The sequence below is a fragment of the Abrus precatorius genome, unplaced genomic scaffold, assembly GCF_003935025.1.
Source record: "Abrus precatorius isolate BTA unplaced genomic scaffold, Abrus_2018 Scaffold8, whole genome shotgun sequence".
In the NCBI taxonomy this organism is placed as follows: domain Eukaryota; kingdom Viridiplantae; phylum Streptophyta; class Magnoliopsida; order Fabales; family Fabaceae; genus Abrus; species Abrus precatorius.
Window position 1 is genome coordinate 384074 of NW_020874428.1, and position 144179 is coordinate 528252.

At 30.2% G+C, this 144179-nt stretch overlaps 11 protein-coding genes across 19 annotated transcripts; 5 read left to right on the forward strand and 6 right to left on the reverse strand.

The window, feature by feature from the left end:
• Nucleotides 1-11314: 11314 nt before the first annotated feature.
• On the reverse strand, nucleotides 11315-15633 carry LOC113846620 (amino acid permease 1-like). Its single transcript, XM_027475095.1, has 6 exons — nucleotides 15445-15633; nucleotides 14434-14667; nucleotides 13933-14026; nucleotides 13430-13647; nucleotides 12464-12603; nucleotides 11315-12023 (listed from the first exon to the last, which is right to left on the reverse strand). The coding sequence occupies exons 1-6, from the start codon at nucleotides 15506-15508 to the stop codon at nucleotides 11379-11381; spliced, it is 1395 nt and encodes a 464-aa protein (XP_027330896.1). The 5' UTR covers nucleotides 15509-15633; the 3' UTR covers nucleotides 11315-11378.
• A 5734-nt stretch (nucleotides 15634-21367) lies between these two features.
• Nucleotides 21368-27628, reverse strand: LOC113846050 (casein kinase 1-like protein HD16). 6 transcript variants are annotated; one of them, XR_003501613.1, is made up of 21 exons: nucleotides 26967-27572; nucleotides 26663-26773; nucleotides 26515-26588; nucleotides 26360-26429; nucleotides 26195-26250; nucleotides 26019-26090; nucleotides 25597-25691; nucleotides 25424-25490; nucleotides 25205-25334; nucleotides 24902-25120; nucleotides 24666-24808; nucleotides 24404-24578; nucleotides 24163-24253; nucleotides 23858-24015; nucleotides 23578-23766; nucleotides 23109-23496; nucleotides 22906-22980; nucleotides 22376-22499; nucleotides 22117-22227; nucleotides 21960-22039; nucleotides 21368-21841 (listed from the first exon to the last, which is right to left on the reverse strand). XR_003501613.1 is itself a non-coding variant. In XM_027473874.1 (16 exons), the coding sequence occupies exons 1-16, from the start codon at nucleotides 27303-27305 to the stop codon at nucleotides 23437-23439; spliced, it is 2049 nt and encodes a 682-aa protein (XP_027329675.1). In that variant the 5' UTR covers nucleotides 27306-27620; the 3' UTR covers nucleotides 22847-23436. The 6 variants fall into 6 exon arrangements, 1 of the variants encoding a protein (XP_027329675.1); XR_003501614.1 differs by lacking the exon at nucleotides 22906-22980 and having other exon boundaries at nucleotides 21370-21841; nucleotides 23303-23496; nucleotides 26967-27628; XR_003501616.1 differs by lacking the exon at nucleotides 22906-22980 and having other exon boundaries at nucleotides 21487-21841; nucleotides 21940-22039; nucleotides 22376-22469; nucleotides 23303-23496.
• A 5818-nt stretch (nucleotides 27629-33446) lies between these two features.
• LOC113847372 (receptor-like protein 50) lies at nucleotides 33447-36511 on the forward strand. Its single transcript, XM_027476443.1, is given in 4 exon segments — nucleotides 33447-34347; nucleotides 34566-35497; nucleotides 35499-36048; nucleotides 36051-36511. Coding segments are annotated over 4 exon segments (2844 nt in total).
• Nucleotides 36512-50056: 13545 nt separating this feature from the next.
• LOC113847408 (lachrymatory-factor synthase-like) lies at nucleotides 50057-50608 on the forward strand. The gene has a single exon (XM_027476502.1). It carries the CDS (start codon nucleotides 50060-50062, stop codon nucleotides 50606-50608), a length of 549 nt encoding a protein of 182 aa, XP_027332303.1. The 5' UTR covers nucleotides 50057-50059.
• A 217-nt stretch (nucleotides 50609-50825) lies between these two features.
• On the reverse strand, nucleotides 50826-56018 carry LOC113845879 (thioredoxin-related transmembrane protein 2). 3 transcript variants are annotated; one of them, XM_027473544.1, is made up of 11 exons: nucleotides 55709-56018; nucleotides 55591-55635; nucleotides 54816-54872; nucleotides 54362-54431; nucleotides 53979-54020; nucleotides 53752-53825; nucleotides 53206-53276; nucleotides 52450-52535; nucleotides 52193-52302; nucleotides 51816-51878; nucleotides 50826-51209 (listed from the first exon to the last, which is right to left on the reverse strand). In XM_027473544.1, exons 1-10 carry the CDS (start codon nucleotides 55877-55879, stop codon nucleotides 51816-51818), a joined length of 789 nt encoding a protein of 262 aa, XP_027329345.1. In that variant the 5' UTR covers nucleotides 55880-56018; the 3' UTR covers nucleotides 50826-51209. The 3 variants fall into 3 exon arrangements, with proteins under 3 accessions (XP_027329345.1, XP_027329346.1, XP_027329347.1); XM_027473545.1 differs by having other exon boundaries at nucleotides 51032-51209; nucleotides 52191-52302; nucleotides 53206-53283; nucleotides 53759-53825; nucleotides 55709-55966; XM_027473546.1 differs by having other exon boundaries at nucleotides 51032-51209; nucleotides 52193-52257; nucleotides 55709-55966.
• A 5747-nt stretch (nucleotides 56019-61765) lies between these two features.
• LOC113847414 (GATA transcription factor 12-like) lies at nucleotides 61766-63536 on the reverse strand. The gene is made up of 2 exons (XM_027476513.1): nucleotides 63237-63536; nucleotides 61766-62497 (listed from the first exon to the last, which is right to left on the reverse strand). The coding sequence occupies exons 1-2, from the start codon at nucleotides 63534-63536 to the stop codon at nucleotides 61766-61768; spliced, it is 1032 nt and encodes a 343-aa protein (XP_027332314.1).
• A 7423-nt stretch (nucleotides 63537-70959) lies between these two features.
• On the forward strand, nucleotides 70960-73430 carry LOC113847420 (ultraviolet-B receptor UVR8-like). Its single transcript, XM_027476520.1, has 5 exons — nucleotides 70960-71050; nucleotides 71134-71298; nucleotides 71736-71771; nucleotides 71894-72051; nucleotides 72147-73430. The coding sequence occupies exons 1-5, from the start codon at nucleotides 70960-70962 to the stop codon at nucleotides 73428-73430; spliced, it is 1734 nt and encodes a 577-aa protein (XP_027332321.1).
• Nucleotides 73431-74969: 1539 nt separating this feature from the next.
• On the forward strand, nucleotides 74970-86079 carry LOC113845878 (nuclear pore complex protein NUP85). The gene is made up of 18 exons (XM_027473542.1): nucleotides 74970-75330; nucleotides 75975-76077; nucleotides 76167-76277; nucleotides 76385-76468; nucleotides 79376-79447; nucleotides 79542-79598; nucleotides 80900-81019; nucleotides 81108-81308; nucleotides 81458-81568; nucleotides 81700-81737; nucleotides 83061-83217; nucleotides 83522-83623; nucleotides 83736-83792; nucleotides 83894-84040; nucleotides 84378-84448; nucleotides 84520-84607; nucleotides 85085-85141; nucleotides 85643-86079. The coding sequence occupies exons 1-18, from the start codon at nucleotides 75005-75007 to the stop codon at nucleotides 85835-85837; spliced, it is 2097 nt and encodes a 698-aa protein (XP_027329343.1). The 5' UTR covers nucleotides 74970-75004; the 3' UTR covers nucleotides 85838-86079.
• Nucleotides 86080-88431: 2352 nt separating this feature from the next.
• Nucleotides 88432-91416, forward strand: LOC113845877 (receptor-like protein Cf-9 homolog). Of its 2 annotated transcripts, XM_027473541.1 has the most exons (2): nucleotides 88507-88876; nucleotides 89042-91415. In XM_027473541.1, exon 2 carries the CDS (start codon nucleotides 89898-89900, stop codon nucleotides 91206-91208), a length of 1311 nt encoding a protein of 436 aa, XP_027329342.1. In that variant the 5' UTR covers nucleotides 88507-88876; nucleotides 89042-89897; the 3' UTR covers nucleotides 91209-91415. The 2 variants fall into 2 exon arrangements, with proteins under 2 accessions (XP_027329341.1, XP_027329342.1); XM_027473540.1 differs by having other exon boundaries at nucleotides 88432-91416.
• A 25510-nt stretch (nucleotides 91417-116926) lies between these two features.
• On the reverse strand, nucleotides 116927-117645 carry LOC113847703 (dehydration-responsive element-binding protein 3-like). The gene has a single exon (XM_027476947.1). It carries the CDS (start codon nucleotides 117596-117598, stop codon nucleotides 116927-116929), a length of 672 nt encoding a protein of 223 aa, XP_027332748.1. The 5' UTR covers nucleotides 117599-117645.
• Nucleotides 117646-132131: 14486 nt separating this feature from the next.
• Nucleotides 132132-136578, reverse strand: LOC113846548 (probable glycosyltransferase At5g03795). Its single transcript, XM_027474957.1, has 5 exons — nucleotides 136478-136578; nucleotides 134654-135562; nucleotides 134421-134551; nucleotides 133380-133728; nucleotides 132132-132824 (listed from the first exon to the last, which is right to left on the reverse strand). The coding sequence occupies exons 2-5, from the start codon at nucleotides 135518-135520 to the stop codon at nucleotides 132159-132161; spliced, it is 2013 nt and encodes a 670-aa protein (XP_027330758.1). The 5' UTR covers nucleotides 135521-135562; nucleotides 136478-136578; the 3' UTR covers nucleotides 132132-132158.
• Nucleotides 136579-144179: the final 7601 nt, after the last annotated feature.

The window sequence follows — 144179 nt, forward strand, 5'->3', positions numbered from 1 at the left end:
ACCTACGTATATTGACTTTGTATATGGCTATTATAGATGTGGCTATGGTATATATGTGCTTTAAAGTGATTTTTTAACACATTTGGTGTGATTTTTTTAACAAATCAAATTTTTATAAATGTCAAACTATTTTTGTTAGTAAATTGATTCTTTTTTAAAAATTACTTGAACCTTATTTTAGAATAATAAAAAAAAGACAAGAGCCTTAAGGTGGCACCTAAAAGCACTAATTCAAAGAGTCTAGGTCCAGTTTGAATATAGTTTTCATTAAATAATAATTAGAGTGAAAGATTAAATAGTAAAATAAACATTAGAAATTTTTTTATTTAATATTTTTAAAATTTAAAAAAGAAATTATTTTAATTTATAAAAAAGTTTATTGTTTTTTAAACTAATTTTTTTAGGTCTAATTTAAAAGTTTATCCAAATTGTAGGTAAGTTAAATTCCTATCATCACCTCCAACTACTGATGGATCGAGAATTCTCACGGAAAGATACAATGCATTCATATTTTATTGCATGTATATGTAAATCCGAAGCATAAACTAACAAGAAACGAAAGAAATACATAACGATATATTTAAGGGATTTAAAGAATAATTTTCCAATTGTGTAATATTGCTTTCTAATCTGGTATCAGATGGACACATATGATATATTTAGACTTTATAACGAGGTAAAATTAGATAAAATAATTTAATTATTATTATATCTTGCAAGAGGATTTAAAGATTTTAATTTAATCTTCAAATTATGACATCAAATAATAAACAATTGCATAATTTACTATCTACATAAATTTAATATAATAATTAAACAATTAGGGATGTTAAAAAATTGTCTCATATTAAATAAGTCAGCTCAAAATCAGGCTTGTATTAAGGGTATTAATAAATGTGTCTCATATTTCCAAAAGAAATTTAGGCCCAAAATTCAATTAAAATAGTTAAATAAGTCAATTTTTTAAAATTTTATAAAATAAAATAAAATCAACAAGTACTTCATCACACTCTATAAAAAGTTATTAAATAGTATAAGATTTAACTTTAGATCAATAATCTTAATTCTAAATAATATTATCTTTATTTACAAGAAATAAATATCTAATTCATCAAAATAAATAAAAATTAGTTAAATATTATAAGTTTATATTTTATTTAAAAAATATTTATCATATTAATTATTTTTTTGTGTATTAAATAAATAAATGTGTCCACTTATACAGATCAAAGGAAAGTGTCTTGTTAATATAAATTTTATAATAAATAAAGATATTAAAAGAATTTAATAATTAATGTATTTAAAAAAATTGTCCAAAAATTAAAAAAATATAATAAATAATATTATCTTTTGTCTTATTAAAAAAAATAATCCATCAAGATAAATAAAAAATTAATTATATATTATAAAATTATATTTTATTACAAAAATATTCATAATATTAAATAAATAAATGTCTTCACTTTTATAGATAAGGATACCTTATTAATTTAAAATATAATAAATAAGGGTATTAAAATAATATAATAACTAATATATTTTTTAAATTAAATTTTTTATTTTCATTACAATTAATATTAGTAATTATTTTTTATGAAGAGAAACATTTTATTCAATAACGGGCCCAAAATAAGCTCTCACGCGCTCATTAAATTTTTTATTTCATTAACTGTGCTAAGAGAAATAGCAAATGATAATAAAAAAAATCAAAAACGGGGTTTTGTAAGTAACCCGATTCAATCTCTCAAAACACAATTAAATTAGATAGAATTTTATTATGATGCAAGCTGTACTGCTTCTATAGGAAATAACAATTTTGAAAACAATTGAAAGGCGTGTGAGAAAATCTGAAATAGAAAAATTGTTGAATAAATGTTTTCATGATGAACCCAGTAAATCGTTGAAGAAAAAGTTTATTTCTTGCAACTGGATCAACGAAATCATGTCATTTTTCAGATGTTCTTGTTAAAATGCACAGAAGAACAATTTGGTGAACCATGCATAAAATAATAGTGTTCCAGGATTTACAAATTAAAACATGTTTTATAATCAATTTAAAGAGACTCAATTAAAAAAATGTGCACGCTCCATAAGGAATTGCTCTATCTTGATTCCAGAGAGAATGAGAAGTGAATTGTTCCATTTCTACAAACTAATAGAATGTGTGTGCAAACTCAAATAAGTTACTAATTTGTATTGGTACTTCTTATGGGACTTGAATAAATTATCTCACTTCTTATTGGTCATATAATATAATTAAAGAAAGACTAAATTAATATTTTGATTCATTAACTTTTTCTTTTAACTTGGTCTCTTTAATTCTTGTCCAACAAGCCCCTTAACTATTGAAATATTTATATCTTTGGACAAATTGTCACTCTGTCATAGCACTATTGGATTTTGCAAATGTGGCTGTTTAACTATCTTAACTGGCCCTAATTGAGATTATTTTGATCTATTGGGGAATCTTTTCACCTCCCAATAGTTAGATTGCTATGGCTTTTCTCCCAGCTTTATTTGAGAGTTAAGTTTTCTACGAGCACATCTTTCATAGGTAGACTATTCTCCTTATTCACTTATAGTTAATGAACGTAGTTCTCATTGTATATAATATTATCTAGGAAATTTAGACTATAAGAAATCTACTGGTGTTTGAAAGAAAAATAAAAGTATAAGTGTTGCCCTAGTCCTTCACAAAGATTGTATATTGGCAATCAACAAGGAGCAAATGAATATTATGCAACATGCATATAGTCCATTTCTTTCTAGACTCAACCTTTTTCGTTGCAGAGAAAATATGCATGTCATTTATATGGATCATTATTTATTAAAATCTAATTTTAATGCATCTTTTTTCAAACTCTTCATCATTTGTTCTTCCTTTGGACCTAAGTTTTAAGATATGTAATCTACAGGACCCAAATTATCAATAAGCTCCCCAAGTACGTTGAAAATTCGTCCTAGAGTTGCTTCGCCGACTGGAACACTTAGAGGAGCTCCCGTGTCAATCACTTCCATTCCTCTCATTAGACCATCTATAGCACTCATAGCTACAGCTCTAACTCGATTATTTCCTAATAATTGTTGTACTTTACAAGTCACGTTAATTTGTTGACCAATAGTATCTCGACCCTTAACTACCATAGCGTGGTAAATATTAGGGTGTTTATTCTTTGGGCTTTAATCCTATCTCAATAGACATTTTCATTATTTTCTTTATCTATTTATAATTTTTTTGAAAGGACCAACAATATAAGTATTTATACAAGATACATGGATGGTACCATTATTCAAATAGGATTTCACCGAACTATTCTTTCTCTTTATTTCTCATAATTGCTCTATGACTTAATCAAAAATAAGTCTTCAATATGCTAATTATTCATAAACATTGATTATAAAAAAACAAGTTCTCATATGTTTAAGGTTTAGATAGAATATCCACTCAAATATTCAATAGCCTACCAATAAAATAGAAGGAAAAGGTCAAGCCTAAGAAAAATATTTATTCGAGAATAATAAAGTTAATCAAAAATATAAGTCCAAAAATATTATTAAGAATATAAGTTTCATAATAAGACATGACCTTAGTATATAAAAGTCAAATGATAAGTCAAAATATTGGCAAAGAAAAATAAAAGTCTAAGTGTTGCACTAGTCCTTCACAAAGATTGTATATTGGCAATTGACAAGGAGCAAATGAATATTATGCACCATGCATATAGTCCATTTCTTTCTAGACTCAACCTTTTTCGTTGCCGAGAAAATATACATGTCATTTATATAGATCATTATTTATTAAAGTTTGATTTTAATGCATCTTTTTTCAAACTCTCCATTATTTGTTCTTCTCTTTGGACCTAAGTTTTAAGATATGTAATCGCTAGGTTGGGTATCAGATGGGTAGTGTTTATTCTTTAGACTTTAATCCTATCTCAATAGACATTTTCATTGTTTTCTTACTCTATTTAGAATTTTTTTGAAAGGACTAACAATATTATTGTTTGTATTTATACAAGATACATGGATGGTACCATTATTCAAATAGGATTTCACCGAACTATTCTTTCTCTTTATTTCTCATAATTGCTCTATGACTTAATCAAAAATAAGTCTCCAATATGCTAATTATTCATAAACATTGATTATAACAAAACAAGTTCTCATATGTTTAAAGTTTAGATAGAATATCCACTCAAATATTCAATAGCCTACCAATAAAATAGAAGGAAAAGGTCAAGCCTAAGAAGAATATTTATTCGAGAATAATAAAGTTAATAAGAAATATAAGTCCAAAAATATTATTAAGAATATAAGTTTTATAATAAGACATGACCTTAGTATATAAAAGTCAAATGACACCATAATTGACAATTGTTTATCTTAAGTTAAAGTTGAACAAATGAACCAAATAAATAGGTACAAATATAAGAGTATCTTTCTACTCATTAACTTTCCTGCACTCCACAATGAAATCAAATGACTTCTGCAAAAAGTTATCGTACAAGTTGTTCCATTGATTTTAGACTAGCTCCAAAGTAATTCTCAGAATTATGCCATTGTCAACCTAAATTAGAAAAACTATGGTAAAAAATAAGAGAAACAATGAAGATTGTGTCAAACTCAATTAAGTAGCATAACATCTTATATTACCTCTATGTTATATCTATCTCTTCCTATTTTCTTCATCCAACTTGCAACCTAAACTCCACCATCATTGCTAAATGTAAGAAATAACAAATACATTAATGACAATTATTTAAAAGGAAAAATATACAAATTTGTTTTATTTATAACATACGAGCATCTTTTTGCATAATTAATCCATGTAGTATTATAACTCTAAACTTTGATATAATTGGTCTTGGTGCCGTGTCAAAGTCATAAAATGACTTGTGTCTAAATAGTTATTGCATATAGACAGATTGGTTGATAGATTTTTACCAAAATCTCTACACTCTTCATCTTTAAATATATCCTTGAAGGATCAAGACAATAGTCCAGGTAAATAATCTCTTTAGACAACAAGTCTACCACAAGCAAGACCAATGCTTGTTCTTGTCATTAACTGGTACATATATATAATTTTCAACATATTTTAAAAAAATATAGAGAAAATGATTAGATAACAAATTTGAAGGTTAAATTTTGTCCCCATTATTAAAACTTATTTTTTCTTTGAAAGTGTTTCAATTTTCCCATGTATAACTCTAGGTAATGACTTCTAATTTGATCTAGGGGGTGCAAACCATGCAAGTACGTATTGCTACAATGAAATATTTGAAATTGGATAAAACAATATATTTATAAAGCCATTAGACTTGCTATATTTGAAATGGGATGACATAATATAGATATAAAATATTTGAACATACAACAAACAAGGTTGGTAAGAACCAGTAAATTGAGTTTTGAATAATGGTGACAGATCTTTCTTTATTTGTCAACATTGAAGCAATCAAATCAAGAACTTAAATGAAAAATTTATATTAGCAATAATTTTAAAAAATAAAAGAAATACATTTATGAACTAAAGTCTATGTAGGGTACATCTTGAAGAAGCATCTCCTTCGGCTTCAAAGTTTGGAGTGTCTTCCTGATACCCTCATAACATCTTATATATGAGTTTACAAATGACTCATTTATGTATTTCAATAATGGAGAAATAAATTAATAACTAGAAGACTATAAATTTAAAGAAGTAATATACTAAAGATAAAGGATATGTCTAACCCATCATGTTAATTTGTTTGTACACATCTCCCTAAAAATATATGATGTGACAGTTATCTTAGTAAAACCTTTTGTATTTGTTGAACTAAACATTGATAACAACCACTACACAAAGCATGTTAGGCAAGTAAGAAAATTGTAACAATTAAAAATATGAATTTAGTACTATTTTCTACTCACATCAGAAACAAATGGTCCATCCAAGTTGGATGCTTTTATTATTATTGAGGAGAATAATTTTCTTCACAATGGTTTACAGAATCCAAAAGATTTTCATTACTATTACGTGGATACTCTTCTTTGCAAGTATGGTTGTCACCTTGACAAAACTTTTTAAGAATTTTCTCATTAGCACAATTCCTTTAAGTGAGCTCAAAATCCTTTGGTTGAGTCAAAATTGATGTTGAGAATGGGTTGAACTAACTTAGGGTTTCAAATGTAAGCTTTTGATGTGTGTCATTGAGTAGCAATTGAATTAGGAAGCTAACATCTTTCTCAATTCAATTGCAATCTTCACTTGCTAATTTGCAAGGTTTCAAAACAAAGTAAAATGGTACATAAGTATGTCAATCAATAAATACTCTAAAAAGCTCAACTCATTAAGATATAAATTATCTTGCTTGAACTCATAACTTTCTCATCATTTTTACATTTTCTTGTATCATTAATTACAACTAATGTCAATTTTCTTACAAACTACTTCACAATAATTGAAGAAACACAAAAGTTTAATGCAAAGTTTAAGATTTTGTAGTGCTAATCTTATCAAAATAGTACATAAAGTATCCTTCTTTGGCAACAAAACTTCCAAAATAGCTAATCATGTTTTAAGAACTTGTTTAACGAATCTAAATATTGAAAGTTTATAGAAAGTATAGAAAAGTAAAGTAAAATAAAATAAAACAGAGAAAATGAGATAAGATGCATTAGAGTGAAGGCAACTAGCTCTTATACTTTTGTGCAAATATTCACACAATAGTCTCAGGAACAAAAAGGAAAGACCTTGTACTCTTTGCCAAAAATCAAAATAAAATTTAAATAAGTCACATCAACTCAATTAAATTAACTATTAATTACTAAACTAAATAAATAATGCATTGTAATACAGTAACCCTTCAACACTTTCACATCCTATATATAAAATAAAATGGCACCTAAACAATATCATCATTATTCTTAATTTCTTACATTTTCTTATGAGGATGTACATGAAGCCCTCACAAACTTCATGTTTTGTGCATGCATAAGTGCACACATATTCACACAGAAATTAAATAATCAAACAAGATATTAACTTATATTTTTTTTCTGTAAGAACTCAAAGAGTTGCATAATCTGTAGCTTCTTTACCTATAACTAAATGTGATTATATTCATATATTTTTTTTATCTTTGAAATATCATGTGCTTAATTTAAGCATTTTAGTTGCCTTTTCTTTATCAATGTCACTTTCATTGATTATTATCAACAAAATAAGATAAGATAATCTAAATTATGCAAGCAATGAAAGATTGGAAGGACAATATTCAATTGGAGCAAAGTCTTACAAGCTGGATGGTTTATTAAACAAAAATTATAAATTACATGCCAAAAGAAAATTTAAATACAGAAGTATTCAAATACTCCATTTGAATTATTACCTCTTGAATTCTGCTCATGTATATTAGAAGTACGTAGAAATCTTTCTAAAGTTTATTTTTGGTTATCCATTACAATAACCACATGTGTTGTAACTCAAGAACATTCAACCTTTATTCCTCAAACCTAGATTTCAATCAAAAATATATAAAATAATCATAAATATTATCAAACTAGAGAGCAATAGCAAGTGAAAACCCTAGTCGAGCAACCATCATATACAACTTGAAATTTCAACCATTAATGAAATAAAAAGTAGATCAAGAAAGTAAACCCTACCTCAAGCATGAGCGTGAACGCAGATGAAAAATATTTTGAGCAACCTCAAGCACCTGCAAACAAAAGAAAGGAAGAAGCAATGAACCACAATCAAAAGAGAAGACAAAACTAATAAATAAGTTGAGAGTGAGAGTAAAGTGATGCAACAAACCCGAAGCAATAATGAGGCTAAGGCAAGAAGATGAACATGAGTTGAGGCCAACCTCAGTGACAAAGAGACATAAGGCGAAGGGGGTTGAAACACAATAGTAGTGAAGCAAAAAGATGAAGTACACATGAAAACATAAACTCAAATTTTATTTTTCAATTAATAATAATTATTGAGAGACTAATTGATAAATAAAACAAAATAAGGAATAATAATTTATTATTAAATAAATTTATCACTTAAACATGTATCTAAATATTATTGATTGAAATCTTTCTTGTATGGTATCCTCAAAATTTTTAAGAGTTCCACAAAATTTACCTTAAAATTAATGTAGATTAAGCAACTCATCGAAGTGAAGAACTTGCACAAGCCAAACTTAAATTGAAAAAGCTTATGCTCTTTGATAGGCATTAATAAAAATCAAATGACCTTTATTTTACTCATATAAGTTGAGAACAATTGCTTGATTTTTCAATGGACATAAGATAGAAGGCAACTAATTTTCAATGAACAATTGCCTCCTTACCCTCAATTTCTTCCTTTGAAATCCCTCCACAAGTTAGGTTATAGCTCAAATGTAGCTTGGAGTATGGACGGTTGGAAATGGGATTAACTTGGTTGTACATGGTAGGTAAGGATGAAAATAGGCTAGGCTTTACATAAATAGGCTTGGCCTATTTAATAATTTTGAAGCCTGAACCTAACCTCTCTTTTTTTATTAAGCCCAGCCTGACCTTTTTAAAAGCTTAATTTGGCCTATGAGCCTTTTTAACGGTCTACTTAGTATTAAAACATTTAATAGGTTATTAAACTTCCTTATAAATAGGCTATTAAACTATCTAAATAGGTATCTTTTTTAATAGTCATAAGGTTTATATCTAAATAAACTATTAAAAAAAATAATTTAACACATTGAATATATATAATAAAATTACATATTCCTATTTATCACTTTCAAACCACATAAACGTAATTGAAATGGCTTAATGTAAATCAATGTTATGTGTATAGGATATGCAAAAGACTCAAGCAAGTAGAGTTCCCTCTTAGAAGGTAAATAGAGACCTTCTTCAACTCTAACAAAAAGGATTAGACTTTTTAAGTTAAGATTTTATTATTTTAAAATTTAATTAATTTAATATATTATTATATTATAATTTTTATATAAAATTATTTAATATATTATTATAAATTTTAAATAGACTATTTTAATAGGCTTAATAGACTTTTTCTTAAGCTCAAGTCTGACCTATTTAATTAATTAGACTTTTTTAAAAAGCTTAAATTTAACCTATTAATTAAATAATTTAGGTCGAGTTAGACTTTAAAAAAGTTACAATATAGGCCTCTGTAGGACGGTCTGATCTATTTCCATTCCTAATGGTAGGATGAATCACCAAACTGAATACCTAACATAGTACACTAGCACTTAAAATTTAAAAGAAAAAGAAGGGATTGTCTAACAGTAATATATGGGTTAAAATGGTAAATTAATGTCGCTTAGGATAATTAAAAACATTGAAAAATAATAATTAAAAGTCGCATAAATGCAAATTTAATGACATTATGATGTGTAACTTGAATGAATAATTCACTTTAATCTAACGACTACCATTCAAATATTAAGTGTAGTCAAACAAGATTTGTGTAATTTTTGTTGGATAAGAAAATCTTAATAGATAAAAGTTAGATAAGATTCTTTAGGTTCTGTTAGTGTTATTTATCAATAAAAATTAGAATTTTATTTTAGTGATATACAATAACATTAAATGCAAATTATTTATTATAATAAACCCAAATCTTGATTAATAAAATGCGTAAGTATTGTCCAACCTCAATGCCATTTCAAAACTCAAATTCAACGTATCCATATTCATTGAAACTTGTATATTTTGATATTTAAGCTCAACTTTAGGAAATCATCAAATGGTTTTTGTTATGATTTTTTATCTCCGGTTGCTTCTCTAAAATTGTTTTGGGTGTATGTGTTGTAATCTAAGTTTTTATTTTTTTAGCTTTTCTTTAATTTAAATCTCTAGTTAAGTGGCAATTGGAAAAGAAAATAAAATTCTTAAAATTTGAGAAGAATAGAAATAGGCTAGGCTTTCATTAAATAGGTCTAACCTACTTATAAATTTTGAAGTATAAGCTTGACCTATTATCTGTTATAGGTTTTTTATCTAGCCTAAATTTGACCTTTAAAAGTCTGTTTTGCTTTATTAACATTTTTAATAGCTTATTTCATATTGAGACGTTCAAATAAATAAATTATTTTTAAATAAAGAAGATATTTTGTTAATCTAAAAATAAAATAAAAAGAAAAAAAAATAATTATATATAATATAAATAAGTATATACGAAGACAATGATAAAACGAATCAATGATAAATGTAATTGAGATAACAAATCAACTTTATACATATAATGTAAGATCAAGCAACAATATTACAAAAGACTCCACTAAATAAGACTCTCTCTTATAGGGTATATAGTAGGCACACTCTTTGATTCTAACATAAAATATCAGAGTTTCTAATTTAAAATTCAATTTATTTTAAAATTTATTTTATTTAATATAATATTATATTTTTATATAAAATTATTTAATATATTATTATGAATTTTAAATAGGTCATTCTAACAAGTCTAATAGATTTTTTTTAATTTTAAATCTGACCTATTTTATTAATTAAATTTATAAAAAAATATATAAATTAATCTTATTACTTAAATAAGTTAATTCAGACTAAATTTTAAAAAGACTAGACTGTAGGTTCTTTTTGAACATTCTAACCTATTTCTATTCCTACAATTTTATAGTGAAAATAATATTTGATGTGATGCTCACCAGTCTTTACACACTCTATCAGAAAGAAAACATGAGCATGTAACCAAAATTAGTTGAATTTCTTAGATGATGCTATTCTCTTATGTTGTAGATCCCGTACTTTAAATTTGTCATTTATTTGTGTTCCATGGTACAATATAATTTTAATTCCTACCATTTATTTTTAAGCATTACTATGATATGTTGTCATTTAAATTTCTGCTACATACTTGCCTGTTAGGCATTGACTAAAACTTGTCCACCAAAATTGTTTTTAAAAATATATATATAACCAGGTGTTTATAATTGCCAAACTAAATCTAAGTAGAAGAAATTAATTGAACATATCATATCATTCTTAACGAGTCATAACATGACCATTCTTGAAAAGTATCTTAAATCAACATCATATCAAACTTGTAAGTAAAAGCTGTGGGAAGTAGTTAATTAAGTCACTCAGTAAGTTATTAGTTAAGCGAGTAGTTTGTCTTAGAGAAAATTGTCACTCTAATTTTAAATTTCCTATACTATTTATTTTTACAAATCTTTTTACCAAATAAAGAAAGAATTAAATACATTTCATATTTTTCAAATCGCAAATGCATTTACTATTTTCATTTGATATCAATATTAAAAGACTAATAAAATTACATATTAAAAGGATAAGCATTATTGACTGACCCAAAAAAGAATGATAAAAATAAAGGTAAATTTAGTTGCATTTATTTCATATTTTGGTTTCTAAAGGGACTATTGTTTATACATGAAAAGGCTGTATTTATGGAAATCCTTGATAATTCCATGAACTGAACCAACTATGGCAGCCAATGAAACAATGAAGCTCAAGCAGCTTAAAAGTTGGAGCCCACACCATCTCAGTGATAGTTTTCTTATGCGCTTCTGTGCAATGTGCATTTGTATAGGAAAGAAGACAACAAGAGGTCCGAACCCAATTGCTCCAAGGAGGGAAAGAATCTCACTGAAAAATGGCATCGCCATGGCAAGAATTGTGGCTAATATCACAAAAATGGTCCTCCATATTAGCCTAAACAGGTTGAAATTGACCGTTACACTGGCCATCTTGAATGGATATTCCTTGTTTATGAAATCTGAATCTGGCCACACCATGTTAGCACCCATTTCAACTATACGAAAAAATGGTTGACCCATTACCTGATATGCTCCAATCATGTGGATTACGATGCATGCGTTGCCCAAGGCGACCAACCAGAAGGGCTCTGTAAATCCGGTTAAGATGTTCCCAGGTGTGTTATCACCAAAAGCAGCATAGCCAAGGCCACTACATAGCAAGAACACTATTGTCATTGCTGTGACGCCTAGCACGTTAGCCTTTTTCATTTGTTTATTTTCTGGTGGATGTGACTTTAATGTGTCCTAAACAAAGCATGGAATAATCCCATTCAGTGTACAACTATTAAATCCAATTTGATACAGCAATTGCATCTCTTTATTTCCTTTTATTAACTTTTCATGTAGTGAACATAAGTAAATATACTCAGTTCTTGTAAATGTGATTAATTTGGCTTTAACGATTTTTAAAATAGTTGTTAATTTTGACTTTTAAAAACATTAAAAGTTTTCGAAACAATGCTTATTACTATATTTAATCATGTCAGCAATTATTTTAAAGTGATAAATGACGTAATATATTTAGATGCATGTCATGTTTTTAATAAATAGTGAAAGACTATTTTTTAAAAATTTTAGAATTAATGAAGAACAAAACTAATAATTCTTTTGAAAGATTTTAAAATTAAATTTAACCAGATGTATAGGGGGGCATATTTTATTTATAAGTAAATAATGTGTCTTACCATTATATCATAAACAACTGTGGCGTAAGTGCAAGCAAGTGCTATGTTTCCCATTGCAGTGAAAACCCTCAAAACTTTATCTTCTGCAGATAGCTCTGGCCCTACACTGGTTCCTGTTATGCTTGTTGCCGCTCCTTTTCCTGTGCAAAGCCAATATGTCTTTGTAAATTTATATACTATTTTTTGAAAACAAAGAACTACTTCATGATTCAGTGACTCAATGTAAACCCTCTATTTCATATGTTAAAAAACTTAATCATGTCAAATGAATAAATATATTTGCTTATATAGATAATAGAATTTTATTTTATTTTATTTTTACAATTTATACATTTGAAAAAAACAATCTTTAATGTGTCTCATGGTAAGATCTACGAAAGTAAATTTTTATTAAAAGTAACAAGATATTGTAGAAATCAATGCAAAAAGAAATATTGACAATTACAATTTTTAATAAAAATATTTACTATTTTTTATTTCTTATCGCAAGTCCCTAGGCATAAATTAGAAAAGCCATTAAAAGAATACTTATTTCAATCTTTTTAAAAGAATAATTATCATCGTTTTTTTTATCTTAATTGTAAGAAACAAATATTCAAATTTATATGCATTAATTATTTTAAAAAAATTCTACCCTCATGAGATGTAATTAACAAGAAACTTACTCATTAGTTATGTAAGTAATAGTTATTAATTTGACCATTTAATACTACATTGAATTTTTAAATATAGAGTAATTTTATAACATATAACTACTTTTTACTAATCTTAATAAATTAGTTATATATTTCTTATAAAAAAACTCAAAGGAAATTGCTTTCTTAATGTTTTTATTAATACCATTGGTCCTAATTATAAAAAATATATACTCATTTTTGTATGCATTAAATTTAAATCCTCAAATTACTAATCCGAACATATCTTTAATATCAAATTCATTTGATAAAATAACGGGTGATTTTGTACCTGAGACGACGAGGGAGAGACAAAGGCCACTTCCAATGAATACATAACCAAAAGAGGTGATAGCAGCAGCGGTTGAAAGCCATGTAAGCTCGTGGAAGTTTGGGATTTGAGATAAAAATATTTGCAAAATACCAAAACCGATCATGAAGGGATTGTTTGAAAACTTGCATGAACCAGTATGTCCTCCCTGGTGGATGCAAATTGCTTTTCTTATTGCCCTGCCGTATTACAATCATCAACACATAAACCATAAAAGTAAGGGAAAACAAAGGGTTAAATTAATCTGTATATAAGAATTTTTACTTTTTACTCTTTAAAAGCTTGTCTATTCTAACTGATTAAAAACGATGCTCCTTTGATAAGGATCTAAGAAATTATTGAAATTCTAAATATCAAATTTCAAAATTTTACACTATCCAACCCAGCTAATTTAAACTCCATCATCTCATTGCTTATTGTAATGAATACATGAAATAAGCTATAGAAGAAATTATTTTACGTACACCAAGCTTGTGGATGAAGTGATTGTGTAGCCCACTGTGATCCCAGCGAGCTTTGTATATTGAACCAATCCACAAAGCACATGCATTGTTCCACCTATTATCAAATAGCAATATGGAAATAATCAATTGAAATAGGCCAGGAACGAATGCAAATGTATAGCTTGGCGATTCCACTTATCTGAATTGAAAAATTAAAAGTAGTAGATTTTTTTTACGATTTTTAATAAAAACTTACTATACATAGACTCTTGCAAACACATCTGAAAAACCTGATTTTCTAAAACGCAACCCACATTTGGAGAAGACAAATTCATATCTTACCATTGTTGCAACGTGTCCAGTGTCGTTTTGCTTTTTCTTGGGTATATTCATTAATTGTCAACTATATTTATGATCTTTAATCTCACATTAAATACCTATCAGATAACTAATTAGCAGCAATACTTAGACAAGAAAAACTTAGGCACTGCAATAATTGAATTATGTATTAGTATAGAATACCTAAGTACGCCTTCACAGCCTGCATATAAGTGTAATTTCTTTTGCCAGTGACTGGGTCTGGGTATCTGTAACAATCAGCTACAAGACTGTAAGTGAAAATGGAAATAGATGAAAAGGCTAAGATACTGCCTATGCCAGCTATCCATCCAAGTTGGGCCATGGCCCATGCCAGAGCCAACACCCCTGCGCCTACCACCACTGTTATAATGTGTGTGCTTGCTGTCAACACATTCCCTGCAAACAAACACAAGTAATTAACCCAAATAGCTTGATTTTGTATTGGAACTTCTAATTGTTTGTGCCAAGAATGTGTGGCCACTGGCCACGGTATATACTGCAAAACAAGATACAACAACAATAGCCAAACCAAACCAAACCTTATTCCACTGGTACACATCAAAACAAGATACTCATAAGTTTTTACTTTTTCCCTTTTGGTCTTTGCAAGTGTTATAAATTGTGGTCTGTAACCACAACTGCTGCCGCAATATCAAAGATTTTATAGTTTCTGCGAGCACATTGTGAATGTAATTTTTTGCCATATCAAGAATTGTCACATAGCTGGAATGGTAATTTAAAAGGCTGGTCAATGAAAATTTGTGTCACGAATAGTTAACTAGCTAACAAGTTTATCCTCACTAACTTATCATCTTGTAATCAATTTAATACTTCAAAAGACCAAGCTGTATAAATAAAACCCAAATATTATAACTTATTTTTCGACTATACAGTTTTAGCAGCTTTAATTTTCATAATTTGGGAGCCAACAAGATTCCATATTGATGGAGGAGGCAAATTAATGAGAAATTCAGGCCATTGCTGAACTCAAAGTAACTACATCGGAGCACATAGGTATATCTTTTCATAATCACTTTTTCAAGTTTTAATCACATGAAAGAAAAAAATATTTAGAACACGCAATAGTCAATCATAAAAAATTAAAGAAAAGAATCTGAAATTAGAACAAGACGCAAAAGAAAGTAAAGAAAGAGATAGGGAGAGAAAAGGAACCGGTTCTTCTGATTCTGCCATCATCATCGAGTTCAAGTTCCATAAGGGGCTTAGTATTGTCCATTGAGATCCCCTTTGAGTCAAGTATGAACTCTCCCAGAACGATGCACCATAGGACTTCACCGTTTGATTGTTGGAAATGATTACTGTGTCTAAATCAGATAACAATAAGATAGACGCCAAGTACCCAACGCTTTTGAACACGTGAAAATATTTGAGATCTAGACAGAAGCGTTTCCTGAAATTATAGTATTGTTATCCTTTTATGTCTTGTCTATTAATAATATTACGACTTTGTGTTCATTTATATATTCTTTAGTTCAACTTGTTATAGAAAATGATAAATAGTAAATAACGGTGTTAATTAAAGAATGCTCCAATAAGATTCAACAATTTCTTACTGAAAAGATTGAGCGAAGAAAAAGTGACAATGCAGATAGTCATTAAATAATTGTTCTAAGGATATTTAGGAAGACATGTGAGGAGAGGAACAAAAGATATTTATAAAGCACGACACTCACGTGGGAAAGGCCAAGACAGGCTTTTAAAGGTACAATAGTTAATACGAAAAGTTGCATTACAGCTGCACAACAGAGACAATGCTTCACATTTTTATGGGTTTTGGTATTTGGGCCCCGCTGTAGTATTTGGGCTACGGCCTTTAGGCCTTCTTTTATATATTTCTTGATGGAAGTTGCTTTGTGCACTTTTCTTTTTCATACTTCTATCAAAAAATTTTAACTTTTTTTCTCTAAAATATTGTTCGTGTAAAATTTTAATTTTAAAAATTTATTTTCGAAAATGGTTAATAGTTTTGAAAATTATTTTTTCAAAGTGTAAAATCTTAAATTTAAAAAAAAAAATTTCGAAGTATAAGATTCTAATTGTGGAAATTATTTTTCAAAATAGTTAATAATTTTGGAAATTAATTTTTGAAATTGTAAAAATTAAATTTAAAAAATTATTTAAAAAATTGTAGAATCCTAATTTTGAAAATTGGTTAATAAGTCTAAAAGTCAATTTCCGGAAGCATAGAATCCTAACTTTAAACACTATTTTTTAAATTTTAAATTTTAATTTTAATCAAGTAAAATTTTATTTACTAAAATAGAGATTAGAAAAAATTAAGTGTCTTAAGCTTCCTTATTAAACATATTGAACATTCCAAATTTAGATCTCTATTTCACTCAATATCATTCTATAAATCAAGAATATTCTTCTACAAGAAACACTAATATGTTTGGATAAAATAGAAAATGAGTAGAAAAATTCAGTAAAAAATAAGTATACGAAGAATAATATAAAAAATATGTGTTGTTTGCATAGATAAAAAAAAAAGAGAGAAATTATTAAGCAAATTTTACTTTTTATGTTTCAATAAATGAAAAATAAAGTAAAAAATTAATTTATATGAAAAATATTTTATAATAATAAAAAAATTTAATAAAAAATAAAAAAATTAATATAATATTTTTAATCATTTTAAAATAAAAATTATAAAAATCTCACATTTTGCTCACAAAATCTAACGTTTTGTATAAAAAGTTTGTGGTAGTCCCTACAAAAATATAATTTTTCACTCAAAATAAAATATCCAAATATATGAAAACTTTCATTTTTTGCACTTTTCTAAACAGTATTATACCTCTATTTTTAGCTCAAGTCTTATAAAAAGTATTATTATTTTTTATTCGATGTATGATATTTTAATACCTTTTACTCATACTCAAAACAAGACATCAGGTGTGTGAAGCTTGAGATTAGGTTCTTACATTTGAGGTTTGATATTTCATTGTTCTTGTATATTTTTTGTTGAATGAGAAAGTACTAGTGCCTCTTCAAACTCAAATTGAATATATTCATATCCATTAAAACTTCTATATTTTAATAGTCATTTTCATCTCTAGTAAAATCATCAACTATAGCGGTCAACAAATTAATGAAGCTCAAGCAACTTAAAAGTTAGAGTCCAAACCAATTCATTGATACTTTTCTTATTTATTTATGTGTAATATGCATTTGTATAAAAAAAAATAACTATAGACTTGAACCCAATTACTCCAAGGATAGAAATGATCTCACCAAAAAATGGCATTGTCATGGCAAGAATTGTGGCTAATATCACAAAAATGGTGCTCCGTGTTAGTTTGAACAGGTTTCAATTGACTTTCACACTACATATCTTGAATGGATATTCCTTGTTCATGAAATTTGAATCTAATCACCCTATGTTAGCACCTATTTCAACCATACAAAATAATTGTTGTTCCATTACTTGTGAAAAATTGTAGATTTAGCTTTTTCACACATTATATCAAAATAAATAATTGTAAAAATTATGTCAAATTAAGGTATATTATACATATACTTAATTTGTTGGATATTGAGCTCTCATTCTATATAGAGAAAAGATCCAAAATGAGTAAATCCATTTTGTCTCACTTATAAAAGTGGAGATGAGTCTTTAGGATTGACGAAAAGAGAGAGGTCATTAAAGTAAGAGAGCAATTAGAAGAAAAGAGAAAGACATTCTCATACAAACTCAAAACAGTTTCTGTAAATCTATTTATGAAATCTTTTACCATTGGATCAAGCCTAAAATTTGACAACATTTTCATAACGTGTAGTTATTTGTTTTGAATAGTTGAATCATCACAATGAGATATGTGGTACAATTAATAGTGTTCACATAATAACTCTATTTTCTAGATATTTTCATCTTCTTAATTTTCAATTTGTAAGTTTTGTTGCTAAAGTTGATTGACTGATTATAAATATAGTTTGTGCACTTATTTATGATTCTCTTGCATCCTTATTTAATCATAGTGAAGCTTCTTCTTTCTTCTTTTTTGTCTAGACAACTTATGATTTTTACCTCTTATATTGAGAAAGTTTTTCACGTTAAACAATTTTATGTCTGCTTTTTATTTTGTTGTTATTCTTCGTAGATTCTTCCAAGTTAAGGGATTTAATTTTGCTGCTTTATTCATTATTGTATTTATGTTGGTGTCTCGCATTAGAGTGGTATCATAGTTCTTTAGTTTAAGGGCATTGTACTTGCTTGAATGATGGAGGTAAAAACAAATCAAATGGTTATTTAAATAACACTAATAATCACTTATGGAAGAGAAAAATTAAAGATTTGTTATTTGTGAAGAAAATATATACTCTTGTCTTTGTTACTCAGAAGTCAAATTCTATATTTGATGAAGAATGAGACTTTGAACATCAATAAATGTGTGGTTTCATTCGACATTTTGTGGATGATAATGTTTATAATTATATTATGAGTGAGACACATTTCAAGACTTTATGAGAGAAGATTGAATCTTTATATGTCTCTAAGTTTGGAAACAATAAGTTGTATTTGCTAATTTCTATTTTGAGTTTAAAGTACAAGAAAGAGACTTCTATTTCAAATCACTTGAATAAATTTCAAGGACTCTTGGATCAGATGTCAGCATCAAGTTTGATGATGAGATTTTGAGACTATTATTATTGAATTCTTCACCTCAATCTTGAGAAACATTTAATGTCTCTATTACAAACTCAGCCCTTAATGGTGTTGTATGTTTTGAAATGGTAGTGTTTTTAATATGGAGATGAGAACAAAGACATGTGATTCTTCATCTTAATATGAGGTGTTTGTCGCTAAAAATAGCGACATAAGTTAAAAAAGAAAATAAAAATGTGGTAAAGATAAGAGCATAAGTAAGTCCAAAAATAAAAATGTGAAGTTGTCATTACTATCACAAAATTAAGCACATACAGAAGAATTGTTTGCAATGAAAAAAGAAAAATAAAGGCAAGAGAGGTAAGTAAAAGGAGAAGGAGTATGATACTGATGATCATGTCACTATTACTACCAGTATAATTGATGATCTCATTATTCTTCGTGACTTTGAATCAATGAATCTTGCATTAAATGAGAGCATGTAGATAATTGATAGTAATGTTACACTAAAGAAAGAGTTATTTACATTTTACACTTTAAGAGTTTGGAATATTGAAGATAGATAATGAAGATATATCAAAGATGATTGGTATTAGTGATATTTACTTGCAAGCTAAAATGGAGTGCAATTATTATTTAGATAAGTTAAACATACTTCACATATTTGCTCTAAACTGGTGGTTACACTACCTATTTTGAATAGATATTCCTTATTTATATAATTTGAACATGTATTAACACCCATTTTAACCGTACCAAATAATAGTTGGCCCATTACTTGTTAAAAGTAGTAGATTTAGATTTTTCATATGTTAGATCAAAATAATAATTATAAAAACTTGTTTTAAATTAAACTATATTGTACTTAATTTAATATATAAAGTTAAAAGGTGAAATTAGAGTTTTTTATTTAAATATTATAATTTTTAAAATTATTTTCAAAAATAGGGTTAATAAAAAACTTTTTTTTTTGGTCTGGTATTTTTTTGTCATATCAAAGAGTATATCAAACTATTATAGACGATTAGTATTTTTTAATTATTTTTTAAATTAATATTAAAAGTTTCAGTTTGATACTCACTTTATTGATAACACGAGCAAGTATCTTTATTCTTTAGGTAATATTGTTTTAGATTGTGACATGAATTTAATAATATTTAAAATTATAAATATAAAAAATGTTTTAAATTTTATTAAGATTAATTTTTAATTAATTTTATTTATTTAAGATTATAAATATTTTTGCTTTTGTTGCTCTCTCTCAGCATGATTCTGCACCGCCAGATCATGATCGGCCTCCGGCACCGTCAAGGAATCAACGTCCATTCTTCAACTCTAAGATTCAAGCAATTCAGATAAGATTGGAGCTAGAATTCCTGCGAAATCGCATTCCGAACTAACATTTCAATTCAGTTCATGAAATTCCAAACGCCACGCGAATTTAAACCCTAACTCAGGTCCTCCACTCTTAATAAAGTTTGAGACATGTTCAAAATATTTTTTAAATTTATAATCTTAAATATTTTTTAAATTAATAATTTTAAATATTTTAAATTTATGACACGTGTTAAGATTTAAAGCTGTATTGCTCAAAGCTCAAAAAATAAAGATACTCAATTTTACACATGGTGTCATTACTAAAGTGAGTATAGAATTAAACCCTCTGATATAAATTTTAAAAAAAAAATTATCATCCATAAAAGTTCAATACACTGTCTGACATGACAAAAAAAGCACCTGACAAAAAAAAGTTATTTATTCTATTTTCAGATATAGTTTTAAAAACTGTATTATTTAGATAAAAAAAAAGGCCGTGAAATTAAGTAATAATGAAACTTTATTGGGGTCCAGGATTTATGTGAAACATGATTGTAAGAGTCTAATCATCAAATGTATATCATGAATAGCCTACCGATCACCCCAACTTCGCAACCAGGACGTGGATAGCTTGTTCAATCATGCCATCGTTTCAAGAAGTTCCTGAAGTGAACTATTATATAATAAGAGTTTTAGAGCATGTTTGTTTTGATTTTTAAAGAGTTTTTTTCTTTTTAAAAACAAAAAATATACATCTTTAATTTTTAAAAAGAGAAAACTCTAAAAAATCAAAACAAACATACTCTGAGAGTTTTTTTTCCCTAATTTTAAAAACAATTTTTTTCTTTTTAAAAGTAAATAAAATAAAATTTGTTTGTTTAAATAAATTTTATTTTCATTTTCTTCTTAAAAACAGTGTTTTTAAAATTGTTTTAAAGTATAATTTTTAAAAAATAAAAAATAAAATGGAAACAAACAAGCCCTTATGGGTGAGATACATACAAGATAAGGCAGAGACGTCAGACATACAAGGCCTTACTTCGACACTTGTTTAGGGCCAAGAGTAGTGATATATGTTCCAAGAGTAAGGAGTAATTACCAATTAGCAGAGGCTGTTTCTGTAACTTAAACCCATGACCACGATCACAAGGGTGTCTTGCTGCCAAGTTGCCTTCCAGAAATAACATTTAGTCTTGTAGTGCCTTTGAAATGCTAAGTTTTTCAGAGAACCAGAAATATATATTTTATCTACGTTATGAAAAGCACAAATGAAATATTGAAACACTGGAACCACATCCAACATTCAAGGATTACACGTACTGACATAACACCTAATAGAGGCAAATGTATTGGACCTCAATCGCAATTAAAAGTTAAAACTAGCTGATATAGATTAGATATTCAAAATACGGTAAGTTGGTGATATATTAAAATATCACTAATTGATGTTTGCTTCAGATTTAATTACAACCCCTCCCCACTCTCCCACCAAGTTCATATATTTGGCAAAGGAAAGAATCGCATACACTAGATAGTTTCAAAAGTTCCAGTTCCTTGCACAGCTTCACCACTGACACATGGATGGCTCCAGAATCATAATCATAGTATGAACCAACAAGTATAAATCTGCGAGTTACCACAGCCACAGGAAATTAAGTACCCAAACAACCTAGTTTTTATTGAGGGAAAGGAATGCGAATAAAATAACAGGTAACAAGACATACAACTGCAAGATAATAATTACCACCAAATGTCAGGAACTGAAGCTTTGTGCCATCAGGCCAAATGAACATCATCAAACATACCATCGATATATAGGCATATCTAGATCAAAATAAGGAAACATTTCAGCTGCACAATATATTGGAGATTTGAATAAAAATAGCTGCAGAATCAAATACCTGCTTCAGATGCTCAAGAAGATTTTCAGGTGATATACAACTCAATGATGGTCAAGCACAACAGAAGTGTTAATTATCACAACAGCCAAGCTTCCCTTCCACGATAGCCAACTGCTCAACAAAATCAACAGTATTCCGCCATGCATGATGGTAGAAACAATTAAACAAAATTAGTCATATAGAATGACTGGCCAGGAGCCAATGCAGATTTCGGTTGCTGGAACAAAATGTGGTTAGAACAATAAAGTGATGTAATTACCAAATTCAGATAAGCAAGAAATAGAAGGCTATCCTTTGCAACTTCTAGAAAGTGAGCAAAAGCTCACATGGCTCCTCTTTAAAACAATCATATGCTGTAAAAATTGACCCATACACAAGATGATCTTCCAAAAGAAAAAAAATCAGTTTAACTTAAATAATTAAAATTCATCCAAAAATGAATTATATAAATTCAGAGTCTGAGTGCAAAACAAGATTGTCAAATGCGCAATAGACAAATTAAAGAGATAAGAATAATACTAAAAAAAATTGAAATAAAATAATTGCTATCCTCTGTTTCAATAAATTCAACCGCATTTACATTAAATGAAATGAACCCATAAATAAAATAAACGAAAATAAAGTTAAAACTGCAGCAAACAACAAACACCTTTTCTCACTAGCGGGGGAGGCTACTAGACAAAATGACAGCATTGTTCTTTGTGAAAATCCATAGTTAAAACATAATTAACACAAAAAGAAACAAAATAAATATATACATTAATTATATAAGTTCAAAGAGATACATACTGCATCCAGAGTTTACAACTGTTTTCCTTCTTTAAAGTAAAGGTCAAATTCAGACATCCAAGAGGCAAGAAGTAGCTATAAGTCAAAAACAGAAAGAAGAAAAGAGGTCTAAGCACAAGGCTACACAGTTCAAAATGTCCAGTTCCCACTGGAAAATCAAAGTTGCATATTTGCAAAATGCCATCGATAAACTAAAACCCAACCTGTCACATGCTTTCAATTTTCAACGCAGTATTATTCTTCAATCTCTACAATCTTTCTACCAAAAGGCTTATTATCCCAATGGACCAAAAAGATCAAAAGTTGCTCATAAGCATTTTGATACAGTTGAAATACAGTGCACAGGTATTGTATCATATGATAAGTGATGGTGTCCATAAAAAAAGGTTTAGCATACATCAATGCTGAATGGCTTTGTTCAGAGAATTTGTCAGAGGATTTCCAGTTTCCAAAGGAGTAGATGTAAGAGCAGGCATTTTGATGCAAGAAGTCAAAATGATGTGCAGCCAAAATCTCAAAAAGCTTCAGAGTTCATGAAACTGTTCGCCCATAGCATATAGATGCAATATAGAGGTTCTTTGCCCATTTTTCCTGCATAAATAATATATAAAATATAAGCATTTATGACCAGAAATGACAACAGATACAGCAAAATCAGGTGCAGCATTTTACCTTGACATGAGTACCAGGAAAGGCAGAAGTGCGGAGTGTCTCTTGAGTTTCATCAGCTGGTTTTCTTCTCGGAACACTAAGAACAAAAGCAGCTTGGTCCCATGTAGCAGCAGTTGAAGTGATGCGGTAACCATTGTCCCACCTTCGATGAATGCCTTCACTAGGATACAGGAAATCAAGTTCCACAACCTGGAAGAAATTTTGGAAAAAAAATACACCACAAATAGTTTAGGTACAGCTTAAAATTTTAATTGGAAAATATTTCAAAAAATAGTAAAACCTGGTCTGAAAATCCAGCACCACGGGACATAACAATTGCCCATCTACTTCCGGCAGTGGCCATAGCAGTGACGTAAAATCCTTCTCTCCATTTTTTATTGATCCACTTGAATGGAAATGACTCACTGACTTTATAGGATTGTTGCAAGTATTGGGTCCCTGAAACCAACAAACCACCAACAAATGTCAGAAAACAATTTAAACATAATACTGTGGACCAAAATATGAAAACAGCTCCTCAAAACAATCAATCAACTATTGCCACCAAAATACTCAATGCCTGAAGAATAGAGCTTCAAGAATTACCTTTAGACATCACAACCAATGAGCTCCCATTATTAGCTCCTGCTATGGCACTAATGTAATAATTCTTTTCCCACTGTTCCATAATCCATTCCTATAAAAGCAATTATATTTGGTCAAGAAGCATTAAGTTCTAATGCCGGACAGAATAGAGTATGACCAATATAAACATGATATTACTAACATCAAACACATAATGCCACCAATTGCTAACAGTCTAGAAGTAAAGCATAGCTCACTCAACCTTGTGAAGAAAGTGAGGTGAGAGCTCATAAACTTGTGCAGCAAAACCAGTGCCAGCATCCATAATAAGTGCCCAAAGGTTAGAACAGCAAGCTACACTGCTGATAAATAACCCATCCTCATATCCCTTCTCAATGTGTTGGGACAGCCGCATGTCAGCAACATTGTAATGGTACCTACACCAAAACATAAAAACAATAAACTCAACATTTTTACATTGGCTGCAATGACTTATTTATTTAAATTTAAATTCAGAAGAAAACCTTTGCTTCATTGGTCGGTGAGCATTATATACACTAATCCATTGTGTTGCTGGCATTCCCATTCTGACCTTCTTCTTCGGTTGTTCATCATCATCTTCTTCCACAGTCAAACGTCCTCTCTTATGTCCAACCATATATATAAGCTTTACAGAAAAAATCAAGAAAATATCAACAAGACTCATCCCTGATATGTAAAGAATTAACAGTAAACATTAAAGCAATCGAGTATTTATCACCTTCTGTGCACCATCAGTGTTTAGGGGTCTGATGTCTGGATTTGGACCAACAATTCCATCAAACAGTGATATGTACTTTGCGTAATTTGGTTCTTCATCAAACTTCAAATTTACCACATATTCAACAAACTGCCGAAAAGGTGGAGGACAAAAGCAACACAAAGCTTCTGGTGAAGTGCCCATCTTTTTCTTGCAGACAAGAAATCCTTTATTTTCTCCCTGCAACTAACAATCTTATTAGAATGACACATTTTTTATTATTATAACTAATCAAAAAGTGACTATATATGAAGTAAAAATAACCTGGTATCCTTGCCAAGGTAGTCGACCACGAAGAAGGAAGATTAGAGTGTAAGCAAGAGACTCCAAATCATCTCTCCTACTACCTGTTCTACCAAGATGAGCATGCACACTAGCATAACGAACTGTTCCCCTGTGGCAAGAATATGACATGCTACATCAAACAAGATCCTGGATATTGCTAGGAAAGTCTGTAATAAATTAAATGTGCAAATAATTTACCTAAATACATCTGGACGTTGATCATACTCAACATGAAGGCCAGTTGAACTATCCCGCCATCGGGTTGCTGCGAGGTAAAAGAGGGCAGATTGCATAGTCATGTTATGATAAAATATGCAAATCTTCGTGAAAGTATAAGCACTAAAGCTTCAATGATAAGGGGGAATATTTACCTAATCCAAGATCAACCAGAAAAAGCTTTTTCTCATCAGAAGTTCCTGGGGGGCCAAGCAAAAAGTTCTCAGGTTTGACATCACCGTGTACATATCTGAAAAATAGCATCGACATGATCACATTCTTTGCAACAATGAGATATATATTGATAGAATATTAGGATAGAGTTAAAAGTATTATTAATCTGAAGAACTACTTGGCCTAATTATTAGTTTAAATATATGCTAGTGGTTTGTGTCTAACACAAATCGATTACATCACATATCAATCTAATCTCATATTATTCATAGGCTCTTTCTTATTTCACTCCTTTTCCACCAAAATCCTATATTTTTTTAAAAATGTAATACTACCCATTGTGCAGTATAAGTTATTCAAAACTTATATGTACAGATGATACAATTTTTACTTAAAAGGTTACCCTCTAGAGTGCATCTTCTCTAAAATGGAGATAGCCTCAATTGCTATACATGCCACCATTTCTGCAGACATCCTAAAGTCACAAAAGATAAAACAAAGTTACACATGCAAGCAAAATTCACTATAACATAACAAAATAACATATTTCACTAACATTTCAGTCTCAAAGAAACTTACGTGTTTGTGTTGTTATTCCAAACATCCCATAGACTAGGGCCAAGTATATCCATAACCTGTAAAATGCAACACAATGCAATGTTCAGTTACAAAAATATTCATCCATAAACACAACACCCCCATCCCTCTGATAAAAGAAATTTCGTTTTACACATCAACACATACCATAACATAGTAATCACCTTGCCGTCCCTTGTAATGAACTCGTGGAACACCATGACTACCACCTAATGAACTGATAACAACAAAAGAAATTCATGAATTATAAAGTTACAGAAAATCGGAAATGCTTGAACAAGAAAAGCTAGAAGGTCACTCACTTGTAAACCTGCCACTCATAAGGAGGCCCATAATTACACCCCTTACTGCTTCTATGTTCAAACTTCAAAGCTACCTACAATCATTTCATAAACAAAGTGAACAAAGATATCCAAGCCAAACATCGTCTTAAACACCCTAATGCCATACCTCTACCGCTCCGGCACCGGCTCCGACTCGCCGACCAACATAGACTTGTCCAAACCCTCCCTTGCCAAGTTTTCTCTCTATTCTGTATAACGGTGAACCACCTACCTGCACCTGTTACCCAAAATAATAATAATAAAATTAAATTTATATTTCTTAAATAATTACAATCACAAGAACAATACCCTGCCTTATCTTATCCAGTTGGTAAAGTCAGTTCAACACACGATACAATTCAACTCCGTCAAAAGCTAAATTCTCAGAAAATGTAATAAAAATAATTGAATAAAAAAAAGAGAAAAATTACCCTCTCGGGAAGGGGAGTGGTGCTTCCTTCGTCTTCGGCAGCCGGAGCTTTGTCAGCGCTCCGGCCACCGCTGTCGTGTTCGTTATCCATCGCTTTATTTTCCTCTTTGAGGACCCTAAGCGGAAGTGCGTCCTGTTCTTGTCGTTGCTGATGTATTTGGCGGTTGTTATTGATTTGATCACCTGCGATCGCGTTACGATTATTTCTTACGGTGGTTCTTCGGGTTCTCCTCTGGCGGATTGTTCTTACGGGTTGGGTTATCGGAGTCGGGTTTGGGTTTGGGTTTGGGCTTGGGCTTGGGTTTGGGTTTGGGCGCTTTCTGCTTCGGAGTTCAGGCATCTTGAGGGTTGTGCTTTTGTTGTTGTCTTCGCCCCGTGAAGAGGGAGAGCACAGTTGAGGTGCGAAGATTCATGAAGCTTCTGGAATCGTCGCCGGAGAATGCACGATCTGTTCAGGGGAAAGTGGAAAGGTTGGTAGCAATTAACAGAGGAGGATTGAGGAAGGAAATGACAAAGCGATAGATCAAGAGACTATCGACCAAAGAAAATGAATAAATTAAATGAGCAATTTTGGGCAACGCAACAGGAACATGACAAGAAATTAAGATTTGGCAAATATTTCGTTGGTTTAAATAATTATAAGAGGAAAAACAAGGACGTCTTAAAGCTAATATTTTACTTATATATATATATATATATATATATTCAAATAAAAGTTCAATATTTAAGGACCTTGGATGTGAAAGTATCCCATCCACTTAAAATATTACTTGTTTTTGTTTGATAAAAAAATTCAAAGATTTTATTTGACTATTTAATATGAGTATTTTGTTTTAAAATAAATATGCATATAAATTAATTACTAAAATAATATATTAATAAAATTAATTATATATGTATAGTAAGTTTAAATATTTTATTTTATATTATATATATACAAACATATTAAATGAAAAAGTTTTTTTTTATCATATGTGTGTATGTAAAAAAAGATTATGTCAAAATTTTAAAATATATAATATAAAAACTCTGAAGTTAATAAAATAATAAAAATATGCCCATTTAATAATAATAATAATAATAATAAAAGTAATTAAATTCTCAAATAGACTAAAAATAACAGTCATGAATTAAAATCGTTAAAATTTAATATTTTTTCAATTTTTACACATTTCACTTTTTTAATAGTAGATTTTTGTGTTTAGGACAATAAAAAAATAACATTGTTAAAATTAAGAAAAATAGTTTAAAAGTAAATAATTAAAATAAAGATATATTATTTATATTGATGTAATGTATGAGAATTTAAAATAAGTAATTAAAATAATAGCTAAATTAAAATTAATTTATATATAAAAATATTTTTATTTTAATATTGTTAATAGCTTTCTAATTAAACAACACAATTACCTTGTTAATCACAAAAAAAATTAAGAAAATCTTATAATATTTCTTTAACCTAATTTCTCTAATTTTGCAAAGATATATTCAAAATTAGAATAATTTATTAAATATAAAGTTATTTTAACTTATATTAAAATATTTTAGTATATTAGAATTTAAGGACAAAGAAATAAAATGTACTAGCTAAAATATAAGATAAAAATAAACTTATAAAAAAATATTTTATGGCTATAAATTAATTGATAACAAAAATAGTAATAAGTAAAGGTAAAAAAAATTTTAAAAAATTAAACTATGTTTTTACTAATTTCAAAATGAAAGTTAAAAAGTTCTTTTGATAAATAAATATAATTTATTGGATGATAAAAATTAAGTTGATATTCAAACTACAGAGATATAAAGAAATAACACTATAACTTATACTAATTTACCTCAAATACTAGAGTTACATTTAATCTATAATGTTTTGTTAAAATTTTCATTGAGTAATAATTCTTTCATATGCAATATTTTACTCCTCAAGTATTTTTGCATTAGCATTTCTAAACTCAATATTTTAAATGTTTTTAACAATTGTCTATGATATCATGCATTCAAGTAATTTTCTAACTTTTCCCAACTTCTAACTTAATCAAAAAAATAAATTAAAAAAAAATAAAATTAGTATTTATATAAAACGTATCAATTTTATTCTTATTTTTCTATTTCTCATTTTCTTCGCAGATATATATCATTTTATATAAACTATGATACATTAATTTACATAAGAGAGGTAAGCATATCTGTCAAACAATATATATATATATATATATATATATATATATATATATATATATTTGAAAATTTCTTTTTATAAGTTATAAAATTCTAATTTCAACAAAAATTATTAGGTACCAGATTTATGTAAATAATATTTGTAACTAAAATAGAGTTAATAAAATTTGAAATCGAAATTTTTATTGAAAATAAGAATAGTACAACTTCTCTTTATTTACAAAAAAAGAATAATACACTCAAAATGGGATAATTATGTCATAGAAGAATCTTATAGAAGAAATTCTATTTTTTTCTCTTTAGATATTACACTTAAAATGGGATAATTATGTCAAAAGAAAGTACTTGAATTTATAGGTGAAGTTTACAAACTTTGACCTCTAATTCCATCGTAGAAATAAGAAATTTATTTTCCTCTTCTCACCATTTTACAATAACAATAAAATAAGAATTGTATTCTTATCTTTTTCTTTTTTTATTTGACTTTTTTAAGGCATAAGAGTCACATTACTATATTTACAATCTTACACTTAATGTCACTTTTGTTATATTTTCAAAATCTTTCTAGTTCAGCCACTTATGTTTTTGATATCTCATTTATTTTTAATGGCTTTTTTACCTTATGTAAATGTAGCAAGTTCTTATATCTCATTTCTATTTAAGGTCTTTATTTTTTCATGCATTGTTGTTATCCACATAGAAGTATTTAAACTATTTACAACTTCTTAAAAGGTGGACAATTTGTCTTCTTCTACGAGAAGACAATATACATCATGGCTTAACATAATATTATCTAAGAATCGTGATGATATTTGTATCTATCATGTACTATGTTGAATATTTACACCATCAAACTCATATAATTCTTGTTCCATATGCTCAACTTATGCTTCAAAAGAAATATCTCCTCTAGATTTTTTATCTACATGTATAATAATAGTCTCCTTAGCAATATTATAACTTCATTGTTCATTTTACAGTTTATTATCTACAAATATCACATCTCTTCTGATAACTTAGAGACAGTAAAATTTCATAGGCGATACCCCTTAATACTATCAACATATCCTAATAATACATATTTCCTAAATTTTGGATCCAATTTTGTTCTTTCTTGAGAATTGTACATCACATATACAGGACATATAAACACATGTAAATGAGAGTAATATGTTAGTTTTCTTTTCTACATCTTCATCAGTATCTTGAAACCAATCACTATTGATGATGACCAATTTATCATATATTAGAAAGTTTTCAATGCTTCTACCTACAAAGATTGGTATAATATGTTATTTTTAACATAACTTTTGTCCTTTTCTAAGAGAGTTATATTCACCCGCTTTACTACATTATTTTGTTGAGATGTATAAGAAACTGTGAATTGCCTCTTGATACCCTATTTTTTGCAAAATATCATAAACTTATCATCTATATATTCACTTTCATTGTCTGTCTTTAAACACTTAATTTTCTTTTTAGTTTTAAGCTTTATTTGTGTTTTGAACTCCTTTAATACTAGAAATACATATGATTTCTTTTTGATCGGGTACACCCACAGTGTCCTAGAATAATCATTAATAAAAAACACATAATATTTTGTTCCTCCTAAGAATATTTTTTTATTTAATAATTCAATGTCACCATTCTTCTTTTTTATTGTGATAATCAAAGTGCACTAGATATTGTTGTCAATCTTGTATTTCATGATTGATTGACGTGTTGTATGTGAGGTGTCTTCTTCCTATTTCTACAAGTCAAATAGTTGATATATTCATATAATCTAGAACCTTTTTTGTTTTTTCATTTCCTTTCCAAGTTGGGCTTGCTTAACATTTATCATGCTCCAAATTGTGTGTGTAAGGGAAGTAATAGAATAGAATTCGTAATCTGTTAATTTTCATTTTATTTGTATTTTGTTAATTAGTTATAGAGATAGGAATATGATGTAATAATGTGTATATAAATTTCATGTGTAGGCATGAATAAATGTAATGTTGTATATATATATATATTTTTTGCTATTAAATGGGACTGACAGTCCAAGAAAAAATAAAATTACCTAAAGAATTCAGCCTCACAAGAGACTACAAAGAAGTGAGAGCCCTATCAAAAAGGAAAGAAAACACTTCAAGATTAGGACCTAACTTAGCCAACCAATCAGCATTTTAGTTAGTTTCTCTAACCTAAAAATATGTATACACATATTCTGCATTAATTCTTTGAAATAGTACTTTATAATTTTTTTATCAAATTAAAAAAAGACAATAATGAAGTAGAGGCATCATCACGTGGAAGATGTAAAATCTATATAAACCGTATTAACTTGCTAAGGATTGATTAGTTTGTTTTTTTTTTCCTTCTGTATTGCCTTGGCAAGGATATCCAAAGAGATAATAATGGTACAACCCCATACAACTCCTTCCACGGCGATATCAACTTTTCTAGCATCTTTTCAGAATTTTAAAATAAGATAAAGATACCAGTATCATTCGTTTAATAGTTTTACGTATATTTTAAATTTGTATATTGTATAAACACGAGACTGGTTACTTCTAGTAAATATATTTCTTTTTTAACCATTTTATGTTATGTGTATGTTAAAATATGGTATAAAATTATGATATTTAACTTTTTTTTTATAAATTTTAATGAATTAGTTATAAATTTTTGTAAAAAAATAAAAAATATATTGTTTATAGAGCTTTACTCTTACTTATCTTCTTAATAATTTGTTATTATTTTATAAATTATATATATTTAATAATAATTTTTATTATATCCTTTTATGAATCTTTCTAATAACTATTGTTCTATCTCATGAAATTTGTATTAAATCATAAAATATAAGTATTTATTATCTTCAAATATATATAATTATGTTATTTCATAATAACTAAAACAATAATTATTCTAGAGGCGTTCACGGTTTAATTCAATTTTTACTCAAAAAGTTATTAAAAATTATTTAAAAATCAAACTAAACCAAATCATACAATATAAGTTTAATTTGGATTAATTTGTTAATTTTATTTATTATTAAATTATTTTATTTTCAAAATTTAATGTACGATTATGAATTTTAGTTTATTTTTAAATTTAGAATAAAAATAATTTAAAAATTGAAATGAGTTTATTGAAAAAATAAAAAATGTGATTAAAAGGATAAAATTATAAAATAAATAATAAATTATTGATAGAGAAAAAAAAAGATATTCAATTAAAAAAATCAGAATCTAAAATAAATAAAATGATTCATTTATATTTATATGTTAATATTAAATTAAATAAAATTTTAATTTTTATATAAAAGATAATATAAATAATATAAATTTATTATAAATACAGTTAGATTGAATTCAATTTTAATAATTAAAAATTGAATCAAACTACAATATAAAACATAATTCTTTTAGTTTTTTATTTTTTTACATTAATTTAATAGTGTAAAAATGGTTTGGATTGGACAAGTTACCCACTATCATATATGCTGCTTTTTTTCATTTCTTGTCTAGCTTGAATTGTTGTTCATGAGTACTTCTGATTCGTATTACACAATCAGTAGCCATATTTTACTCCATTGCAACTAAGTAGAATACACATTTTCTTTCCTACTTTGCTTTTGTTTTTGTCGAGGCATGTTGGGTTTGCTATGATACCCCTTTCATAATCTAAACACATAGCAAGGCATGTTAGCTACCAAATTATGTTTTTCCAATGCGGAAAACAAAATTATGTGACTACAAAAATTACCTCAGAAAACATCTGCATTCCAAGTGAAATATATTACATCAGTGTAACTCTTATCTTTTCAAATATCTATACACAGAACAAATAAGAATTATCTGTGAGGTAAGCTATCTCACAACGCCATTATGCTGGGCCAAAAGAACTCAACATTCGGCAGCAAAGACCAATAGCATGTTCATACTTCTGCTAACTGTGATGCACATGCTACTCGTTCAGCCGCTCGTCCGTCTTTGCAGACACCGACCTCCAAGTCAACGTTATAGATGGGGTGGAAAACATGAACTATATGAGGTTGACACTGCTAACTACAAATTTTATATAATTCTTTTCTTTTTTTTATGAACTTGTTATAGATGAACTTGTTATAGGAAACTTTTCTGCACCCTTCACCTTCACCTTCACCTTCACCTTCACCTTTATATCTCTCTCCATTCTCTATAGACATTAGTTTTGTCATATACCACTAAATAACCACACAACTTTTCCATTATGTGTATTTTCAATTGGCTATAAATACTGTGTGTTTGCATTTGTTCCTTAACCAAAACCATCCATGGGGCGATTCCTTGCACTTTTACACATGTGTTTGCACTTGTTGCTCTTCCTTTTTGCATCCTTCCATTCCCATTCCTTAGGTCATTCCCATGATAGCTTTACTTTGCTTCAATTCAAGAACTCCTTCACTGCTGATATCACTCATTATTATGATCCTTATTTATCATCTGACTGCCCATGTCCATATCCGAGGACAAAAACATGGAAAAATGGGACAGACTGCTGCTCATGGCTTGGGGTCACGTGTAATCCCTCATCGGGTCACGTGATCGGACTCGATCTCAGCTGCAGTGGGCTTTCTGGTAAAATCGAAGCAAACAGTAGCCTTTTCCGTCTTTCTCATCTCCAATCCCTCAATCTTGCTTTCAATAATCTCTCTCAATCTCCATTGTCATCTCTCTTTGGAGGGCTTACGAGTATGAGTATGAGGCACCTCAACTTGTCTAATTCCAATATTGAAGGTGAAATTCCTATCCAAATCTCACACCTTTCAAAATTATCCTCACTTGATCTCTCTTTCAATGATTTAAAATGGAAAGAAAGGAGTTGGAAGAGGCTGCTCCAGAACGCAACACTCTTAAGGGACCTTGTTTTGGATGGTACAGATATGTCTTTAACTTCAATCAAACCAATCAATCTCGCTTCATCTCTCAGTATCTTGCATCTTTCAGGATGTCAGTTCCGAGGATCAATTCCTCCCTCTTTCTCTAACCTCACCCATCTCACATCCTTGGATCTCTCAGTAAACAACCTTGTTTCAATCCCATCCTCTTTCTCTGACCTCACCCATCTTACTTCCTTGGATCTCTCATGGAACAACCTCAGTGGTTCAATCCCATCCTCTTTCTCTAACCTCACACATCTTACTTCTTTGGATCTCTCATACAACAACCTCAACGGTTCAATCCCTTCCTTTCTCTTTAATCTCACCCCTCTTACTTTCTTGGATCTCTCATGGAACGAACTCAGTGGTTCAATCCCTCCCTCTCTCTCTCTAATCTCACACATCTTACTTCCTTGGATCTCTCATTCAACTACCTCGATGGTTCAATCCCATCCTCTCTCTTTGCCCTTTCACTACTAACTTTTTTGCATCTCAATGATAATAAGCTCAGAGGTCAAATTCCATCTTCATTGTTTGACTTAACTCATCTTTCTCTTTTGGATTGTTCTTCTAATCAATTAGAGGGCCCTCTCCCTACCAAAATAACTGGCCTTTCTAACCTAACTCAATTAGACTTACATAACAACTTACTTAACGAAACAATTCCCTCTTGGTGCTTGTCTTTGCCATCTTTGGTGTCTTTAGATCTATCAACTAATCACTTCACAGGACATATAAGTGCAGTATCATCGTATTTCTTGGAGTATCTAGATTTGTCCAGCAACAAGCTGCATGGAAATATTCCAGAGTCAATTTTCAGTCTTGCAAACCTTACTAACTTAGATTTGTCATTTAACAACTTGAGTGGTCTTGTCTACTTTCCACTCTTCTCCAAGCTTCAAAATCTGAAATCTCTTTCCCTTTCTCAAAATGCTCAACTGTCATTAAACTTTGAATCCAATGTAAATTACAGTTTCCCTGTCCTAAATGAAATCAAGTTATCTTCTTTAGGTTTAACTGAATTTCCTAAACTTACAAGAAAATTGTCAACTTTGAGGCTTCTCGATTTATCCAACAATAAACTTAATGGAAGAGTGCCCAACTATTTATGTGAAATGGATTCATTACAAGATTTGAACATGTCTTGCAACTTTTTGACATCCACGTGCCAATTCTTAGAGAATCAACGGCTCGAATACCTTGATCTTAGTTTCAACTTGCTGGCTGATGACATTTCTTTGTCAGAATGCAATGCAAGGGAACTTGGTATTCTCAACTTGTCCCACAACAAGTTGACTGGCATCATTCCACAATGCCTCACAAACTTATCATCACTTGAAGTTTTGGATCTACAGAGGAACAAACTTTTTGGCACTTTGCCAAGTGCCTTCTCAAAGTCCATTACTCTCCTGAATCTCAATGGCAACAATTTAGAAGGTTTTTTTACCTAAATCTTTGTCCAATTGCACAAGATTGAAGATTTTAGATCTTGGCAACAACCAAATGATGGATACATTTCCCCATTGGCTTGAAGCTCTGCCATATTTGGAAGTACTAGTCTTGCGAGCAAACAAGTTGCACGGTCTCATTTCCAATTTAAAGGCCAAGCATCCGTTTCCAAGTTTAAAAGTTTTTGATATCTCACACAACAACTTCGTAGGTCCAATTCCAAAATCCTACATACAAAAATTTAAAGCTATGAAGAAAGTAGTTCAAAATGAAGCGGATAGCAATCGGCGATACATGGAAATAAGACTACCCTCCTTTTACACTAATCGAGGTGTAACTGGTAACTTCAGCAGTATTTTATTCTATTATTCTGTGACTATAACAATAAAAGGTGTCAGCATTGCACTCGCAAAAGTTCCCAAAATCTTTGTAAGTATTGATTTGTCAAGAAATAAATTCGAAGGGGAAATTCCAAGAGTTATTGGAGAGCTCCATGCACTGAAAGGGCTCAACCTTTCTCATAACAGACTCATTGGCCCTATTCCTCAATGGGAAATTTGACAAACTTGGAATCATTGGATCTCTCCTCAAATATGTTGACTGGTGAAATTCCTACAGAACTAACCAATCTGAACTTTCTTGAAGTCTTGAATCTTTCTCAAAATCGTCTTGGGGGAGAAATACCTAAAGGAAAACAGTTCAATACATTTTCAAATGATTCATATGTAGGAAATTTGGGGTTATGTGGATTTCCAATGTCAATAGACTGCAACAACGACCCAAAACATGGTCCTTCACCTTCACCAACCTTCTGGAATGAACAGAAATTTGGAATTGGTTGGAAACCAGTGGCCATAGGATATGGATGTGGAATGGTATTTGGGATCGCCTTCGGATGTTGTCAATTGTCAATAGGAAAACCTCAATGGCTCGTGAGAATGGTTGGAGATTTGCCTAATAAAAGAGCAAAAAGGAGGACAAGGATGAGGACTCATGAAAGAATGCATTAATCTGGATGTCATGATTAAGCATGTCTTATAATATTGTATTTTCTTTCATTTTAGCTCTACTTTTCTTAAAAAAGAAATCCAAGAGTGAATATCTCCTTCTAACTCTTCTGTATCTAATTCAACTTTACATGATGCATCGCATGTTTTCTAGTTTTATTTGGAAGTGGTGGTTCCTAGTTGTTTCACAAATTATTATCATTACATAATCGAGTGCTTGCTTGACACGTGGATGTTTTTGTGTCTTTTGGATACCCTAGAGACACTAAAGGATCTTTATATTGTGTTTAGAAGTAATAACAAAATTTAGTGTATTGCGTCTTGTATTAAATTTCAATATAAAAATCATGAACGTAATATATATAATTTTTAAAAATTATGTAATATTTAAAAATTATGAGAGTTATTTTTATTTTTAAAAATTTATCCTCCGTGTCTCTAGAGTTAGGATACTAATGTCTCTTTCTTGAAATATACTAGTATCCTTTAAATTTATGTTTAGCCTGTTTTTGTTTTTGTTTTTCTGACAAGAGACTTGTCAAACAGGATACGCGTATTTCAATGTCTCTGAATCAAACGCTGTGAAGAACAAAATATCAAAACTTCATTTACATATACCGTAATTGTCATCCAAAAACCATCCCGAAACATTGCAAGTATGCTAACATTAAGCAAGCATATCTTGAAAGAAATTAGGGAGTAGGGGGTTTCAATTGGAGAGCGATTTTATCCAAGAACATTAACACATGCTATGCCGCAAATGAAATTGTGTTTGGGTACGCATAAAAGTTTTTGTAATGCCGCATAACAACACATGTATGTTTGTGTATATACACACCCTAGAAAATATAGTAAATTGGAGATATAGAACGAAAACAATCAATCAGAGGTAATCAAAGAGATGATGTATAATGTATAATCTGCACACTGTCACTGTCCTGTTGTAAAAGAAAAATAAAACAAAGGAATATTTGTTATTATTATCTTGTTGGCATCCTTATACAATTCCTTATTTTAGCCCTTCAAATCACTTTCCCCTCTTTCAAAATCCTCTATGCCATGTTTAGATGAAATAAAAAATAGTACATTGTATATATATATATTACACAAAACTAACAAATTTTAAATTAGAGTTAAATAAATATTTTTACTTTTCACATCTTGTTTTAAAAGAGTCAAATCTCTTTTGCAAATATTATTTCTTAGAATTAGGGCTCATTTGCTTAAGCTTTTAAAATGTTATCTAGGAAGTATTAAAAGAATAATTTATTTAAGAAAAACTATTTTTTGTTGCAATATAAAAAGTGTTCCTCCCGAGCAACAACTGTCTTCAAACCTCTGATCAGGCGTCCTTCTGATGATTGGCGGATAGGGAGAATACCTGCAAAAGGCACTCCGATGATAAAGTCAGGATTCGGTTCTGAGTAATAAATGTTATTTAATGATGGGAAGTCAACCCCTTACCTGTATTTCTTACCTTCTTTTTATAGACATTCTATTGGGCTAATGGGCCTGAGTTAGCTTTTATACTGTGGCCCATAGTATTTTGACTATTATCTTTAATTAGATTATTTACCTTTTAATCCCGACGAGGGGTACCCGGTCTAGTATGCCGAGTAGGTATTCGGTTTCTTTTTCCTGAGGGTGGAACCGAGTTGATTCCTTTCCCAGTACACTAGCCCCACAAGCCCGGCGAGTTGCGAAGCAAGGGCTTTTAAATAGAAATGGTAATATTAGAATAGGTATTCGGTTGGAGTGTTTCTTACTGTACCGAGAGGGTCATTTGGTTAGGGTGAATTACAATGCATCGTGGGGGGTGTCCGGTCTCGAGTGATGGTAACATTTGATGTATTAAGTTTTACACTGAGGAGTAATCGGTTTAGTAACAACACGATATAGGCCGAGATTATAATATAAATAATAAATTTGCGAAGGAATATTCTAGAATGTTGGTTTTGAGGATTTGTCAGAGAGTATGTGAAACGAAAGGGTGCTCCATCTCCTCCGTTGATCTGGAAGGGATCTGATGGTTCGAAACGAAAGGGCGTCTTTTCATTTGCCCAACATCAGTCCCTTATAAATATGTGGTGGTCCCTGCATCCCTTTCTTACTCTTTTGCTCTGTGCCGAACCCTGCATACCTTTGCTCCAAATCGACGAGTGTTCAGAGATCTTAGGCTTTTCTTCCCTACCGACTGCTCGTAAGGTGCGTTTCATTTTTTCTTTACTTCTTTTCTATCATGGCTGATTGTATTGAGTGGGAGGATTCCCTGTCGAATGCCTCGGGGCCGAGTACCATTGAGGTCGATATTATGAATGAAACCGAGGGGAGTGGCGAAGTTTCGTCTATTTCAAATCGGAGGGTTGAAGAGGCACAAGTCGACGAATGTAGTAGCGAAACCGAGACGTCATCGTCAAGTGATACTGACGCTCCTGGACCCCTTCCTAGTACTAGTCCTCCTCGGGAAAGGCAGGTGTTTCCTCCTTGTACGGTGCCTGGTTATGAGTGGGTACATGGTGAGGTGGCCGCATACTTTTCTCGTTTCAAAAGAAATAAAAGTCTTCAATTCTTTGTAGATAATTGTGATATTTCTTTATGAGAGGCTTGTGACCCGTATCCTATACACCTTGACCCCTGTAAAGGGGACGAGGGCGAGAACCCAGATTTTGTTTTCCTGGGAGGTGTCGGAATGGCCGACACCTTCTTTATGTATGAGTACATGTTTAGGGAATTAGGTATCAGGCTACCCTTTGACGATTTCCAAATGGGGGTTTTGAGGGTATTGAATGTAGCACCAACACAACTACACCCGAACGGGTGGGCGGCAATTCAAGCCTTTAGGATACTTTGCAAGTTCCATTATATAGAGCCTAGTGTAGGTCTTTTTCTTCATTTTTTTTGTACACGTCCATCTGACCTGGCGAGGTGGGTATCTCTAATAAGGCAACCCGAGTTGCCCTTATTTAAGCCATATGCTTCGTCTTTTAAGAGTTTCAAGACCGGTTTCTTCAAGGTAACCGTGGACCCTGTAGGTAAAAATTATTTTTTTGATAACGAGGACAATCCTCTATTTCCTTTTCACTGGACTCGGGTGCCGCACCGATACGACACATTCCCTGAGGATATGTTATCGGCTAGGGAGCTGTCGGATTTGCAATTCTTGAAGTCCCTTCCCCAGGACATTCCTGCCCAACATGTAGTCCTCGTCCTCAAGTCTCCGCGTCCTCGGTGGGATATAGAGGGTATGTGTTATTTCGTTTCTGACTTGTATTTGGAATTGAGCTATATTGATTTAACTTGCTATTGTTAATGCAGGTTTAATGGCTCAGCGAGGTGTGGATGTGCCGACCTTCCGGCGCACTCTGAAGCAGAGAATGCCAGAGGGAACGCCCGTTGAGGAGCATCGCCATCCTCAAATTGACCAACTTCCCGAGGTGCCAGAACCTCACCCTCCTCCCCAAGATGTTGTTCCAGCCGAAGGCCCTTCGAAGAAACGTAAGGACAAGGGCAAAGGCAAGGAGCTCGAAAGGGAAAGGAAGAGAAGGCATGCCCATTCGGGTGAGCCTGGCGGCGTTCAAGGGGCTCAGAATCAAACCCGAGTGGTAGCTGCTGGGGAGGGAAGCAGTTCTTCCCCTGTAGTTCCCTTGGACATGCTGGCCGAGGGCTTCCTGGTGAACGGGACACATGCTGGTCGGCTCGCTGCTCCAAACCTGTTATTTGATGCAGGGAAAGAACTGGTCGGTGGTCTGGACTACGAATCACTATGGCGCTACTACGCAGAACTTCATGTACGATCCACCGCAATGCTCCGAAGGCTAGTTGTGGATCCTATTATTGAAGTTAAGAAGTTAAAGACTGCCTATTCGACTTCTGAAGAGGCTTTGGCCGAGAGTAGAGAGATTCAAGCCAGTCTGGACGAGACCGTTCAATCCCTGCAGGGTCAGGTTAACCAATACAAAGAGCACTTTCAAATAATGGAAGACCGAGTACACGTAGCCGAGGAGGTGGGGAGGGTCAGGGGGGAGGAGATGGAGGCGTTAAAGGCAAAGTCCTGTCAAATAGAGGAGGCTTTACGGGCCAAGTCTGCCGAGATGGAAGAAGCCTTGGCGTTGGAGAGGCAAAAGGCTGAAACCGAGATGAGAAACTTTGCCGAGAAGTGTTCTCAGCAAGTATCCTACGAACATGAAGCCGGTTTTAACCATGCTATTCGCCAGTGTCATGGGTTCTGCCAAGTACCGGCAGACTTTCATTTTGACATTACAAAGGACTTTTTTGGCGGGAGGTTCATTCCTTACACCGAGGTTGAGGACGATGTAGAACCCGACGCCGAAGTGCCGAGACGCCTCCCTGAGGCAGACGCTCCCGAGGCAGCGGAAAGGATAGAAAGTTAAATTATTCGCCTTGTGTATTCATGGGTCATTAGTGGTCAAATTTTGTAACTAGTTATTTTGAAATAGAATTTTATCCTTCTTTCTCATGCTTTGTATCTTGTCATCATACACAACTTGCACTAATATAGGATATGCTTAATATACTTATCCTTAGCCAAATAACTTGCACTAACATACGATACACTTAATACACTCATCCTTAGCCGAATAGGGGACAAGGGAGATGTTTTCGTCTTAAGAATTCAGCCTTAACCAAATGATAACTAAGAGGAACTCGTAATTCGTTAATTTTGACCGAGTGGGAGTATTCGGGATTGAGATATTTCGACCTTTAGCCAAGTGACGCTTGGAAGAAAAATGATTAATTCATCCTTGACCGAGTAGGGGTACTCGGAAGGGAGATAAAATTGTTTCATCCTTGACCGAGTTGGGGTACTCGGGAGGGAAATAATTCAACCTTGGCCGAGTGGAACTTGAGAGGAAAAAATATTGTTTCATCTTTGACCGAGTGGGGGTACTTGGTAGGGAAATGTTTCAACCTTGGCCAAGTGAAGCTTGGGAGGGAAATATAATTGTTTCATCCTTGACCGAGTGGGGGTACTCGGGAGGGAAATAATTCAACCTTGGCCAAGCGAAGCTTGGGAGGGAAATATAATTGTTTCATCCTTGACCGAGTGGGGGTACTCGGAAGGGAAATATAATTGTTTCATCCTTGACCGAGTGGGGGTACTCGGGAGGGAAATATAATTGATTCATCCTTGACCGAGTAGAGGTACTCGGGAAGGAAATATAATTGATTCATCCTTGACCGAGTGGGGGTACTCGGGAGGGAAATAATTCAACCTTGGCCAAGTAAAACTTGGGAGGGAATGGCGCTTGAAAGATATTTAGTGCATAAAAAAAACCGTATAGGTGAAGAAAGAAGAATTTTATTGATTAGGTGCCTCGTTAAAAACCTTCTCAGGAAAACCCCTTTTCACTTTCTTTTAAGAGGATAAAACCTGGGATAGGAAAAGAGTACACCTGTGCACGTATTACAAGGTTATAACTATAATAATGCTTCAAATGAGTGACATTCCAGGTTCTCGGTATTAACTTTCCTGCCAACATTTCCAACTTGTATGCTCCATTATTTAATCTTGCCGTTACCCGAAAGGGGCCTTCCCAGTTAGCTGCCAACTTCCCTTCTTGTCGATCCTTGTGCGCGTCCGCTGTTACTCGCCATACCAGGTCGTTTCTGTAGAATTGTCGTGGACTGATTTTGGAGTTGAATTTTCTCGCCATCATTCTTTTACTAGCCTCGATCATAATGGCAGCGTGGTCACGTATTTCATCTATCAAGTCCAGGTTGACGGCCAGAGCCTATTCATTAACCGATTCTTTGAAATTCTCCCTCCTGAATGAGGACTCTCCAATTTCTACCGGCACCATGGCATCAGTACCATAGGTAAGCCGAAAGGGGGTTTCTTTTGTTGTGGTCTGCGGCATGCACCGATAAGCCCATAATATCTAAGGCAGCTTCTCTGCCCACTCTCCCTTTGCCGAACCCAACCTCCTTTTTAATTCATGTAAGATCACTATGTTTGCAGCCTCGGCTTGGCCATTCGTCTGAGGATGTTCAGCAGATGTAACTCGGTGTTTGATATGCAGGCCTTCCAAGAACTCGTTGAATTGACGATTTGCAAACTGAAGCCCATTATCTGTAATTAGCGCATGAGGGAGACCGAACCGTGTTATGATGTTTTTCCAAGTGAATTTTTGTACGTTGTGGGTCGTGATAGATGCTAGGGGTTCGACCTCAATCCATTTGGTAAAGTAGTCCACGGCGACGAGGAGAAATTTACATTGCCCTTTTGCCAAGAGAAAAGGACCGAGGAGGTCCATTCCCCAAATAGCAAAGGGCCAATGAGAGCTAATGTGGCGAAGGGTATCGGCGTGTTGGCGCAGGTGAGGGCCGTGTTGTTGACAGGGAATGCATTTTTTTACAAACAACTGACAGTCTTGAGTTATTGTTGGCCAGTAGTATCCGGCTCTGAGAACTTTGGCTGCCATAGTTCGTCCGCCCGAATGGGTTCCACAAATACCTTCATGAATTTCTCTCATGACGTATTTAGCTTGATCGTCATCCAAGCATTTAAGCATGGGGGTGGAAATTCCTCTTCGATACAATTCTTTGCCGAGAAGAAGGTATTTGGCTGCATGTGCTTTAATTTTCTTAGCTGCTACTGCGTCCTGTGGGAGACTGCCATCAGTGAGGTATCGGACGAGAGGGGTCATCCAATTAGGAGATGAATTTTCTATATCCATGCATTCTTGTTTGGTGACACTAGGTTGGGGGATTTGTTGGTGAACCACGCTCTGCAGCTGCCCTGGTTTCCGTTGGGTAGCCAGCCTAGCTAGCCTGTCGACTCGTGTGCTCATGTTTCGTGGTGTGTACCGAATACATACCTCTTCAAACTCGGCTTTTATTTTCTTAACCTCCTGCTAATATTTAAGCATGACCGAGTCCCTGATCTGATAGGTATCGTTAACTTGTTCGGTTACAATTTTTGAATCGCTCCAAGCAGTAATGCGTTTAACCCCCATTTCCCTTGCTAGCCTGAGACCGGCGAGTAAAGCTTCATATTCGGCTTGATTGTTGGATGCCTTAAATCCGAACCAGATAGACTGTTCAATGGCGAACGCATTCGGTCTTTCAAGAATGACCCCCGCTCCACTGCTTGATAGATTTGATGACCCATCAACGTGCAGATTCCACATGTCTGAAATGGTACTATGTTGTGTAGTGAACTCGTTGATGAAGTCGGCTAGCAGCTGGGCTTTAAGGGGGCGTCGGTTCTCGAAATGGATGTCAAATTGAGATAATTCAATTGTCCATGCCACCAACCGTCTAGCTAATTCTGGTTTCCTCAAAATTTTGGCCATCGGACAATCTGTACGTACTACCATCCGATGGCTCTGAAAGTAGTGTCTTAACCGACTAGCTGTGTGGACTAAGGCAAGTATCACTTTCTCCATTAACTGGTACCGAGATTCAGGACCTTGAAGTGTCCTGCTAACAAAATATACGGGGTTCGGTTCAGGTGTTTCTTGGAGTAAAACCGAACTGATGGCGTGATCGGACACGGCCAAATAAACAATCATTTCCTGATTTGGTGTTGGTTTAATCAAGACAGGCGGTGCTGCCAGCACATGCTTGTATTGCACAAAGGCGTCCTCACATTCATTGGACCACGCAAATTTTTGCGATTTCTTCAACAATTCAATGAAAGGCCGAGACCTTTCTGCCATCACTGGCAAGAATCTAGCCAAGGCTGCAATCCGCCCGGTCAACCGCTGCACGTCCTTGACATTGCGAGGGCTGACCATGTCGATGATGGCTCTACATTTGTCGGGATTTGCCTCAATCCTCCTTTTAGACAACATGAAGCCCAAGAATTTACCGCCAGCTACACCAAATGTACATTTTTCAGGATTCAACCTCATACCATGTTTTCTGGCCTCTCCGAATACCTCCTCTAAGTGGTCAAGATGTTGTTTCAATGCAAGGGATTTAATTACCATGTCGTCTACATACATCTCCATGCATTTACCCACTTGTCTGTCAAAAATTTTGTTCATGAGTCGCTGGTATGTTGCTCCTGCATTCTTCAAACCGAACGGCATCACTCGATAACAAAAATTTGCAGAATTTGTGATGAATGCTATTTTTTCCTCATCCGGGGGTACATTTGTATTTGATTATACCCAGAATAAGCATCCAAAAAGCTCAGTATTTTGTGACTGGCTGCACCATCGATCAAGGTGTCAATGTTTGGTAGGGGGTATGCGTCCTTTGGGCATGCTTTATTGAGATCTGTGAAGTCCGTGCACATTCGCCATTTGCCACTGGCTTTTTTAACCATGACAATTTTGGCTAACCATGTTGAATACCTGACCTCTCGGATGAAGCCAGCTTGTATTAGTTTGCTGGTTTCTTCTTTTACCGCCTTTGCTCTGTCACCACCAATTTTTCTCCTCTTTTGAGCTACCGGCTTGGCTCCTTTATAGACCGATAAGTGGTGACAATGAAATGCTGGATCAATGCCAGGCATATCCGAGGCTGTCCAAGCAAACAAATCTGCGTTATCTACTAGCATCTTCTGGAGAATGGCTTTCTCTTGTTCGTTCAAACCGATCCCTAAATACGCAACTTGTTCTGGCTTTGCTCCTAGTTGGAAGGATTGTTTGTTTTCATTGGGCTCGACTCGATACTCCTCGTCCACTCTAGGATCAAGTTCAATATCCAACTCTTCTTCAATCCGAGGGGATACAATATTGACATCTCGGGTATTCCCATGAAAGGGCTTAAGGCGTAAACTTGCGAAGTAGCATTCCCTGGCTATTTTTTGATCGGCATGGACGGTAACAATTTGGCCTCTTTCAGACGAAAATTTCATAGCCAAGTGCGGAGTGGAAACAATGGCCTTTAATTTGTTCAGGGATGGTCTACCGAGTAGTATATTATAAGATGTGTTCGCGTGTACTACAAGATAAGTGACTCTTATGCGTTTGCCCTCATGCTCTGATCCAAACGAGGTATACAAGTCAATACACCCCTTGGTCTCTACTCGTTCCCCGGAAAAACTGACCAATGGCTCATGATATTCTTTGAGTTCTTGTTTTGAGATGCCTAATTGCTTGAACGTATTCCAGTATAGGATATCGGCCGAGCTCCCTTGGTCAATTAGTGTTTTTTGAACAGTACAGTTAAGAATGTCTACACTAATTACCATGGGATCATCCTGTACCGGATCGACTCCCTGAAAGTCGTCGTCAGTGAACGTAATAGGCGGGATCCGGATTCTGCTGCCCAATGAAACATTATTAACAGAACAGACATGCCGAAGATGCCTCTTTCTAGCCAAATGGGTAGGTCCTCCACCAGCGAACCCTCCGGCTATGGTGTTAATGACCCTTTTCGGATACTTATCTTGTTCAAATCTTCTAGGTGGGAGCTCTCTGGACCTGCTCCTGTGCCGCTCAAATTTTTTGTCGTCGGATCTCTTTGATGAATCAGGGTGGCGGTCTCTTCCTTTGTTGGATTGCCTTATGGGATCTGTCTGTACAAAATTTTTCAGGTGTCCACCTTTAATCAATTCTTCAATTTTGTCTCTTAGTGCCGTACACTCCTCGGTAGTGTGCCCCCTGTTCTGATGGTATCGGCAAGATTTACTTTTATCTGCCCGAGGGGGAGTGTTAGCGCGTCTAGGCATTCTCAATATTTTTGTGGCCAACGCTTGCTCAAGTATTCTGGATTGATTAGAGTTGAGCGTCGTGTAGGAAGGATACTTCGGTCCTCGAGGTGGTCGCTCAAGTTCATTTCCTCTGTCGTTCCCCCGCCTTGCTTTAAAGGTCTCCCTTCTTTCTACATTTTTTGAGTTAGATCCTTGTTCCATCCGTACCTGGCTCCGGTATTCGGACAATTCTTCCATTTGCATATATTTCGCAGCCCGACTACTTAACTCATCTAGGTCGATCGGGGGTTTTTTGCAGAGGCTATTAACGAAGGGTCCTGGCTTCAGCGCTGTTGTTAGGTGGTGCATAGCCACTGCTGGTTCCAAGTTATGAATTGAAAGAGTCACTTTGTCAAAGCGTTCCATGAACGCTCTAAGTGATTTTCCTTTCTCTTGGCGAATGTTGACTAGGGCCAAGGATGTCAGAGGATGGGGCTGGCTTGTGGCGAACTGCAAGTTGAAATGTCTTGTGAGAGTTACGAATGAGTCGATGGAGAGGGGGGGAGTCGGGTGAACCAACTAAGCGCAGGTCCTCGAAGTGAAGTAGGAAAGATTCTGCACCATAAGGCATCGCTTTCTGTGTACAGACCGACCTGTGTTGTAAAGATGTCCACATGTTCTCCGGGTCGGATATGCCATCGTATTTGTCTATTGCCAACCCTCTCCAATTATCGGGCAGCTTAGCTTATAGAATGCGGTGAATGAACGGGCTCTGGTTCACAAGTTTGTCTCGGTCGTTTCTGGTTACCGACTGATATACGTGTCTTGATTTTTCTTGCAGCGTTGATGATTCTCCTTGATCTTGGACGATGGGAGTAGTTAGGGAGGGGACATGTGTCCTTATTTCTTCCCTTAGGCCGACATTTTCCCTTCTTAGGGCTGAGAGTTCCAGTGCATCTCTTTCGCGCTCCTTCTTCATCTCCACCATTTCTGCCCTTAGCTGCCTCAGTACAGCTAGAATGCTTTCTTCCGTTCCTCCCTGTATTACCACTTCAGGTACTGGTTCCTCTGGCGTGACGCTCTCCATTTGTTGCCTAGAAGTCCCTTCCTGCTGGCTTCTCGTCATTACCATGCTTAATCCTGAGTAATGAAGTTAATCGCGCCCCACGGTGGGCGCCAAAATGTTCCTCCCGGGAAACAACTGTCTTCAAACCTCTGATCAGGTGTCCTTCTGATGATTGGCGGATAGGGAGAATACCTGCAAAAGGCACTCCGATGATAAAGTCAGGATTCGGTTCTGAGTAATAAATGTTATTTAATGATGGGAAGTCAACCCCTTACCTGTATTTCTTACCTTCTTTTTATAGACATTCTATTGGGCTAATGGGCCTGAGTCAGCTTTTATACTGTGGCCCATAGTATTTTGACTATTATCTTTAATTGGATTATTTACCTTTTAATCCTGACGAGGGGTACCCAGTCTAGTATGCCGAGTAGGTATTCGGTTTCTTTTTCCTGAGGGTGGAACCGAGTTGATTCCTTTCCCAGTACAAAAAGTATGTTTAACTTTGAAAATTAATTATAGCCAGTGAGTTTGTCGTGCATTACACGTTACTGTCAACTTAAAAAGAATTTTTTAAATAAAGTAAAGTTATATTGCATGATTATTTTTAAATTTTATATTAAAAAACATTTTTATTAATAAAAAAATATTATATTAAATAGACTAAATTAAAAAAAAAAGAAATGGAATACAAAATATTCAAATTTTAAATTAAGATTGAATTGCAAAATAAATATTGAATATAAGAAAAGTCAAATAATATAACAAAAAAAATAACAAATCCTAAAAGTACTCTTATTTAAGATAATTCTTAAAAGCATTTTTATTTGAAAATGAGAACTCACATGAAGAACTTAAAATAATTTAAGAAATAATAATTTTAGATTATTTAAAAGCTTTAAAGTATCACAATAATCATTTTTAATATATATATATATATATATATATATATATATATAAGAGGTTTTCAAAGGCTGGAATAAATAAGCTCTTATTCATCTTCATTATACTTATCTTTATTCATTTCTAGGTTTGATAATACTTTATTATTGATTTTCAAATTTTACCCAAATCCCAACTAAACTTGCAAATTTGTTATATCTTTGCATCACTTAGTGCACAGAACTGTTAATGGTACCAACCAGTTGGTGGGATATCTGTAAATATAGATTTTAGTTAGAGCAAGATGAAACTTTAGCATCAACCTTAGTGATGATGATATCTTAATCTTATCACAAAAGAAGTTGCATCCATGAGATGAGGCAATCTTACCTAAAACCCAAGAGCAAACACAACGACCGTTTCTTAATCATACAACAAAATAACAATATTTCATTATGTTACCTTAACTTCCCCGTAAATCAACAGTTACATCAATTTCAAGTATACAAAAAAAATTAGACAGGAAAATGCAATATTATTATTCTCGTAGAACACAAAGTAAATTCCCTTCACTTTCCTTTTTCTTTTTCTTCTTTTTCTTTCATGTTTTTGAAAAACCCTTCTTTAAAGAATACCAATTTTCTAGCATCTTTTCAGAATTTTAAAATAAAATAAAGATATCAGTATCATTCGTTTAATAGTTTTACGTATATTTTAAATTTGTATGTTGTATAAACACGAGACTAGTTACTTCTACTAAATATATTTCTTTTTTAATACATAAAATAGTTTTTTAACCATTTAATGTTATGTGTACGTTAAAATATGGTATAAAATTATGATATTTAACTATTTTTTATTAATTTTAATGAATTATTTATAAATTTTTGTAAAAAAAAAATATTGTTTATACAGGTTTACTCTTACTTATCTTCTTAATAATTTTTTATTATTTTATAAATTATATATATATAATAATAAATTTCATTATATCCTTTTATGAATCTTTCTAATAATTATTGTTATATCTCATGAAATTTGTATTAAATGATAAAATATAAGTATTTATTATCTTCAAATATATATAATTTTGTTATTTCATAATAACTAAAACAATAATTATTCTAGAGGCGTTCACGGTTTAATTCAATTTTTACTCAAAAATTTATTAAAAATTATTTAAAAATTCAAACTAAACCAAATCATAAAATATAAGTTTAATTTGGATTAATTTGTTATTTTTATTTATTATTAATTATTTTATTTTCAAAATTTAATGTAGTATTATGAATTTTAATTTATTTTTAAATTTAGAATAAAAATAATTTAAAAATTGAAATGAGTTAATTAAAAAATGTGATTAAAAGTATAAAATTATAAAATAAATAATAAATTATTGATAGAAAAAAAAAGATATTCAATTAAAAAATAAGAATCTAAAATAAATAAAATGATTCATCTATATTTATATGTTAATATTAAATTAAATAAAAAAGTTAATTTTTATATAAAAGATAATAAAAATAATATAAATTTATTATAAATACAGTTAGATTGAATTCAATTTTAATAATTAAAAATTGAATCAAACTACAATATAAAACATAATTCTTTTAGTTTTTTATTTTTGTTACATTAATTTAATAGTGTAAAAATGGCTTAATCTAATTTTGAGTCCCCAAATTATTCTATTTAATAACTTTTTATATAAATGCTAAATTTTATTAATTAATTATTAAAGTAAAAATCCTTCTTAACTAAATTAATTTAAAATAAAATTATATAAATAAAAAATTAGTAAATAATTTATCAAATAATTTTATTTTAATATTAAATATAAATAAATATATTATTTTATAATAAAAGTAATAAAATATAATATTTATAAAAAATATTAAACGGAGTAAATGAAGCAATTTGATGCCATCTCTTAATCTCTCTCTCTCTCTCTCTCTATATATATACATATATATATATATATAACGGAGACGGTGGTTGGATGGATGATCCTTCCAAGTTCGAACCTTTCTTGCTGTGGGGAGAAATGGAGAGTGACTTGCATCAAAGATGGGAAGGCAGGGTTTCAGCAAATCTGAGAAACGCCACAAAAGAACAAGCGTGGCCACTTGTGAAGGACTTCTTCAATCTCCACAAACGCTTCCCTACACTCGCCACGTGCTACGGGATCCACGGATCAAACGGTGAACCTGGCTGCATACGATACTGTGCCGGCTCCTCCATCGCATCCAACGGCTCTGGAAGCGTTAGCTGGTCAAAGGAGAGACTCGTAGCCGTTGATGATTTTGACTTGATACTAAAGTATGAGATCGTGGATAGCAACATTGGGTTTAAGTCGTACGAGTCAACGATCAAGGTCCTCAGCACCGATGACTCTGATGGATGCATGTTGGAATGGTCTTTTGCCGTTGACCCTGTTGAAGGGTGGGTGTTTGAGGATCTCGTGGGGAAGTACCATGTGGGCCTTCAATTTATGGCCCAGAAAATGGAGGAAGAAATTGCAAGTCCACTGGGTGAAATTATGTGTTGAAAAAAACAAGCGAGTGGAATTATGTTAAAGGAAGTTGCTTTCATTTTTTATTTTTTTTTTTAGTTTGTTGTTGTGTTATTTATGGGTTTTGAGGGAATATATAATAATAATTATTTATTAAGCATTATAATATTGTTTAGTTGTTTGGGAATTTAATTTTCATATTAAATTCTATTAATCGAGATTATAGATATGCAATCAAGCCTCTGGTTTTCCTAACCGGTTTTCCTAACCGAATTCAATTAAGAATTATTCTGAACAAGGTTCTGTTCCAATTGGATCTAGATCTATCAATTCTTAAGCATTGATAGTTAAAAATGTAAAAATCAGAATCAAGAAGCGAGGTAGAATTCAAATCGATATTCAAGCACAAGATCTAATGTGAAGAATTCTTTAGGTTGAATCCTAGCCTTCCATCTTCATTCTTGGCCTATTTTACAGAATCTTGGCCCAACTACTGTAGTAACGTTACAGCACAATTCTCAAATAGAGCATGACTGTATCAAGTTTCGAGGCCCGCATCAAAGTTGCAAAGCTCTCTGTTAACTTTCTAACAAGCCGAAGATCACTCCAATCCGATATCTATAGATCACAATATAGCCTGCAAATGACAGAAAGGTCAAGAAAAATGTGAAGTCTAAATATTAGAGTAAAATTCACGCAATTTATCAATTAAGCCCAACGTCATTAAATTAATTTATTTCAGCAATTTCAGTGTAAAAACAATGTCAACAAGACAAAAATAACACTAATTAATTGCACAAATTATTACTCTATCAATATTCTAAGGTTAAGCACATAGAAATTAAGCATCATTTCACCAAAGATTATGTTCAAAAAGAGGATATTCAATATTTTGTTCATTGATATCGACAACTAATGGGAAAACATATCCACCACAAGCCACGGTTCAAAACTGTCCATACAAAACAATTGAGGAATAGAGGGTGATGTAAACAATACGATTTAAGCAGAGTAGATTAATCGAAAGAGTGCTTTGAGTACTATTTGTAAAAAAAAGTACCACTTAAGCTTAACCTCTCTTTGGTTCTATGGACAGAAAATGAGGGAAAGAAAATTTTGAAATTTGAATTGAAGGAAAATTGAGAGGAAAGAAAATTTAGCTTTTGTTTTTCTAAAAGACAACTTTCTCTCCTCTCCATTGTCTATTCAATCAAATAAAAAGAAAGGACATCGTTATCCTTACCTATTTACCATTAATATATTCAAGCAGGTGCCGATCAAGCTCAAAATGTCGAGAGAGAAGCCCCTGCAATCCACAATCCACATGGTATGGTGAAACTCGAGGTCAGAGATGTGACTAATTGAACAATGCTCTAGTGTGCTTGAATAACGATGATCACAAGGCACTGGGAAGGAAATACAAAGTCCCTACAATGCCTGAACATTCTACCCAAAACAGAAGGACAAAAATTCAAATCAACCCACCCCATGCACAAATGATAGGAAGAGTAAGGAACTAAGGATAATGTTTTAAAATCAAAGGATACTTTGACCAGTTGGCCTGATTCAAATCAATATTCAAAATAGGAACTTAAACACAATCCTACATCCAACAGACACCTTTGTAATGGTAGGGTGAAAAAATGTTGCTTCAAAATCCAACTCAGGAAAGCGGGCAACTTCAGCTGCATTCTCAAATAAGATAAATGTTGGAAGCTGGGCCATGCTTCCTGACAATCAGAAGGCATCATATAAATTGCATATTTGCAATAAAAAACAAAACTAAAGAAACAAGAACAGTATAACATAGAAATTAAGTACTTTTAGAAGGATAAAAGCAAAACCAATTTCAAAAGGCTATCAATTAATATCCATACCACTAAGAGATATTCCAAATTTTTCAGCAGCATTGGGAAAGAGACCAAGATCCACTATTCCAAATGATAAATTTTTGTTTGAATATCTGCCAGAGACATGAATGAACCAAATTGTCAAAAGCTGCCAAATCCTACACCTGCTATGCATAAAGAGAAGTTTCCCTAATATAATTTCTCGGTATTTGGCAGGTTCTAATACAATACTAGAATTTAGAAAAGATTGGATCTAACTCAATTCTAAGTTCTAACTCAAACAAGGAGGAATGCCCAAAAGTCATTATAGTTGGTGCTTTGGCCATGTACCTAGCTTATGTGGTATTTTAACACTAGTTCACAAGGTTTTAGCTTTTCACAAGCAAAGCAATGTTAAGAAAAACAGAGAGATTGATGATAGAATCTCTAAATCTCACAAATGTTCTAGTCTGTTTAGTTTGCGTATTTCTTATTTTCATTTTTTATTACAGAGAAAACAAATTTGAAAACTTGTTGGAAAGTTTGTATTGTAATAAAAAAAACATACATTTCCACAATTTAAAGAAGAAAATTGCTTGCACTCAAAAAAAGGTTTCCTCAAACCAAAAGGACTCTTAATGTTTGGACCACTTCGAAACCTAGTTGATTAAAGGCACCAAAGCTACTCATCTAGTAAGAAAATACAACTTGAATTTGTGCAGAGAACAAAAATGTTCACTAATTTGTCCTTTATTTAAGTGAAGAAGGTGGGGGGAGTTCGAGAGAAAAGTTAGAGAAACACACGTAATTGAGAGTTGAGGAAACAATTGGCTTGAGCGAATGCAAGCAGATGAATATGAAGCACAGAATTCCACCTGCCAACTCACAGAAAGAAAGAAGTACGGATAAAAGTAAGGGAAAGAGAAGGAGAACCAAATAATGACTATTGACTACACTCCAACTCCATAGACTTCTGATATTACTTTCCACTCTTTTTCATGAATAATGGCGCGATAGTTGCATGCATTATACATTTAAACAGAAGTAAATGCATTATATAGCTATTGAACAACACCCAACAACATGTATTACTAGTGACCATTAAATTACAAAAGGGGAAAAAACAGAAGTAAATTCTTCTCACCTACAAATTTTACTCCCACCAATTCCCCCAAACAATGCCTAAAAATAGCAGAGAGAATTGACAAAAATTATTAGTAGATTATATATAGCTATTCATTACTCTGTTTCCCTGAGGTTACCACCCTTGTGATTCACTGAACTAACACAATACAGGTTTTTGAAAGTGAAAGATGCAGAAAGGAATTCCATTTAACTGATAGTACACACCAGGAACAATCGTGCAGTGTTCCCCTCAGTCAGCACACTTTCCAACTGCAATGGTGTTAACTTACTTGAGGTACCTGAGAGAAATAATTAAATAGAAACAGAAATTTATCAGATGACCTCAGATTATAAAACAATATTTTTGTAGCTCTTATGATGCTTTCATATATGAAGAAGCTTAATATAACAAGATCATACAGGCAAATCAACCAAAATCTAACTAGCTGTACCTAGTCCTTGGAATGGAGGTTGTTGTGTTAACATATGTATCACTGCAACGCAGAAAACAATAATAAATTTGCATATATTAACTGGAGGGGTAGAATGACAGTCTGCAATTAACCTTTAGCAGATATCAAATACACACCTTGGACTTATTACCCAAATGAAACCCAAGCACAATAAAATTTACATCATTAAAATAGACATTTCTTAGATGATAAAAATGATGAAAAATGTCCAAGATGTTATTTTTTAAATAAATCAAAAAAATAGTTTCCTGATTGACGGTGCATACATGATAGTTGAAACTTCTACCGCAGGAAAATGAAACATGGTGTGAGTAAAATTGCAACAGTGCTTAACAAGCACATGATAAGATGAAACTACGCACCTAAAAACATAAGAATATACCAAACGGCTAAGCGGCGATCCATTGTAAACGCTAGGGCAAAAAGACAAATCTGAAAATATTAAAATAAGGCAGAAGGTTTGAGAACTGCCACAGAAACACAGAAAGGAAAGAAGCCACAGGTAGGTGCAGCAAGAAAGGGATTTAACACACGAAACATACCCATTACTTGTTTCTCAACCGAAACTGTGCTATTGCTATTAAACGTGGAGCACGAAAATCATCATAATGCATGCTCAATAATTCAATAGACATATAATTAAAATAAATATGTCATATCATGGTGTATCTCAAATTCAAGTTCAAATTATTAAAAAAGAAAAATCAGAAGTAAGAAGGCTATCTTACTATTAATAAAGAAGGGGCAAGGGGAAAGTGATTTATGTATCAAAGAAGGAAGCTATAAAAGTTTTGCAAATGCATCAATGGCGATCACCTTGGCAAGGAAAAGTGCATCAGCTATAAAGGTTTCCCAGGTTTCTTCTTTTACTCCCTGTAACATGTAAAAATAATAGAATTGAATAGGATACATGTCCAAGGTTGAATGAAGCAGTATCTGAAACAGTTGACGGACCATATCCATAGTGACTTACATATGCAAGTAAAAGTAAACCTGAATCTCACTACCACGACATAACTAGACGTTTTTAGTTCAAAAATGTAGAAAGGTTCCTTTTTGGCTTCACTTTGCACCATTCACATTTAATGGGCAAAATCCCTTCCATTTGGCATACTGTTAACGGAAAAGTCGGCAGTCACATTAATTTCAACTATCTTTTCCACTTACATCTGGATTGTTTCACTTAACTCATTGCATTTTGGAGGTTAAGATGATGATTAATGTAACTCCGCACTAGCCACATGGCATTTCCACTTGACAGAAGCTGTTTCCCGCAAAAAATAGAAAATTCAAATCTACTAAATCAATTGCTTACTTTCCAAACCGTAAGGCACATAAATACACTAGACCATGTTTTTCTTTTCTCTTTCGCGTGTTTTTATTTAAAAGAATGAAAAATAAAAATGCAATGGTATATGCAACGCATACATAAAGCATGCGACCAATCCAGAGTTAACGAAAACCATTTCCACTATCATTAATCTAATAAAATTTTCGGCAGATTTAAATGCCGATATGGAATGAAATATCGCATTAAATCATATGCGAATATCAAAATCTACAACAAATTCGATCTGATTTCAACACCTACCTTGATGGCAACCAACACGGCGAACACTAGCAGCGTTTGTATTTCCTGCGAAAGAGGGAAAACGTAAAGTAAGCAATCTGCAAAGAGAGATGAGAGAGAGGGAGAGAGAGAGAGTTACGCGACGAAGGAGATGGTAAGCCAGTTGAGGCGCTAAGACTTGGGTTGCGGAGCTGCGAATGACGAAATAGGAGAAGAACGTCAAGAAATGGAAGAGGTAATAAGGTTCTGAAACCATTTGATTCAGCCATTGCAACACCGGAACAGGAGCACTGTTAATCTCCTTTCCCATTTGGATCGTTTCTAAACTCGTTCCCTCAGATCTGAATTTTCCTCTTCCCTGCTTTCGTTCGATACATACAACTTACACACCCATGCTATATTCTGGTACTCCTTTCCGTGCCATGGTTGGTTTGGCTGGCTTGGTTGCTAACTACCACTTCTCGTTCAAGTTCAGTCTTATAGCTTTTGGGCTACCACGACACATAAAAAGGTGGTTTTTTATGGGCCTGCGTTTCTTGTGGATTAGCCCAATGAATGTTGTCTGGGCTTCAGAGCTTCTGTTTGTATAATTTTTGCACCTCCCTCTTTTTTTTTTTCTTTTACACACCTCCTTTAAAGTTTTTGTAAAAATTATTTAAATTTCGCACCTCCTGAACTAATATCAAATCAAATGCATTTCACATTTTAGATTCCGGAAAGGTAACAATGAGATTGGATAATAAACATATCACAACTTGTTCTGAAAATTTAATTCTTCTGAAAATCTTTAATATAATTATTGGAATTTATTTTTAAAAAATATTTATCTCTGTAGTTAAAAAAATTGCATAAACCTTCAAAAAGCCTTTTATGATTTGGCATGCTACAAAGAAAAACGCATACATATTCTTAAGAATGAGACTAGGAGCTTAAATGAGAAGAGGGTCGATAATTTTCATCTAATAATTAACAAAATTGTAATGGAGGTGTATCATAATTTATTTATATTAATTAGTGAAAGAAAAAATATATAAAATATTTAATAAAAGTAATGAATAAAATGTATAAAATAAAATAAATGTTTTTATTGTTTTTATTTAACTATTTTATATAATTTTTTATTATTTTTACAAATCAGTTATATTATATATCACATTTTATTATATTTATGTTAATTACTTGATAAAAATTTAGACTTGGAGGCTTAATTCAAACATTTGAGAAAAATATGAAGACTAAATGCAAGAAATTTAAACCAAAAAACTAAAATTATACATAAATTAAAATATGGAAAAATATATTATTGAGTAATTTTTTAAAATAATTGAAAATAAAAAAACATCTTTTTTAATACGCAGTCCATAGTTAAATTAACTATAATAAATATTTAATTTTTTAATTTATAAATAATAAAACAACAAATCATGTCAATTTATAAAATAAACAAATTTATTTCTGGATATACTTACGTGTCAAAGTAAGTACTCTTTCTTAAAAACATAAAATTCTTTAAATGTCATAACAACATGACTATACATAGATAATCAATATATACTTTTACAATAAAAAAAATGTTAGAAATATATTCTCTAACACATTTGTTCTCACGCACTCTTTTTTATTATTGACTAATATCTAATTTTTAAATTAATATATCTCTTTCATACTATTGTAGTTTTAAATAAATTTTAACTAATAATAAATAGTATGTTAGTGTGTTAATAGCATTCTTCTTACAATAAAAAAAATTTATTGTAATAAAAATATATATCAAATCAAAAAGTACGCATGTAAAGATTATCTAATACATATAACTAAACTTCAAAAAAAAGTTGGTCTTTAGAAAACTAATGAAAAGAAATAAAGTCTATGGTTGGAAAAAAAATATTATGACATACAAGATAAACTATAAAAAAGAAAGTTATATGAAGAAATTTACGTAATGAATAACAATGTAAGTGATAACAATAATGATAGTAGAGAGTTATAAGAAACATAGCATGAACATAATACGAAGAAGTAAGAACGCGTTGAAGAAAGACACAATTTTGTTAAGATTTAGTTTTAGAGATTGGTTAGCTAACAATTAATATCTAAAAATAAATCTAGAGAGAAGTTATATGTGGAAATGTTCTTCTCCATTTTATAAAGCAATTTCATGCATATCACTATTTAAAGTACATACTTTAAAAATTAATTATATCTTAATTACTCTTCAAACGTAGTTTAGATGGTTTTATACTAACTACTCTTCAAATGAGTTTTAGAGATAAATTCTCTTGTTAGTTATTTTTCAAGTGACTTTATCAAATCAATTATTTATTAATCACTTTGTAAGTTAGAGTTTAAGATGTAATTTAGTGTAATGTGTATGAAGATTAATTTAAAATTATTTGAGAAGATTAAAATATTGAAATAACTATTTACTTCCAATATTTGATATTGTATAAGTAGAAACATTTTTATAAAGTTGAGAATGTGAATATCATAATTAAAATCAATAAATTACTTCCTAGTTCATTCGTCATTGAACAAGGGTATATATTAGAATTATTCTTTTTTTACAATAACATGAAATGGGTTGGACATAAATATTTTTATTTTTATTTGATTTAATTTTGGTAGAATTATTTTTTAAATTATACTTCAATCTAATTAAGACCCTATTTTAAAATATATCAATCTTAACATTTAATCATATACTTAAAAAGTATAAAATTAAAGTTAAAATATATTTTAAATAAAATAATATAAATATGAAATCATAAAATACATATTCAACTAACTTAAAATAAGATCAACTATAACTCAAATTTAATATTATAATACATAAGATCTAAATTTTAAAATTAAAATAAACATTGTATCATAACATGTCACCAAGTGGCCTTAAGAATTTAAGGGAGAGTGAATTGAATTCTAACATTTCATTTTATTTTTAACAAAAATCTCTTTTATCAAAGAAGAAAGATTTATACATATAAACAAGATAATGAATAAAACTCACAACAAAATAAAGAGTCAAGAACAGATAAATGCAAATATAAATTTATCTTGGCTTAGTTACTCTAGTAACTCATGTTTAATTATAAATAATATCAAAAAAATTTATTATTCACCAATTTTTTAAGATGTTTAAAAACTTTTTACAATTCTTTGACCACTTACGCTTTTGAGAATTCTCACTTTAAAACAAAAGAGATGTCTCACATTCTTACAAATTCTCAATATAAAAGAACAATAAAAAAAATATCACTATTTATTTAAAATAAACATTTCAACTTGAAATACTATAAAATTTTTAATAGATAAAGCTTTTTGACCACAAAATTTGATGGAATAATCAAAGGAAAAAGAAATGGTTAAGTGCAATTGATTTTTTTTATTTTAAAATTTATTATTCAATAAATATTTATAAGGTGTTTGAAATTTTATCCCACAATATATGATTTTTCAATATATATATATATATATAATTATTTTGTGTATTCAACTAGACTTAATTGATTACAAGATCCAATAATTGATTACACTGTATAAAAAACACTTTTGTAATAAAAATAAAAAAAAAAAAAAAAAAACTTTACTTCATTACGAAGTTAATTTTAGTGAGTCATGCTCATTCTTAATCGATTACATAACAAATACAATTGATTAGCAAAGTATTAGCTTCTAAGTTATGCCAAAAAATAATATTATAGTTGAAGCAGTTTTAAAACAAAACTTATTAACCATACCTGACTATTTTTTAGAGATTTAATTAATATTATTTTAAAAATAATTTTGAATCTTAATCAATGTAATAATATTTTTTAAATAAAGAAAAACCTAAATCTTAAATATCTAATCATATAATTGAATTTTTCCTCCTCAAATAGTTTTGCATTAAAGTTATTGCAATAGTTGATATTAAATTTCACATTTTCAAAACTCTGCAGCATAACATGTTGGTGAAAATGTTTGAATTTTGTACCCTCAAAATTAAGTAAGATACATGTACATGTATAAGAAAAATATTTCATTAGAGTGAAGGCACGCCTAAAGAAGTATAAAGTAACTAACAAATTTAACTAAAGTTCTACTTTAAATTTATTTTTTGATATTAGGACATTGATTAAAAAATTACAAAATAATTTTTTAATTTAATTTGTGTTTATAACATATTAAAAATTATGATAGAAGTATATTATATGATGCCATATTCATTGAATTATCTATGTAATATTGTAATTCCTAGGGGCTGAAGGCGTCATTTCAGTTGCAGAAACTTGGAACGGGTTCATGTTATTATTTACTTTTAATTTTTGATTTTATAAGTTTTATCTTGCCTTCGTTCCATATTTTATAAAATATACCTTTGAAAACATTAGATTTCACTGAAAAATAAATAAATTGTAATTAATGTCCAATTCTTAGCAATTATATATTTTTCGATACACTTATTATAAATAATTTTGAATGTTATATCATTCACAAAATATATTTTTATACCAGTTATTATCATCTTTTTATTTTTTATTACATTAATTACCTATTTTGATTACCACTTTTTTGTTCTCTCGTGAATTTAACTTTCACTGAAGTTCTTTAACATTTATCGTTACAACATTTTGAAATTGCCGAGAAAACTATTAACTTTTAAAAAAAGAAAAACATTACATCTTGTGATGATAAGTGTAATTTTTACGGTTGCAATAACTTATATTAATGCAACAATAATTGTTATTGTATTTTTAATATTATACAATTAAAATTATTGTTATCATTAAAAAAAGTTTTCATAATAATAATAATAATTACTTTTTATTAACAATGTATACCGTTGACATATTGAATATATTATACTAATTAAAGTTAATATTATAAATTATTTTTCTAAACATATTTTGTAGCCATATTTTAATTTTTCTTAACAATATAAGTGACAGTAAAAAATTATCATTTTATAACAATTTAAATAATTGGGATAAATATTTAATTTTATATAATTTTCTATTAATTTTTATTGTATATAAAATTATTTATGCATATTTAGTTTTATAAGATATTATTTATTTTTATTAATTATGTCCACAATGTAAAATAAATGAGTAATCATTTATAAAAAATATATATAATAGAAAATGAGACAACAATTTTAATAAAAATAATTATAATTTTGCAATTCTTTAGTCAAACGCTTAAAGTGACAAATTAAAATGAACAAAAGGAATATTTATCAATGAATCAAACGAATAAGTTTCTCTCCATCATTTTTTTTTTCAAATAAATTCATTGGTCAATGTGTATTGAAAAATAACTTTTTAAGCAATAATATCAAGAGTAATTTAGGAAACGAAATTTAGTGACTACTAAAAACATATCTTTTGTTATTAATTATTTTTTAATGTATATAAAGTCACATGATAAATATATATATATATATATATATTTATCATAAATTATAAAATCAAATATATTAATAATGATAAATAATTTTTTAATGTGTACTAGAGAAAATAGAATAAAAAATTAATATAAATAATTATTTTTTATTAAAAAATTATATCAACTGCTATCATATGCAAGATTATGCAGAAGGACCAATACTTAATTTTATATATAAGCCAACGAAAATTATAACGAATATTAAAAAAAATATCTTTTACTAGAAATTAATTGTATTTACATTTCACGTATTATGGGTTTGACATGATTAAGAGGCTAGTTATGCAAGTATTACACATGTTATAGATATAGTCTGTGTGATATCTTGTAAGTCATTCTTATGCAAGAAACTATGTCGGTGAAAGAAAAGAAAGGATAAAAAAACCAAGAATATATTAAATTATGTAACCAATGTGAAATTAATATAACAGAGCAGAAACAGATTAAGCAGGGAAATTTAGAGTTTTGAGTAATTAATTAAACTTTGGATTCGAGACTAGCAAAAAAAGGCCTAGAAAATAACGAGCTGAAGAAACATTAGAGTCATCATCGACCTTGACCAAAAGAAAAGAAAGTCGTAATGGGAGCAGTCTACATAAACTCAAAATTTATGAGTCAGGGAAAGGAAAATCCCTAACAAAATTAGAATTACGAAGAAACAAAAAGAAGAGAAAGAATGACGATCAAAACTCTCTAATCAACATATAACAACTCCGCTACAAATTAAATTATCCGAGCCTCCACCGTAGCTGTCCTACACTACCATCTACTAGATCAGCTGCCTGAAATCGGGCCCCACGTGTTGGTGGATCAAGTAATCCTCACCGTTGGATACGTCAAACATCATGTTCTGATGATGGTGTGGTAGGAACTGCTGTGGCTGGTGCTGCTGGGCCCGCACCATCTCCTTCTGCCTTCGCAGCTCCAGCACCTTGCGATGCGAGTTCGAGTGCTTTGTCAGCACGAACGTTGGGCTTGCTGCGGGCCTGTACTCGGGCACCAACCGCCCCGACTTGTACCTCACGCCGCAAGCGTTGCAGAGGGTCTTCGGGCCCATGGGCCCGGTCCGCCACTGTGGAGTCTTGTCCGTAGCGCAATGCAAACACTTGCGCCCGTCTCCGCCACTGCCGTCGCCGCTGTCCTTCTTCCTCGGAGTGGCCTTTGCGTGCTTTTTGGTGGTGACGGGAACGGGTGGAGCGGGGGTTGGAACGACGACGTCGGGCTCCGAAGACGATGACGTTGGGGAGAGGACGAGAAGGCGTGAGGTCCAGTTGCATGGGGGCCCGCGGGACCTCTTGCTGCGCGCCTTGGCTGGAACCGACACTTCTGGGTTGAATATTGGGCTGTTTCGGTTGGGCTCGGAATGGAACTCACGGGCCTCTGATACGTCGTCGTTTCCCGCCTTGATTCCTGATATCCGCTGCAACTTCTGCAGGTCCTCGCTTGAAAAGGATTCCTCCACAAAATTCGAAAGCCATTCCAGCTCCGCTAAATCATCATACTGCGTTCAAATTTCAACTATAATTAGTTCTCTAATATTCCACCCTAAGATATTAATGAACAACATTAATATAATTTTTCAAATGGGTAAAGGTCACAAAATGAAAAATATAATAATGAATAATATTTTTTTAAAAGTTTAATATTTGACGTTATTAATATATTAAAATTTCATTACATGTAAATTTTTATTACGTCTCTTTGAGTATACATGAAAATTAAATAAATTATATATTATACATTTATTATCGTATGCACATTTGTTTCACTGTTTCAGCTTTATTTTATCTTAAGGTAATGCATTCATGCGAAGTGGTTAACTAAAGCATTGATTCTGTTCGTTGGCTAGCCAATAAAATTTATTACCGAGAAATTTCGTAATAATTAAGGGAAATATTACAAGAAAAAGTAGTCTTTGGAACGTGAAATGTGCACAATTCTGTTGTGATAAATGTTTATGTGAATTAGCAATTTTAAGGGGGGAAAACAGGGTCAAAAGGTGTTCATGTAGAGGGAGGCTCTGCTCGTTAAGTTACTCATGGATTGTGAATATGTTTTTATTGATCATTGATACTTGTGGAGGAGTAATACCTAATGTACAAGATAAAGAGAAAAGTAATATCTATGACATACAAATAATGTAGGATGCTAAATAGGTTGAAACTGTTTAGATGAGTATAAATCATAATTTTATATAATAAAATTATCATTGCTTTTATATACTGATTAATATAATATACCGGAACGCATAGGTCACCGGAGAAATGCTCGTCGGAGAGATTCCGGCAACCGACGTCGGCAAGGGTGTTGGGGTCGGAGCCGGAGAAGGAGGAGGAATTGCAGCTTTCAACGGCGGTGAAGGTGGAAGAATCGGTGGAGTTTCCGGGGACAGAGTCGTGGAAGGTGGCGTCGCTAATGATAGCGTCGTCGTTGGAGAAATCTAGGAGGTCCTCAACGATGAATTGGTCGGCGTTATTGGTCTTGTTGTCGCAGGGGAATTGCGAGGAAAAGGTGCTTTGGAAAAACTGGGGTCCTTCCATCTCTGAGCGAATATTAAAAGAAAAAAAGAAGGACAAAGGGTTATTATTATTTTTGTACGTGTTTTTGTTTGTGTATGGAAGAAGAAGCTAAAATTTGAAGGTTGTAGGTTAGGAGGGAGAATTGTGATGACGACGTAACAGGAGCAGTGAAGAAAATTAGTGTGAGAAAGTATAGGGAGTTTGAGGCATAAAGTGAGAGAAGTTGTGGTTTTGAGTGGAGACTGGAGAGAGAGAAAAGGAGAACAGTGTTTATTTGCGTTTGAATGGGACAAGCGAATGCCTATATTGGAGGACTCTTTTTGTTCTCCTTTTCCATTTTTTTTAAAGAAGGAGAAAAAAGTCTCCTGCCGCAAAAATTATAAGTTAAATAAGACCCTTTAATATTAATAAAGACCCTTTAATTGTGTTCAAAGAAACCCCTCCAATTTACGTTTCAAGTTACTTTCATGCCCTTTTTCTTTTCCGAACCCCATTATTCATTCTTCAAATATTCTCTCCTAAAGTGGGTTTCTCCCAAGACCTGCCATTGAAATTATATTAATAATTTTTATAGGGTATTTAAATATACATAATAATTGTTAAAAATATCAATATACTGAATCATTATTTTTTATAAAAATACTTTCATTATAATTTTTAGTATATGCTTTTCTTGAAACAACATAACTTTAGAGTTCCCTATATTTTATGTTAAAATTTCAAATTTGGGTATTTCCGAACTCATAGTTGTATATAATTTATGTTCCATGAAATATTTAGTGATTATGGAGTTGAATTATTTTGGCTATATACCTAAGATACCCACGTCTAGCACTATAGCTTAAGGTAGAAGCATGTTATAACATAATGTGAGGGCACACGTGGAATGTGATGATTTAACATTACTAGGAAAATGAAATGATGAGTGATTGTACGCACGCAACGCAATCATTTTCTGGTTAATTGCTCAACACCTCAAAGTGACCAAAGCTTGGTCACGACAAAAGATACAAAGGGTTAAAAGGGTAAACTCATTTTCATCTAAAAATCAATTGGATAGTAAATGCATAAATTAAATAAGGTGAATTCACCCCTTAGGAAGCGATCAAACAGGTTCAAAGGCCGATTTCATTGCTTTAATATTACTAAATTTTGCCTTTGTTTTATATGGCTATGATCAATGTTTTATATTGTTGGGTCTTTCTATAACACTAATACAGTAATTTTAGCATATGTTAGTTGATTGTTAGAGTAATAAAGCGATGATTTGAAATGACTAATGAGTGGTTAATTAGTTAAAGGGTTTAATATTGAATATTGGGGGGAGAAAAGCAATAGGCATACAGCTAAAAGAGGAAGGGTATTCATATTGCCTTACGATTCGGTTCTCACATTTAACATTGCGTTGACAGCTAAGATTTTATGAACGGGTCAGCTGTTAAAATACTTTGACCTAGCGTTCACATTTTAAGGACTCATGTTAAACTAAAATAGCTAACACATGTAAAGACAAAACACACATTACCATAAACATCAATAAAAGTAAAACACACACTTGCAAGCACGTTTAAAAGGTTCAAAACACAATAATTTCACTCATGCATCCTATTTCTCTTCCAAACTTATTTTTTTTAAAAATTAATTTATTAATATAAAAATGTTATATATTATAAATTTGTGCTTTATTTAAAAATATTTATACTATTAATTAATATTTTATATATTAAATGAATAAATATGTCTACTTGAAAAGGAAAAAATAACTATTTTAACAACACAAAATTTAAAATAAATAAGGATATAGTTTTTTTAACAGTTATATATATTTGAAAATATTTTTTTTTATTTTTATAATTTGAAAATTATTAATAATTATTTCCTATTTATTGAAAGTAAAATCATTTTACATTCATAATGTAATAATTTTTTTTATAAAATTTTAAAAATATATGATTATTTTTAAATAAATTAACTAATTGATAAATAATTATTAATTATTAAGTATAAGCGTCAAAGTAATCCATGTGTTAGACAAATTGACCTAAAATTTAGAAGATAGATAAGGCAATTTTTAGTATTAAAAAGGCAAATACATAGAAATTCAATTCTAGTCACTTTTGTTTATTAATTTTTTTTGTATTATTTGTAATTTTGTACAATAAAATTCAAAAAATATATTTTTTTAATTTACATTTTACATAATATGTCTTATTGCTACTGTACATGCTCAAATAGAAGTTCATAAAAAAAATCAACAATTTATCATAGTTTTCGTGCAAATAATATTTAATATACTCATTAAAATAATTGATTAGATAAAAACATCTTATAATATATATATATATATATATATATATATGTAATATTTGTGTGTGTGAAATATATGAAAAATATCTTTTTTTATTATATTTATATAGTTATTCAATTTTGATAAAATTTTAAATAATTAAAGTAATAAGTAATCATAATTCAATAGTTGATGAAATTTTGTTTTTCATATTAAAATATTGTTAGTATAGGAATATATTATATAACTTATACTGGTGTAATATTTGATTTTATGTATCTACAATATATACATTTAAGAGTTTATGTTGTGAAAAGTTTGACAGGTATTAACATCTCATGAAAAGTTTATCTAAACTCTTTTTTATCTCTTAATATTTTTATAAATTTTATTATTTAAATTTTAAATTATAAAAAAATTATTATTATTATCTAACAAAGTTATTTATTATTTTTTATATTGACATATTATTTTGGCATACTGTATTAGAATTTACTCTAGAAAATTTTAGAAGAAAAGAAATTTATGAACGTTTAAATAAATAAATAAAACTTTCCACCAAATAGTCTTTTCAAAATTTAAATTTAGTTTTTTGTATTCTATAACTTTGAAATTCTTTGGCCTTCAATTATAAATTATGCATTTGAATAGAAGAAAGTTAACAATGAAAGTCAAGTATCATTTATGATTTGTTTTCTCATGTCTTCATATTTGATTCTTTCTTTTTAGGTCTATTGCTCTTTCTTTCTACGTTTACGAATCTTATAAATAAAGAAAATGTTAACCAATGATAGTAAAGTGTAATTTATATTTATTTTCTTATTTATTTATATTTGATTTACCTTTGAATAGAAGGAAAGTTTGACAAAACAAACTCAGGTATCATCTTAATTTTTTTTTTCTTATACCTTTATGTATGGTTTAAATTTCTTTTTCCTCTTTCATTTTTTATTACTTTCTTTTTCTTTTATACGATTTATAAAATATTGTAGTTTTTTTTATATGTAGATTGCTTACACACCATTGTTATGCATTTTTCTATTATTTAGCAAAAATAAACTCAATTATCATCTTCGCTTTGGTTCACCCTTCTTTTTTTTCATTATTCATTACTTTGTTTTTGTTTTATACAATACTTATGGAGTATTTTTTTTTTTTAATATTTTAATTGCTTACACACCTTTATTATGTATTTTTCTATTGTTTGACAGTAAATGTTAAACAACAAACTCAATATGATCTTTCTTATGCATTTTTATTTTTAGATTCTTATTTTTTTAATATTTTGATTGTTTACACATCTCAATATGTTTTTGTTTCTGTCTATGTTCTTCACTTTTTGTTTGTTCGTTAGTATGTTATTATAAAAGAAATTATTTTTATTATTGAGTAGTGTAAATTTAAATTCAATATTAACCATTACTTTTTTACATCTTTGTTTTTATGAGAGTATTTTACAATGAATGCTCTTTTCAACGTTTTTCACCTTCACATATTGTTAAGGATCATTCTCATGCATCTAAACTGCTAAATGAAATTATAAGATTTGTGTATTTATCGAGTTTCACAAAATGTTGCAAATATAAAATTAATTATTTGCTTTGTTATAGTATATATTTTATATATTAATATCCAAATTGATTAATATACATATGTTTAAAATTTATTTCAAAATAATATCAAAGGTTGATGTGAAGGAAATGATGAGTGAAAATTAATAGACCCTATTGGTAATATTTTAATTATAACAAATAAAAGATTTGATAAAAAAAAAATAGTACTTAACAAATAACAAAATAAATTTTAAAAATTTTACCATTTATTAGATGGTCTATATCATGCGTATTTAAATATATTGGTGATTTTAAATTTTATATTATAATTTTTAATTATTTTTGTAAACAAATATGTTATGACTAATTACATATAATATGTATCACTCATGAAGTTAAAATAAAAGCTTAAACCTTTGATTCGTAGAACTTCTTAATTATATTAACTCATTATAAAACTATTAAAAGGCAACCGATATATTTTTATCTTTGCTTTTTATATTTGTATTTTTGTTTAATTTTTTTTCATTATTGTATCATATATTAAATTTATTTTATTTATAATATTAAAAAATCATATTTCAATTAAGAAATAGTTGTTATATTTATATTATTAACACAAAATTTTTTTTACACTATGAGAAAATAAATAGTTATGTCTATCATTATAAAATAAATATAATAAATAATTATTATAAATAATTATTATTATAAAATTATACTGTCATTTAATAAAATATCATATCTTATATTTAACATTAATTAAATACTTTTTTAATTTTAGCCATATTTAATCAAGTTTTTAAATTTTAATATGATCAAAATAGTTTGTTAGTTTAAAATTTACATAACTTGAATTTTTTTATATTTTTTATAAATAATATATATTTTTTATAAAATTAAGAATACTAATACTACATAATAATTTTTTATAAACAAAATTAATCAACCAAATTATTAAATATAATCTAAAATTTGATATTTATTTATATTTAAAAAATTCATTATCTATTAAAATAAAGTAATACGATAAAGAATTCATCACTTTTGTTTTGGTATAAAATTTTATAATGTTAATTTATTTAATAAGAAATTTAAAATTAATAAAAAATTATTAAATAATGTAAATGTTAAAGTTAGTAAATTTGCTAACTGAATTACAAACCCAATGACCTAATAATCTTATTGAGTTATTTATCGATTTGAGTTTAATATCATTGAAAATAAATATCGATTTACGAAAAACAAGTGGTAGTCAAAATTAGCACAGTTAAGTACTGTCTATCTTCTCATTGCATTGGTTAAGAGCGCAGAAACACCACAGTCGAGTTACTCTTTTTTACATTTCTTTTACATTCAAATATGAACGATGGTGTTTGCAAAACTGCTAGTAGAGACGTAAAGTATTATGGTTGAAAAATCACTAAGGAATACGTTATCACTTTTCAGTCTTATCAGAATCCTATTCCTTCTTGCATAGCTTGAGATACATATGGCTAATGCAAGAACATTCCACATACCCCGCAACAATATTATTATAGCAATATCATTAACAAATTCTGATAAATTGAACATTGATCATAGTCATCATCAAGTATTTATTATAATCTAGGAATATTTATTCAATGGGGTGTTATCTGCTCTGAAATGATAACGTCTTTTTGACTATCGTTGACGTGAGGATGGAACTTGCAAAAGGCACTTCGATGCTGAAGTTAGGATTCGGTTCTGAGTAATAAATATTATTTAATAATGAAAAGTCAACTATTTACCTGTACTTTTTACCTTCCTTTTATAAGTATTGTTATGGACTAATGGGCCTGATGAGTCAGTCTTGAGTTTTGACCATTTACTTTAAGGTAGATAATGCCCTAATTATTATCTTTAATTGAATTAATTACCTTATAATCCTGACAAAAGGTATTCAATCAAACTGAACTGAATAAGTATTGGGTTTCTTTTTTCTATATGCACTTCCAAATCTAGTTTTTGATCATTAATTTACATGAAACCCTGTTAAAAGAAGCCAATTGTTTCCATCTTTCTTAATATATGATAAACACTACGACCGTATAGAGAGTCAAGTAAGAGTGGTTTTGGGAGGCTGAGCCGGGAAAATATTTAAAAGAAAAAAATAAATTACGTGTACCACTTACACATTATATCTTAAAAATAGAATACTCATGTGTAAAGTAAAACTATGTCTGTTTTGGGTCAACTGTCTGCCGAAATTGCGTGGGCATAACAATCTCTGTTTTCAGCAAAATAAAAGGTTACGTAAAAAATAAAATAATTTACCGTTGTAAATTAAAAAATGGATTATTATGATATATATATATATATATATAATTAAATTATTATTTTCAACATATTTTATTTTTTCTAAATATACCTTTCTCAACTAAATTCTTCTGATTGGCAATTTATGTCTTGTTGAATGCTTAAAAAATAGCTAATCAGCAAATAGCAATGCAGAATATCCCTATGAATGTGTTGAAGTACATATACAATGCTCATTTAATTCGTATACTTTCGTTCTTATTTCAAATCAGTTTCTTATAATTTTCGAATGCTGTAAAATTATCTATTTAATCTTCAAATATTACAAAATAATTCCTGTAATTTTCAAAGGCAAAATGGTAATAATAAAGTTTTTATAATGTGATTCTATCCATGTGTAAACAATCCAACAAATATACAGAAACTATTTATATTAAAAAAAACTGCAAAAAATTAGATTTTCAATTAATTATAAGATCAATTTTAAAATTTGAGTGAAACGACCAAATTATTAATTTAGTCAAAATAAAATAAGAGATGTCAGGTTAATGTTAATTTAATTTTTAAAATTAGTAGAGTTGTTCAATTTAGTCCTTAATATTACAAATAATAATAATTTCATCTGGTCCTCAGTATTATGAAAAAATAAATAAATTTATCTCTTAACTTCAAAAATTACCAGTTAATTTAATCTACGTGAGGCAATATTAATTTAGGAACCTAACTAATTTGAGGGTAATCAAAGTTGGTTGCTAAATTTACCTTTTTATAATATAAAAAAATTAACTTAATAATACTAATTTAAAAGACGAAATAAATAGGAAAGATATAACTGATTAGTAATGCTATAACATAAAAAATGACAAACCCAAATTTTTTAATAAAATTCACCCATTAAAAAAAATGCAATGATATAAAGGAGCATGTTCCATCACCGAATCATAGCAATGAACTTGTGAAAATTGTTTAATAAAAATTCTTAAAATAATAATTATATTTAAAACTCGGAGAATGAGAGAGAATTTTATTATTTATAATAGACGTAGCTTTGTTATTTAGATAGTGAACAACCAATATCGTATATTATACTTTTGTTTCTTCTTTTTAATTTTGTTTATTTACAGACAGCTTAAAAATATAAAATAAATAAAGAGATAAACTAAAGTTTTCTGATAATAGATTGACCCAACTCGTGCCTAATCAATGGAATAGTCAACGTAATAGCCACGTATTAGTAGTTCCAAAATTAGAGAGTATGTTCCAGCAACGTTGCTCATGCTTTTAAATAGAGGTGCTGGTTTTATATCCTCTGGCCATCTAGAGAATGGAAGACACCACCGTGAATTTTCACAACTTATCATCTGCTAAGGTTGTCGCTGTCGCTACAGGGGAAGCACACACTCTCCTTCTTACCGGTAACTAACGATCTTGTTCTTATGTTGCACTTTCTAGTGGGGGCTTGTTATTGTGAGAGAATTGAACTTATTTTGGTGTGTAGGGGATGGATGTGTGTATTCTTGGGGAAGAGGAATACTGGGGCGGCTTGGTGGAGGATCAGAACGAGATGAGCATTTTCCCGTTCTTGTCAAGTTTGGATCAGAACATGACTCTGTCAGAATAGTGGGAATTGCCGCTGGTGCTTATCATAGTCTTGCTCTAGCAGGTTCTAACGCTTCTCAGTTCTTAAAATGAGTTTCTGTAGATAATTTAGAAAGTGAAGTTGCAGGTCTGTTTGGTGGATAAGATAATCGGTTATAATATGATAACTTTTTCTATCTTATCTCATTTATCATGTTTGTTTAAGATATGATAATTATATCTTATACATTTATTTTATTCTACTTTTTAGTATAAATTTTTTTTTGCAGAAGTAGCAGGTTCTAACCTCCTTGCATTTACTTGACACAAATTTATATTGGATATACTGAATTTTTTCAGATGATCTCTTTCAATGTATTACAATTCATCAGTTATTGGGCGTAGTAACAGTGCTTATATTATCAATGCTATGAAAATAAATAGGAAGAAATAATTTGAAACTGAGTTTGGTGAAAGGTTCTTCCCCCTCTCTAATTGTTCATGCTACTCGTGTATTGACAGATGATGGATCTGTTTGGTGCTGGGGTTACAATATCTGTATCCTTAATATGCTTGAAGTCCCTTTTTAGAATTAGATTACATAAATTGCTCGTTCAGTTGCTCTTAATTATAAAAATTTGCCCATATACTGTTTGTGAATATCCTTGACTTTTTTTTGGATGGTCAACTTGGTATTAATGGAGAGGATTACCATAGCAGAAAAAACACAGATGGAGATTATTCTGTAGTGCCCTGCTTATTGAACAACTTTCTTGAGTTGCACCCTCCTGATTCTTCATCAACTGTTTCAGAATCAGAACAAAAAGCATCACTCAAGGTATGATATGAATTGCACATTTTGAATTTGTTTCAAAGCAAAAACAAGCCAAGGTTTGTGCCTCACTGGTGTGTTTTCAACTAACTGTTTCGCAGATAATTGCTGTAAAAGCAGGAGGAATGATGTCTCTATCTATTGATAATCTTGGGGCCTTGTGGATGTGGGGAAATTGTCCTCAGCAAAGCAAAGAAGGTGGCTTCTCTCTTATAAGCGATTTCACTCCCACGCCAGTGTGGGATTTTCATGGACACACAGTAGTTAAAGTAGCATGTGGAAATGAACATGTTGTAGCACTTGTTAGTGCTGGAGAATCATACAAGGGTGAAGGTGATCTAGTGTGCTACTCTTGGGGTAACAACAATCATGGTCAATTAGGCTTAGGGGATAAGGAGAATAGGCCAAGACCAGAAGTGGTGAAAACATTTGATTTGGATTCGCCTTGGGCAATTTATGAGGTAGCATGTGGTGCCTTTCACACCGCTTTGCTCACTCATAAAAAGAGGCCTAGTGACACATTAGAAAGTAGTAGATGTTGGACATTTGGCCTTGGGGATAATGGTCAACTTGGACATGGAACAACACAAAGCACATTACTTCCTGAAGCTGTGAAAGAATTGCCACAAAATGTGCATCTAATTTCTTTGGATTGTGGCTTGTTTCATACTTGTGTTGTTTCCTCAGCTGGGGATGTGTGGTCGTGGGGAATGGAGAAGGGTCTTGGCTTATGCCCTGATGATAATTATGATGGAACAGATTCTGGTGATGCTCTTTCTCCCCTTCTTGTCTCTTGCAATCCTTATCAACCGAAATTTCCAAAACCGGTTCAAATAGCGTGTGGGGCTGCTCATACTATCCTTGTTGCACATGAGGGATATAAGCTATGGTCTTGGGGTAGAGGAAGGAGTGGTGTTCTTGGAAATGGTAAGACTATGGATTGCTACACTCCCACCATAGTGTTATGGCCTCCACTCATGGAAGATTTCAAACAACAAGAGGAACTACATAGCTATGTTGAGCATGATAAGATGAATGAAAAGGTGATTGAAGAAGTCAAAGAAACAGATGAGAAATTATTAACTGAATTGAAGCTGCTTCAAACAAAGGTAACTATTATGGAAAGATATGCTAGTATGCTTCATGGTTCTATCTTTGGAGAACCTTTTGATGAGCAAGATATCCCTGTCTCGTTGCAAAATTCAGGTGCATTTGATATTGCAAAGGAATGGGAGAACATGTTAGAGGCTGCTGATCATACAAAGCTAATTAAGTTGCAAATGCTCTACCGAAACATGCTTGCTGGTGTGAAAGATAAACTTATGAAGAGAAGGATTAAGGAGATTATAAATGAATGCCTACAATCTACACAGGTGGAAAATTAGTATATGTAGAAATAAGAAGTATACCATTCTGGTCAAAGGATTGCACATTCAACTTAATTAGCTAATTGTGCCAAATTATTGTCTCAGAAATTTCTTTTATATTTGTGAGAGTATTTCTATAAGACTCTCTTGGGGGATTGAGTTCTGTACAGAGTTTAGCACCAATAGCCCTCAATTTTTATGTAAGAAAAGCTCAGTTTGCTATATCCAGTAGTTTGTATCCATCCTCTTGTTGCAGAATAACTTGCTCCTTACTCACTTACTGGGGATTCAGTAGATAATTTGTCAGTCTTGTATAACTCCGTACTCCTCCTTTGCCTTGTATATAGGATCATTGTATAATTATTTGAGTGCAAAATAATAACATTCAATTCTAGTCTATCACACTTTCTTTCTCTTAAACATCTAACTTTCTTTTATAAATATTGTTCAGAAACCTTTATAGTGTCAGAGCATGATCCTATTCATGACCCCCACAAATTTAATGGTAATTTTATCGAGTGAAAATATAAGTGCTTGGCGGTATCAAAGGATTTAGACTCCAAAATTACATCTGAGTTAGAATAAGGTGGAAAACTTGAGAAATACCTCGACGAGGATGGTGCATGGAGAGCTAGTGATGCATATAATATTTGGGAGCAAGAAGATCAATAGAATTGAATGGTGGGCAAATTTTAAAATTGATTTAATAACAAAAAAGGAAAAATTGATTAATCAGTTTCTAATTATCTTTACCGCAAAGATCAAAATTAAAATTTCAAGAAAAAAGAATCTTATTTTTACAAGATGAGTCAACAATTATGGCTAAGCTTGCAACGACCACCTCTTTCAAAGAATTCAAATAAAAATGGCATTAGGTTAAGTCATCGTGCCAAACAATTTTTAAAAAAAGGGTCAAAAGACATTATTGAAAAACCTTCTAGCATAACAAATTATCTTTAGAAAAATGAAGATAATTGCTACAAACTACTATTTGAAAGCAAATGTTTTTTGAGTAAGCAATCCTAAGAGACTCTTTATAGACTTTTTTTTTAAATGTTATTATACTTTTATTATAAGAAAGCTTTTGTCCATTTTTTTTTATCAATGTCTTGTAATTTCTTAGCTTTCTACATATTAATTTTCATTTACATTGATGTCAAAATTATTATAAATTCAATGCTTTTCATTATTAGTAAGTGAAAAAAATAATATTAGAAGTACATTTTAATCAAACATAAATTGGTAATTTAAACATTATGAAATATATGTTTATATGGACTATTTATGAAAAAAACCTAAATAAATTAAATATTAAACTTGATTTTAAATTACTAAACATATTTAAAATATAAGTTCAAATTAATCTTAACTTTAAACTTATACCAGAACTTATACCTGTATATATAATGTATATATATACATGTATATAATAACTTTAAATAAATAAACTCTAACGAAAAAATATTTCCCTTATTTTAATTATTTCCCGCGTAAAAACCTTACCAAAAAAATTTTGGGTTAGCGTAGTCGCTGATTATTATTTGCTTTGCCCCTAAAACCCCAAAACCCTAAAGCATTCTCCTCTTTCTAAAATGCCCTCCGACCCCGTCGGCAACGGCGCTCTGGTCCCCTTCTCCGGCGATTCGCCGGCGTTATACACACTCCACCACGGCCTTGCCCCTCCGGTTTCTCGCCTCGCCATCTCCTGGTCTCGCGGCAACTCCCTCTGTGTCTCCTTTTTCGCCGGAGCCGGTGCCAAGGTCGTCGAGGTTAAGCTCAGCAACGAAGATTCGGAGATTGCCGACGCTCACCGGCGGCGAATTGCCTATGGCTCCGTCGCGCCCTTCGCTCTGCTTCAAAGTCGAAGGAGCTCTCTATCCGCTCTCTCGAAGACTCCTTTGCCTTATCATTCAGATTGGTAATTCAACCCAAGTTTTAACACTTGTTTGTTTAAGATTAATTTTGGAGAAACAATAGTTTTTTCTTTTGAAGTTTTCTTGTAATGTTAAAACAAGTAGTCATTGTTTCTTTGAAATAAGCTGAAGGCACTTAAATTTGAGGCACCTAAATTTTATACTTATATTTCGAAAACATGGAGCGAAAGTCAGTTTGTTGATTCATTGGATTCACCTGCTTATTTGTTTCGGTTTTTATTAAGATTTGAAATTTGAAGGCATGCTTGTTTCTTTTTGTTCGTATAAATGAATTTTGTTATTTTTAAATTCGGGGGCATTCCGGTTTTTCCATGTTGGCCTATGCTTATCGAAACTAAATGATGATGTTGTTAACTCCAGTTTTAATTTTAATTTTTCTGTATTGGTTTCATCTCTGTGCTAAGTGTATCTCCTGCATCTGATTGCGGCGGTAAAAATGCTCCCTTTCATCTCTGTGCTAAGGGTATCTTCTGCATTTGATTGCACTGTCGAATGTGGTAGCATTGGAAGTTGCTCACTTAATTTTTATATTTATTTTTGAGTTAAGTGCTTTGTGGGTTGTTAGGGACGTGCAGTTTCTCGCAAGTGTACTTGTTGACAATAGGTTAACTAGTTATTTTACTATCAGGTGGGAGCATGTGCTTCAGTATAGCAAGGAGATAGCTTTGCTTCTTGGGGGACCAAAGTTGCCCCCTTGTCCTGTAATTGAAGACCCACACACAATTGTTAAGGTACCACTGTGTGTAGTTGAGCTGAGACCTGCTTTGTGGGACTTATATCACTGAGAAGTTAGTCACTTGCTTTTTGACACTTATTGTAGACAGGTGAGGAACCAACATGTTTGAAAGCTGCATGGGAGTTAATGGAAATATTTTATGTGGACAAGCAATGTCAAGCATGGCTACCTGAAAGGCTTGTTGATTGGTTAGCTGTAATATTCTCTTTTTATTTTCTTGGCAGGTTTTGTAAATGGTTGCATTTAGTTTTAACACTGATCGAATATACTAATTTAAGGTTCACGGTTGCATTTTGTGACAGGATTATGACAGCCTCTTTACTAGTTCACATGAAACAATTCATGGCAAGCTTGTGGATTTTCAAAAAGAGCTTGTCAACCTACAGGTCTGGCAATAACTGCATGTGATGAATGTAATAATAATAAATGCCTTTTATTTGTATATGAAGAATTCTAGATATTGGGAATATTTGATTCTTGAGTCTCGAGTCTTGGAGTGGGTAAATGGTAATTATATATCAGGTTATCCAGTGTAATTATAGGTTGGGATGCTAATACAGGCCAGGCTTCTGTGTGTAAATTTATTTCTCTAGACCCAAGATTATACTGCCTGAGATTTTGCTTTACTTGATGGTATTTAATGCTCATGTCAACTTTTGGGAGGACCATTGGGTAGGAGATTACTCTTGTTATTTGTATTCTCTATGACTTGTCCAGAGCTAGTTTGGTGCGAAGATCACAAAATCTGTTTAAGGATCTTGGTAACCAAGTCCTGCCAGCTGATCCTTTGTGGGAATGTGATACACATGTAAGCTTTTATTAATCACCTTTTCTCTAACAAAGAAAAGGTATGTGTTTTGTTCTAGAGTGCTGTGCTGGGTTGATTCAGTAATACAGTACTCAAATTATTACAAAGTATTATAGGAATAGGTGCAGGAACATGAAGTTCCATGCAACTGAATCCAAAGTATTTCTGCTGCTGTGTTAGCCATGCTGTGATGTTCTGCTTCTGTACTTGACCTAGCAACCAAGGTTTACTTCTTCAACCACCAGGAAACTAGGTTTGGACCTAGAAAGATGCATGAACCAGAGGTTGTCGCCTGTCATCTGGGTCACTGATAGACATCCTGGGAGTCAATTTTCTGCTGTACATTCTTCCTATTCTTGGTGTTGCACCACATTTGGGCAAGAACTTTAGGATCTTCAATAATAATACTCTTTCATTCATATTCTGATCCAGCTTCTATGAACTGCTATCAGAGCAAGAGGAGTTTGAGTTTTAAAGAATGGAGAAGCAAGTTCTTGAAGAGTTCATGAAAGAAATCTCAGACATACCAGAATTTGAAGGCAAAGAAGCCTATTGGTGGCTGATTAATGTGGAGCAGCACTTTGAAGCCACTGCAATAGTTGAGGAAAAGATACAAAAGCTTGGGAAGGCTATAAGAGAACTTTGTTTGGTGGTTTGTGTGGAAAGGAGACATTCCAAGTGTATCATGATGGGACTTTTAAAAGACTTTACTTAAAGAATTTCAGCCGAAATATGACATAGATCTGCCTGTTTGGGTTGAAGATCAGGATTCTTTGGTGCTAGAAAACAAATTAGAAGATGAAGGTTTGGGGAGCAAAGAATACCTTCGAGGCTAGAAACAAATACAGAAAAATGTGCAATTGTTCAAGAAAAGGAACAAGAATCATGAAGCTAGAAATCTTGAAACCAAAAACTAACAAAGAAAAAGAAATCAACAGGGAAAAAGTTCACATTCTGGGTAAATAACCAAAAATGGAAGTGTTCAATTGGTTGGGACAGAGACTCTGAGTTGTCTTGAATATAATTTTTCCAGTTCTTCTTTTCACTAGTAAACCAGTTCTATCATCTCATCTTATTAATGAATTCCTTGATCCCCTAGTGTCCCCAAAAGCAAAATTGAGGAGCCTTGGATGTAGTTATTTATGACACTAGGGTTCTGTTCTATGCAGTCAAAAGTAGTTGGAAGAGTTATAAGGTCATTTATTAAGTTCAGAAAGAATCCAATCAGTTGTAATGTTGTAGAATTATATGGACTAACTAAATAGTGGTTCTTTGTATTTTCATTATAGTTTTAGTTAAGTAAATTCAGACCTTATCTTCTGGTTTGTCTCTAGTTCAGGGTTAGAATTCAGATATTCGGGTTTCTTATCTGTTGAAGGAGGTGAACTCCTCTCACACAACCCTTGTTATTCACGCATTACCCATCCTGTTTTCTTATTTTATCTTGATTTAAAATCAAAATTATAAACTTTATTCCTGGACTGCAGTGGCATGTGCCTCTGGTTTATTATTATAATTTGGTAGTCATAGTTGTTAATAGAGCACTATAGTAGCGCTATTGTGCTGGTGCGGTGTGCCTGTCGGCCGCCATGTTGCTGGGCGTTTGTTTTGTCACTGCGATTGTGGGGGTTCGAAGCTTGTGTGTGTGACTGCGAATTTGGGAAAGCAAGAAACCCTATTCTGAATTTTCAAAAATGCAGTGTTTTAATTATTTTTAAGGGTAGAAAGGTCATTTATGCTTTATAAAACATATATATTGATTTCATCTTCCCCACACTCTGCCTCTCTGCACGTAAGTCGGGCCCTCAACATAGTGGTTTCTCCCATCTTCACCGGCTCACCTGTTCCATTTACCTAGAGAAATCAGCTTTTCTAACGTCTCTTCCGTGTTTCTGTTAACTGAGCACTCATATATATATATATATATATGCATATTATAAATTTTTAAATAGCGGTCATCCCGCTATACGCTATTATGTTATAATGTTTTAGGGGTTAGCTGCTATTTGCCACTATTCTAGATTAACAACTATGTTGGTAATGAATTGAAGATATAAATATTTCATTTAGTTGTATGACAGTGGTTAGAGATTTAAATGTAATGAAGCTTTTCTGAACTTAAAGTTGAGATGGTTTTGTTTTAAATTCTTATTACAAATATATTTGATGTTTCTTAAAGATTTTTTCCTTTTGTTTTGTTTTGGAGTATTATAAATTTTATGAAGTTATTTCTGTTGTCTTTTATTTTGGCAACTAGTTGTTACTTTTGATGTATTAGCTGTTGGTTTTAAAATAGATATATTAATATTCAATTGATATTAAGATATATATCTCTACTCTTTGTATTCCATAAACAGTGCTACTTCGACAAATATAGAATATTTATTGAATCATCCCTTTCAGTACTAATCATTGTCTATAGTCATTGTATTTGATCGATTTCTGCAAGGTTGTTGAAATAAAATTATAAGATTTGTCTGTGCAGGTGATTGAGGATGATCCGAAATATTGGGAATTGTTGTCATCTGCATTATCAGTTGGTTGGCTTGATATTGTGGTGAGTAAAGGCTACGGTATTTTTCATATTTTTCTGTTGCATCTGATGATCTGTTGTAAATAAATAACTATATTAAGTTAGCTTTCATTTGCAGGTGAAAATGCTGCGGTTGCATGGATCTTACCAATTAGATCAGCTTAGTAATCGGGAGGTTGGCATGAAAATTATGAAAATGTTATTGTATGATAGAGATGAATATGCACAATTTGGTTTTGGTAATTTTATAGTTTGAATTTCACTTTCCTGGTAAAAATCTGATTTCTATTATTGGCCATGTACATACAATATTCAACTAGATTCAAATCCCTTTAATAATTTGATTGTTTAGCACTTTAAATGTCCCTCAGTGATTCTCTTTTTAACCACTACATATTCCCCTTCTCTTCATCCATAACAAATATCACAATCACTAGAGTTGTGGGTCTTCTAGCTTATACGCAAGTGTTAGAATGGAATTTCTTATCTGATTATAGTATACCCCAACCAGAAGTGTTTTTTAAAACTTTAATAGCATCTTTGGAGTTATTTGTATACTTATATTTCACCATCGTTTATTGAAATATTTTCATTTTTCTTGTCATTATTTTTTACTTTGCTGAAGCTCCTTGCAAATCCAAGACCTGAAAAGGAAAAAAAATCTCATTAGTTCACATTCTTCTGGCCAAACTAGCTTGATGAGCTTGATAGTGTTCACTTCAAATCATGGAATCTAGTTTGGCAATACTTCAAGTGTGTTGCTATTCCTTGCTGTGTGGTTAATTTTTTGTCGTAAAGAGTCTATCGATAATCTTTATTGCTGCTATTCATCATTCTTTTTTTCTTTAAATATACACTCTTTCGTAACTTAAATGATTGGTTTCTGATCTGGAGTTTCTTTTACATTATGTTTGGGTAAAGAATTTTAAGGAGGGAATTTAATTTAAAACAAAAAATTGAAGTGCTTTATTAGAGGGATTTTAAAATGTTGCCTTGGAGAAGACCAACAGAAGATCTAGCAAGAAAAGTGGAACTTATAAAGGCAAAAATAGTCCTTACCTTATGAGATGAGCTAGCTTTTGGGATTGAGTTAAGTTTAAAGCCCAAGTTCAAGAGAAGTTAAGATAGAGAACAAAACCGTACAACTATCCTTGAGGAGAGTAGATGGAATGACTTTTACTTTAGAGAAAATGGACAAATAGAGACATAAAAGAACTTTGGAGAAAATTATTAAAAGAAATCTCATGGTAAATAATATCTAGTTTGGCTTTTTACTGAGTTTAATAGCTACCTGTAATCTATGTAGTCGACTTCATGTAGTAGGATGAGGCTTTGCTGTTGTTGTAATGTTTCCACTTTCATGCTCTTTGCCTTGTATTAATTTGCTCAATGTGCCTCATTGATTTTGAAATCTGAAGTTATTGATGCTGCTTCTACTATATTAGATATTTATACCAATACTTTGTCTGCTTTCAGTTAGAAAATGGACTTGTAGAGGCTGTTGCTGTTCTCATTTCCAATATGCCTCGCTTACGTCCTGAATCTGCTGTTGGAAAATTAGGTGAATGCTTTAAATCCAAGCCTGACTTTATCAAGGTATCCAGATTCCACTATATTTTAAGATGTATTATTACATATGCTTTTTGGCGCATTTATTTTTTCTATTGTGTATTTCTATTTATAGGCCTGGGAAAAATGGAGGTCACAACTTACAAAACTGGATTGCAGTCCATTCTGGATTCAGTGTGATAATCAAGGAACTCGTGAGGGCTTGAGAAACTTGCTACAAATTATGCTTGGTAATGCTGAGAGTCTATGCATGGCTACATGTTCTTGGATTGAGTTATATATTTCTCATTTTCTATACATCAGGCCATTTACAATCGTAAGTTCAACCTACATATGCAATAGTTAACTTTTAAATTTTTTTTTTCTTGAATTGTTGGCTTAAATAATTCCTTTCTTGGATCTTTGTTAATTAAATGGACCTTTACATGATATTGTAACCCCTTCTCCTTCCCCTTTCGTTAGCAGGGAATAGAAAGCATGTATATTTTGGCCCAGAAATGCTTACAGTTGAAACCACCATCTAGTACACATAGGTTGACAGCACTTATGATTGGAATTCTTGGAGAAAATACTGAGGTGATTATTGCACTTTTACTTTCCATTTATCTTTTTCAAACATTTTTGGCCTGCTGCTGCCTTTTTCTTCCCATTATTGTGTTATTTTACCCAATTCCACCCTTCACAATGATCTTTTTGAAATGTCTCAGGTTGTTTTAGCGGAGTGTTCCAGAGAATTTGGCCCGTGGTGAGCTGATTCTCATATATCATTCCCAGATTTTAGCTTTATTCGTTATATGCATTTTTGGACTAGCTTATTTTGCTTACTAAATAATCTTATAATCTGTTAGAATTAAGTGTGAATTGAGTCACACATGGAATGAGATATGAGCAAGTTAAGGGTTTAGAAAGAGATAGATCCAAGCACCATAGCTTTAAGGTTTTGGGATTGCATTGTGGTGTCTTACTCTTTGTAAGGCTCTTTACCTAAATAACTCTCCTAACCCAACAGTGGTATCAAAGCTAGCTTTTGAGAGTGAGTTAGGTCTAAGTTTCTTTACATGATATTAGAACTAGATCAATCTAGGTGACCACAGACGAGTGGATGAGCCGTGGCAAAAAGAGCCAACGGCATGACACCTATGGTCAATGTGAAAGTGCATTGTAGAGGAAACGTTGATATTAGATGAGTCCTAGCAGAGAGTTAGTAGCGCTCAAGTGTGGAGGGTGTGGAGCCCAAAAAGTGTATTCAGTGGATGGTAGCCCACATGGAAGAAAACAAGAGTTGCTCTAGTGTAGACTATGGATACTTGTGGATGAAAAAAATTCCGCTGCTGAGGAAGTCGATATGAATAGATAGGTTCACACTTGAAGTGAAATGTTAGAATCAAGTGTGAATTGAGTCACATACGAAATAAGATATAAACAAATTAGGGGTTTATAAAGAGATGGACCCAAACACCATAGCCTTAAGGTTTTGGGATTGTATTGTGGTGTCTTACTCTTTGTAAGACTCCCTACCTAAATAACACCCCCAATCCAACAGTCGGCTGGGATTTCTCAAGACCCTAGCCGTAGTGCGAAGGACGTAGAGGTTTGGCAAAAGTCAAGCTCATTGCCTTGACAGAGCAATGTTCCCAGGCAGGGGGATTTGTGAAATTATAGTTGCTGTTTACGAAGAACATTTGGGTAGGGCACATTCAAAGCAAGCAAGCCACCACTTTGACATCTACCAAATCTGAGCAAAGTAACGTATGCTTATAACCTAAAGTGGAGGAAGATGTTAAGCACTTATTAGTGGCAAATCTCTTAAAGTAAGCCTGGTTTAGTCGTGTAACAGTGGCGTTGGTAGCTTTAAGATTTTGGACTTGCATTATGGTGTCCTATTCTTTGTAAGGCTCCCTATCTAAATAAATCTCCCAAACCAATAGTGGTATCAGAGCTAGCTTTTGGGAGTGAGTTAGTTCCAAGTTTCTTTACATAATCAAAGCAAATTATGCACTGAGTTTCTCCGTTTTAGTGTGGCTTGATGATAATGGGACTATTTATTTGTCATGTATCAATAAAATAGGTTGGTGGCACATGCCATAGAATTGTTGACTGCTGGGAGTGAGCAAGCAGAGATTCTTCTGCATGAGGAGCGTTATAACTTGGGGGGAATCAGCATGGTGGAACTGCATCGGCTTGTATATGCACAACTTCTATCTTCACATGCATTGACCTGGCAAGTGAGTGTTAGTTACTTGAGTGAAAGTTTTTGGTTAATCTGATGTCAAACTGATGAATTTTGTTTGATGAATTGAATTGATGTCTTAATGCACATCAGAATTTGCTGTTGCACATACATGCCTTGGACTTTTGAGATATGATTGATAGACTTAGTCAGGATGAAACCGTTGTCTCATAAACAGGATTTAGCATTACTTTAAATGAAAGTTTTAATGAAATTACAATTTTATCAGTACTACAATGATATTTTGTGCAAGTAATCTTATCTGGTGCTCCTATGTTCTATTGTTCACATATCTGCAGATAGCTCCAATATATTTAACATCATGCATGAAGCAAGGAATGGGCTTGTTAGAAAATTTATTGTGCAGGCAATCTGTTCAAAATAATGGAGTGTTGCTTAAGGTAACTGTTTTAGCTTCTTACCTGTTTGTTGTTATTTGTCTCACTAATCATATCCTCATGGTTTAGTATATTTTTTATATGCTTGAGTGACTGACAAATCATTTTTATGCAGAACATTGAGATATGCCGTTTGTATGAGCTTGATCTTATTAGTTCAAATATCATGAAGGTAATCTGCACCTCTTGATTGTGTGCAGAAAGCTTGTGGATTAGAAAATCTTTACCGTTCTTTCATAATCTAGTTTACTGACATGCATAAGAAATATATAGATTGCTGGAGTATATCACTGGAAGCATGGTCGTAAGGGTGCTGGAGTATACTGGCTTCAACAAGCCCAAGATGCAAGTTGTCTAGATAGGATTGCTCAACAGTTATTTGATTCTGTTGGAAAGTCAATATCTGATGAAAGCTTCAAGGTAGTCTCATAATACTCCATAAACAACTTGCTGAAAGATTTTCATATATATATATATATATGGAGAATGATTTTCTTACACCAGTGTAAGTATAAAATTTTTTACACTAAATCTGAATCTTTCATTTAACTTACATCTAACAGCCAGTGAAGTACTAAATTATAATCTCGTTAGATGTAAGTTGATTGAAAGACTCAAATTGAGTGTAAGAGTTTTTAGACTTACACTGGTATAAGAAGATTCTGTCCCTATATATATATATTTATTTATTCTTAGCTATGAATTATTTTTTCTTGATAATTATTTAGATTTCTAACTTCATCCATTTTTTTTACAGCAATGGGAAGGCATAATTGAACTATTGGGTTCAGAGTCTAAGCCTGCTGGGGGTCTTGAATTTTTGCACAAGTATGAATGTGCTATTCACTGTATTTTCATCTTGTTTTCTTGTCTTACATTTCTTAAATGTCAAATATCAGGTATAGGGATTTCAAGAAATCTCTTCAGCAGGTATCTGGTGGAAAATCAACTGATGCTGCCAGGCATGCTATAGGGTCCCTAATACTGGTATTACAAACACACTTCAATTCATTACCTTGGCTCCAGTAAAATCATTCAAACTAGTCCCTTTACTTGTTGGGATTCTTTTTGTGCTATACAAATATATGATCTGTTTGGCAACACCTTGTTATATGATTCAATTTTGTTAAAAACTTTCTATTAGACATAATATTTTGATACCTGTAATTAGGAATATAAAGACACAGTAAGTTAGGAGTCAGTTTTTTGTTAGAGGGACGAAAGGAAAAGGAGAGCCCAGAAATCTCAAATATCCTGTATTATGATAGCCATGCACTATGCAGCATTCACATTCAGTTGTTCCAACATTGTTCCTTGTACTATGACCTTTGATCTCATCCCCTGGAAGGAGACCAAGAGATAGAGCAATTTTATCAATAAAAGTTCTATTCTTTAATGAAATTCTGATCCAGTTCTATTAGTCAGCTTACTACTGTGAAAAATAATACAGTTTTCATTCTGCAGCTTCTGAAAAATCCATCGACTCCTCAGCGCTTTTGGCTGCCCCTTCTGTATGACTCGGTGAGCGTATTTTAAAATGCTTCAGTATAATCGTGGATTCTTTCAGTATGCAGTAAGTGGAACCAGTGAAAGCATTAGGTTGAGAATATTGTAGCGATAGTCAAATTGATATTTTGAAATGTATCTAGCCTGCCCACTTTTAGCTAAGCTGCTCATATTAACTTTTTTTAATAAATATCATTTGGCTCATGCTTTAACTGCAGGTTCTTTTAATTATGTAGTCTCATGGCTTTTTTATACTGAATGTTATTGTTTATGCAATTATCTTCTTACCTCTAATACCTTGTTATTTCCTCCTTGATCATTAGTTTTCTTGATTGATGCTTCACCACTGGAGCAAATAAATCATCCCATCTATTTTGTTTATCTCGTATCGTGGTTGATTCTCATGTGATGTCATTGATTTTTGCGTGTTATATTTCTAGCCATTGTATTTTACGTGACGTGTGTTTATTTTACTCTTGACGATATGATTGCCTTCCTTGTTTCCTTTGGGTGCAGTTGAAACTGCTTAATTGGCAGGATTGTCCTCTTTTAACTGTATCCGAGACCAATCTTCTGTTGAACAAACTTCAAGAGTTATCCTTGGCGAGGCAGCGCCCACACTTCACGGAGCCTAGCTTACCTCCTGATGCACTAAGCTCTATTAGGATTGCTCTGGCTACAAATCTTGGTCGTGCTATACTTGAAGAATAGGGTGATCAAATATACACGTTAATGATGGAATAGCAATATCATTCAATCACCGGGCGACCAAAGCAATATCATTCAATCACCGGTGCGTCGTTGGCTTTCACAGTGGTTGTGTAACCTATTGTAAATTTCTATGGACATGGATAGTTTTTTCAGCTTACTGGGATTGGGCTTTAGTTGTATCTTTTCGATTTGAATTTGATGTTGTACCAGCGAGAATTTCAACCAAAATAACTTAAAATCTTTTGAAAATCTTATAGAGCATTCTGGAGGATAATATCTGATTGGTGAAATTATAAAAAAGATGAAAAGTTTTTTAAATTATAATTTTTAATCACAAGTAAAGTCTAATGCTTTTTCGGCCTCTAGTTTGGCATGTATGATTGTGGTTTTGTTAAATTTTTTGAGTATATTAACTTTCTCTTGTTTTCAAATTATACAAATTTAATCCTTTGTTGATTTCTTATAACTTAAAATTTACAATTCTACTTGTACAAACTAAGTTAAATAAATTGTCTTATATTGAAAATTATCATTTAAAACGTTATTTTTGCATTTGAAATTATTTTAAATTTATCATGATCTTTTAAATATTTGGATAGAAAATAGTAATTAAAGGATTTAAAGTGGGGAAAAAAGACGTGTCATTTGCTTAATTTAATGATTTAAAGCTTTACTTATCCAATCTTTTTCTCTTGCTTTGGTGAGAGGGAGGGAGAGAGGAAGCGAAAGATATCAAATGGTAAGGATTTAATTTTTGTTTGTTTCATAATTAAGTTCCTTTTTTGTTTTTTTTAATGTTTGAGCAGAGATTTTTTTGATAGGAATGCAACATGTGCCCAGCTTGGACCTTGCTTTCTTAATATAAAATTGAAGGATATAAAGAATTAGTTCTATAACATTGTCTTTAAAACAATTTTAAAAATTAAGAAGGCAAATAATTCACTTGATAAATTTGTTCTAAAATCATATTTAAAAAATTAATAATAAGAAATCAATGACATATTACTTGAAAAAAAAAAAAAAAAACAGGAAACTGCCTCATTCATGGCATATGGAGACAAGGATAGGTTATTGGTCGTTGTAGGCGGCAAAGGAAGGGGCAACAAATGTGTGTTTGTGGTATAGAAGCATGAAGGTTGGAATTGTTACTGCCATGAAAGTTTGCCTTTTTTTAGTTATTTAGTAGGTTTACGGAGAATGGCCTTGCTTGGGTTTGGTGTTCTTTATTTATGAAGTATTAGTCTAGCCCAGTGGATTGCAGTTCTAGCAAAGATTCAAGAAGAAGAGTTTCTAGACATCATTTGGAGGTGGATAAAGACATGAACAAGCTAGAGTTTGCCACACATTTTCTTAGACATGAAGCTATGTTTATCTAACAAATTTCCACACAATTGGTGAATGGGCAATGCCTTGGGTTTGTTTGGTGTCAGTCTATAGATCAGTAAACGTTTACTCATGTGGTGTTCATTGTGGTTCATGAAAAGCTTTTCATTTTTATGGCTTCATTGTTTTCTTTTTGGTATAGTAATAATATATTATTCTATTCGGCTACATCTTACATTTCATGTAATTACACTTCTGTATCTCTCTCAAAGCTTTTGGTTCATTTTATTCTATACATGGACTAATTACCTACACTTCAGTTAAATCATATATATTATCATTTTGATGAACCTTGTTTCTCACAAACTAATAAAATTAAATAACTAATTTAATATACTCAAACTAACTATAAAAAACACAACAAAACAAAGAAATTTAATTAAAAAAATATTTAAAGATATTTCAAAACCATGTTATGAAACATAAGTTAAGTCCAACACAATGAATGGTCTGTTTGTATAACTCTTAAAAGGGACTTTGCGCACCATTCAATGTATTTTATTAATGAATGTATTAAATCGTTTCAATAAACGTCTTCTTAATTATATTTGGCATTTCTTTTGGCGTGTACTGAAAGCATTGGTGTAGAATTCAGACCATTTATTTCCATAATAAATACTTGACAATGAAAGTCATACGAGTGTAAGTGAAAAATACTAAATATTTTTATTAATTTTTTAATTATATTAAAAATGAGAAAGAAATACTTTTTATATTTTTAATCTACCACACATACTTTATTTGTCATTGAGTAGCGTTTAGTTTTATTGCATTGGTATTGATTTTCTATCATCTTTGAAAATTCATGGCAATTTCCCGAGGTTCATATGTCCCACAGTCACAAGTCCTTCTCTCAACTCAGAAGACTGATTCAAATGTGTTTTATATTGAATCTCATTAGTCTCACGCGGTGTCAGAATTTTGAAGTTTTCAACTCAAAATTTTAATCCCTAAGAGACGTTTAACATTATTTTGCATCAAAAGGAAAATGTATTGGTTGTATCATAGGTTAACTCAATAATAATCCGTTGAGAAAGTCTACTAATGCATTCCTTTTAATATATTTTTAATTATTAATTAAAATTTATTAAAAATTACAAAAATTAAATAAATTTCATCTTTTGTCTTAAATTAATTTTATTTTTCGTACTCTTATAAATTTTAATGACTTTTAATTAATAATTAAGAATTTAAGTTTATTTTTCATGCCGGCTCGATTATGCCAAAAGCATTATCGAATGGTCTTGATTTGGCTATAAATATTCTTCAGTTTCGTTCCATTCCTTACCTACGTCCACTTTAAATTTATAGGAAATCGTAAACAGCGTTCACAAAAGTTTGAATTGTTAAAACAAAATCATCCATGGGGTGGTTCATATCCCTGCTTAGAATGATTGTGTGTTTACAAGTGTTACTCTTTTCTTATTCTTCTTCCCATTCATTATTATGCCACCATGACCAGAGCTCAACCTTACTTCAATTCAAGAACTCCATCACTGTTGATACTGATTATGCTTGCAGTCAAACTCAGAAGTTAGAAACATGGAAGAATGGGACAGATTGTTGCACGTGGCTAGGGGTCACGTGCGACACCCTAACTGGTCACGTGATTGGTCTGGACCTCAGTTGCAGTGGCCTTGAAGGAACAATTCCTTGGTTTTTCTCTAACCTCACCCATCTTAATTTCTTAAGTCTCTCATTGAATAAGCTTAATGGTTCAATTCCATCCTCACTTTTAACTCTTCCACAACTTACTTCATTGTATCTTGAGAATAATCAATTTAGTGGTCAAATTCCAAATGTCTTTCATGTGTCAAACAGATTTCAAGAAATAAATTTGAGCAACAACAATATTGGAGGTGAGTTGCCGTCATCACTTTCAAATCTTCAGCATCTCATTCACTTGGATCTTTCAGGTAATAGACTGAATGGTTTAATCACATCATCACTTTCACATCTTCAACATCTCACTTACTTAGATCTTTCATCCAATGAATTTAGCAATAAAATCCCCGATGTGTTTGGGGGCCTAACAAAGTTGAAAACTCTAAAACTCAGGGCTAATAATTTAGAGGGACGAATTCCATCTTCATTGTTTAGCTTAACTCAACTCTCTAACTTGGATTGTTCTTCAAATAAATTAGAAGGCCCTTTTCCTGACAACATAATAGGGTTTCCAAATCTAACTGCATTAAACTTGAATAACAACTTACTAAATGAAACAATTCCTTCATGGTGTTTATCTTTGCCTAATTTGGTATTTTTAGATCTATCATATAATCATTTTTCAGGACACATAAGTGCAATATCATCATATTCCTTGCAGTTTCTTTATTTGTGCAATAACAATCTACAAGGTGATATTCCGGATTCTATATTTAAACTAGCGAAACTTTTGGACTTGAGTTTATCATCAAACAACTTGAGTGGCTCTATTAATTTTGAACTTTTCTCCAAGCTTCAATATCTTCAAAGTCTTTCCTTTTCACACAACAGTCATTTATCACCAAACTTTGAATCCAATGTTAATTACAATTTCTCTCTCTTAGAAAGTTTGGAGTTATCTTGTGTTAATTTAACCCAATTTCCTAAATCATTAGGAAAATTTCCAAATTTGAGTTATCTGGATTTATCCAATAACAAAATTATTGGAGAAGTTCCCGATTGGTTTCATGAAATGGATTCATTATATATGTTGAATCTCTCTCAAAACCTATTGACAACATCATTGGACCAACTCTCAAGGATTCATACGCTTGGTTACCTTGATCTTAGTTTCAACTTAATGGCTGGTGGCATCTCTTCATCAATTTGCAACGTGAGTTTCCTTCAGATTCTCAACCTATCCTATAACAAGTTGATTGGCACCATTCCACAATGCCTTGGAAATTTATCATCCCTTCAAGTTTTGGATTTGCACAACAACAAACTTCATGGCACTTTGCCAAGTACCTTGTCAAAGATCAAGGGACTGAGAACTCTAAATCTAAATGGCAACCAATTTGAAGGTCCTTTGCCCAAATCGTTGTCCAACTGCATACAACTAGAGCTTTTAAATCTTGGCAACAACCAAATAGAGGATACATTTCCTCATTGGCTTCAAACCCTACCACATTTAAAAGTACTAGTTTTGCGAGCCAATAAGTTGCATGGTATTGTTGCCAATCTAAAGATCAAGCAACCATTTCCCAGTTTGATTATTTTTGATATATCAACCAATCACTTCAGTGGTCCATTACCAATAGCTTATGTAAGAAATTTTAAAGCTATGAAAAGTAAAGTGGATAGCAGTTTGCAATACATCAACATAGATATAGGATTTGAAGCACAACCATTTAGAGCTAATTATGTGCTGGTCTATGATTCTGTTACTGAAACAATAAAAGGGATTAGTATCACACTCGAGAAAATTCCAACAAACTTTGTATATATTGATTTATCAAAAAATAATTTTGACGGGGGAATTTCAAATGGTATTAAACAGCTTCATGCACTGAAAGGGCTTAACCTTTCCTATAATAGACTTGTCGGTTCTATTCCACAATCAATGGGAGATTTGGCAGAATTGGAGTCATTGGATCTCTCCTCAAACATGCTCACTGGTGAGATTCCAATAGAATTTACCAATTTGAATTACCTTGCAATATTAAATCTTTCCTATAACCATCTTGTGGGAGAAATACCTCAAGGAAAGCAGTTCAATACATTTGCAAATGATTCCTATGAGGGAAACGTGGGATTATGTGGACCTCCATTGTCAAAAGAATGCAACAAGGTTCTTGATCAGTTCCCTTCACCTTCAACGACCTTCCAACTTGAACAAAAATTTGGATTTGGTTGGAAACCAGTGGCTATAGGATATGGATGTGGAATGGTATTTGGAGTGGGCTTAGGATGTTGTGTGTTGTTAATAGGAAAGCCTGAGTGGCTCGTGAGGATGGTTGGAGGCAATCCTAACAAAAGGGAAAGAAAGAACAGAACAAGATGACTGGTTGAAACCATGGAAGAATGGATTAATGAATGTGTGACATATATGAAGTATGTCTTGTTGCACACCTTCCTTTTCTATTTTCAGTCACGCTTTCTCGGGAAACAAAAGTTAACTTTCTGTGATATAATTGTAAGCATTGGTATTAGCAATCATTGTTACAAATTAAATTTGTGAAATATTGATCATTAATAAAAAAATTTGTCTTTAAAATCTAGTCTCCATCTATATATTCTCAATTGTTTTGAAACTTTTATTAAAATTTCTATATAAATTTCAAGATTCTTAATCTCATGAATTAAAAAGTAGTTTACTTAGAGACACTAACATTTTTATTTACTATCAAAATTTAATATAAATTAATTCAATATTTAAATAATAAATTATTACTAAATTAATAATTTTTTTACAAGAAAAGTTTAAGTAAGTTAAGACACACCTCAAGGTTCAAAGAGCACTTATACAAGTACATGCAAATCATCTATTAACTATATTCTCACATCATTAGTAAGATTTGATCCAAATTAATATAATTTTGTGTATACATAAAATTTTGTCACCTTTAATTATTATATTTTTATAAAATTTGTACTCACTTCAATATACATGCACACACATGAAAATAATACATATTAAGTAAAAAGAAATATCTATATTTTTTATATTAATTATTTCTTTTAAAAAACGTAACTCCTAAATTAAATTTTTAAAATAAATTATTACATTTCGCGTATAAATCATGCTTTTAAGAGTACACTACATAATATTCACATCTCTGGTTTATATAATATAATATAATATTTTTATATATTAATATTTTGTATCGTAAATTGTAAAAATATAGACAATTTTAAAAATTTTCTGAATAAAAAATTATATATATATATGTATATTCTATATTCAGTGAATATTAAAAAAAGATAAATAAATAATTTTATTTAGATGAACAGTATATTACACGAATAAAATAATAAAAAAACAATAAAAAATAATTTAACTTTGATGAATAGTAATTCTCAAAGTTCCCTTTTATTTGTAGTACTGAGTATACATGTCCATTGTATATGCACTAATATTTTGAACAAGTATTATTAAAAAAAAAATTATATTGATCTAATACTATAAAAAATTGATATAAGTTAATCTCATATTATCAATCAATATGCATTGTCCACTTATACTCCAAATCTGAATGTGATGATGGTTCTCATTGGGGTTGGATTTGTTGGAATATTTATATTTGGTAATATATATTTGGAATGCCTATATTTTATAATATTATGTTATTTTTCTATTATATATACGAAATGAATAAAATATTTTATTGATTTGTGATAAATAATTTATAATTAAATTATATATTATAAATGATAGTTTACTAGTTAAGAAGTGAAATATCAATAAAAATATTTTTTTATAATTTACTATGCGTATATGTTAATATTAAAATTGATTAAAAATTATGTATGAATTACATTTTTTTTTCTTGATATAATATTTTTATTAACTCTGTTCTAAATTTTAGAGACTAAAGTCGTTACTTAACTATCTTGTAATCATATATATATTTTTTTAATTTTTTATAAATACTTATTTTTATATTTATAAAAATCATTTTAAATTTTTCTATTTTTTAACTGAAAATTTACTTTTAAGAGTTTTATATGTTAAATTTATAGTTATTAATATTTATTGATATTTAATTAAAACATTTTTGCACTGTATAATAAAAGTGTTATTTTAAAATTATTTAATTTTATTAAATCATTATTATTTTGATATAGATTACATAGAGTTATGTGAAAAATATTTTTTAGTGCATTTTATGATCTACTAAATTAGCCATTAAAATAGTGTGGTAAAATAAAAATAAAAATTAAATTTGTACTGGATAGAACACCATTCGATCTCAATGACAAAAGAAGGAATCTGAATACTCCTTTGACATCAATAGAACGAGTACCTCTCGGTTAGATTAAAAAATAATTAAGCTAATTAGGATAAATAATTAGATTATTATTTACTTAATTAGAGGGCCAAAGTCAAGACTGACCTACAAAAAGCCCATTAACCTATAATACTGTCTATAAAAGGAAAGTAAGAGATACAGGTAAAGGGTTGACGTTTGAATATTTAATAATATTTATTGTCTAAATTGACACCTGACTTTATCATCAGAGTACATGTACACTTCTCCACGTTAAACAAAAAAAATCAACAATACTTGCAAGGATGTCACCTTATCTCACAGTAAAGGAATATCAAGAAGATCAATGTATCCATAATAAGAACAGTATCGAAAAGATAAGGGTATTCATAACAGGAACAAATATGATTAGAGACAATTATCACAAATCAATGCATAAATCAAGTGTTAGAGAAACTCCACACAAAATTAAATTAGGCTATCCTCAATACCAAATTAGAGAATCATTCCTCCCTTACTTAGATATATAGTCGTTGCCTTTACTTCAAATGATATGGCCCAAACCCTAGCTCTTTGCACCTTGGCCCAAATCAACCCCACACCTATAGGGAATTTTAAGGATTTTTGGATCCCCAAAACATTCAAACTGGGCTCTTATTGAGCTTATAAAATTTTCTAATATTCTTAGGCGATTTTTTTTTCATTTAACTTTTTGGATAGGCTTAGGCTTAAAAAATAAAATTTCAAGAAATAAAACCTATTCTCTCTAACAATTCTGTTTGTGTTACGAAAATTTTATTTTTTACTTTTCTTAAAATTTAAAATTTTTTCTAAGCTCAAATTAAACCCATATTTTTTAGTATTAAAGTTTAAATATTAAAATAAACATTTAATTAAAAAAATAAGGTGTTATAATGAGTCTTGTTATGATCAAGCTCTTCATGCTTCTTCAGTTGTCCAATATTAAGTGATAGTTCTATAAAGATGTCACAACCTCTTAAAATAAAATTATTCAACTTTATCAATTTAGAGATAGGAGGCGAATCCCTTGTACTAGAATAAAATAAGTCCAAGCATAGAGTATGAGTTGATTCAAACATAAATGGAGACTGGGCTGCTTCTTGTTGCTTATGAGCTAGTCCAGTATAAAAATCCACTTAGAAATCAGCATTTCACTTGGCACCCCATTTTTAATTTTATGAATGAACACACTGAGTTTAAGACAAAGTTTGTCTCGTTGATGGCTCCCAAATAATAATTTTACAAATGTATATACACTGACCATTATTTCAATGCCAATTCAGTCGCTCCCTTAATAGTATATAGGAAGGATATTCGTGTAGTTGAATTTGTCAAGTGCAAGTTTCCAATGTTCAATTCCTTCCACAATCTTCAATGAAATTGTCATCACAAGGACATATTGGCAAGAAGCCAAGAAGATGCCACGACATTACCATGCATGATATATTTAATATTGCCAACATATATTTACGCATCAGCTCTCATGGCAATAGATGATAGTGCAAATGAGTTCTTGGTATATAGGGTAGGGGTAACCAATAAAATGAGTAATCATGTATAATTATCATGTGATTAGACTAATACTGGAGACAATACAGTTAACGAGGTTGGTGAGTGTTTAGATTTTGGATGAGAATAGACTGAAAGCATGTTCTTTACAGATTTAAGCCATTAATTTAGTTTTGCAAAGATTTAAATTGTTATTACCATATTAATTTTTTTAAAGATTTTGTCACCAAATTAGTCTTTACTTAATTTAATTTATCAATAAATTAGTCTTTCAAAATCTAAAATAATATCATATAAATTCTTAAAATAAGTTAAAATGACGAGAAACGAATTTAAATTGGAAATCAATAAATTAAACCTATGAAACAAATATCTAAAATTTTATCAAACTAATAAGGCTAAAGTGTTGATTAAAATTAATTTAATGACAAAAATTTTAAAAGACAAAGATTCAAATCTCTCGAGAATTATTTTAATAGCTAAAATATGCAAAAGACTTAGTAATACTTTCATCTTAGGATTGTTGACTTAAAAGTTTCCTTTTTATTCTAAATAATAACAATACTTAAGAATAATTTGAGTAAAATATCGTACAGGCATGGGTTAAATCAAAACCTTATTGATATTTCTACCTTTGAATTTGATCACTTGGACTTGAGCTAACCCTTTTAATATGTATCTGTATATCTCTGGCTAATGGGTGAGTGGAGTTCACATGCAAGGGAAATTTGACATACAAACTTTTGAAAATTTGACTTTGACCCGATTATTTGTGGAAACAACTATTGATGGGTGGCAGAGGAAACACTATCCCATGTCCTTAGCTGATCCCTCTCTTACAACACACACACACTGACACACAGAAAAACAAATATTTCAAGTGGCACTATTTAAGGCTTTGCCGTTTACTTTGGGTCTCTAACGCGACCCACAATTTGAAGTGGCACTACTAACTCATCCCTCACCTCTCTTTCTCTGCCAAGGCCAGCAATTGCTTTCACACACACACACACACACATGCCAATAGCAAGATGCCAATTCAAATTCAACATATCTAATTTCAGTGCGATATTAGTTCTTTCCGTTTGTCAAGAAGTGCATGCATGGGCCATGGTCCATGGTCCATGGTCCATGCTCCAATTCTTTGCTCAAGTTTCACATGAGATGCGGCATTGCTATATTGCTAACCAGTGTCGTTAGGACATTAAAAAAATATACATTAAGCATCATATTGTATAATTTGGATTTTGTAAATGTCTGTGTTTGCTAACTAATCTCTTTGTGTTGTGAGTCTTTCAACGTATCCATGTATAGTAGAAGGGTGCTTTATAGTTTCTTATTATGATGATCAATGACAAAACAATAAATACAATACAATTATAGATGTTTACGGTGAATGTTAGTTTGTAATTTCTTTTTCTTTGTGCCAACAAAACTATTTTACCTAATTAAAATTGTTACATTCTTATGTTTACTTAAACGTAGTGCGTTGACGCATTTATTTCTAATTTTTAACTATTTTTTATGATGTAAAAAAGAGTACTTGTCATTATAATTTTTCAAATATTTAATCTTGCTTCCTAAATTTCGAAACCACCACATTTTTGTATTTGATATGGAATGATTTAGTATATCTACATTTATTTTTCATCTAATCAAAATATTCTCTATCATCTAATTATAAGAAATTATTTGTTTTTTTTTAATTGATTTGAAGTAGTGATTTATATTCGTAAGTATACGAGCCTTTATTATCCGTATAACTAGTAATCTTTAATTTGAGCCACACAATATTGGTTGATTCTATTTATCTATTTTTATAGTACTATTTTTAACTATTTATTTTAAAATAAGTCATGTTAGCAATTACCCTTTAACCAAATATCCATTGATTAATTGTAGAGTTGAGATGGCAAAGGAGATTATCATATGTTACACTTTTCAAACCTAACAACCCACTTATCATAAATTAAATTTACACTAAACTAAAATAAGATAGGATATGGTATTTATCTTATTTCATTCTCCTCATCCTTTCCATCAAATAATTAAGACCTTGTTTCTCACTTCACAACAGAGTTCACATTGCACAGGTGGCTTTATTGTGGATTTCCTAGCCCTCCCTTAGTCATGTTTTAATGTTTTTTGGCAAGCTAACTATATAAACAGGGGTGTGTCTTCTTCTCATAGATGTAATAATAATACTCACTTTTATATTGCAGTAGTCTGATTCAATTTTGTTTTTTGTTTTAATGCACAAACTTGAAAACTATATATCTTGAGTTGTACTGCCTAAAAAAATTTAATTTCAAGGTTATAGAAAGCTTATATGATGTAGTTTCTTGTGTAAAAATTTTAGCTCTCAACTAAGAATGACTTAAGCTTGAATCAAACATAAAATCAGGACACTGTATGATACTAGACCTATAAGGTTTAGTTGAGGCCCATAACCAACCTATCCACTATGGAGCCTATGATAGATTATGTTTTTATTTAAGTTTTGAAATATATCTAAACCATAATAAAAAGGCGTATATATACAAGTGTAATTTTGTTATTTCATCAAACTTAAAACGATTATGCATTGCTTGCAGGAGCTATAACTCAAAATAGAAATCAAACACTTAAAACACCGGTACTTCGATAAAAAGGTTTAAGATACAAAAGTAGATAAATGGGTCCTTCGATGAAAAGTTATGAAATAAATTTTTGAACATATAAATTCTGTCTAAGTTACGTTTTTAGTTTATTTACTTTATTTAAAGTTTTTTTTATCTTTAATTTTTTTAAATTTAGTCTTTTATCTCTCCATTTTTATTTTAATTTATTTTTTCTTAATTGTTATAATTTTTACTACTATAAAATAATTTGGTACAAAAAAAATAGTAACAAATAAAAAACATCAAATTAATAAAAAGGATAAAATAAAAAACATAAAGAACTAAATTGAGAAAAAAAAGATAAAATAAAAATATTAAACAAGACTTTAAATAAACATAAGAAATTAAAGTATATACTTTAACCTAAAAAACTGTATAAGCTTGTTTAGATTTGCAATGTACTTATAATGTCGTTTATTACTTTATACATTTACATATTGTTAAAAAAAATCATCAGTGAACTTTGCCCTTGACTTATATTAGAGGTAAGCTTTCCCTTAATAGAAATCATGTGAATACAGTGCTTACACAAGTTTATAGCCGAACAACCCACGAGATCATTGATAGCATATAAATGTAACTAGTACTGCATATTTGAATTCTTCGTAGTTATTATTAAGATGCATAATGTCGTGTTATTTGTCCTCTTCTCCTATTCTCTCTTTACGTCTTATTCGAACTTTTCACCGCCAAGGACTAGAGGCCCATTAATTCCATTGGCATCACTCTTAGTGAAGATGAAAAGTAAATGTTTATGAATGTTGCTGTGATGTGTTATTAACTTATCAGGCTACAACTAAATGATTGGAATCCACGATTTGAAATATAAATTATTTCAAAGTGGGATACAACTGCTATGATTGGATTATCACAGCTGGTAATTTTGACCAATAATGTTGCGTTATCATATGTTTCTATTAGATTCATTGGTTCCAAGTTTTATCTGAAACTAAGATTACTGTGTATTTACGCAATACCATACACTGTTGAGAATAAAAATCTTTTTTTTAATGCAAATAGGAATGGAATAATTTGACCCAACATCACAAGAGGTACTGAAGAGATATAAAAGTGATATATAGTTGCACATATGAATAAATCTGTGTTAAATTTGAAGCATCTACAAATACGTATTTAAAGTGAACTTAAAAAGTCATCTATGGACATGTAAGGCCATATATGCATTAAAAATGCATAAAAAAAAAATCATAATCTATTGGAAAATAAAATAAATAGAATAACCTATTCGGTATGAACAATGTTAAAACTATTTGTAGCAAAAATAGTGAATTGTTTAAAAACTTAAATTTGGTAGATTTAATTTCAAATTAAAAATGTTACAAATGATGGTTTAGAAAATCATATACAAGCAATGGAAAGGTTGGTCCAGTAGTAAGATCTTATTATATTTTTATGTGTAGAGTTGATCTTTTTATCATAAGGTTCTATGTTTAAATTTCATTATGTGTAATATTTTTTTTAACCAACATAGTTATGACATGCGATTGAAAGCAACATTTCAAAATTCTAACTTAAAAAAAAAAGGTCATATACCGTCAGGCTAACGTTATCCAAAATAAAATCAGGTGCATTTGCAAGTTTTGTTTGATTAGTTTAAAGACAAAGTTTGGAAAAGTATATTATTCCATTTTGCGGAACACACAAAAAAAAAATAAAATAGGGAGAGATATATGGTATAAAATTATAAAAATATATATGTTAATAACTTGATTAAAAGTAAAATAAAACCGTAATGAAAGTTAAATAATGTTAATTTTTAAGAATTAAAATTATAAAAAATGCTAGAACTTGCAGATTATTAATGAACTTATTATATATCCAAATCATTATGCTGATTAAACAAATAAATTAATCCAATCAGTAAACATTTATTACATAAATTAGTTTCATACGGAATTTGGTATGTTTGAATTTAATATGTATAGATTATTTCTCAAATAAAAAGAAATACAAAAACTTTTGTCGTATTGTAAATTTTTATAAAAACTTAAATAGAAGATGAAATTAAAAATTACCTATAATTGTTAAATTGCAAATGTGTGAAGAAGAATTAGTTATTCTTATGTCTGTCAATTACCATTATGTATACCACCCTGTTGATCGTTTTCAATATATTCAAAACGTGATTGTTAGGATTATTGAAACCTTAATATATTATATTAATAAAATAAAAACTCTTATATAAAATACATTCCTAAACAATCATTAATAAAGAAGTTTATCATATATTACCAAAAAAAATAATTTTTTAAAACAAAAATAGAAAAGACCTCCCTAATTTTGAAATATCATAGCCATGATCTAACCTTTATAAGATCTAATAACGTAACTAAATTGTCCTTATTGAAAATTATAGTATTTTAATGAATCAAAAAGGACCATCTATACAGAATATAGAGCCAATCAAATTGCCATCCACACTCGTTCCAATGTTTTCCACTTCACCAAATTAAGATGAATAACATAATGGTCTCTACAATTTAAAACAAGAATCCTTAAAACCCTACCAAGAGCATGTAAAAGACTACACCTTACATGCAATCAGTATAATTTATATAGCATAAGCTGCGCCAGTCTTCATATCTCGACACAAAGTAGTTGCGCACCATGTAAGTCAGTAATTTAGCAATCCTAGATTGTGATTCGATTTCATAATATTTTTATTATATATTCGAATGGCGTATATGTTTATGCTGTTCATAGCCCATCGATCACATCCTTACACCATCTTTAAAAAGAAGATTTATATCTCTTTACATTTTATTCGTACAATTGATTAAAGTGGAAATAGATATATAATCTAATATTCGCAATATTATATTACTGTGCAACTATTAAGAGTGCTGCAAGAGTTCGAGTGGTTCTAAAGCTTGATTATATCCAATGCAGAACTATATATTCCTCAAATCCAAGAGGAGGGCCTGTTATATGACTTAAACACACGAACAACAGAGCTTTAGATTCCTTAACAGCTATTATAGTTTTACAATTGCGTTTTTCTTTTATATATATATATATATTATCTTTATTTTTCTCTCTCTCTTTTTTTTGATTTCCCTTCCTTTCACTTGTCTCACACCCAACAAATGGTATGAAATGATCATTTCTCATTCAACAATTTTCAGTTCATCTCTTGTAAACTATGCCATTAATTTTACACAACTTCAGCAAAACATATGGTAAAATAGTGCACAAGCTACATTTTAATTATAAAGTCATGATAGTTGATTCACCGTCTGGATTTCAAAAGATAGCCATGGAGAGAGAGAGAGAGAGAGAGAGAGCAGTAGCACTCAATCATATAGAGACTGCACACCACACTCATTGGTTTTAGCAAGCAGCAAATATGACAGGAATAGTCTCTTTTTCTCCCCAAGAAAACGCCTTCTGCATGTGAAATAGTGATCTAAAAAGCCAACTAAAATGAAATGGCTTTTGCCCCAAAGAAATTTCACTATCAATTATTTTAGATAAGATTCTTGTGTATCTGGCACATGCATGCTGTACATGGTCGATCACATTGAATTATTGAGGTTGAGGCTATTCTCTCTAAAGGTCCAATGCTAATTAATCTACACGTAAAATGCACCCCCATATCTTTAATCTTTATTTTACTTTGTACAATTCTATATACCGTTGCCCATTGTTGAGACATTGAAAGTAACAGGTCGAAAAATCACAACCGATTAATGTAAATCAAGAAGAAAAAATGAGAAAGTTGAATATTTCATTTGAGGGGAGGGAGAGTGGGATTATTCATTCAATTAAATAATGTTAGGGGACCACACCAAAACCTTTATATATTAAACGATCAACTTGAATTGACATGTTGTCGCGGGCACTGATAGAGATATATATTGACCTCTCTGCAGCATTGTTCCAAGGTCACCCAACCCAACTCTGATCTGATTGTCAGTGACGGAAACCCAAAACTTATTTTGGGGAGAAGAACAGGTCAAATATAATTCAAATAGTAAACTGATAGATTTATTTAATCAATTGATAAAGATTTATATAATGATTAAGAAATCATCTTGGTAAGCAGTATGTATGAACATTATTACGAAAAACCTCGTATCTTTAGCTTCTTGATGACTTGCCTATGGCTTTTAGATAGAACTAACTAATGCTGTCTCTGAAAGCTGTAGGATTTAACTATGTAAAATCAAACTTATGTATGAATGATAAATACTAGTCCATATAACCTATAGAATGAAAAATAAAAACTGTTTCAAACTTAAAGTATAAGGTACAAAAGATTACAAGTGTAAATATTATTTATTTTTACTCATTTTCTTTTATCTTTTGTTTTCTTATCTTTCTTTTTTATATTACATCGTTTATCACATCTCTTTCTTTTTCTCTTTTTTCTTTATATCTCTCTCTTTGCACCACTCATTTCACACTCATTTGATGGGTGTGGAGGAATTAACATTTGTTTGGATTCAAATTCATAATAAGATTTTTTTAAAATTTTTCAATACGTACTACATTACACAAGATAAAAAAGTATATATAATGAATTATTAAAAATTGTTGTATTTAATAATATCAAAACATTGAAATACATTGAATTTTATAATTTTTAATAAGAAACTAATGCATCTAATTTAATATGTACAATATTACACATATTCAAAAATTATGTTTCTTATTAAAACATGAAATTCACAATATTTAATACCTTATAAATAGTTAGCAACTTTTCTCGATCGAAATGCATTGTATATTAAATAAATAAATAAAATTTACCATTTATTAAAAAAAAAAGTAATACTGAGATATTATTTTTTTTTAAAAAAAATTACAGGCTATCATTTTTAGTTTTTATATAAAATAAAAAAATAAAAATTTAAGAGTTTTTTTTGAGAAAAAGAGTTTTAAAGAGAAGAGAAAGAGAGGACAAATAATTTATTTTAAATAATATTTTTAAAATAAAAATATAAATTAACATATTAAGATAAATTTAATATATTAATTATACATTTATTATCATATATATATATATATATATATATATATAATTCTTTTAATTTAAAATAAAAAAAACCCGTCTCCATCACCCCTTTAAAAAACCTGGAAGGAACATATCCTTAATTTATTCATTTGATTTTAAAAGTTTTTTATTTAAACTTTATTCTCAATTGTATGAATACATTCATATTGGAAAATCAGTCCTTCCGTATGAATTCCTTTTGGCGATTATTCGACCGGTCAAACAAAAGGTCAGGTCTGACCAGAGTTTCTTTTTCTTTTTTTTATAACTTTAGACATAAAATTGGGTTTATATATCTAAAATTAAGAAAATATTTTAAAAATCACAATCATTATATTGAAAATATAATAATTTTTTTATTATCAATTGTTTAAAATTAACTCTAAAATCTAAAATTAACATTTTCTTAATCATATATAAAACCTGACTGAACACTTGGGCTTGTATAGGAAGTCAAAAAAAGTTAGGCAAAGATCTTAATAGCACCATAAACAATAAGAGTTTTATAGGAAGTCAAAAACATGCCTTAACAAATTAAACTAACCTTTACAACACAGTAGCAATACAAATAGTATATTAGACTTTCCTATTCTACTTTTATCAAACAATCTAAAGTGAGAGCTGTGAAGGTTTAAAAATTTGGCCATAAGGCTTTCTCTGTGTCATTCTAGAAAAAAAAAATCGATTAACCTACAAGAAGTTTAAAAATATCAAACTTGAGTATTAAAATAAGCATTTTTCCCTATTGTTTTTGCAAATATAGAAAATTAAATGGAAGATGTTTCCTATATACAAAGCTATAAAATTGCTTCAAAGCAATAGAATAATGCTCTTTTATTTCCCAACCAATAACATTTAATCATTCTCACGTTTTTGTTTTCATCAAAGCCAAGGATTCAGACGGTCTTAAACTTAACAGTCCTGAAGTTATTCCAAATTTTGCAGAACTCCTTTCTCTTTTGTGGGGCATCCATTTTGTCACTTCGAATCAACTATTGTATATATGGTCGTTGAAACGAACTTCATCATATATAGTCTAAAATAGCTTCGTGAAGAGGAAAACAAGTCAGATGATGGACATAATAGTACAAGATTCTGTTCAGATAGCTAAGATGGTTACCTTTTTTTATTATTAAACATGTTAGACAAATACGTAGAACAAGACATTCACGTTCTTGCCGTTGTGTTTATGTTGGTAGTCAAGTTTAGTTTGCATTTACCCTTGCACACTTATGCAACTGTTTTATATGACTTTTTTAAACGAAATTTCGTCTTGCCCTATGAAAAATAAAACATTAAAATGGTGCATTATGAAGTCCACTATAATAATACACATAATAGAGCAACTAATATCCGTCTCCTCCACCTGATTCAATGTATATAATAATTCACATCTATACAGTTAATCGATTTTTTAAATGAATGTCTAAGGTCATCTGATAAAAAATTAATAAATAATAATTTTTTATTAAAGATTGTTAGATTTAATATTATCAATGTTTTAAAATTTGTGACACTTTTAATTTCAAATAATAAATTATTATATATAAATTTTTATTGTATGTTATTAGATAAATGTTAAAGAAATTGAAAATCAATTCTAAACCTCATTCATCAAATAACAAAATAACTTTTGGACGTGCTTATACTTACACTTCTTCTCACATGTATAATAACTCATTTTGTGACAAATGTCATCTAATTTATAATCTTTTATATTGAATTAAATTGATAATTTTTATTTTATGTTATCGAATTAAAGAAGATATCTACTTTCCTTGATCTTTTAACAAATGTTTAATTTAAAAAAAAAATTAATGTTAGACAAAAGACATATATGTAAATCCAGAAAAGCTGAATCTTTGATTAATTAAATAAGTTTTGATATATTTTAATATTAAAAAGTTTTATATATTTTATCACTAGTAAAATGATTTTGCTGGTTATAAACTAATGTTTTCTTAAGTACTTCTTAATTTAAGCTTTTTTATATTTCACGTGTTTAAAAAAAGAGGTCAGGGCATGAAATGTTTATCCGTAATGATTATATTATAGAATAAGGCCTTTCAATAATTGAAAAGCTATATATTTAATTTCTCTAGCTCTAGCTACTTATTTAATTTCGGCTTAATCTATGGCCAAGTTGCCTTAAAGATACGAACGGTCGGTAATTGGTAGGCATGGCTTTCCCTTCTTTGCAACAAGATTATTTTGTTTTTAAAATATTAATCATCGTGCAAGTAAAACATCTAATCAAGCAACGTTTTTAAAATCGAAGCTGATCAAGTTATCAATAAAAAAATGCCAAAGTTGATTCTCGGTTGGCGTTTTATATGCTAAAAATAGCAGAAAATGATTCGATCTTTGAAATGTGTCCTCATAGGGTTGTGATCTTTTATCCACTTGCAGCAAATGCTCGTCCCAAACAAGTTCTTTCAATGAACAATGCTTTTGATACCATTAAAATAAGATATTTTTGGTTATTTTTTGATATTTAAATTTCATATATATACATAAATAAAACTGACAGGATTATCCATAACGTAAGACTACATGCATTAAATCTATGAGCTTTGCTTTTGGGGTGGAACAAGATTCAACTCCACTCATGACTATAGCAAAAGACGAAGGTCGACTCAAAAGAGAGGTGTATCAGTTTGTCGGAGGTGAATGATTAACCACTACCGTGTGCGTTGGATTCGACTTTAGATATAAAGTTTATGGCTATTACTCCTTACAAGATTACATTACTTAGGATTTGTCTATAACGATAAGTGGGACAGTTGCACTGATCATCCATGGAAAATCAACTGATAATTTTTTAATTAATTTTCATAAGAAATGTTTTGTTTTTTCCGGGCATTATTTGGGGTAAAGTTGTTTATGGATTGAGTTCGATATCTATGTATTATGAGGAAAGGAAATGGTCAATCAATTGATTTCTATTAGTTGCAAAGGAAAAATTGATTTAATTTTAAATGCTTATAATCAGATGTCATTTACATTTAAAGAATAAGTGTCATGTTATACTGTTAAGATTGCTTTGTCTATAAATAGCTAAATGCATTTTATTCAAGGTGGACACAAAGCAATACTCATAAATTCTCTATAAAAGTTATTGGATCTTAGTTGTTTATTCTTAATCTTTTTAAGAATTTTTGATCGGAAAGTTTACTTTTTAAGAATTTCTTATTAACACAATGAGACCAAACTCTTATTTTCACCGCGGCCGCTGAACAAGCTACTTTTTTTTCCATTTAAATTTGAATTGATGTAAATTTTATAATTTTTTTAGATGGATTATATTTTAATAAAAATATTAATTAAATCTTAATTAATATAAGATCAGAATAAAAAATATTATAATACACTTGTTTTCTTTAAAAAAACGATGAAGCATAAAAAAACCTATAAAAATTATTAGGAAAAAAAGGAACAAAATATTAGAATTTTAGAAATATTTTTGGTCCAAATCCTCTCTAGACATTTCATTAAATAAATTTTGAAAATTTATATAAAATTAACACATAATTTGTACAAATTAAAGTTATGTCTCTTCAAAGTTTATACAACTATAAAGACTATAAATTATAAAACTTTTTATATCAATTGCTAAATAATTTACATAATTTTTTTTATGTCAATTCTTACATAATCAATGTAAAAAAAAATTTAAATATAAATTTTTAAATCAATTATTTTAGGGTTTAGGGTTTAAATAAATTATTTTTTGTATTTATATAGAATGTCACTTTAATTCTAAATCAATTCTTTCACAAATGAAATAAAAATAATTTAAAATGTAAGATTTCAAAGATGTACATGAGTAAAATAACATAAATTAGAGATGAAAAATATAAAATCTTACTTACATTTTTTAGTTTCATTCTGTATTTTTTTTATTAATCCATTTATTTTTATACATGACGTTGATGAACATTAGGTTTTCTTCATTTGCAGATTCAATGAACATGGACAAACATTACTTTTTCTTTATTTGCAATCTGGTGTGGGAAACTTCTATGACAATATCAGGTAAATTGCTTTTATTATTATTGTTGGCTTTATACTTTGTCTACGGTATATTACAATTTTAATCTTTTTCTTCTTAATTGCTTACTTGCTTAGATCGATTGTTTTATATCTGATATAAGATTTACTATATTAGTTGTGTTTATATGATTTTTTAATTAATATTAAATGTCATTTTTAACTTATGTTAAAAAATAACTTTTTGCATTAGTATCTCTCAAAGACTTTAATGAATTAGTTAAATTAAAAATTAAAAATCAAAAGATTGTGATTTGAAATGTAAAAATTATAAGGGAAATAATGATAAAAATTGACTAACTAACGGGGCTGAGTTCTTAAGTAGATCCATCGTAGGTTTAGAAAAAGAATTCTAATTATAATCATAATTATTGTGTATTTTAAATTTAATTAAATAAAGTCAATTAAACTAGGCATCTTCCTACTAAATTAAGCATTCATCATTTACATTACACTAAACCTAGACAATTCAATCTTCAAAATTAACCAAACCCTACTAAAAAAAACATCTTGTATCTCTCTTAATTTTTACCCAAACTCAAGGAATTAACTAAATCATGAATATATATTCAAGTGAATTTAGAACTAAATGTAAACTGCAAAGGAAAAATAGACTAGGCATATAAATTCAATTATCTAAACAAAATCTATGGAATTCACATGGAAATTGAGAGAAAAAGAAATTAGGGTAACAATTTAAAAAATAGCTAAAACCTCAAAATTCTTACTTAGGAATTGAAAACTAGCAAGTCAAACACTGAAGATTCTCAAATATCCACACAAGGTCCACATCTTAAACACCAACGGTTATCAAATAACTTTTGTTTATATATCTAATAACATATTATTTAAAGTCTAATTTTATTTTCTTAATATTTAAGTAGGATTTTTTTATTATATTTATCATATTAAGCATAATTTTATAATTTGACTTTATCAGAAAGTTACAGCCATTACTCTTGTTATCACAAATATCATCTAAGATCAGTTACATTCATCCACATAATTAATTATATATTCAATCCTTTACTTTATGTTTATATATATACATTTATTCATATAAAGACTTGATATCTTTTATTAACGATATGTAAAATTCGATCATCAGTGTACTTGTTAATGTATTATATTATCCTGTATTTACAAGGCAGAAATTAGGTTTTGACTAAAAAAAAAAATTTATTATGAGTGGTTCAAAGAAGAAGAAAAAAAAAAAACTGTTGATAATATATACTCTATTATCTTCATTTTAAGCCTTTGTCTCTAACTCATTTGTTTGCATTTTAAACTGCCAAACAATGCAGAGTGAAACCACTAAATTATTTTCTCTTGATGTAGTCTATTTATTTATATACGAGCTCAACTTAATGCATTATCCCAATATAATAAATTTTGTGTATAAAATTCTATTTCCAAGATAATCAAAACAAGAATACCTTTTTGAATGCAAAATCCAATCTGTGCAATAAAACTCTACTTCTTAGATAATCAAAATAACCAAAATAGGAAGTGGGACTTGAACGGTTGTGGTATGTGCTGTTGTGCTGTCTGATCATGCATGCTTGTGGTGCTTTTGGAGTCTGATAGACCTTCTGTACACAATTAATTTAAACTAGAATTTCCTCTCTAATATTTTAATTTTAGCTTTCTACGTTTAAAATATGCTAATATGATCTTACATCACAAGACATTAAGACTTGCTTGGAACCTCAAAATTTCAAAAAAGGAAGATTTGCCATAAAGGTTTCCCGTGTTCAATCTTTCTTCCTCAATTATTTGAGGAGGAATCTAGCTACAACTATGGGTGGCCTTTTCTTTAATTATAGTTTATTAAATTATACACGTTAAAATAAAATAATAAAACATTTATTATTTTTTTATAAATATTTAACACTTAATGTCAATGAATGCTGATTTTATATATTTCACACGTGCTCATCGGCTTAAAAAATAATATTTATTGTATAAATTATATTTATAAAATTTAAAATTATTCAATACTTTGAATATGCATAAATATATATAACAGCAATTTTTTCAAAACGGTAGATACATATATGTTCTTTTATACTTTATATAGATATAGATGTTCCAACTGAGGCAAAAGTTGTTTTATCTAAATTGTTTATTCTTATATTATTCTAATAGTATGACCAAAATGGAATAACAATAATCTAACTTAATTAAATATACAAGTAAGAAAAAAAAAAGGCATTGGTATGGCAAATGTAGAGTGATGATGATCCGTGTATGTATCCCAGTAACATGTTGAGTGGGTACTTCCTTTTTGCTTTCTTATAATGTCTGAGAATTGCTATATATTCTGTAATTTCGCACCAATGGAGATCAAATATCTAATACGTGCCCCAAGAATGACAAGCCTGCTATATGTACGATTCAGTGATGCACTATCATATTCTCCCTTCTATATCTATTGCTTTGTATGTAAGTCTTAGACATGATCACTTTCATGCAAGAAACACTATAAGAGTTTTTCTTTTTCCTTTATATTATGCGATTTTTCTTACATCAAATATTTAATTTTACCTTTATTTAGTTTGATCTTTCCAAACTATTTTTTTAAACCTTACATAAAAGTCTATATATTTTTATCCTTGTATGAAAAATGTTTACAAAATAGTATCTATCATTTGTCAACGTCATAGTATAGTGTTACGTTTGTTTGTTTATTTTTTTTAATGTTGGAATCAATGTAATTTTATTTTTTCTTTTTCTTTTTATCTAAGAATGAGGTATAGTGATATAGAAAGGAGTTAGATTTTTTCTTTTTGTCTTGTTTTTAATTTCCTCGGTTTTTGTTGTTGCAACTCTGGAATTTGGTTTAGGATTTCTTTTTTTTACCTTTTTATGAGTAGCTAAATTATGTAGCTAAGACTATAATGAATATTGTATTATGTAATTGTTTTCTTCATATAATTTGTGTGTCCTTTCTTCAGGATTTTTAGTTGTAGTTATTGCATATTAATAATTGGTCATTCTACCGTCCAAACCAAAAGGAAATAATCATTATATATATTTCGTGTGTGTTAGCTAATTAGATAATCAATTAAATTGGAGACTTCTACATATATTAATGATTGACGGATTAACAAGGCAAACCAAGTCTCAACAGTTGTTAAATAATCAAATTAAAACTCTCACTTTCATTTAGGTAATTGCTTTAACGAAACCCTAGCATATTTTTTAACTAATTTTTCTTAGATCAAATAGAGAATTTGATTATGAAATAAAAACTATTGGAAGTTCATGGATGTAAAGAAATAGAAAGTTAATTAAACCTCGACTTTAGGCTCTGCCATATTAGAGCTTCCTCTTAGTATATTGTTGGAGTTTTTTAATATATTATTTACTATCTGTTTTTCACTTTTATTATATTCATATCATTACTCATTATTTGTTGTCTTGATAACAAGAGAGTTGAGTCCTGATATTTTAGTATACTTATACTCAATGGAATAATTTTTACAAATACGGAAGTTCATCAAGAGAAAAAAGTCCTTATATTCTATCTTTTGCAAGAGAAAAAAAGTTAAGTTGATCCTCTAAAAATGAAATAAACACGAAGTATTCAAAAATTTTAGCCATTAAATTATTCTTTGGAATATTTAAATCATTACTAGCTATATTAATTTTCTAAAGATGTGATCACCAATATTGTCCTTCAAAAATCTATTTTTTTTTGGTTAAATTAATAAAAGATATAAAAAAGTTACCATATTATTCCTGAAAAAAAAAACACTAGAGTAAAAAAATAATTAAGAGGTTAATTGAGTGATAAATTTACTCTTCAAAAAATAATATAAAATTTTACTAAATTAACTATTGATAGAAGTCACGTAATGACACTTTTATCTTTAGAAAATCAAGTTAAACGTTTTTTCATCTATTGCATGATGGCTACTATAAATATACACGAACTGATTCAAATTAAGGACTTAAATTTTATTCTGTACTTTTTAAAAAACTATTTTTTTAAATAATTTTAAATTTCAATAAATAAAATTTACATGATTCACTGATTACTTATTCTCTTACACACCATATATATAAAAGCTTTACTAATAAAATAATTTTATCATTCATACATATAATTAATAATAGTGTAGCTCAGCCATCACCCCTGACAGTTACGATGTCATATTTTTCAACACAATTGATAAAAACATGAATTTATAAAAAATATAAAAGGGCAAATAAAATGAGTTAACACATTTATTTAATCACAGGTGGCCAGTTAACACATTTTCAGGTAAGCCAACCCATCATATTCATTGTCCACTCCCTTTAATTATAATACACAGTAATTATTTTATGCATGGTTCAACCATATTCTATTCTTTACTAAATTTAATCAATATTACATAATGTGTTAAGACGTACGATAGTATCTTTTCTATTGCTGTAAGTACTCATAGTCTTAATCACTTTTAAATTTGCTGCTTTTGTCGTTGCTTTTGCTTGTCTTCGTCTCGCTTCTCATAGCAATCACGTTTAGTACAATCTTTCAAGTTGATAGATTTAGTTAGGTTAACACCAAATAAAATATGAAGTAAAAGATTTTTAAAAGATTTTATTTAAACTTGCCATATTATAACTTGAGCTAAAACAATTTTACGTTACTTAATTTACGTGTACTTTGACTAAATATATTCAATAATTTTATTATTAACTATTGTTAAATTTATTCATTGAAATATTGAATGTGCAGGTAAAATCAAACTAAGTGCTTTGCATATATAAAATGCAAGAAAATTAATAACACTTAATTCTTGCTAACAAATGGTTTTTGTCAAAACAAGAAGACTTGATATTTTGCTTATTTGATAAACGTAACGAAGTACATGTTGTTAGGTAAAGAGAGGTATTTGTCAACCAAACCAAATTAATGAATCAAAATTTGAAAAAGCTGATTTTTTTATTGTATAATTGGATTAGTTTAAAATTTCTTTTTATCGACTTTTTTACAGTATAGTTTTTGTGTTAATGTATATAAGGTAAAATATATTTTATATTAAATGTCAGATATTGACTTACTGTGCATATTTTTATATTTTTGTTAAAATGTGTATTATGATTATAACATTAATACTATTTATTTTGTTTGTAAAATAATATTGATGTGCTAAAATAATATTTTAATTATATCAATAAATAAAAAATAAGTAAATAAAAAAAATTAAGAAATTGAATTATCTAATTTAATTCAAAGTACTTTTAATTAGACTAGATTAAATCAAATTTAATATTTATTTATATCAAAGTAAACAATAATTTAATTTTATATTTAAATTAAATTACCCTTTCTTTAAAAACTAATCCAAAGTAAAGGACAAAGATCCTATAAACTGTAAAGCTGTTAAAATGTATTGTTTTATATTCATGCTGTATTGTTTTCATAACACTTGTGCTCACCGTTGCATTGCATTAATAAGGAGAATCGGATGCTCAGCTATATAATACCTAATGCATTAATGTTAAGGTTATGATAAATTTTTATTTTCCTAGTTTATCTTTTTCACCCAAACAGACAAAGCATTAGTATTACACAATTTGGTATTATTTATTTGGGATGATATATATGGCGTTGTCCTTAAGGCTTTTAGTTTGGGAATCTCTTCATCACCAACATGATAATCCCCTTAAAGGAAACTCCTTTCCCATTCAAACTGTGGTTCATTTTCGTTGTTTGCCAATGCCATCTAAGTCTAACCACTGCGAATTATTTACTAATATCTTCCATAATTTAGACACTACTAGCTATCACGAAAAGAAATGTCTACAAGTTGGAAATGACTAACTAAAGATCTAATTTTTATTACATAATTAATCTTTTACTGAATTTAGTTTATATAACTAATAATTTGAGAGTGTTTGAAAATGGTGAGCACATAGTGAGAGTAAAAGTAGTGACAAGTGGGAATAAAATAAAGCGTTGTTGATGGAAAAAGTTGATGATTAGGAATAGGAAAGGAGTCGTCAGGAGCTTAATTAATTGGCTCATATTCATTTGTGGAAAAAGAAGCGAAAAGGACGGCATTTCAATGATCATTTACTGCCTTTTGGTTTGGATCACTCATTCATGCACTTCTTTTCTTGAGGAGCTGCTCCATATATCCATACTCTATTTCCTATTTTAATTGCTTAATCACTCAAATATTTATTTATTATTATTATTTTGTGCTTCTTTCATTCCATTCATTTATATATATTATTAAAAATTAACTCATTGATAATATACAATACTATTTTTTTAATGTGTATCATTAGACACATTAAAAAACAAAATGAGAAATATAATCAATATCTTGATTTATATTAAAATTATTTTATTTTTTATTTTACTATTATAATCTTAACTATCATTTTTTATTTATAATTATAATAATTGAGACAAGAATATAATTAAACGAATTAAAATGAAATTTTTATATATTTTTTAAATGAAAGATAAACAAAAAAATTAAATAAATAAATAAATAAATATAACGAAAAAAAAAGTAATATATAATAATAGTGATAATAAAATTATTTAGGTGAGATACAAAGGTGAAAAAATAGGTCAACTCACTTTAGGTGGTTTGCCGTGAACCTACTCAAAAACGGGTTTAGTTTAACTCGCTCCAATTTATTAGTGAGTTGAGGAATAACAGTTGATTCGTTTATAATTTTTTTAAAATTAAAATTATAAAATTAAATAAAAAACTATATATACACAATTAAATTATAATTTACATAAATATTTAATTTTATTAATATAATATTTTTAAAAAATTTATATATAAAATAAAAATATTTTTAAAATTTCAGTATTGGTTTAATATATATTTAGTTTTTATATTTTGTCTCTACTGTTTTAGTTTTTATTTTCAATTTCTTAAAACTTGTCTATTATTATATACTATAAAAAAATAAAAGAAAAAAAAAACTAAAACTAAAACAAAAGAAATAGGAAATCAATATAATAAATCAGTGATTGAATATAAAAAGAAAAAATAATTAACAATTAAAAATGGAAGCAAATATTAAAAAATAAATAAAAATATTGGAAAGGTATCGAAGCCTGTGATCACATTTGGTTACCTTAATGTTGTGTACAGATGTATACCTTTAGTTAATTTTAAGAGATATTATTTTATTTATATTTTATTATTAAAGAAATAAAAATATATGAAATAATATAATAAAATATAAAATTGTTAAAAAATTAAAATAATTAATATAATTTCATATAGTGTATTTGTAAGAATTTTTGTGCTTTGATAAATAGATTCATTACTCATTCATGGCATGACTCAGGATTAAGCTACATCAACGTAGTAAGAGAAAAACTATTTTGTTTGCTAACTGAGTGGTATTTATATTTACAAAATTGCATCCGTCTTAATTTTGTATAAATATATTTTTATTTTCTATTTTTTTGAGTAAATAATTTTTTTTTGTGTATGGGTTTTGAATTCTCTTGAACTCTCTCTAATAATATTTATTTTGCCTATAAAAAAAAGTTACATCAGTATATGTGAGAGTATCTCTTTAGATGAATAAAATTATATATTTAACATATATATATATATATATATATATATATATATATATATGTATAACATAGTCTAGATAGGCAATATATTAACAATGTGATACTTGTTTTCCTTAAGGTTCTCTTTCAAAATAACGTTTTGTCTTTTTTAATCGTGTATCCAAAATTTTATAATCAAAATTAGGTACAAAAATATCACATAATTAATATATTAATATTAAATAATATAATTTTTATTATTAAAGATATTAGAATCCAAATTAAAGACTGTACCTTTAAGACGGATTAACACTTAAAATTTTAATATATTCAAAATATTAAAATTTAAATAAATTTTATATTATTTGATAAGTTTGTTAAATATTTTTGTCGAAAGTATTATTATTATTATTTTTTGGTGAAAGCGAAAGTATTGAATCTAAGCCCTTATGGTATGACGAGGTACATTAGAACTTCTCACCTACAGATGGTCTTAAAAAGAAGAGTATTACATAAAATTTGACGTTGACAAAAAGAAAAATTGTCTTAAAATAAATATTTTTAAAAATAAAAATATTTTTTAATTATTTCACGTACTAAACACATGGTACACGTTATTGTCAAATAAATAAATTCAAAATTCCCTTTTATTAAAGTGGAAGTATTATGTTGATTAAAAGATTTTTTATTTTTTTTTAAAAAGAAAAGTATGTTGAACGCACGTATATTTATCTCTAACTTTCATAAGGACTAATAACTCTATAAAAAGGGAGAATTATAACCATGCAAAAGTAAGAAAATTCTATCTAAATACATTGTTCTTTAAATTTTTTTGTAACATTTTATCGTCAAACTCTTTTGTAAATTCTTAAAAAAGAATAATTTTTATCTTTGACATTTTGGGTGAGGTGACTGTAGCACAAAGATGTTAATGGATAAATATTTAAGGAATTAAATATTTTGAGTAAAAATTTTAGATTATATATAACCTTAAAAATGTAAGATGAATCTCATGTTCTTTTTTTTAAACTATTTATTATTTATATATCTCTGTTAATAAATTCTGAATGAAAATAGTTTTGATTTTGAAACATAATGTCTGTCTTTATCTTAATACATCGTCTGTTACTTAAAAGTGATGATTATTAAAAATTTAATTTTACAAGAATATTAAAGTTGAAACAATTGATTCAACCCCTTATCTTGTTTTTTTTTTTTTTTTTACTTTTAAAAGGTTAATTATTATCTTTTAATATGTCTATATACATATAATAAAAATTATTAAAATAATTATTATGTTTCTTAATTTTAGAATAACTATCATTAAACTACATTACTTGACTTAATAAATTATAATACTCACTTAAAAACTAAAAGATAAAGGAATAAGTTAATTTAAGAGTAGATTTTGTTAAACTTATTTTGTTTAACAATTCTTTGTAAAATATAAATCTAATTATTTTAACTATTAAACAATGTGATATTAACCATTAATATATATATATATATATATATATATATATATATATACACACATATCAAAGTTTAGATAAATTAATTATTTATAAATATATAATTTATAGTTAATATTTATTTATATATTTAAATATATTATACATTAAAATAACTTAAATATGTTTAGTAAAATATTAATTAATTTTTGAATTATATGAGTTTTTTTAATTGATTTAATCAATTTATATGAAACTTTCAGTTAAATGACTGGATTGATAAAAATTAACACTCGTAAACAATTATTAAGTGGAATAATTTTGAAATTTTTTTTGAATTATTTGATTGTCACCCTTTGTAAGAATGGTATGTTAATTAATTTTTACTTATAATCATTTTAACTTTTAAGGAAATATAAATTAATTTTACAATATTATTTTTTACTTACATTTTAACTTTTTAATTTTCTATTTAAAAATTTTCACTTACAATTATATCAAACTGAAATTTTAAATGAACAAAATTTTTACATGACTAATTGATGTGAAAATTCAAAATAAATGGATAAATGGAAAAAAATGTATTTATTAATATATTTTGAATTTTCACATCAATTAGTCATGTAATAAATGGAAAAAAATGTATTTATTAATATATTTTTCAATGATTTAATCTACCGAATCTATATTGAAAAGAAACTTAACATATTTCAAACCATTCTCATTAATTGTTTAAGCTATTTTATTCCAGCTTGTTCTTTTGTTATTTTAACACATAATTCTGTGTACCAAACAATAAGCCCCAATTGGAAGGTAGCTTATAGTCAACAGCATCATCATCAAGATTCCCCTAATGAGAAGTAGTTCTAATATTTATTTTTTCAGTTTTTTTCTTTCAAGCAATAACACAGTCTACATAGACACAGAGACACATACCTTATAATTTCTAGAGCTTGAATAACAGCTCAAGCTTGAGCTGGGCATCTATATCGATCCAATATTCTAAGCATGGAACAACATTTTAGTTCCAAAACAGGGAAATTCAAGATCCCTTTCCATATTTCACTCCTAAATATTTACAGCTAAATTCAGAGAAAGTTTATGTGTGTATATATATATATATATATATATATATTTATTTATTTATACAGAGAGAGAGGAAAAAATGCAAACAGAGGATACATAAAGAAAAAGAACTGCAAATCAAACAAAGAGACAGTGCCAAAGCCCCTCAACAAATAACAACAAAGGACTCGAACACAGGAAGTGAAATAAATTGAAAAAAAGAGAGAGAATAAATGGCATTATAAAGAACATAACAACACAAAAGACAAAACTTTTTTTAGTATACTGTTATAAGTGTTTATAACTTATGTTCAATCAAAATTAGAATTTTAATTAAAATTAGAGTTTTACTTGTTTTAATTAAACACAGATAAAACTTTAATTTTAATTAAACAAGAAGAGGAAAAACACTCGAGTGCTACACTTGAACTTTGTCCAAACACAAAATCATTCACAAAAAACAGAAACAGAAAATGAAGAAATCTCAGTAATTCCACAGAAAGCTCTCAAAACCAGAACTCACAACCCCACCACTCTCAGTCACAGCAAACTCATGAGCATCAGAACCATCATGTGAAGTTTGCAACCACGGCAATGGAGGCTGAAACATCCACGTGTCCTGGGAATCCACGAACACAAACTCATTCCCGAACTCATAACTTGTTTCCAACCTCGGCAACTCAATGATCTCACACAATTCCTCAGACGCAGTAGATAAGTCCGTAGTGGAAGCCGACGACGAAGAGGAAGACGACGTCGTCGTTTTGGACGGTGAACTAGGCAAGTCCATGTGAGCCGCTTTGGCTGCAGCCGCTTGCACGTCTCGTGGGGCCAGCGAAACAGGTCGAGGTAGCGATGTCGCGAGTTCGGGGAAGTTGAGGATCGCGTTTGCTCCCTTTATGTTCAACGCTGCCACGTCATGCGCCCTCGCCGCCATTTCCGGCGTCGGGAATGTGCCTAACCATATGCGTGATTTCTTCCTTGGCTCGCGGATTTCAGACACCCATTTCCCCCAATTTCTCATTCTGACCCCTCTGTACACTGGGTGCTTGTTCGAGTCGCGGTTACACTTCTCCACCTTTGGTCCAGTTTTAGGATCTGAGGACGATGATGATGAGTTTGAGTTACTCTCTACCTCATCGGGTGAAACTCTCATGTTATTGAATTTGGTGTAATCTTTTCGAAATATAAGTGATAACGAAAATGCAATTAAATTGTGGTTGTGGAATTCTTAGAGACTTGATTAAAATTGTACTTGGATGGGTTTGTGTGGAGTGTAGAAGCAGGGGAACTAAGAGGGATTTGCAAGGCATGCAAATGATATGCAAGGGAGAAAATTTGATGAATGTTTTGTTAGAGTCATCTCTGAATGAGTCATATAACACTTATAAAGGTTGATAAAGGACCCACCAGAGAAATGGGTCGCTTTGGGAGGCTCGGTGGGTACAAATACACGATGGGTCACCCTTTCTCTATGCCACGCAACATTGCTTTTGGTGTGCAGTGTTCACTTTCACTTCTCCTAATATTTCCCCAGCCCCCGGTTTCACCCCATTGCTCACTGTTCATTTATCCCTTATCCGGTGTATTCGTTCAAAGTCACCCAGCTTTTCAGCCCCATTATGCACACCACTTACCCTCCTGTCTCTCCAATTTGCCCTTTTCCTATTCCATTTTTAATCTTTTAGTATCTGATATACGTATGAGTCCTTCGTTCGTTGCATCTTGGTACCAAGATTGGTTGGTGGATTTATAAATGTAAGTGGTGACGCAAGTAACACGATCGCACTAATCAATAATATATAATTAGGCTATCATTTATGTACCCTTTTTTTTATATTGGTTTGGCACCATGCTGCGTTTAGTCTTCGTGGTGACTCTCTTGTTTTTATTACATATATAAGGATTTTAAATGACTACGTCATTTTGAAGAATTTTATATTGCCCCCAATTTCAACTCTAACGTGATTGAACTAACTATATGTTCGTTATCCATGTGCTATCAAGTTAACCGATTACTTGAATTGATCATTAACAGTTCATTTGTTGAGAAATGCTTGTTCCTAGATAACTTGGTATATAACACCTGTTAAAGTTTGTTAAATTAATTGAAGAAGATACATATCCTCTTTTCGACCTATTAGTCTGGAGATTATCTATCGTACCAAGCCATGTGAGTGACTTTAAAACTAGATAGCAAGAGCCAGCAATGTTTAGGTTTTTGGACCCTTCTTTGATATCTTCCCTTTTGCTATATATTATTTTCCATTCCTAGCAGATGCAATGAACTCTATTTGTTTTTTGTTCAATTTTAGACTCACAAGTGTCTAGACAAATTAGGATGCTAGCTAGCTACTCGCATCAAAATATTTTCCATGGAGTGATTGTCCCAGCAAATTCATAATCAGGTAGCAGTTGCAATGTGGTATTGATATCATTAACATCACCCCACATCTCAGGCACCAAACAGGAGTCACACACCGCTTATGGGTCCCAGGTCCTCAACAGTGATACGTTGGTGTTGCACGTATGATGGACCATAGATGGCTCCAATTGTTCACTTCTTGCCACGTGCAGTTGTGAACAGCTATTTGATTCTATTAATAAATGGACTAATTCCAAACATTAAAGTGACAATTCAAAGTTCAAATTTTCAAATGAACCCTTCTACTACTATTATAAAGACTTGACACGTTACAGTCACCCCAAATAAAAGAAAACGAATTTTACACATTACAAGACTCTGTAATTAAGAATAATAGTCTACATGTCATTACCATGACAGTTACGATGTCGTTTTTTGGGAAAATAATTTATCAGAACATTAATTATAAAAAAATCAAAGGGGTCAAAGATGTAGGCCTTACCCGACTTAGCTGATTTTGTTTCGTCATTTCAGCAAATATAATGAGAGCAATATTCCAAAAGCGGCAATAAACTCAACGTCCGTACGTGGATATGATAACTTATTTGCTGTTTATTTAATCACAGATATCAGGTTAATATATTTTCAGGTAAGCCAACCATCCCTGTCTCCTCCCTTTATTTATAATACCCTTTATTTTATGTTTCAAGCAAAGACAAGTATTTATTATTTTAAATATATTCATATCATTAACTACAAATTATTAAAAAAAAATAAGAATCTTGATTTTAATTTAATGGTTTTATTCATTTTAATTATTTTATAAAACTTAAGCAGTGAACGAGAGTGGTATTCATTATTGTTTTTGAGATGAATCATTTTGATTTTAAGCATAAGAAAAATAAGCAGGAATTGATAATAAAGTACAGAAAATTGATATGAAGTTATTAACGAAGCACCGTTGTCTTTAGCTCTACCACATGTAATGTATGATATGCTGTACGTATTCATAGTCATAGTCACTTTTAAATTTGCTGCTTTTGTGCTGTTGCTTTTGGTTGTCTCCTTCTCATTTCTCATAGCAATCACATTTAATAAAAGCCTTGAAGTTGACGGGTTTAGTTTGGCTTGCTCCAAATTCATTTGTATAAAAGAAGTGTTAATCTATCTTTATGTAAACTAAGTAAATTTTATTCCATTTTGTAGTAAAAATGGAATTTTACTATTAGTTACCTTGTTACATTGGCAGACACTTTTAATTACTACTAAAAAGCTAATTATTGAGAAAAATATTAATTTTAAATGATATTATTAGAAGAAAACAAAATATAAAATTGTTAAATAAGAAATATGAATTTTACATGTCACATCGGTTATATATATATATATATATTATACGATGCAATTTTTAAATTATTATTTATTGTTTGATTTATTTTAATATTATCTTCTAAAATTTTTTGAGTTTTTTTTATCCTTTTTCACTAAACTAAATATCATCTACTTTTTTTGACTAGTACTTTTATTGACTTTTTTTTAAATATGTGTTTAAATTATTTTAATTAATTTTTTATCATCTTTTTCACATTCTCATATTCATGCATATACAGTTGTATTTTATTTTTATTTTTATGTGTGATTAATCATTCATCTTAACCTTCTTATTTTTTAAAGATTTCTTATTTTTATATTATTCCTTTAAAACTCAACATTTACTATTATATAAAATAATTGGTCATGTAACAATTTATTAAAAATTTTCTTTTTAGCTTGATACTATATACTTTACAATTACAATAACTTTTAATATCTTTTTTTACTTTAATCACTAAGTTTGTCTTCTGTAAATAATATTTTCATTAATTTTTCTATTATTATGTAAAATCTTATTATCTATTGTTATATTTCTTTTAATAATATATGCTAAAGTTCTTTGAGTTTTTCTTTCTCCCTTCTCATTAAACTAAACATCATGTCATTTACTTTATTGACTAGTGTTGCTATTCACTTTCTCTACATGTGTTCAAACCTTGTTAATCGATTTTTTTTTTATTTTTTCACAATACGCGTTAATCTAATATTCATGCATATATATAATTTTTTATCGTCTTTTTTTACAATTCTTTTACCTTAACCTTCTCATTTCTACAACTTTTTTTTTCTTGTATTGTTCCTTTAAAACTCAAAATTTATAATCATATAAGATGGTTAGTTGTATAACATGTGTTTAACTTCTTTTTTTTTTAGCTTGATAGGTACTTTATTATCACCACTAACGTCTAATATATTTTTCACTTCAATTACTTAGTTTGTATTCTATTTTTTTTTGCTAAAATTGTAATGCATATAGTGTTTTACTTAACCTCAAATAAGAACACTTAGATTCTAATGTATGTCTTGAAAGCTCAAGATCAAAGTTAATTAACATTTTCTTTTGATTCCTCAATCATAATTATGTCATTTACGAAGAGTATGTATTTTGAAATAATTTTTTTATGCCACAAATATGTACATCCAAGACAAATTAAACAAATAAGGACTAAAAAAAAAATGCTAATATAAATATATCCCTATAAGAAAGTCCTTAGTTATCTCATCATACACATATTGTATTGCTTAAACATATGTTACCTAAACTTATTTATTTTCTAAAACTTTCTTCAATACTTCTCTTAGCACATAGTCATGTATCCTTTTCAAGTTAATTAAAATTATATGTAATTCTTTTCTTTGTAATAATACTTTCTTATCAACTTTTGTAAAATAGTATTTATAACTTTTATCGTAGATCTTTCTGACATAATCAAATTGATTATCTACAACCAAGTTTTTTTTCGTAGTTTATACTCAATCATCTTTTTTCATAATATAATATAATAAAATAAAATATTTATCAACCTCTTTAAATTTATGAATTTAATTTTTTAATAAAAATATTTGTATAAACTTTCTCAAATAAAACTAATTTTAGAAATTAGTTCTCTTTCTCATCACACTAGGTTAATTTTTTTATATACTTAAAGCATTTATTAACCTAATTGTGAGTATGATTTTTTAAAGCAAAATTATTTTAGTAATTTTATCTAACATGAATGGTTTTTGGAGTTGATTCTCTTTTTTATGTAAAATGGGTTTTTTTTTTTTTTTTTATTAATAACAAACATTCTTCTCATGACTTCAAAATTTTAGAGGTGATAATATGTAATAATTGGTCATAATGATTTGTCTATTTGTTTATGAGTAACATGTCGTAAAATAATAATTTAGTTTCTATTTTATTACATAAGACTATTCAAAAATGGCTAGGAAATTTTGTATGTCTAAGAAAAACAATGTCTTTTGAAATGCTATGTGGTTTAACAATTTCTTTGTATAAGAAATCAGATATGAAAATCCTCTACTATTACAAAGATATAATTTTTTTCCTTTTTTAACCCTAGGCAATCCTAAAACCAAATTTATGGATCATTTTACCCAATTTTCATCGAGCAACATATCTAAAGTGTTCTTAACACCAAAATGGCTTATTAACTTAATTTTGTGGACTTCTCTCTCAAGTTATTCTCGTATTGAATAAGATGAAATGCAAAGCATATTTTTCTTAAACAAGAAATCATCAACTTTATAAAATTTTCTAAACAATTTCCTCTAACATGTAAAATACATAGTAGAAAAGTTATTATCATTAACATAAAACTATTTCACATATATACTCAAAACCAAGTATTTGACATTAAGAGTTGAAAAGAGAGCATACCTTTAGCACAGTGCATCAAACATAATAATTTTTTATTGCCTTACTTATATTTGATGGCAAGAAAAAACATACCAATGTACTTCATTGATTTGATATGTCTTATATTCAACTTACCTTATCCCTTGAAGTAATTTAAGGACTTACAATCTATATGAATGACAAACTGATCCTTAGACCAAAGATAATGTTTTAAGTCTCTGGTGTCCTTGAAATGGTAGAATTGTTATCTTAATGCAATTGAGATTTTCATCAATTTACCCTTTTCTATGAGTATTTCCCTTTTAAGTTTTGAAACTTTCTCTTGAATATTTAGAACCTGCATCAAATCTTCACCTAAAAATTCAATCTTATATTCACTTAGATTGGTTGATCTTTTTGTTGTCCTTTTTCATTTTACTCTCTTGAATTTGTCTTCCTTTCAACATTTGGATCTTCTCTTATTTCCTATCCACTTTATATCGCATATTTTCAAGTACTATATTCAACATTTCAAATTATTGTTGTATAACTTGCAATAATACAAGGTTAGCATTTTGCTTAGAGTTTCTCATGTTACAAAATGTTGATTGAAATAGAAATGACCTCACCATAAGTTATCAATGTGTACACACTCATTTAATGATCATTAACACTTACATTTCATGCTTATATTGGTTTTTTTTTTTTTTTTTTTTTTTTTGTTAATAACCACTCTAGTGTTTTATTTCAAAATTTTTCTCTCACTAGTTCTTAAAGAAACTAAAACAACTTAATCGAAGAAATGTCCCAAAATATATTGACAAACAAATTGAGAAGTTAAAACACTAGACACTCAAAACAACGATACATAATAAGAATCTAAAAAAAAAAAAAAGGGAAAAGTGACAACAATTAAAAAAAAAAAAAGAATAGATAAAAACTAGCTAGAATAAATTTTTTTTAATACAAACACACTTTTTCTTTGTCTATATTTTATTGGTACATTTTCCTTTTTATTTTTGGTGCACAAGTCTTATAATAGAATAAAACTTATATAATTAAATTACAAATATAACAAGACAAATAATAAGATAAAATTGATAATCAAATTTACATAGACTTGTGATGTCACACAACTTAATTTTTTTAAAAAATGATTTAGAACTTATGTCAAAATGTAATAATAAGTTTGAAGTGGTAAAAATTTAAACCCATTAATTATATGTAACCAAAACCTATCCTATAAGAGACAAATGCCACAAGAAGCAAATCATTGGTAAGTTTAAGAAAGTTCCTAAAAGAACTTGAGATAAAATAACCTAACAAAGCTTTTATTTTTCAGATGTCTTTGAATATAATTAGACTCAATATATAAATAGTGTTAGTTTAATTTAAAAAAATGCAAAACTTGCCTAATTATTCTAAATAACATATTTTAAAAAAATGTAAATCATAAAATATACTCAATCACACTAATTAATCAAATCTTGATAAAAAAAATCTACCTAATTACCCTAAATAAAAATTAAATAGATTCAAATAATTGATGATCCAAGTTTCTTCAATATTCTAGCCCAAGTCTCCTTCAACGTGTTCTCTTTAATCCCAAATAAAATTAACAACATAGTTGAATTCAAATTTTACTTCAAGAGAATTTTGTTTACACAAAATATCTTGAACAAATTCACAAGCATTCTCCAATTTTTTAACCTTTCCTCTTGTAATTGGCTTATTTAAAAAATTTTGAATCAAATTTTTTGGAAAGCTTGAATTAGCTTATTCTAATTCATATCTTACAACTTCTTAAATGATAACACAATGTTAGGAGCTTTCTTAAAACAAAATATTTTAGATGCTACTTTCCTTTTTCCTCATGTCAAATGAATTTTTTTCTACATAAACATTTATTTTTTAATTTAATATTAATTTAAATTAGAAAAATAATTAATTTTTAATTTAAAATTGATCCCTTTATTTAATATAAAAAAATATTTATCGACTTCTGCATATAACTTTTTAGTATGAATTCTTAAATAAAAATATCTTTAGGAGCTTTATAAAGAGAGAGAGTTTTTAATATTGCAGGAAAATGTTAAAAATGTACATCTATTTCATATTTTCATTGACTGACCATGCTGTATTCTTATTACACACTTTATAACACTTTTGAGTGATGCATTAGTAAGCAGAATCGCATGCGCAGCTATATAATGCATTTTAGTTGTCATATTTTTCTTCATATCAATATATTTAGGAAAGGGGTGAAGGAAGAGAGGACTGATTACATTTTCGTTTACTTAAATATGAGCACTGTACTGTATTACTATTAAATGATATTGTCTTATTTATTTGCTATGATAAAAAAAAAATGACGTTCCCCTTAAGACTTTGTAGTTTTGGAATCTCTTCATCACTTACGACCTTTCCCAATCAAACTGTGGTTTATTGTCATCCTTTGCCATTTGAGCTGATAATGGCATTAAAGTCTAACCATTGGGAATTATTTAATATCTTCCATAATTTAGACACGTTATATGACATTATTATCTATCACGGAAAGAAATGTTCACTCATTGGAACTGACTAACTAACTATCTAATTTTTAATAATGATATTGCATTTGTTTTTTATTACGCAGTTCATCATTTACGCAAAATATTATAAAACGATCCAATTTAAGACTACTGGTTCATTTATTGAGGAATGCTTGTTCTTATATAACTTGGTATATAACACCCGTTAAAGTTTGTTAAATTAATTGAAGAAGGTATATATCCTCTTTTCATCCTATTATTTTAGAGATAATTTAACGAATCAAGGCATGTGAGTGCCGCTTATAAAACTAGATAGTAAGAGTGAGCAATGTCTAGATTTTTAATTGGACCCTTCTGTGATATCTTCCCATTTGCTATATATAATTTTCCATTCCTAGCAGGTGCAATGATCTCTCTGTTTGTTTGTTGTTCAATTTTAGCTCACAAGTGACTAGACAAACTACCCTTCTAGCTAGCTACTTGCATAAAAAAATTTCCATGGAGTGGTTGTCCAAATTTATGATCTGGTATAGTAATTTTAATGTAATATTGATATCAATATCTTCACCCCACATCTCAGGCGCCAAACATGAGTCACACACAGCATATATGGGTCCAAACACCCCAACAGTGCTACGTTTGTGTTGTACGTATGGTGCACCATAGGTGGCTCCAATTTTGCACTCCTTGCCACGTGCAGCTGCAGGTGTGAACAACGATTTAATTCTACTAATGAATTGACTAACTCCAGATATCCAACTGACATTGCTAAGGCCAATTTTTTAAGTGTGGTTTTTGAAAATTTAATAAACTTACACTAAATCATGATAATTTTAACTTGTAGTCTTAAAATATTTCTACGGCCGACTGAATTTGATATCAATCCATTTATGCTACAAATGAGTCTTACTAAAAAAAAACTAAATCGCTTCAAAAAAGGTAGTTCATGAAAAAAAAAAGTGTTTGTTGAAATGAGAAATCTAAATACACCTTTCTTATGTCCTTAAAATTTGATGTATAAAGTTTACAAGACTAAACATCAGTGGTTGGTCCAAATTTAAATTGAATAAATAGTGTTTAATACAATATTCGAAACCATGATCTAACTCACTTACAAAGAGTAACTCGTAAAAAGTGAGGCATTACATGCACTTCAAATAAACGAAAAAGGATTTGACACATTACAGATATTTGTAATTTATAGTATCAATTATTGGACAAGGATTTGGGTAGATATCGAAGAAGGTTAAGAAAATAATGTGTCGTAACATAGAGTTAATAACGACGGAAATTAATTTGTGCCCTCATATGGTTGTTGTTTTCTATGTACTTTGTCTAGAGTATGGCTACTTGTGAGAAGAAGTTGACATTGTACCTATGGAATGAGCTGTTGTCTGTTGATGGATACCAATTTATATTCATTAAATGAACTTTTCAATCTACAGTGCCGAGGTCTTAATAAGTCTCATGAATCCATCTACACAATGCGCAAAAGAAACCTCTTGAAACCTAACCATTGCCTCTCATTTTAATAAGAAAACGATTAAACAACCTTAATGCTGACACATATGGGCCATGTTGAAGCATGGATCCTCATCTAGAGGCCCGACAAGGCCACTCCCATTTAAGATCTAAAGTTGGTGGATCAATGAGTTGGGATTCTTTGTTGTAATATTAGGGAGGTCACCTGTTGATGGATACCAATTTATATTCATTAAGGACTATTTAATAATTTATTTGCATCAAAATTTGAGCATTTGTGATTAATTAACCATGGAGTATGTTACATTTTATGCTATGCTATTAAACTTGAATGTCATACCTTTGGCAAATGGCACTATCTAGTAGCTCGTAAGGATAGCAAGTAATTATAGTGAAAGTCCAAAATTGAGGGTATCCATACGTACACGTGTAAAGAATTTTTCAATTAAAAAACTTTTTTATATATAAAAACAAGTCAACAAGAATGATTTCGAAGTACTAGATACTATTTAAATGGTTAAATTTTTTTAAAAATTATTTATAGCGTTTTAAACAATTTTGTTAACTTTAGTCTTTAAGGGTAAATTTAAATATTTAAAAATAGTAAATTTTATTTAAAAATATAACATTTATTAAGTATTTAATATTTTTTTCTTTTAGTTGTTTATCTGAGAGAGAGAGAGAGAGAGAGAGAGAGAGAGAGAGAGAGAGCGAGGATCGGCTCAGTGTTTAGGAGAATTCGATCTAACTCAAATATATTCCCATAAACTTTCATTGTTTATGTAACGTACATTTCATTATGCAAGCCTCTTGGTGGTTAAGGATTTTCTACCCTTTAGTCAAAGGTAATGACAAGGATCTAATCTAACTGCCACAAAGGAAAGGTATTGGTGATCCCATATTTCCATGTTTGTAGACTATTCTGCATTTATGTACCGAAAACCTCAATACAGTTCCATATCTCGGCTATTACATGAATATTATAATTGTATATCACAAAGTAGCTTCAATTTGTGTGACACTTTTCTTTCATTGGGTGGTGTGCTTTTATGGATTTAATTATTTATGGGTCAAAACACAGGTAACGGTAGTGAGTCCTGACTAAAACATGCAGCTACACCGCCTGCTAGCTATAGTGTCACATGCATTGCCCATACATGGAGGATGTAGCACACTTCTACCACATTAATAACATATGATCACTCATTGATTCTGATGTTATCTCATGTTCTATTCACATGGAATACAGGTGATATCTGCAGGGTCGGCATACATGAATCTTCTAATCTTTTATTCAAGTTTCACTTCTCTGTGATATTGTTATATCTAATTAATTGCATGAATTCAAGAGACATGGGACCTCATTGAAATTTAGCTAATTACAATGGTGCCATACTTTTGTTCTATTAAAATGTACCAGACCACTACTTGTTCATCACGTTCATTTAAGCTACCCGGGGAGTGAGATATTGCAGTACGAATATCTTTTAGGTTCTTGTCTATATCATATGATTAAATGCTTGCGTGCCTCTGAAGGTGCATTCAGAATCTCGTGCTATTCTAATTTTCTTCTGGTGTTGTGTCACATTATAATACGACAGAATGGAAGTTACTTTCAAATTCTCTTTCAATATAGTTTCTACGCATGTCTGTCTCAATTTGGAAATGTTACGATCTTCATACATAAACACGTTCTCAAATAATGCCTTCGGTGGATAAATATCATGCAGCTAACAGTCCTTTCAGCCACTTGAAAGTCAAATCCAATCCCACTTTTTGTGAGGGACGAACGTATCTATTTGGATTGTGTGGGAAACCTATTATTTTCACGAGTTTGTCGTTTGTAAAGATGTTCTTCCTAAGAGTGAAACTGGAGAACTAAAATATAAAAAGGTCCTTGTGTAGTTATGTTGCTAATTAGCGTTGTGCTTATAACAATTATTTTTTCACAGTAATTATGTTGAAAAGTGAAAGAGAAGAATGGGAGTAGAGCTCGTCTGAAGTGAAACAAGTGCTCAAAGGAAGGTGCACCTATCATTGATTTAAATTAGAGTGAAAATTTTGTTAGATCTACTTTAGTCTTTGAAACAGTAATTAGTCACTAAATAATCTCCGATTTTGTTTTTGTGAGATAAATTAGTTCATTCATTAAAAGATTTATGTTTAACTTTAGTAAAATTATTTTCATAAGCTATTAGTCAGTTGAACTGACATATATGATTGTCATCTTATAAAATAATTTTTTTGAAAACTTATTTTTTTTCTAACGAAATCGGTCCCTAAAACTAGAATCAATTTACATATTTTTAAATACTAGCGTCAAATTTTAGAGATTGGTTTGACAAAAAAAAAGTTTTAAAAGATTATTTTGTTAGATAGAAATTAATTATATCAACTCAGATATTTAACAAGCCACATAAACAGTTTTGTTAAATTTAATAGGAGTATTTTAGCACAAGGCGTAACATGTTCCATATAAAAAGAATTCAGACATAATTTGGTGACTTTCTCTTTTCAAGAACTAAATTAGATTTATCAAAATTTTCCAGAACCATTTTGCGTATTTACTCTTAAAATTAAGGTATTTCGTGAATTTAACATTCTTTGATTAAAACATATTCATTCTCTTGTGTGGTTTAGATTCTTTATCACTTTAAATGGGTCAGAATAAGATAGTGAAGTTTCGAGACTAGTGATCCCAATCAAGATCAATCATGTTATCAAGAACATGTGATACAAGAAAGATTGAATACAGCCAAAGATCTCAACTTCTGAGACAAATTTATAAGAAATGAGAGTTATTTAAAGAAGGTTGTGATGGGTCATTTAGTTTTCAATCTCACGACAGTGAAATGTCAAATAATAAAGAAAAGTAATTTCAAAAGTCATGTCACATAAATTGTATGCTCCTTCTTGTCTCTGTAAGCAAAGTTAGAAACATAAAGAATGCCTTGATTTTTTTACATGTTTCATTTTGTTCCCAAGTTAAATAAAATTTGTATGAGACAATGTGGAACAAGCTGTAGCCATTTCGATGCTTTCCTTCTTCTACACTTTTCTTCTTTTATGACTTAAAACGAAATCGTCGTCATCATCATCACTTTCAACGATTCTTTTCTTGGCTTTTATATCACCGAGAAATGTTAGCATATTATTGAAGTCAGCATAAGATGAAGTGAATTTTTGTCATATTTTAAATTCTGGCAGTGTATGTTATATTAAAATATAAGCGAAACTGTTTTTGTATGTAAATCCAAATACTATAACATCTCATGGATTCAGCCATTATTTTAAATGGGCCATAAAGGTGCACAATATATATCCATTGTATAACCAGTCTCCATAAGGAATGCTCAACATTTTCCATTATCATATGTGCTTGACTTGTCTTGCAAGATTGATAATTTCAGTTATGGCAAAATTTAATGCTTTAAAAAAATGTTAAATCCTAAATTACAGATTCCTTTATTTTCTCACGACTAATTTAGTAAAGGATGGCCTTAGTTTATACATTTATAGAGCATGCTTACTCAATTTAGATGAAATAAAAAAGAAGGAACGAAAAATAGAATTGAGGGTGAAGAACTCGGTAAGCAGGTATCAGGAAAATGAAATACAATGGAACAGCCATGTATGTCTTCTTCCAACAATATGCTTTCCAGTAACCAACAACAGAAGCTGCAAATTCCAATTACAAAAGGGTATCCTTGATGGCAATACTAGAAGCTGATTTGTCTGTCACCTTCAGCATGTACACATCTAACAATTCAATACTCAGTAGATAATGTCCCCAACCACAGAAGAACATAGAGATTGTTGCCAAATGTTTTAAAGTACGTTTTCAAAAAAGATAAAATTATCGATCACTCAACTTAAACCATTTACAATTATTTAACTTATTGAAATGTACTAATGAAAGTGACAGTAATATATTATTGTAATCAACTAAAACTATTGACAACTTTGAAGAAGGATTACGAAAGTTGCTGAACCCACTATTTTGAATTTTTTTTTCATATTCTTGGTATAGTTTGAAATAAAAGAATAAATCAATAGCATATATATGTTCAAATCTAAAGAATCAACACAATAATTTTATAAATATTTAATAATAAAACTTAAATATATAATTTAAAAATACAATAATATTGTAAAATAAATATTTATTCATATAAATATAAGCCATACAATAATATTATAAAAAAATTATACTTGTATAATATAATCTAGAAAATAAAATTATATAAGATAAGTTAGTCGAATAATTTCACAAATATTTATTTAATATATAAAATTAAAATCATATTTTATAAATTATCATATAACCTATATTTATATAAATAAATATTTGTTAAAATTAATTATATTTTAATCTTATAATATTATTATATTTTTAAGTTGTATATTTAAATGCTGTATTAATTAGATATTATTCAAATGTTACTCTTTTATTGACTATTGACTTAAACTGACACTATTCAGGTTCAATGGGATTTTATCGTTGCTTTAACTATCCTTAGTTGTCATAGAAAAATTAAAGTCGTGTAGTTGTCAAGAAAAACTTTTTAAAGGAAATCTTTTTAAAAGGGGTGAATTTTGGGGGAAATAAAATTAATTTTTGGAAAGAAAGGCTTCTTTTTTAAAGTCATTTAAAATAAAATAAATTTAAAGTTGCAAAAATTTAAAATAAAAGCAAATCTTTTGACTTTTGGGACACTGAAATTTAAAATCCAAATAAACTCTTTAAGGTATTAAAAATTATTTAAAATAAAATATTTTGCTTTTTAGTTTTGTAAGATTGAAGAGAAAAATTGATGAATACAAGATAGAGACGTTAAACAAGTACCCTTATAATCTTATAACACCTAAGAATATGAAAATCTACTCATCTAAATTATGAATCATTGCATGAATTTTAAATTTTTTTTAAGCGTCAAAATTTATTTAATCTAAAATTCGTTGAAGATGACAAAATTAAAATTACAGTACAAAATTTCAAATTCAATTCCGATTTTATCAAAATTAGAATTGGTTCAAAATGATAAATTCTATATTTAAATTGCCTTAAGAATTATTCCATGGAACGCAAATTCTACGTTTAATTCCAATTATATAGTATGGATGCATGATTATAGATGTAAAAAAAAATAAATTAATGACAAACAATATTTTAAAAATTTGTTTAACATATACTAATACTTTAAAAGATATATATTACAATTATCGTTGCTTTGCATCATCTATGGAAGGCTTCTATAGTTTATAACTGTTCACAGCTTCTAAAAGGAACTACTATAGGGTACAAGAATACAAAACATAGCCACCCAAAAGTTTTCACAGGAAACCAAACTTCAACCAAACTATTAATAAAATCAGCACAGGAAATATATACAGAAAATTTTATTACAATGAAACCTCAAAAGCTGTACACAACAAAATGACCTTGTCAATATTTCATTTAGTGACCAGAATTTCTCAACTAATAAACCAAATAAAAAAATTTAAAAAAAATCTACAAATCCACTCCTGATGATTTACTTGATGGTCCCCTAAGAGAGTGATAGACACATGCATTTGTGGGTTCCTCAAGTAGAGAGGATCCAATCCTTTCTTCAAGTTGTTACATAGGTGGTGCAGAGAAGACTCTGTTGTACCAAATAGAATGAAGTATCATATGAAAGATGTCATACTTGAGAGGGTTCTTGTGCCAAAGGAAATGCTGCTGCACCTTTTTGACCCTCATCAGCATGCTAAGATACCTTTTGTTTGGAATGGAAAGGAGTATATTTTTCAAATTAGGAATATCCTTCTCCATAACAATAACTGCAAAGGATTCCCAATTCAAGGCCTCAAAAAAGGGTGGCACAAAATTATCAGATATAATAACTGGAACACATTCATAGAAAATAGCTTCCACAACTCTTGGACTGTTCACTTCATAGCCTTTGGCACAAATGCAATACTTGCTGCTCTTCATGTACTCAATGTAGTTCCTGTTTCCCTTAGACTTTGCCAATGTACCAAATATTTTCATGTCAGGGTCTTTGTTTTCCCAGTGCTGCAATAGAATTGGCCTCACGTAACCATGCATTTTCCCTGCAAAAAATGCCAGAGTTGTCCTCTTTGATGCAGAATACCCACCAAGATCTCGGGTCGGGTTTAGCGCGTTGCGGACATATGTCTCTGGAAGAGACACATCCTTCCCAAAAACAAAGCCTTCTTTTACATCAGCATTGCATAGGGCCCTTATGCACTTGGCCATGTGCACCTTTGTTTCTGCTGGGGCCTGCATTGTGGAGTGGTTTCTTGTAACATAAGATTAAATGCATGAAACTACTGTGATAGAAAATGGGTAATACAACACATTAGTCCTTGAAATTATTAGCATAAGTTGATTTATTCCTTTAAATTACAAAACTATCAATTTAGTCCTTTTGAAATTATCTAATATAGGTCATTTCAGTCCTTATTTTTCTAAATTCGAGGACTAAAATGACCATTACTTTATAAAAGGACTAAAATGACTGTTATTTGATAATTACGAAGACTAGAATGATATCTTTGTAATTTTAAGGACTAAATTGTGTGGTGCCCGTAGTTTCAAGAACTGATTTGATGTGCTACTCAATAGAAAATAGGCATTTTCTTTTTATTGTATATCACAAAGAAGATAGCTGTTTGTTTAAACTTTAAACAAAATAAAGTGATTTATGATACAATTTTTTTTATTATTTTAGAAATTACTAATTTTAGCTTTTGAGGGACACGTCTTGGTGAAATGGTATTGTGGCTCCAACAAAATGACTCAGGAAAGACACCAATTGGAGCAAGAAAAACATACCCAGTCATGGCAACCAACAAGGAAATGATCAGCACCACCAGTTCTGTTCCAGAAAGGATATTTTGCTGCAATCATGTCTACATAATTATGCAGATACTGAATTAGGTTCTTATGACTATGTGAACCCTCTACATACAATGCTTCCTCTAGCTTCCTTGAACTGAAAGGCAAGTAAAATAGGTGGGCCTTTTTTGGGTCTTCAGTTACAAATCTTTTATTAGCTTCCATCAGTCTCATGAACCATCCCTCAGATGCATAAATTCCCGTGAAAAATGGTGAATGTAGTATGGGTCTAGCTCCTTCTCTGTATACATACACTTTGAGAAATTTTTCCATTAATTCATAACTCCTGAAAATTTGACAGTCACAAACAAGGCAATCATAAGGTGAAATGTAAATTCAGTATCACCAATAAGCATCCAGTTTTATGCATCATTGCTGCCAGATAGTTGGATAATTTCATAGTTTAAAATAGAAATTTGCAACTGCATCAATTGCATTTGTCTACAATGTTCTTCAATTTCAGTGATTGCAATGCAATCTCTATTGCAATTTTAGACATAGATAAATCCTATCAGAATCACTAGTAATTACATTCACAGTGTGGAACTATTAACAAGGTTAAATCATTTCCCTTGCATATACAAAACAAAGGGAAAAAGTAGCAAACATACCTAACCAAATATTTTCATATTTAGAAAAATGCACAAATCTGCCAAAACAAAAGTTTTTCTTTTCTCTGTGAACAGCAAGGAGATTTGTCAGCATCAAGAGATGCAACAATTTTGAAGAATACTAAATTTTGTCTGAGCTGACCAAGACAATGATATTAATGAGGTAAAGTTGCAGTCTCATAACATGTTGCATTTTTCATCACAATGGTAAACACAAGTTCTCTCTAATAATCTCTCTCTGTTCATAATTTAATTCACATTGTCATTAAATATTCATGCTTGGGTAATTCATGAATAGAAATTTTACTTCTTCTTCTAGAGGATACTTTTAAAACTTGTTTTTTGGGAAGAAATTAATCAACAATACCTCTTGAACATGGAAATATTATGATAAATGGGAGCATAAAGATTTGGATCATCCTTTACAATTGGTGCATTTTCAATCTCTGATCTGGCATTTAGCAGCTCTTGATCAACAGCTGAAAACCACCTAGGCCTCTAAAAACAAATAAACAACATTAGAAGAGAACACTATAATATCAAAGGGCAAAAGTCTCCTGGTCACATACTAAAGAGAAAATTCACACTCTAGTCTCATACCATAGAACGATATGAAGCATGGCTTTGAAGCAATAACTTGTTCATTTCAGATACTGATGTTACTTCTGGAATTGGTGTATGAGAATCATGATTCTCCTTAGGCACAGTGTTGACGAAGGAATTATTTCCATCATTATGTGATGGCCTAGAACTCTCTTCCTTCGTGGAATCAGTTATGTTGTCTTTCTGAAATAAAGATATGTTGGAATCATTTGATAACACTGCAGATACAAGATTTGTGCTCATATTCATTGTAGATATGAAAGATGGGGATAGATATGTTGGTGCTTTTTCAGGAGAAGGGAAAGCAGAATAAGCACATGGACTTTCAGATTGATGTTCAGGTGTTGATTTAATGTTTTCTTCTCCGGAACGATTCGCTGAAAAAAGCAAACCAATAGTATTGTTATAACTGCTGGGTCCAAAATCTCCAACCTGCTGTGTTTCAGGTACATTGTTTGATCTCTTAACACTTTCTGCAATGTCACTTTTCTCAGACTCATCAAATCCTAGAGATTTGTTTGGCATGTTTCCTGGTTCCAAGACAAAACCAGTAGTTGCAATATTGTCCTTTTTATCAGAAATCAAAGTTTTATTAGTTTTCTCAACGGCATTGTCCACGGTAGAGTTTGCTTGGTTGAGTATTGTCACATTGTTTACAATTTCGAACTCGGGTGGTGGATCTAAAGCCTGTAATACACTACTTCCTGATGTGGGTATCTTCTCAGCAGATAGTAGAGAGAGTAGAACATTTCCATATGGAAGCTCACGATACTGAAAAGCTAAGATCACCACAAATGTGATGCCAACGAGGCATAACAATCTCTTTGTTTCCAGCTGAAACAAGGACAAAAATTCTTGACCCATTTCTTCAACTACCTTCAGTTGATGGGAATGAGCATAGCACCTCTGCAGATAATACCAAAGAATGAAATAATGTCTTCATACAAATTAAACAAAACTAATGTAAATTTGTGCTCTTAGTCCTCAAATGCACCCAATTGAAATGCAGGGCACCATAGAAACGTTGACAACAGTGAATCGGAGGCTACACAAGTATTCACTTTTAGGGAACAGATTTATCAATGTCCAAAAGAAAATGAATGCACATTTTTGCCCATTTACTCAAAACTAAATATAATTCTTGCTCCTCAAATGCACTCAAAACTAAAAAGTCGTAGTAGAAAGTCGGACACAAATGGCCTAAAAAAACAGAGAAAAGAAAATTTCAATAAAAATAAGGGTAACTTAACACACAGAACAACAACAAAGGCAGCGCAGGGAAACCCTCCTATTTTCCTAAGTTTGAAGCAAGAGCTACAAAATCCAGAAAAGCACAAGAAAGGGAATGTCCCTCTTCTTGAAAACCCAGCAAAACTTTATCTTACCACTTACCAAACACCAAACTAGTTGTTTGCAGCGACATGCAACCGGAAAAGCTCAATTATCATGACACCTAAACTAGCATGCAAAACCCAATTCAACCCATAAGCCTACTTCCAAACTACAGACACTATATCAATCATTTCTTTATTTATATGCCAAAAGGCATGAAAATCAGGGAGAAAGAAAGAAACCAAAACATTAAAAAACACTTATTTATAAGAATATGTCAACTTTTCCACTAAACGTAAAACATTGACAAGAAAAGAATAATGTGATTACTTGATATGAATTAACTAGAAGGTTCCAAGATTTGTTCTTTTTCTGTATTTCTTTTGCATGCAGTTTCAGAGGAAGTGAACACCAACATGGGCTGTGTGTAGAATTATTTAATAACTCAAATTAAAGAAAAAAGAGTTAAATAATGGTTATGAGCGGTACCTCACTCTAACTCCAACGTTGGAAGTTCCTTCCACGCTCTTCCGTTGACATGTTTAAAGTTTTGTTACATGAACAAAGAGAACGTGACCAAATTTATATCTTTCAAGTTTCAAAGTGGCGCGTAGCTGAAGCTGTCTACATTAGGCTGCTGAAGCCACCGCACCAAGAAAGTTACAAGAAGTTGCAATTCACATACATAGAAACTTATCTTTAAAAGAAAAAGAAAAAGAAAAGCTATAAAGACGAAACATATAAAAAGAAATCTAATTGAACAATAACAGAGATACTTCTTCAAAAACAAAACTAAAAAATAATCTAAAATAAGAAAGATGTAAGTTCAATAACCAAATATAGAATTTTTAATTATAATATATAATTTGAATGTATAGAGAATATTCAATAATGATAAGATAATTAAAAATAGCAAATTTTGAATGAAAATGAATGTGTTACAGCCATATAGGTTCAACTTTCTTACTTTTATAATACGATTATAGGATAAGAAATTTGAAAATTAATTTTTGCCTGTAAAGCAGACCCACCGATTACACCTGCTATTTATGAAAGTTTAACATTTGAAGTTTTAATATATATTTTTTCTTACTAAATTATTATTATTATTATTTACTCTCTTTCTTAATTTTTTTTGCATAAAAAATAAATTATTATTTCATTAAAACTAATAAAAAAGTTACATGTTATAAATTTATAATATATTTTAAAAATATTTATATTAATAAATAGTCAAATTATTGATTCATATATTAAATAAATAAATATATAAATCTATTTATATAAATAATAGGTAAGTATTTAGTTAAAAATATTATAAAATTAATAATTAATGCTTATAAGCAATTATTTTTTATAATTGAAAAAAGAAGTGATAGTTATGTTTTATAACAAAAATTAAAAATAGTAATAAAAACTTTGAAATTGAAAGACTACGAAGTACAAGGTGGTGTAAAGTGATTTTAAACATTAAGATAGAAAAAAAATAAAATGAAATATTTGTTTGCAACTTGCTAGTGTTGGTTTTATGTTTTTCATTAATTTATAACTTTGAGATATTGTAAAAAAAATAAAATTTAGATGTAAATTATACACATAATATTTTTAAAATCAACAAAAAGAAATACACATAAAATTTTTCAATAAAAATACATAAATATAATTAAAGTCACCTCAAGAAGAGTAAGTTTAATTAATGAACCCAAATTGAATGTTGTGGGTACGTGGATGTCACTCTCACTCACATGTCTTGAGATGCTCTTGTTCTTCAGTTTTGAAGCGGTGGGTCACAAACTCATAGCATGATGATTTTTTTAAAAATATTTTTAACATAATAAATATATATTTTCTATTTAATATTTATTTTATAAAATCATAAAACATAAACAAATCGAATTAAATTATAAGATATTCAGCATTGAATGAATGTTACTGTCATAAATAATTATGCAATGTTTACGAGGTGGTCCACGAGAAGAGCTGCATTCTAACATGCAACAAGAAGAGCGTAAAAAGGGAAACACCATACACTGCAATGTGTCACGATGCAGGCACACCCAATTAATGCAACATGCAATATTATATATATAAATAATTATCTCAAATTCTGTTCCTTGGGAAACTTGAAATTTCCTCCCAATCACACGCTGAATCTACTAAAATAATTCTAAATTAAAAATACATGTATTTAGGATTTATAATTTAAAATTTTCACAATCATTTTAATTGATAAAATATTAACTTTCCATAATTTATAAATAATTTATTATGTCTAATGTTAATTAGAAAATTTAATTATTAATTAAAGAAAGAAATCTTTATCCATTATAAAAATTCATCTAATACACGTCATAAAATATGAAAACCCTCTTAGATATAAAAAAAAATGAAATGATATATTTTTTTAAAATAAACTTATACTGTTCGTTTGTTTCACCTATTTTTCTTAGTAAAAAATCACTTTTTTTTTTAAGAAATCACTTTCAAAATTTATTTATTATTTTGTTTAAACTCTTGAAATAAATTTATAATGTATTGGCTTTCAAGAAGTTGTTCTAAATAGCTTCGAACAAAAGTTGTAATTATAACTACTTTGTTTAAATATATATATATATATATATATATATATATATATTATAACTCTATCCAAATAAAAATAACTTCTATTTTTTTTATTAAACCTCTAAAAAACAATATTTTATACACTTTTAAACTTAATAAAAATTCTCTTTTATTAATTATATAAAACTAATATTTAACATAAATTAAATGTTGATTTTATAATTTTAATTTATTCATGATTTTTTATTTAATTTTACTTCTTCAATTACTTTTTTAGTTTAATCTTTAAAATATATTTTTAGTAATTTATTTTATTAATTAAATTTATAATTAAAAATAACTTTTGATTTATTAGAATATTAAATATCATTTTAGATGTATAAAGTTCATCCTAAACCCTATTTATGAAGTTTATGATTTTCACAATTAAATATTTGTCATCTACACTCACAGTATCAATTCATGATTAAAATATGATTATGTATTGATTAATTATTGAATGTCGTTTTATATATTTATTATGCCCTTCCTGCATAGTGATTGCAAACTAGTTCATACAATAACTACTATTTTTGTTTAAGGCATTTGTAAATTCGCTTAAGCGAAAGTTATAGGAAAAAAAAAAGGTTCACTAGATAAATTCGCGGTAATGAATTCATTTAAGCTAAATTGGAATTAGCTTAAGTACTTGACTTAAGTCAAACAAAAATTAGTTTAAGCAAAAGAGCCTATAAGTGTATTGTATATTGAAAATAATATTGCCAGGATGTAAGCCATTTTACTATACCGCCTAAGAAATTTCGCACTCTTTGAAAACTTTGTTCTCTGCATAAAATGTCATTATCAAATATCCAACAGTTTCAACATTAATGCTATCTACAACACCAGATTTCATTGTCTATTCATACAATTTTCAAACCATATCCATGCTCCCAACTTTCAAACAAAAACACGTTCCAAGTTGTCACACTAACAGGCAAAAGCCAACCTTTTTTAACACATTAACCACATCTTCAACCATAAATCCCAAGAAACATTGAATATAACATTCCCAAGAATCATGCTTAAGAATAAAATATGAGCAATCAAGTAAGGATTTTGATGCTTTGCAAGGTCCAGCATCCACAAGCAAGGATTTTGATGCTTTACTTAGGGGAGGGGGAGTATTACGCCAAGTCCCTCTAAAAGATGAACCCCATTTGATAATTGTTTCAAGCTTTGTAAAAATTATTTAGACCATATTTCTAGCTTAACAAAGGAGATAAACCAGACTCGCATCCTTTTCTTCTTTGTTTCACTTCTTTTTACCCATGTAATACCCTCAAAATATGGCATCAACATATAGTTTTCAACAATTAACTAAATCATATTCATGTCTCTTTACTTCTACTAACAGTGAAGATGGTGGGTGGGGTGGGCTGAGAGAGAGAAGGGGATGGGGTGGGAGCTGGTTTGAAGTCTGGAGAAGATGGTGGTGGTGGGAGTTGAAGCATTGAGAGAGAAGACTTGGGTAGGAGGGAGATGTATGTGGAAGACGTGATTTTAAAAAACCTATTTTAAATATATAATATTTAAGTATATATTTATAAAAGTTTTAAGTTATCAAATTTATTAAAAATTAAACTATAAATATTATAACTTATAAAACTTGTTACATCACGTTATTTAACTAACTTATTTATGAGTTAAATAATACACTTACTCATAGTAGATGATATATTTTGTATTTTTAATAAAATTAATAAATTACTAATAAAAGCAATGTATAAAAAAACTACTTTTAAGATATAAAATCAAATTTAAATATATTATACGTTAAAATTTTTAATAAATTTTTAAATTTTATAAAAATTTTAAATTGTGTAAATATTTAGGTTTGATATTTAATAAAAAAATTATTTATAAATGCATGCATGAGTATGTATGTGAGTGAGGTTTGAAACTTATTTACAAATTTTATTATTAAAAATTGTTGCTATAAATATTGTTTGAATGGGTGAGTGCGCGTACACCTACAAACTATTCACAAAATTTTATTGACAAAATTATTGCTACAAATATTGTTTAAATGTGAAAATTAAAAGTTGACAAAAAAAAATGAAAATTATAGGAAACTTTGTACAATAATAATAGTATATAATTTTCTATTTGGACCTATTTCTTAAAATAAGTATTTTATAAATTTTTTATTTCATTTTCTATTTATTTTTTTCATTTGATTCCTTTAAATATCATGGGTTTATTTATTTAGTTCTTATTTTTTAAAGATTAAATAAAAAATTTATAATATTTACAAAAAGTTAAATAAAAAATTGTAAAGAGATAAAATAGAAGTTTATAGCTTAGCATACGTTAGGTATAGGTCCAATTTGTAACATCTTATTTTTATTATTGTAAATTATTACATTTTTGTTTTTAAAAATAGAAAATATTGAATCTCTTGAAAATTGTAGGGGATCTCGCTCAAACGAGACATGCTTCATTCAAGTGATACTGGTTTTCCTAAACTACTCGTTGTAGAGTAATCTTGCTCAAGCGAATTGCCTAGTTCTCCGATCCAAGGGATTATTTAGGTCTTTTCGGTATGGAGCCATCAACTGATAAGGAACTTTTATGTCGTCGATTAGATTGGACCTTCTTAGCTAACCTGCAAGCCCATCTTTTGAACCCTTCTCCTTCCTTCTTTGCTTTGGCGGTGCATTAGCGAGGTAATTATTCTCTCGCGTAAGCGAGAAGGCATGGGGGAAAGTGTGAGCTCTTTGGACCATGTTTCACTCAAGTGATAAGAAAGTTCATTGAGGTGAGATTTTATCATAAACTTGTGTAAAAATTTTTGTCTGGTGTTCTCGTCCAAGCAAAAGTATGCTTGCTTAAGCGAAAATTCGTAGACCAAATAGGGTATTTAAGGAATCTCTCCGTTTTAAAACGTGAATTGTAAGCTAAGATTTTTTTCTTTTTTTTTTTACTTTTCTCCTCTGTTCTCTCACTCCCTTTCTCATATAAAACTCCCCATGAACTTCGTATTATCTTCGAATCTAAGCTCAAACTTCTATTCTACTTAATCCCAAGTAAGTTCCTTGGAGTTCAACCTTTTAAATCTCACTTCTATTTCTCTATTTTTTCTCTTCTCAAAAGTGTTCTACTTTGAAATATTTTGGAAGAACTCGGGGTATGCTTGTTTGCAATTTTTAAAAGAGCTTTCTCCTTTTAAAAACTAAAAATACATGTATTCTTAGTTTTTAAAAAGAGAAAACTCTTTTAAAAATTGCAAACAAACATGCTCCAAGGTCTTTGGACAATATCTTTCACAAATCTTCTCTTAAATCTTTTCATCAAGTTAAGGAGAGCTCTATCCCACCGTTAAAATGTTAAATATAGTTTATGTTTATGAATGTGTAATATTGTGTTTATCTATTTCATAAATATATGTTTAAATTAAAGGTTTGATATTTGTTAAAATTGGTGATGCATGTTTGATTGATATTGAATGACTAAAATGTTTTTTTTTTATATACATGATTTGGACTAAGCCCAAATGTGCTTGACCTTAGGCACAAATTGTTTAGTTGAATGATGAGAAATGAATAGAGAAAAGTGTATTATCAGCTAAGGTGGTCAAAGAAATTAGTGCGAATGGTTACAAAGATATAATTAGGGTATATAATTCAAAGACGATTTAAGAAATCTGAGAGAAACAAAGGTGATAAATGTTATTCGTACTAGTTATGCATAAACTGATTAGAAGAAAGCATCACAGATCTCACACTCATTTCTCGACTAGACTCTTGGCTATACTTTTGTTAGAGAGCTCGTTATTATGTATGTTGTATCTGTATGTATAGGCTAATCTGCGACCATATATATATATATATGTGTGTGTGTGTGTGTGTGAGACCTCACATGACGCAAGAGACAATGTTTGACTGTGATCACAGTTTATGATGAAGTGTGTATCTAAGAAAAAAGGATAGATTGCATTACCTAATTGATGTGCATTGTATTGTTTTGATGTTGTGGAAAATTCATATCTATATTTTGATTATGTTTTAGTGGAGAGGAGGAAATTTATCCTTACTAACATTTTTAAGAAACAAGGATGACCACTTTCTAAATACCTATTAGATTGACAAAGTGATTTGTAGAGAGTAGGCTAAAGAATGTATTTAAGGAGTGGTAGCGAGTCTGCCACTATAAATATGTGATAGATAATGCAAATGGATCCAGAGAAGTTTTTACTTTATAGACAATAATAGAGTATAATGTTCCTTTTTCTTACCCTATTAGTGGTAGGACCCACCACACCCTCAGTCTATATACAGAGAGGAAAGTGAATTATGTGTACACCTTCCACAATTATGATCACATAGGAAAATCAATAACTTTTATCCGAGAGGTCTACAAAATACTTAGCGCCTACCCTCCCTACCTTGGAATGAGAGAGAAAGCATGGACAGCTGGAAAGCTAATGCCTGCGAGTCTCTTTCTATTACAGATGCCATCAGATACAAGTGAAAGACTGGCGGACAGAAAGACTGAGCCGGATTGTCAGGCTAATGGAAAGCGTACGAACTAAGAGCTGTGGGACTTGAAAGAATAGAATGCCCTAAACTGAGAAAGCGGACTACTTTTTCCAGAATCGATTTCCATAAGCATAAGTAATAAAGTGTAAGCATTTCAATAAGCTGAACCCTTGGAAGGAGAGATCTCTAGAAAGTGTTCCGCGAGTTACTAGTACAAAGTCATAGTCAACTAGTTGCTATCAGTGTTATTTGTTAGTTACTTAAGACTATGGTTTAAAAAGACTTAAGATGTAGCTACCAGTTCCTTGCTTCTCCACTGGTCTGGCTAATCCATGATAGAAGGGCTACCAGCCATAGCGGTGAATCCTGACCATTCAGAAAGGGTGGTGGAACTCGTTGCCTATGGCGACGTATATCAAGAGGTGTCCGGTTCAGAAGTTGAGACCGAATCTATTCCGGAGAGCGTCTTCACTCCCGGCTTCTGCTCCTCATGCAGTGGTTAGGCGGGTAGAGTACGGTCCCGATGATCGAATGTTTTCTTCCACTCGTCCCCGTGTCGACTATTTCCTGAGGGCTTTTCTCTTCTGACTTTTTGAGTTCCCAGCCCAAGTCAAGGCAATGCAATACTCGGGCGATAAGGAAGAAGCAGTCCCAGGCCTTAGGTCCAGACCAGATCTGAGAACTTTCGAGATGTTAATCATAGCCTAGTCTAGTTTCGTACCCAACAGCTAAAAGTGATGTCATATTATACTTTCTAGAGAATCACCCATCAGCCTTCGGATCTGAGTTTGAATTGGCTAGGGGGCATGAGCGGTAGTCAGCTGTCCTCGTTCTCCTCTTTCCTTCCGATGAAGGGATCTTGCTCGCTTTTCTCTAAAGGGCTAGTCCTGGTTCTGTTAAGGGCCTAGTTCTGGACTTGCTCGACCAAGTCTTAAAGGTTGGAAGTAGATTGTGAATGCTGGAGTTGGCGCTCAATGGAGCTCTTTCTCGCCCTCTCTATAAGAGAGATGGGATCACCTAAGTCTCGTTATGGATTGATGGCTAAAGGAGCGTCTACCCTTCTTTCTATGCTCATTTGGTAGAAGAAGTCAGAATAGAAGAATTTAAGG

What these genes read in the sequence shown, in the direction of transcription:
- LOC113846620 (XM_027475095.1), bottom strand. Translation starts at nt 15,508, where the DNA reads ATGGACAATACTAAGCCCCTTATGGAACTTGAACTCGATGATGATGGC. An exon ending in TGGCAGAATCAGAAGAACCG is followed by an intron (nt 14,668 to 15,444) that starts GTTCCTTTTCTC and finishes GTTTGTTTGCAG; the next exon opens with GGAATGTGTTGACAGCAAGC. An exon ending in ACTTCATCCACAAGCTTGGT is followed by an intron (nt 13,648 to 13,932) that starts GTACGTAAAATA and finishes GTAATACGGCAG; the next exon opens with GGCAATAAGAAAAGCAATTT.
- LOC113846050 (XM_027473874.1), bottom strand. Translation starts at nt 27,305, where the DNA reads ATGCCTGAACTCCGAAGCAGAAAGCGCCCAAACCCAAACCCAAGCCCA. An exon ending in GTGCTGGATTTTCAGACCAG is followed by an intron (nt 23,767 to 23,857) that starts GTTTTACTATTT and finishes AATTTCTTCCAG; the next exon opens with GTTGTGGAACTTGATTTCCT. An exon ending in TTCCTGGTACTCATGTCAAG is followed by an intron (nt 23,497 to 23,577) that starts GTAAAATGCTGC and finishes TTATTTATGCAG; the next exon opens with GAAAAATGGGCAAAGAACCT.
- LOC113847408 (XM_027476502.1), top strand. Translation starts at nt 50,060, where the DNA reads ATGGATGATCCTTCCAAGTTCGAACCTTTCTTGCTGTGGGGAGAAATG.
- LOC113845879 (XM_027473545.1), bottom strand. Translation starts at nt 55,879, where the DNA reads ATGGGAAAGGAGATTAACAGTGCTCCTGTTCCGGTGTTGCAATGGCTG. An exon ending in CCGTGTTGGTTGCCATCAAG is followed by an intron (nt 54,873 to 55,590) that starts GTAGGTGTTGAA and finishes TACATGTTACAG; the next exon opens with GGAGTAAAAGAAGAAACCTG. An exon ending in GAGGGGAACACTGCACGATT is followed by an intron (nt 53,284 to 53,758) that starts GTTCCTGGTGTG and finishes TCTTTCTGTGAG; the next exon opens with TTGGCAGGTGGAATTCTGTG.
- LOC113847414 (XM_027476513.1), bottom strand. Translation starts at nt 63,536, where the DNA reads ATGGAAGGACCCCAGTTTTTCCAAAGCACCTTTTCCTCGCAATTCCCC. An exon ending in CCGGTGACCTATGCGTTCCG is followed by an intron (nt 62,498 to 63,236) that starts GTATATTATATT and finishes ATTTGAACGCAG; the next exon opens with TATGATGATTTAGCGGAGCT.
- LOC113847420 (XM_027476520.1), top strand. Translation starts at nt 70,960, where the DNA reads ATGGAAGACACCACCGTGAATTTTCACAACTTATCATCTGCTAAGGTT. An exon ending in TCATAGTCTTGCTCTAGCAG is followed by an intron (nt 71,299 to 71,735) that starts GTTCTAACGCTT and finishes GTGTATTGACAG; the next exon opens with ATGATGGATCTGTTTGGTGC. An exon ending in AACAAAAAGCATCACTCAAG is followed by an intron (nt 72,052 to 72,146) that starts GTATGATATGAA and finishes ACTGTTTCGCAG; the next exon opens with ATAATTGCTGTAAAAGCAGG.
- LOC113845878 (XM_027473542.1), top strand. Translation starts at nt 75,005, where the DNA reads ATGCCCTCCGACCCCGTCGGCAACGGCGCTCTGGTCCCCTTCTCCGGC. An exon ending in CACATGCATTGACCTGGCAA is followed by an intron (nt 83,218 to 83,521) that starts GTGAGTGTTAGT and finishes ACATATCTGCAG; the next exon opens with ATAGCTCCAATATATTTAAC. An exon ending in ATAATGGAGTGTTGCTTAAG is followed by an intron (nt 83,624 to 83,735) that starts GTAACTGTTTTA and finishes ATTTTTATGCAG; the next exon opens with AACATTGAGATATGCCGTTT.
- LOC113845877 (XM_027473540.1), top strand. Translation starts at nt 88,584, where the DNA reads ATGGGGTGGTTCATATCCCTGCTTAGAATGATTGTGTGTTTACAAGTG.
- LOC113847703 (XM_027476947.1), bottom strand. Translation starts at nt 117,598, where the DNA reads ATGAGAGTTTCACCCGATGAGGTAGAGAGTAACTCAAACTCATCATCA.
- LOC113846548 (XM_027474957.1), bottom strand. Translation starts at nt 135,520, where the DNA reads ATGGGTCAAGAATTTTTGTCCTTGTTTCAGCTGGAAACAAAGAGATTG. An exon ending in ATGCTTCATATCGTTCTATG is followed by an intron (nt 134,552 to 134,653) that starts GTATGAGACTAG and finishes ATTTGTTTTTAG; the next exon opens with AGGCCTAGGTGGTTTTCAGC. An exon ending in TTGTTGGTTGCCATGACTGG is followed by an intron (nt 132,825 to 133,379) that starts GTATGTTTTTCT and finishes TCCACAATGCAG; the next exon opens with GCCCCAGCAGAAACAAAGGT.